Source organism: Nelumbo lutea, chromosome 4 (genome assembly GCF_056320005.1).
Source record: "Nelumbo lutea isolate HS-2025 chromosome 4, American lotus-T2T, whole genome shotgun sequence".
In the NCBI taxonomy this organism is placed as follows: domain Eukaryota; kingdom Viridiplantae; phylum Streptophyta; class Magnoliopsida; order Proteales; family Nelumbonaceae; genus Nelumbo; species Nelumbo lutea.
The window spans coordinates 26,438,610-26,560,608 of NC_142687.1; the positions used below are offsets into that span (position 1 = coordinate 26,438,610).

Consider the following 121,999-nt stretch of genomic DNA (forward strand, 5'->3'; position numbering starts at 1 on the left):
GCAATGAAATTTTATTTGAACTATTACAAATGCATGGGGCTACATATGTAAAAAAAATGCAAATTCTTGTTTAATTTTGTTTTGGATTTTACCTTATTCTACTTCATATCTTAACTTACTTCATTTGTACGGTAATTAAACAAAATAAATTAAATTTTGAAATAAAAATAGGTCAGAGTTTACACTCATATCATTTGCACTGCCATAGTTTTGTATCAGTGCAAATTTATTTGCATTGCAACCAAACACAACCTTATTCATATATGTAGTTGCATTCTTTTCAAACTAAGCCTAAGGCTGTGTTTGGTTGCAGTGTAATTTTATTTGCACTAATACAAATGTGTGGGAGTGAAAATGTAAAAAAATGCAAATTCTCATTTAATTTTGTTTTGGATTTTGCTTTATTTTGCTTCGTGTCTTAATTTGTTTCATTTGTAATACAATCAAACAAATTAAGTTAAAATTTGAAACAAAAATAAGTTAGAATTTACACTCAAATCATTTGCACTGCCACAGTTTTGCATTAATATAAATTTATTTGAATTGCAACCAAACACAACCTAAGGTCTATTTGGGAAAGTGCTATTATAAAATGCCGTCATTTTCATGAACCTTGCATTGGAAATATCTCTCAAAAAAATAAAACACATAGGTAGGGAGATATTCTCAATGTAAGGCCTGCTAGAATGGGCTTTGCCCTGCTCGAAGCTGAACTCATTTATATTTTTACTTTTACGAAATGGAGCTCTCGAAATAATTTCTCTGAAAAAAGGAAGCGGAAGACAGCAAAGTGTGGAATTGAATTCCATTCCTTCTCTCCCCGGTGAGAGGGATGCCAAGTTGCGAACGGCCTAAAACCACACATTCTCGATTATCCGAATAAGGAACTGACCGAAGGAAAGGGAATTGAATTCCACACTCGACCCGACCCATCTCATACTCAACCAGGACTTTTCAAAAATGTTTCAATTCGTTATCGAGTTGGGTTTAACGCAGGCTAACCCCAGCCCAAATTTGACCCAAAACCCGATTAAAGATTATCCAATCTTAAATCTTATTGAGTTAGGGTTGGATCAAGAATTCAAGATGGATTTATCACTTGTTTCAAATTTCCAATCCATCCCGACCCATTGAAATCCCTTATCATGCCTTTGTTTTAAAAACCAGGTGGCTAGGCGTGCCCAAGAGCAAATCACATTCAGAAGCCAGCTTCTGAATGTGAAAGAGACAAAAACTTGTGCCAAAATCATGGTGTACATGTCACGTGCAATGATAGCATAGCCTACAACTGGAGACAACAACTACAAGCCTACAACCGCCGACTGCTCCACCATTAAATAAGGGGAGTTATTTATGAAACAAAATAAATAAGGGGAATGATTTGGCAAATCTTCTTCTTTGATAAAAGGCTTGTCCCAGGATTGGTGACATAGCTTAAGCCCCCCTTAGGGCCAGACTGATTAGTTGCTTGGCGTTTATTTAATAAATGTTTTGTATGGTATTTATCTTGAAAAATTAGGAAAAACAATTCAAACATGTTTTTTTTAATGTTTTTGATAATTTGGTGTCATTATATGCCATTAAGTGTCAACATAAATGAGGGAAAAATATTAAAAAGAAATTTCTCCCAATCAATGGCAAAGTTAGGAAATTTCTTTTGGAAGGGTTAAATTAAACAAGAAAGTGAAATAGGGAGACTATAGAGTAGAAGAAGTAGGGTTTTGAGAAATTTGGGGTAGAAACGTTTGGATCTATTACATATTTTTTTTAAAGAAAAAATAAATAAAAACTTTTAATTTGGGAATTGAAGGAGGATTAGAGAGTGATCCTTAACATTTCCGTTCTTTTCTTTTTTCTTTTTTCTTTTTCTTTTTTTTGGGGTGCGGGGTGGGGAGGGGGGAAGGAGACTAGGACCCACTTTACTATGTTTTTTTTAACTTTATCTACACTTAAGTGTTGTTTGAAAATGTGATCATCTCGTGGATGGCCCGTTTTGATCCACACCATGGGATGACAATAACATTCTGTATACCATGGATGAGACTGGTCCACAATATATTGTGGACTGGCCTTGTCCACAACTCAATATCTCTTCCACATATATTTCTTGTGGTTGAGTTCAGACCCTAGTGTTTGAGAATATAATATTGATAAGATATATCATTCTTTACCCTACAATACTAGTCAGGACCTTATAATATTACCATTGAATGTCCAAAACTCTCCTCCACAGTTGTGCTCCACTGCAAAGGGAAGAAGACAATTCTCCCTCTCCACTTGTCTTGCAATAATTTGTTATTTTTTTTAAATATTTTTATTAATAAAATAATAATTTTTATTTTTTAAATCATTTTCTTACCATTTTTGTTAAAATTAATATTTATTGGTTAATATTCAATTATCAATGCATTTTTTCCAAATTGTAAAATTTAGACATCTATAATCGACTATGGAGATTATTTCATAAATTATATATGAGATACATGGAATCGAAAAGTGCATGTGAGTTGAACCGATCCTCATAGCCTGTTCACAATTTAGAATAGTTGTAACTAGCCCACACCCACTAATTTTTCATCCACACTGCATAAACCCTTTTAATAACCATATAAAATTATAAATAGTGCTTTTAACAAAAAGTTTATAGGGGAAGAGGGGAAGGACTCCACCAACATACTTGACTTTGCCTTTGCTCCCAATATATGATTTTCACACAATCTGAGACAAACGTTTCAAATTTCCAGATAAATGGCAACATAACCAAACACCATCCTAATGGGTGGGATAGGTGAAACTTTATTTCACTCCTTTCTGTAATTTATATTATTTGTTGTTGTACACTGCGTTGCGAGTTGAAGGATAAGTATAAGCATCAGTTCATTAGGAACACCAAATTAAATTCCTTCACCAAAATAATACTTCTAAGCGTGGCATATATAGATAGAATAAGGTGATGAGATGTAGTACTGGATTACTATCTTTAAGTCACCTGGCCAGAGGCACAGAGCAGCAGCATTAGCGTGTCCATGTAGCATGAGTTGCTACTGGGTCGTGACATGCATCTTCAGAGATCGAACACAAACATCACCAGACTGGCTAGATGCTGTCTCACATGAAGCTAGAGCTCCAAGTCCAAAATGGGCCCATCCGGGATTCCTAGCTAGTCTTTAGATCACATTCTTTGATTCTTACCAGTGAATTTCAGTTAAATAATCCCCACCCCATCCACCCAGTTCTAGAAAAACACTCACTCATCATTCTAGTATAGTCTCCGGATTTCGAGAATAATGTGTTGTAGTACCTTAATTAGGTGCTATTCACCTGGGTAAATGCAATCAATAAACAAAGGAGTTAGGTTTAATTCCATCTATTGAAGAAGAAACGGGACAAATGTCTACCAATCCAAAGCGTCGTCACCCATCAAACTGATTGTTTGGATTTGCCATGTTAGAACTCGTATGACACAAAACAAACGTTATGAGAGATATACAAAAGATGATGACTTCGGAAGTCTATTTATGCCTTTCAAGTTGATTCTCCATGCTTAATAATGAAAAAAGGATAAACATGTATACATTCATGCATTTATCTCCAGATGCTTTGTATAATTGTTGGGCATATTATGTTTCAACTTTTACAATAAAATGACTACTTAATTAGTTCATCCATACATGTATGCATATACATGCATACATATATCCATGTATATATCCTTCTATATATGTATACATACATATATACATATAAAATTAGTCGTGTTGTTTGTTGAACTTCCTAAATGGTCTAAGAATTTTTCGTGTGGAAAGTTAGTTTGGGTTAGAGGTGCTAATGGACCGGTTTTGAATTGGATTCCATCCAAATCAAAATTAATTTAAACAGATTGGATAGACTAATAAGACATATTGAACTGGATCAGTACAAATTTAATGGTCCAAAGTGTTTATTGGGTTAGATTGGACCTAGTCTATCCGTAATAAATTTATATTAGATTGGGTTGGATTGAGCTAATATCTAATCTATGGATAAAAGATAAGAATGAAAGTGTCAATGGATTAAGTTTGACTTAGAATTAATATAAATTAAAACAAATTTGAACAGATTGGATGGTCTAAACATTGAATTGGATCAGCCAAAAAGGATCAAAATATTTATTAGATTGGATTGGACCTGGTCCATTTGTGATGGACTTACATTGGACTGGATTGGATTGGACCAAATCCAGTCCAATTGACACTCCTAGTTTGGAGCTTAAAAAGTATGGGTGCAACTTGTGTGGTTCTGGTCGGTTCAGTTTGGAAGGAGTACAAATACAAATTTGTAGAGTACAAAACCTTATATTTTGTATTATTTTGTATGTATTTGCACTGTATTTGTACTCCTTCCAAACTGAGTAGTTGGGATTTTGTCAAAATTTAAATGGATTGGGACCAAAAATTTGGATCCAATGTAGTGTAAAATCTTAAAAAAAAAAAAAAAAATTACACCCCTATTAGAAAGAGTCTAACACCATTTTCAAATAGTATATTATTCATAAAAAATTTCAACCCAAAAACCTCTTCCATATGTCCATTCGAAATCTTTTATAGATAGTTTTAAAATAGATCTAATTATTATTTTTTATTTTTAAAATCCAATGGCTAATATTAATTGAGAAATTCTCCTATAAAGGGTGGCGTACGTATATGAGGCTGATATCACATTAACCAATTTCGAGATATAAATGGAATGAGCAGATGCCAATCAAAAAGTCCTTTATGTGATGGGTGTTATGGGTCAACCATAGAATTGGTCCATATGACATAAATAGGTGCCGTGAATTGGTCACTTGGCATATCTCCCTTTGAGGAGGTGAAGAGATTCTTAATTGACTTGATTAGCAAACCTTTTCCACCATGTGACTTAGGGATGCAATAGGCTCAAGTTAGAAATTTTGTTAAAATTTGACTGCATCCAGTCCAAAAACGTGAGCCCGAATGTAGTGTAAAATCTTTAAATTGGATACCCAACTTGCACTCCTAATATAACAACCCTAACCAACTAAGTTTCAAACAAGCAAATGAGTTCACTTCTAACTTGACACAGACTTGTTTAAATAAAGAAACTTAATACCAAGTTTGCCAAGTTTATGTTGCATTTGGCATTCTTTGTTTTAAGCTGCATTTGGAAGCAATGTAAATCAAGAACCAATGTAAATTTTACATTAGTTTGGTTTTGTACGGGTTTGGAAGGAGTGTGTAATTATTATTGATGTAAAATTCTACTCCGGTTCAGTTTTGCGTGCATTTGGATGGAGTGGAGTTTTACGTCGATAGTTGATGTAAAACCTCATCAAGCATAAGGTTATATAAAACTTTACACTCTTCTACCCATCACGTTTTTCAAAAAGTAATGGTCACTTTCACGGTTCAATGTAAAATGTTATCAGGTATTTTTACACTGATGACGTTTTACACTAATTCCAAACACAACCTAAAAGTCTGTCTGGTAAGAAGGTAAATTTGTTGGTGCAAAACTAACCTAACTTTACAATTTATATGAACCACTTTTACATTTTATATATTTGCATTCACAGTTATTTGTATTGTTTCTAAACCCAACCTTAAAGATTTGTCTTCTTTTTGTAGTTAAAATGTCCCTATTAACACTGAGTTTTTAATTGCAAAAACAAATAAATTCTTAAAATAAGAATTGCCAAATGCAGCCTTAGTCCCTTGGCTTGCAAGACACAAAAAGTAACTAATGTTAAATTGAAATAAATTGCCTAAAGAATACAAGCTAACTTAGGCTGCATTTAGCAATCCTTATTTTAAGGATTTAATTGTTTTTGCAATTAAAAACTCAGTATTCACAATGGCATTTTAAATGGGGTTTTCCAGCTTACTATATTTTGTAAGCCAAAAGCTAAGCTGGTTAAAAAATTGTTTGAAAAAAAGGTTTTTGTGGTAGTAAAAGGCTAATTTGGATTTGCTCTTCGCATAGTGTGCCTCACGCCTCACACCGAACTTACAGCATGTTACATCCTGCACTTGGAACATCTTGTATTTATAAATTTTTAATTCATAAGAAAATATTCCAAATGCACTGCTGAAAGTGCTAGTAGGTTGGCATAAGACAGGCTGTGTGAGGAGCAGATCTTTAAAGGTAGAAAATCCCCATCAAGAGTAGCTACAAACAATTATTTCATAACCTCTAAATGAATAAAATACATTTGATTTTGGAAGAGAAACAATAAGCTTGTGTTTGATAGCATCCTTGTTTCTTTTTGACCTGCTTGGAGATGGATCAAATACAAATTATTGGTGGGGGTATATGTCTTGTCACGAGTCTCAATTCAACTAAAAACGGAAAATATCATTGCGTTTCATGGTAAAATGTCAAATTCAAGACTTCAACTCTAAACAGCAATACTTAGTCTCCCAAAAGCTTTTATTAGTAGAAACGATTCTTTTTTGTGATTTGACAATATATTTTCTCACAATCCCATTTCAATAAGTATTGATGTTAATAATTTCAAACCATGATTATTCAAATATTTTAGTCTTTAAATCCAATCACTGAATTAAAGCATTTAAATAAGTATGATAAAAAATCTTTGAAATTCTAAATATCATATATAGCCTTTTTGCTTTTTCTTGAATACGTGCATAGGCTAGAAGGGCCCTCAATATAAAACAAACGTCAGAGGAGATTCTTACAAATATTATAGGCTAGAAGGGCCCTCAATAGATAGAACTCTTCAGAGGACAAATGAAATGAATGCCCATTTTATTTAGGCAGTTTGTAAGAGGCCATAGTTATTCTTTAGATATAACATGTCCATAATTACTACACATAGAACTAATTTAAAAGGCCTAAAATGGGCCCATGTTATTTTTTTTTTTTCTTTTGATAAAACCCATTTGTTTCTGCACTTCCTATCATTTCCATGGCATGAGGCTCGATCCATTATCCTTTACCATGTGACACAAAGGTTATTGTCTTACACCATTTTTGTTTGCCCCCAAAAATATTAAGGGGTTCAAAGATATTAATCACTTGTGCCATTTATTTTCTGATAAACAATCTGAGCCACAGGAGGCCTAAATGTGTTGCACCCTGCATCCTTAACTTTAGGCTGGTAAGCATGAAAATTTGGATTTTGACTTCCCAAAGACCACACATCGGCTACTGACTTTGGTCTTCTAAATTTAGAAATTTCAAAGAGTGACTAAAATTATCGATATTATGGATACACAAAAATTATACCCAGTTTTCAATTATGATATTCTTCTTTTCTTTTCGTTTTTTTTAATGTTTTCACTTTGATGATTCGAATATAGAAGATATACTAAGATGAATATTAATGTTTAAACCTATTATCAAAAGGACTTCAACTATCGAGCGATTTTCTTCTTTGTCTTGTAAGTGGAAGAAAGGATTATAAGCCTCTCAAAAGATCCTTCATGCTAAGGGACCAGCACTCTTGATACATGTGATGTGGTTTTGGACCTCATAGGAGTGTACTGTTGTACACTAGACCCAGTGAGTGGGGTTAGTGGGATATATAATGGTAGAGTTTATGGGAGATGTTCTCAATGCATGGTTGGGATTGGTATTTTTAAAATCAGATCGGACCAGACAGTTGGATTGGAAAAAAGGGAATTGGGCATTTGACTGGTTTTGTTTCACTTCAAACTTTTTTTTGACAAAATGTCGTTGATTTAGTCAGTGAATCACTGACCCGGGTGGTCGAACCATCGAACCTTCAACCCAAACAATAGTTTTTGATCGTTTTTTATTTTTTAAAATTTTTATTAAAATGGGCTGTTTGTTTGAACAAAAAAATCAACCGTTTGACCTGAGAACTGATCCCAAAATGGTTCCTTGTTTGATATAATTTTAAAAATCTTGGTTGGAATGTGCTATGGGCATATGTGCTATGTGCTCTGTGGGGAGCCAATTTGCACTCTCCTTATTCGAGTTCAAAGTTGCACCTCTTCAAACCAAAGAGATGCCGAATGCCCAACTTACATGCACGTCTCTTTTTTAAGTCTATATCGATAATGATTCATGTCTCTTATTCCTTGGGTTGAAAAGCCATTTTAATTATTTATATTCACGAAATACTACAGGAAAGGAAAGGGACACAAATTAAAGGTGCATGTGTGGATTCCGCCACTAGTCACCTAGTGCCCTCCAGAGCTTCATTCTTTTCATCTGAACCCGGTCCCATGCACTTTCTTTCTAGGTGTGGGGAAAGAAAAATTTACATGCAATAACTGGTGCTGGCCAATTATTGCTAATTCTAAACTCGTACCGATGTTTTTTGAATTATCGTTGATTTGGACGGTTAGACTGTTTGGCCCAAGAATAGTTCAGGTAATTGATTCTGTTTTACCTCAAACCCGATTTTTTATTAAAAATTATTAAATCAATCATTGATTCATTAATCTGGGCGGTTGAATCATCAATTCGTTTAATGATTTTTAACCATTTTAAAATTTTAATTATTATTATTATTATTTTTTCATTTAGTTTGTTAGAATGGGCCATCAACCCAGAAATCAATGGCTAGAATGATTCGATTCCACGTATTTTTTAAAACATTGCTCATACCATATACTTCTACTCTTCAAACTCCAGACCACCTTGTAAAAACATTTTCTCTTCCTCTTTCTCCCATATTGTAAATGCAGCTCTCAATTAATAATAATTAAGGTAAGCTTCACATACCTCCCTTGACAGTTGGGTGGGTGGGAGGGGATTTTGAAAAAACAGGCCATGATTAAATTTATTTTTATTATATAATAATGAATTTGACTATAATGCACCAATCAATTAGTACAAAAAATAGTAATCAATCAGATTAATTTTCATCAAAATTCATGGGATTGTATATCTTTTTCAATATTACGTCATCAATTATCCCATATAATATAATAGATATACATGAAAAACAACTCTAAAAAAAAGGACTTTAAGCTCAATATGAAAAGAGTATAAATACAAATATGTACAATACAAATTCATATAAAATAATAAAAAATGTAAGTTTTTGCATTCTACATATTTGTATTTATTTCCTTCCAAACTGAATACAATATAAATACATACAAAATAATACAAAATATAAGACTTTACATTCTACATATTTACATTTATACTCCTTCCAAACTCAGCCTTAGGAAAAATAAATACTGAAATATGCCATCAAGCAACTAATAAGGAGGGAACGAGGGAGAGTGAATTCATTAAGACATTGGATTCGGATTGCCCGAAGATAATCCAGTTAAACCGGCAACCTTCCCAGTAGCAGGGTCACACAATGGCTGGCCCAGCTGGTCACAGAAAATGTATACAAATCCCCACGGTCAGGCATCATGGTTCATGGACCCATCCGTCCTGGCCGTAGCACAAATATTCCTGAAGACCACCTTATATATGCAACATGTGCATATTGAAATATCTGTAGTATTATAAGGCTGATATTTAGTTTAATTTTGGTACTGGTTATAAAAATTAAGTTTGATTATGTAAGAGTTCGTGTGGTGGTTTGCAGTTGGAATCCGAATCGAAATCGGAATGGTTTATTCTCATAATTTGTTTGGTTTAAACAGAAATAGGAATGATAATTAAAATCAACAAGAATGAGATTTCATTCTCAAGGAAAAAGCAAAGAATGGCTATTCCCTCAAATAGGAGAATGTCATTCTGGAATGGGATTTCGATTCTGCCCAATCAAACAGTTGGAATTGGAATAGCCCATTCCAATTCCGATTCCAAACCCCTATTCCTGCAAATCAAACGGGGCCTAAAATGTCTAATTTATATCTGTACTCTTTACGTGTAGGACTGATAGTGTAGGGTCGGATGCTCGGATTCGATATTCCCTCCTCATTTAGTCGGGGCGGGTTGGATTGATGACGCTTCGGAATCGGATTTGGGCAAGCAAAACCCGTAACGTAAATGTCTACTTTTGGTTTTTGGAGCTTCGGTCCATGTCAATTTTCAATACACGTAACGTAAATTGTATGCAGCAACAATTACTCTTCCACCTTTTTCGTAGCTTGCCACCTTTTTCGTGATCAGGAATCGGGACAGGCTTAATCACGTTACGACTTACGATTACCAACAATTACTCTTCCATTTCCTTTAATAAAGGAAGAAGCTCCTCACATGACCTAAATTTCACTTTCCGAAAGTTGCTCCCGTTCGGCTGCACCAGCTCTCCCGTATTCCGACCTAATATAATATTCCGATCCGGCAACTGTCGAAAGTCGAAACCGCACTAGTTCTCCCGTTGAGCACCCCAACGTACATAGATGTGTTAGATGACGTGGCGTCGTAAAAAACCTTCACTAGCTTTGTACTTGGGTCACACTCTCTCCCTCTCACTGGTCCCATCCAAATCCACCAACCTCTTCACCGTAAGACGCGCATTTTAGCAAAAGTTCAACGCCTCTACTTCCTTCCACTCTCCTCTCCTGTCCTCTCTCTCTCTCTCTCTCTCTCTCTCACTCTCTCTCTCATCATTTTTGTTTTATTTTTATATTTTTTTAGTCCATTGCTTCCCTTCACATGTCTATCTGCTTCTGCTCCTCTTCACATGTCTGAAGTCCGAAGAAACAGCAGTTCCTCCACACCCAACTGCCATGTCCTTCTTCTTCTTCCTCGCTTTCCCTCTTCTCCTCTCTTCTCCTCCTCCCCTCAACTCGTATCCCTACGGTAAGCAATCTCTTCTCTCTTCTTTCCATTTCTATTTCTCTCACTAACCAACTAACTCTTTAACTGTCTTAACCGTCTCTAAAAAGCAAGCATCCTCTTGACTCGCAGACACCTCCTATCGAATTGACTGCGGCGGCCAAACCAACTTCACCAACAGGTTCAACGAGACATGGCTCTCCGACCGTTTCTTCACCGGCGGCTCAACTTCCCCCGTCGCCGAAACTCATCTCTTCCAGCAGCAACAAGAGCAGACCCTTCGGTTCTTCCCCATCTCATTCGGCAAGAAGAATTGCTACATCGTCAATGTCCCCACCGGCCGCTACTACATCCGTACTTTCACCGTTTACGATAACTACGACGGCAAGCTGCATTCCCCCAGCTTCGATGTCTCCGTCGAGGGGACCCTTGTGTTCAGCTGGCGGTCGCCGTGGGGGGACGATGTGAGCCGGACCGGGGCTTACTCTGATCTGTTTGCCTTCGTCAAGGACGGCGAAGCGGATATCTGTTTTTACAGCATTGCCACTGATCCTCCGGTGATTGGATCGCTTGAGGTTGTTCAAATCGATCCCTTGTCCTACGATTCTTCGACCACCGGCAATAATCTTATTTTGATCAACTACGGGCGGTTGACTTGTGGTTCTGATCTGCTGGGAGCGGGGTTTACCAATGACACGGATTTGTTCGGGCGTGCTTGGCAATCTGATGCGGAATTCCGCACAGGAAACTTGAATTCAGTTAAGGTTATTCAAACGAGGAGAAATGTTCTTGGGACGAACCAACGGCCTAATTACTTCCCTATGCATCTGTACCAGACGGCGGTTACAGTTGTGGGTGGTGGAGCATTGGAGTATGAACTGTCTGTTGATGCCAAATTGGATTACTTGGTTTGGTTCCATTTTGTAGAGATTGATACGAGTGTCACTGCGGCAGGGCAGCGTGTTTTTGATGTGTTCATCAATCAGAGGAATGTGAGTAGGATTGATATCTTTAAGCATGTTGGGAGTTTTGCCGCTTTCAATTGGCATTATATTGTGAAGAACTTGAACACTACGTATTTGAGAGTGAAGCTTGTTCCTGTTGTTGGTTCTCCGTTGATAAGCGGTCTTGAGAATTACGCCATGGTTCCAAGGGATCTTGCTACCGTTCCTGAGCAAGGTATGGGAATAGTGTATATCAATTGTAAATTTGATTCCTGATATTTGTTCAGTAATGGTAAAATTTATTAATTTATGAGACTGAAAAAACTCCAAAACATCCCAGACCGTAAGGGATAGTGGGAGACCAAACAGCAGAGAGAAGCTGACTGTGTTATGGCTAGTAATATAGAGTTACAGTTTCACAACCCCCTCTCCCCCCGCATGCAACCCTTATTCTGAATTACTAGGTAGAGTATCTGCCAGGTTGATTCATGAAGCATAAGCATATAGATGAGTAGGAAATTAAGTTAGAACTGTCAGAAATAATTGTTCTATTTTTGCATAGTCATCGTACTTGGCTTTGATGAATGGATGTGGTGTAGTGACTGCGATGCGAGCATTGAAGGAATCACTGAAGGTTCCAGATAGAATGGGCTGGAATGGGGATCCATGTGCTCCTTCTAATTGGGATGCTTGGGAAGGAGTTACTTGCCACCCTAACAAGGACAAGTCTGCCCTTATGGTATCTCAAATGTAAGAACTTTCCTCTTTTTTTTTTTTTTTTTTTTTCTTTTTTTTCAGGATCTATCTCCTAGCGGCACATTTCTATATGTAGAAAATTTTGTTAGTAAGTCCCTTTAAATCAACTGACATGAACCTTATAAAAATTTGGGAACTTCAGTGATGAGAAACTTAGTCAAATACAGGAAGATAACTAGGACAAATACTGACTTCATTGTGTACTGAACTGCAAAATCCATGGTGTAACTTCATTGTTGCAAAATTGGACGAGGCTTTTATTTGGGTTTTATATGGATAAGGGTCAAAGAAGAAACTGTAAAAGGCCAGCTTTGAATTCAAAGAACCATAAAATGGGTTTAGTAATGTGTTCACAACCATTGGGCTTCCACTTGTATTCTTTCTCTGTAACAAACAAACTTATTCTTCTTTCTCCTTTTCTCTCAATCTGTGTAAGCAATATAAAGTATGATCTCTCTCTCATAGACACATGCATACATACATATGGTACAACAGGAACTCTACCCCTTTGTTTTTTTATTGTTTTTTTTTCTCCGTAATCACTCTCCACTCATTTATACACACACCATATCTCAATCACATTCAACATAACAAGGGTTATGCCACTTTGTTTAGCTTCTTTTTTTCTCCCATTCTCTGATTTTTATACACATGCTTTCCTTTATCTCCTTGCATTAACAGAATAGGGGCTCCACAGTCCACACCTTTGTTTTTATTCACAGGTCATATAGCATTACTTTCTTTCTATTTGTTAATTGTCACGCTTGTTTTTTCCTTGTTGGATAATTTTTAATAGTTGATACTTGCTATTTAGTAAGGGAAACAAGCTCGCTCATGAAAATTAGGGAAACAAAATTAGATTAACCAAGTTATTTCATAAAAAGAAATTATTGCCTGGATGACAGTGACTGAGTGCTTCTCACCTGGCTTTACCTGAACTCATTGGCACCTATGTCTTAGTCTGACCTACATGCCCCAGATAGTGATAATTCTACATGTTTTTTCATTTGCATGTGCTAGTTTAGTCTCATTACAATCTTGGTTTTTCTCTTTTTTGAACTCTTTTATTCATATATTCCGTTCTATTGTTCTAATATCACTCCTTTTGTTTTTTGGTAAGGATAATCATCAAAATGAACTGGAGCAAATCATGTTTGTAGTTTTCTATGGTCACAATTTCTGATGCCATTAGTTACCTGATTAATGAAATTGACAAAAGAAGATTCTCAAATTCTAGGCCATGTTAAAGCCTATATTCCTTTTCCTTGCATCAATTTTAAATTGGTGAATAGTTATGTTTGCAAGATGCTAATTTTACTACTTGCTTAGTATTAGTTTGAAATTCAGGCCTTAAATATTTGTGAACTGCATCAATTCATTGGTTAAAGCATGTTTGGCAAGTTATTCATAAAAAAAACATGTTTGGCAAGTGTGGAACTGTTTACAGTTTTCCCCTTATGGGAGTTCCTTTATTTTTATTTTTTAACTTCAACAGAGATCTTGGAAGTCAAGGCTTGAAAGGGTATATCAGTGAGCAGATTGGCCTTTTGACGAATTTAGTAAGCCTGTAAGTATTGACTTATTATGTACTTTATCATCCCTGTATGTTCCACAATCTTGTAATCTTATTATTTGATTTTTTTGTTGCTGTTGTAAATCATAAAATCCTAAAGATGAAAAACATTTTACCTATATTTTTTGAAAGAGCAGAATCTCATTTGGCTGTGGCATCCATGGCTGTAATTTTTTGGGATGTTTGCCAACAATGAATTCTTTCCTTGCCTTCATCGCTAATTTTCCCCAGTTTCTCTTTTTTACATTTCATTAAAATCTAAAACTGTTCACTTTTGCCATTTTTATCCATTCAATGATAATTGAATGGTCAGTTTATGCAAAAAGTGATGGTTTCTAAAAGAAGGGACTTGAATTTGAATAGTTGACCAGTGGTTTCCAAATGATGTCCCTTCTGCTACTTCTTCATGAGCTCTGAATTTTGCTTTACCTCCCATGTCAAGAAGTTTTCCAGTTGAGTTTGTTTGCATTATTTCTCTACAGGAACTTGAGTTCTAATTCTTTGGGAGGTACTATACCCTCACAACTTGGTCAAAAATCTCTTACACGACTGTAAGTATAACATGCTTCTTGCTATTGCATCTCTCTAATGATTTGTCCTTTGTGCTGGCTTTTTTTTTTTTTTTTTATCAGTGAATTGTAAGATTTATTAATTCATAGCCAAAGAGAATACATTTTAGGGAGAGGCACGAGATGCTACCTCCCCTTTAAGGAGGGGAGATGGAGGATATCATCAACCCTTTAGTTAATAAACAGAACAAAGGACAAAGAAAATTGCAGAGAAGCCCAATACAAGGAAACCCGAGTAGCCCCTTGTTTAGCAAGATAATCAGCCAAGGCATTAGCCAATCTACCCACCCACTGAAATCTAACTGTCATATCCCTTAAAAGCCATTCACCTTTTTTAAATTATCCTTGAAGTCCCAAGTGACAGTACCCGGGTCAGCCAACCATCCTACTACCACCTTGGATTCTCCTTCAATTATTAAGTTCTGCACTCCAAGTTGATAAGCAATCTGTATCCCCTGTGCTGCAGCTAGGAGTTCAGCCCTCACAGAGTCTCCTATTCCCACCAGTCCCGAAAAAAGGGTAAGAATGTTGCTGTCCTCATTTCTCAGTACACCACCAATACCAGACGGTCCTGGATTACCCTGACTACTTCCATCAAAGTTCAGCTTAACAAAACCCTCCATCGGTGGAGTCCAAGTTACTTGAATTCTAGGCTTCTTAGAAGAAGTGAGGGCAACTACGTTCCTCATTATATCATCGAAGGAGTAATTTTCGAAGAGCTTTAAGGATTTCAACCACAAAGTAGTCCTTCTCAAAATATACTCGACCTCAAGAATGGTTATTTCCTTCTCCTGAAAAATTCTGGAATTTCTTTCTTCCCAAATAGTCCAAAGGAGAGTTGCTCTTATACACTTTAACATAATTCTCCCTCTTCTTGTGGTCCACACAAAGGTATATGGAGAAAACAACAAATTTACCTCAGCTGGCAAGTTCCACCTACACACAAACAAATCAAAAACCCAATTCCAAATGGCTGCAGCAAAAGGACAGGAAATCAATAAGTGGTAACAGTCCTCATTCTGCGCTTTGCATAAAGTACACCAGTTAGGGGATAAATACAAAAAAGGTCTTTTCTTCTGTAAGTTATTCATTGTATTGATTTTACCGTAGTAAACTTCCCAACAAAAGACAACTATTTTTGGGGGAATAGGCCTAGACCAAACTTCTTTAACTGGGAATGCCCAAGGAGAGGAACTAGAGCAAAGGGATTTAAAGAAAGAAGCACAAGTAAATGACCCTTTCGGAGTCAAAGTCCAAATTTCCTATCAGAATTGAGTGGGTCCAAGCAAACAAAATCAAGTAGCAATAAGAGCTCAGAAGCTGATACGGATTCCTCATCCCTCAACCCTCTACGGAAGCCAAGTTCCCAATTTGTAGACAAAGGGGTATATGGGGACAAAAGAAAAGTAGACACATGTTATTTTTTATAAAGGGAAGTCCTTTGTGCTGGCTTATAGACAAGGAAAACAAAAAAGAAATAAATCTCTTCTCATTTAGCTTAATATTTTAATTATTTTCACCAGCTGCATTTTTTTCATCTACTCTATCAACTTTAAATGTTCAACATCTACCATTTAGTTTAGTATGTGGGGACATGGTAGAAATGGCAAGATCCTTCTAAACAACCGATAACATATTTGAAACTTGTAAAGGACAAAAGTTCCAATGGTTGACAGATTGACAGATTATCATGAAGGATTTCTCTCAATCAATTGCATTCAGTTAAAAAAGTGTCTTTGGACTTTAGGCCCAATGGTTGGGATTCTATAGAGTCAACAAAGTGGCATGGGAAATCTAGGGCCATCAGGGATAGGAATAATAAAAAATAAACAAGGTAATATTCTAGCCATTTACTTGGGACCAATTGGGCAAGGAGACTCTATGAGGGCCAAATGCCAAACTATATGCTGTACTACAATGCATTTAAGTGGGTAGAATACTAAACTTAAGAAATATATTGGAGGAAGTTGACTTCAAAGTAGTAGTGGGATGGCTGAAAGAGGGGGTGCAAGGAAGATGGCAGCATGGGCGCACTATGAGGGAGGCGAACCAAATAGCAAGGGAGCTGGAGTCTGTTTTCAGATGGGTTTGGAGATCAGAAAACTCTTTGGTTAATTCATAGACAAAGGGGTAAACAGGGATAGTTTTGGTTTTGGAAGCTTGAGTATAGGGAAAAGAGAAAGAGCACTACTTGATCAAAGGGATAGGAATAGGCAAACACAAGAGGCATGAATGGAGTCTCCTTTGTGGACAAAGCACAATTAATGGCTTGGTCAATGGAAGAAAAGGTGATGCTGAAGGTGGGTGCACATGCTTTTACCAGGTCATAGATGGGAGCGGGATGGTTGAGTTGAAGTACTCAGTGAAAGACTTGTAAAGATGGGCATCTTGAATATAGGGACTGGTGCTCAGAGTTAAGAGTACAAAGAATGGCAGAAATCAAATTTTTGTTCATAGTAACATTTCCAGGAGCAGCAGTAAGGGTGTTAAAGTTGGGTGCCAATAATATTGGAGGAGCACCTCATCACCCATATCCATAGGATCAATTAGAGGCAAAAATCAGGATTAAGGTGAGATGGTTGGGCTTTCTACCAGCAATGGTGAATGTGGTGGATTCAATCTAGCTGGAAATTTCACCGAAAGTCACAGCTCTAGCAAACAATTATACTGCAGCAATCAAGGTGGAAGAACAATGAATTTATAAAGCTTTAACAGGGGAAAACATATTAGAAGACTATTCCAAGCTTATCACAAATTGAAGAGTAATCTGGAGGGATCATGGCACTATAGACATATTGTAAGGGAATTAAGTAATATATGGGGATTGTAGAATACCCACTTTAGTTGGGTTTCTAGAGTGGAAAATGTAGAGAACACTGATGTGGGCCCCACTGTGTTCGTAGGACAACATGTGTAGTTGTTTGTTCCAGTTATAGTAGTGTCAGTTTGAGTCAGTTTGTTAATTCAGTTGTTATTTATTTCAGCTTTATTTACTTTATTTATTATGTAAGTACTAAGGGCAGATGTGTCCTTTCCATTATGTACTAAACATAACCTATAAATAATAAGAAAATGGCGGCGGCAGATCTGTTAGAATCTGTCCCTCCTTTCAACCACTTGTGTTCTCCTGTTTCTCTTCTATTCTCTCTCATTTCTCTCACTTTTCTTCTGTTTTGTAAACCTAAAACCTATTAGGATTCAAGGCTGATTACAGTCTTGATCTTCTACTTGGTATCAGAGCCTATCTAGGGCTTCTCATGTGTGTCTAGTCCAGCCGACCACATGAGGACTAGCTAGGGCTGGAAGCTTTGAAGAAGTATTCGGTGGCTGAATCTTGGAGATTACTAGGAGAGGTTCGTAGCAGTTGAAGACTTGCCGCGGCTTGCAGAGAGTTGGTAATCAGGAAGAAGCAGCGAAGGTTAGGGTTCAAGTAATCCTAGAAGACAGTAAACCGAGGTACATAAATAAGTTTTTTTATTGAGTTTCAGAGACTGCAATAAGTCGAGATAGGTTGGACCTATCTAGAAGTAGGGGCCGAACTGTGTTCAAGCTTGTTTCTAGGGTTTGACTTGCCGAACTGTGTTTAAGTCTGTTTCTAGGGTTTGACTGTTGGGCCGAACCCCCTCCCTCTCAGAGGTGATTAGTTTTAGGGTTTCATATTGCCCTACGACAAGTCCCACTTATGCGAGCTACTTGGAGAGTGCAGTTGAGCACTTATTTCAGACCCACAGTTGAAACCCTAATTTTGCTCTCGCAGCAGTGGGCCCCACAGTAGTGATTTCAGAAAATAGCATCTCAGATTGACAGGCTGCTTGGTACTATGCATGCCAATTGATTTCAGATCAGATTTGAGTTGATTCCTTGCCTATACTGTGATAGGCGATTGATTTCAGATCAGATTTGGGTTGGTTTTAGATCAGATTTCAGATCAGATCAGATTTGTGTTGGTTTCAGATCAATTTTCAGACGTGCTTGTTTGACTCTGTTTTCTGGTATAGTGACTCTAACAGTTTGTAGCCACTGAATCTTGATCAAGGATGGAGTTTAAGGGTCAGGGAGAAAGTAGTTTTAGAAACCACAGTTATGGTAGTGAATCTGAAACCGGGTTTCAGATTACAACTATGAGATTTGATGGGTCAAATTATTTGGAGTGGGCTCAATCAGCCATGGTGGCTATTGGAGGAAGGGGAAAACTGGGTTACCTCCTGGGAGATGTGAAAGAACCTTCCAAGGAGGACCCAACATACACCAAGTGGGTTCAAGAGAACTATTTGGTGATGGCGTGGCTGTGTAATTCTATGCAGCCACATATAAGCCGAAATTACTTGTGGGCAAAGATAGCCAAAGAGATATGGGATGTTGTGAAAGAAACCTATTCCCAACCCCTTAATGTTGTCAGAGCCTATGAACTGAAGTGTGAGGTGAACAACCTTAAACAAGGAGAGAAGCCAGTTTCTGTCTACTTCTCTACCTTGAAATCCTTGTGGCATGAGATTGACCATCTAGAGACCCTTGAGTGGGAGAGTCCCAAAGATGCACAGACTCACAGAAAGCAAGTCGAGACGAATAGGGTATTTGAGTTTCTGGCTGGTTTGAATTCAGAATATGACATTGTGCGACAACAGATATTGACAAGGGATAGTGTGATCCTTTCTCAAGCATACTCCCTGGTGCATAGTGAAGAGACCAGGAGGAAAGTCATGATGCAACCTCAGCCCTCTTTCCCAGCCTTGACAGCTATTAAACCTAAGCCAGGGGGTGACTCAGAAAGGGATCGGAAGAAGGAAGATAAACGGGATCTGGTATGTGAACATTGCAAGAAACCCAAGCACACAAAAGATACTTGTTGGAAGCTACATCCTCACTTGGTCCCAGCAAAACTAAGAAATAAGAAGGGTAATGCTCATGTGGCCGTGAACACCGATTCAACATCCTCATCAGGCACATCCCTAGAGACTTTAGTTGCTGTTCGGGCTGCCCGCATACAGTTGGAAAAGGAAGTTGGGAGTTCAGCTCAGCCATCTCAGTCACCATCAGCACCTGCCACATCTGCATTTGCACATTCAGGTACTCGAGCCTCAGCTTACCATGCTTCAGCTCCAGGTAATACTAACCACTGCTGGGTAATAGATTCAGGTGCACCTGACCATATGACTAGCTTGCCATCTTTGTTCACTTCTTATCACTTGTCCTTTGGCCGAGATAGAGTATCCATTGCTGATGGCTCCCTTGTTCCCATTTCGAGCAAGGGGGACATCAAGCTATTAGATACTATCTCTTTATCTTCTGTCTTGCATGTTCCTGAGCTTGATACTAACCTGCTTTCAGTTAGTAGTATTACCAAACACATGAACTGTTTAGTAACATTTTTCCTTAACCGATGTGTTTATCAGGATTTGGAGGCGAGGAAGGTGATTGGGACCGGCCATGAGACGAACGGGATCTATCTGCTTGGAGAGAGTTCTCGTCGGGAGGAGTCAGTGGATAAGAAGTCTTTTGTTTCCTAGTCTGTGAGTTCGGTTATGCTTTGGCACAACCAATTAAGTCATTTGTCTTTTAAGTCTTTGAAGAGTCTGTTTCCTGCTTTATTTGAGTCTGTTGAGTTATCAAAGTTGAGGTGTGAGAGTTGTGAGTTTGCCAAACATTGTAGAACCTCTTATTCTTTAAGTAATAAAAGGAGTAATTCCTCTTTTGATATTGTGCATACTGATGTTTGGGGGCCATATCATATCTCTTCTATGGGTGGGTACAGATATTTTCTACTGTTTGTTGATGACCATACCCGTTTTTCTTGGGTCTATCTTATGCGTTCTCGGGATGAGGTTCCTGCTCTGACCCAAAACTTCCATTAGATGGTTCTCACTCAGTTTGGAACCAAAATCAAAGTCCTTAGATCTGATAATGCAAAGGAATGCTTTGCTCAGCCATTGACCTCCTACCTACTTAGCCATGGAGTTATTCACTAGAGCACTTGCCCTTATACACCACAGCAGAACGGTGTTGCCGAAAGGAAGAATAGGCATATCTTGGAGGTGGTTAGGAGCATTATCTTTACCTCCAATGTACCTATTTGCTTCTAGGGTGATGCTATCCTCACGACAGTTTATCTCATTAATCGAGTTCCTTCCCGGGTTCTTGATATGAGAACCCCATTTTCCCTTCTATACCCAGACGAGGAGTTGTTCATTGTTCCCCTTAAAACCTTTGGTTGTAACTGTTTCGTTCAGCTTATCGGGCCTCATCATTCCAAGTTTGAACCTAAGGCCTCCAAATGCATTTTCCTTGGGTGTCACCTTCTTTGAGGGTTATTGCTGCTATGATCCAGTTTTAGGGAAACGGTTTGTCTCCATGGATGTCACCTTCTTTGAGGAGACACCCTATTATCCTAGGGTTTCTCCTCAGGGGGAGAGCAGTGAGAGTGGAAGTGGGGCTGTTCCTTTACCTATTCCACTGGATAATGAAGGTTGTAATGGTGAGGGTGGTCAGAGGGAGCCGGAGTTGAGAGTCTATCACAGGCGATGCAGGCAGGTTGATCCTAGTCATCAGCAGTCCCGGCCAGCTCCAGATACTTCCGCAGCTCCAGATCCAGAGCCTACTTAGATACCTCTCACTGTTGCCACTTCCCCTCTTGTGGATGACCTTGATCTCCCTATTGCCATTCGCAAAGGGAAACGACATTGCACCACTTCTACAACTCACAGCATCTCACAGTTCTTATCCTATGATCATTTGTCTCCATCTTATCGATCCTATCTCACTTCCATTGCCGATGTCCCTATTCCAAGAACAGTGCAAGAAGCCTTATCAGTTCCAGAATGAAAAGATGCAATGCAAGTCGAAATGGATGCCCTGTTGAAGAATAATACTTGGGCACTAGTTGACCCACCAAAAGGAAAGAAACCGGTGGGATGCAGATGGGTGTTCGCTGTGAAGCATAATGCTGATGGCTCTATTGAAAGGTACAAAGCTCGGCTGGTTGCAAAGGGGTTCACTCAGACTTATGGTATAGACTACTTGGAGACCTTTGCCCCAGTAGCCAAGATGACCACCATCCGAGTTCTGTTATCCCTTGCAGCAAATCATTATTGGCCCTTATTTCAGATGGATGTTAAAAATGCCTTTTTGAATGGAGACTTATAGGAAGAGGTTTACATGCAGTTGCCTCCTGGATTCTATGATACAGAGATAGGTAAGAAGGTTTGTCGACTGAACAAGGCATTGTATGGTTTGGAGCAGTCACCTAGAGCCTGGTTTGATAGGTTCAGATTAGCCATTGGAAAGTTTGATTATGTACAAGCCCAGTCAGATCATACACTATTCATCAAGAGGGTGGAGTCCTCTCTGACACTACTTGCAATATATGTTGATGATATTGTGGTGACAGGAAATGACAGTCATGAGATTGTGTCCCTCAAACAGCTCCTTCATCAAGAGTTTGAGGTGAAAGATCTTGGTGCACTACGGTATTTTTTGGGTATTGAGGTTGCTAGATCCAAGTAGGGGATTTATATCTCTCAGAGAAAATATGTTCTAGATCTGTTGGCAGAAACTGGAAAGTTGGGTGTTAAGCCGGCTGATACACCCATCGAACAAAATCACAAGATTAGTGCAGAGGGCGGGGAGCCTCTTGAAGACAAAGTTATGTTCCAACGGTTGGTTGGAAAGCTCCTATATCTCTGCCTCACTCGACCGGATATCAGCTATGCAGTTAGTGTTGCTAGCCAATACATGCACTCCCCTAGAACTTATCATCTTCTTGCGGCAGAGAGAATATTAGCATACTTGAAGAGATGCCCGAGTAGAGGTATACTGCTCAAGAACAATAATCACATGAGGGTGGAAGTCTATACAGATGCCGATTGGGCTGGGAGTGTTGATGACAGAAGGTCTACCTCTGGATATTGTGCCCTTGTGGGAGGTAACCTTGTCTCTTGGAGGAGTAAGAAGCAGAGTGTTGTTTCCCGCTCTAGTGCTGAAGCAGAATACAGGTCAATGGCTAATGGAGTGGCTGAAATCTTGTGGCTGAGGTCACTACTTGAAGAGTTGGGTATTGAATATGAAAAGCCCTTAATGTTGTATTGTGATAATCAGGCAGCTATTAATATAGCCCACAACCCAGTGCAGCATGACAGAACTAAACATATCGAAGTTGATCGACATTTTGTGCGAGAAAGGGTCACATCACAAGAAGTGTGTCTTCTGTACATCACATTCTAATATGCAGCTCGCGGATATCCTCACCAAGGCTATACCAAGGAAGAAGTTAGAGACAGACCTATCCAAGTTGGGAATGATAGATATCTACTCCCAATTTGAGGGAGAGTATAGAGAACACTGATGTGGGCCCCACTGGAGTGGTCCCCACTGTGTTCGTAGGACAGCATGTGTAGTTATTTGTTCCATTTATAGTAGTGTCAGTTTGAGCCAGTTTGTTAATTCAGTTGTTATTTATTTCAGCTTTATTTACTTTATTTATTATGTAAGTACTAAGGGCAGATGTGTCCTTTCCATTATGTACTAAACATAAACTATAAATAATAAGAAAGTGGCGGCGGCAGATCTATTAGAATCTGTCCCTCCTTTCAACCACTTGTGTTCTCGTGTTTCTCTTCTATTCTCTCTCCTTTCTCTCACTTTTCTTCTGTTTTGTAAACCTAAAACCTATTAGGATTCAAGACTGATTACAGTCTTGATCTTCTACTGAAAACAACATAGCTAATGAGCTGGCAAAACAAGGGGCAACAAGAGAAAATATGTTTTGGGGTGCTTTTTTGTAATGGATCTCAATTATGTATTGCATTTGTATAAATTAACACACTTTTCATAATTTTTAATAAAATTTGTTTGGTTACTGATGAGAAAAGCATAGTAGAAGACATGAAAAGAATAATCGAAGATAAGGAAATAGTGAAGACTATTTGAGAAATTGCTAGAGAGGGAAATGGTTGTTGTCATCGAGGAAGACAACTTCGATAGAGGATAGTTGAAGCAAGGGAGCCATGTGACAAATAAGAGGGGTTGAGATCTGATAATTTTTTATAAAGGTGGGGTAGGGGGGATTCCTTGCTATTGGACCACTTATGATGACAGATGTTCTCTAACAAGAACAAGAAGCATATCTATCAAAAAAAAAAAAAAAACAAAACAAAAACAAGAACACAAAGCATATTGACAAGGTAATTTAATAAACCAAGAAGGGCTCATTCAGATGGTGGTGAATAGATGTTTGGAGAGAATTGGGTACAAGATAGAAAGGGAATGGAGGGTAGAAGTAGGTAGTGATGTAGTCACCACCTTAGATTTATAAGTGGTAAGAGATGTCAATGTATAAGTGGCACATGGTCGGAAGGACAACCCAAACCAAGTAGCAATTTTACTAAATTGGGCAGACCGGGTAAAGTATGAAGCAACCCAAGAAAAGACACATGAAGGAGGGCTTGCGATCAACTAGGTGAGTCAACTATGAAAACAAATTGGCAAGAGATATTGGGACTGGCGTAAGGGGATCCAAGGAGACAATGCAAAGGAGCCTTGGGCTGAGCACATCAACGTGGACCATGGACCAAGCAAATGAAAAAGGGGAGGAGAATAATTTTGGGAATGAAGGTAGTGGGGGCAAAAGGGACCCAACTACACCATAACAGTCTAATAAGAATCAAAGAAGCAACCCCCAAGAGGAAATTTGACGTAGAATGCAAGAAGAGCTTCAAGAGGAGGAACTTCAATCAAGCAGTGAAGCAATATCCATCAAGGAGATGGGGGTGGAGAGGACCAAAGCTATTGTCTTATCATCAGGGAAGAAAAGCAAAGGGAAGTGTTGTATGATGAGATACTTGAGATTGGATTGATAGTGATGAACCAAGTGGAGGAATGGGATGCAGGTACAACATCAACAAGGTTTAACTAGAAGTTCAGGACTGTTATCAGTCTTGATCCCTAATGAATCTCAGGATCGAAGATAAGAAGAAGAAAGAGGAGAGAAGAGAAAGAGGGAGGAGAAGCAGTAGAACACAAGGGTTGAAAGGAGGAGCAGCTTAATGTTCTGCCACCGCCACTTTAATTAATATTTATAGGTTATGCTCATTACATGGAAAGGACAGATCTGCCCTTAGTCTTTACATAACAAATAGAGTAAAACAAGACTGAAATAAATAACAACTGAAACAACTAAATGACCAATAGCTAACCCTAGGCAGACTAGAACATCTTCTACCCTACGAACACAGTGGGACCGTAGCTGTGGGGCCCACATCAGTGTTCTCTATAGTCCCCCTCAAGCTGGGAATAAATGTTTATCATTCCCAACTTGGATAGATCTGCCTCTAGCTTCTTCCGTGATACAACTTTAGTGATCTCAGCCAACTCCTTAAGTAGTGATCTCAGCCAAAGAATTTCAGCCACTCCATTAGCCATTGACCTGTACTCAGCTTCAGCACTGGATCGAGAGACAACACTTTGTTTCTTACTCCGCCAAGAAACCAGGTTACCTCCCACAAGAGCACAATATCCAGAGGTAGACCTTTTGTCATCGACACTCCCAGCCCAACCGACATCTGTATAGACTTCCACCTTCATGTGGTCATTGTTCTTGAACAGTATACCTCTACCCGGGCATCTCTTCAAGTATGCTAGTATTCTTTCTGCTGCTAGAAGGTGCGTGGTTCTAGGAGAATGCATGTACTAATTGATAACACTGACGACATAACTGATGTCTGGTCGGGTAAGGCATAGATATAGGAGCTTTCCCACTCTCTGCATTAATCCTGTGGTTCTATTCAATGGGTGTATCTACAGGTTTGACACCTAGCTTTCCAGTTTCAGCCAAGAGATCTAACACATATTTCCTCTAAGAGACAAAGATCCCCTGCTTAGATCTAGCAACCTCAATACCCAAAAAATACCGTAGTGTACCCAGATCTTTCACCTCAAACTCTTGATGAAGGAGCTGTTTGAGGGACTCAATCTCATGGTTGTCGTTTCCTGTGACCACAATATCATCAACATAAACTGCAAGTAGTGTCAATGACGACTCCACCCTCTTGATGAACAGTGTATGATCTGACTGGGCCTGTACATAACCGAACTTCCCAAGGGCTAGTCTGAATCTGTCGAACCAAGCTCTAGGTGACTGCTTCAAACCATACAATGCCTTATTGAGCCGACAAACCTTCTTAACTGCCTCTGTATCATAGAATCCAGGAGGCAACTGCATGTAGACCTCTTCCTGCAAGTCCCCATTCAGGAAAGCATTCTTAACATCCATTTGGTACAAAGGCCAAGTGTAGCTTGCTGCAAGAGATAATAGAACCCGAATGGTGGTCATCTTGGCTACCGGGGCAAATGTCTCCAAGTAATCTATACCATAAGTTTGAGTGAACCCCTTTGCAACTAGCCGAGCTTTGTACCTCTCAATGGAACTGTCCGCATAATGCTTCACAGTAAATACCCACCTGCATCCAACTGGTTTCTTTCCTTTGGGCAAGTCAACTAGCTCCCAGGTATTATTTTTCAACAGGGCATCCATTTAAGCTTGCATTGCACCTCTCCACTTCGGGACTGATAGGGCTTCTTGCACTGTTCTCGGAATAGGGACATCAGCAACAGAGGTGAGATAGGACATGTAGGAGGGAGATAGGCGATCATAGGACAAAAACTGGGAGATGCAGTGGACTGTAGATGTGGTGCAATGCCGTTTTCCTTTACGGAGGGCAATGGGAAGGTCAAGGTCATGTGCAGAGGGTGATGCAGCAACAATGGAAGGAGTCTCTATTGGGCCCTGGGACTGTAATATCTGGACTTGGAGCCGCAGAAGAGATTGTAGCTGGCTGGGACTGCTGATGACCAGGATCAATCTGCCTGCATCGCCTGTGATAAACTCTCAACTCCCGATCCCTTTGACCACCCTCGCTACTACAGCCCTCATCACTACAACCCTCATCATCATCAACTGGAATAGGTAAAGGAACAGCCCCAAAGGTATTAACCCTGTCCTCACTGCACTCCTCCTCCCCCTGAAGAAAAAGACCCAAATCTCCACGCTCACTACTCTCCCCTTGAGGAGAGACCCGAGAATAGTAGGATGTCTCCTCAAAGAAAGTGACATCCATGGATACAAACTTCTTCCCTGAGAAAGGATCATAACAACAATAACCCTTTTGAGTTTGTGCATAACCAAGAAAGATGCATTTGGAGGCCTTGGGTTGAAACTTTGAGTGATTGGGACCAAGAAGCTGAACAAAATAGGTACAACCAAATGTCTTGAGGGGAATAGTGAACAACTCCTCATTGGGGTATAGAAGGGAAAAAGGAGGTTTCATATCAAGAACCCGATGAGGAATCCGATTAATAAGATATACCGCCGTAAGGATAGCATCACCCCAGAAGCGAATAGGGACGTTGGAGGTAAACATAATACTTCTATCCACCTCCAAGATGTGCCTATTCTTCCTCTCTGCAACCCCATTCTGCTGAGGTGTATGAGGACATGTGCTCTGGTGGATAACCCCATGATTAATGAGGTACGATGCCAATGGCTTAGCAAAGTATTCCTTTGCATTATCAGATCTAAGCACTTTTATCCTTGCATCAAATTGTGTTAGGATCATTTGGTGGAAGTTTTGGGTCAGGACAAGCACCTCATCTCGTGATCGCATAAGATAAACCCATGAAAACCGGGTGTGGTCATCAACAAATAGCAAAAAATACCTGTACCCCCCCCTAGAAGGAATGTGATGTGGCCCCCAAACATCAGTATGCACAATATCAAAAGAACTATTACTCCTTTTATTACTCATTGAATAAGAGTTTCTACAATGTTTAGCCAACTCACAACTTTCACACTTCAACTGAGATGACTCAACAGACTCAAACAAAGTAGGAAACAGACTCTTCAAGGACCGAAAAGATAAGTGACCCAATCGGTTATGCCACAACATAACCGGACTCACAACTTGAGAAACAAGTAACTTCTTATCCACTGACTCTTCCCGACGAGAACTCTCCCCGAGCAGATAGATCTCATTCGTCTCACAGCCAGTCCCAATCACCTTCTTCGTCTCCATGTCCTGAAAAACACATCGGTCAGGAAAAAAGTTACTGAGCAGTTCAAATGTTTGGTAATGCTACTGACGGAAAGGAGGTTAGTATCCAATTTAGGAACATGTAAGACAGAGGACAAGGATATAGTATCTAACAGTTTGATGTCACCCTTGCTAGAAATAGGGACAAGAGAACCATCAACTATAGATACTTTATCCCTACCAGAAGATAAGTGATAAGTAGTAAACAAAGAGGGCAAGCTGGTCATATGGTCAGATGCACCTGAATCTATTACCCAACACGGTTCAGTAGTACCTGGAGCGGAGGCATGGTAGGCTGAGGCTCGAGTACCTGAGTGTGCAAAGGCCGATGTAGCCGGAGCTGATGATGACTGCGGTAACTGGGCTGAACTGCCAACTTCCTTCTCCAATTGTATTAGAGCTGCCCGAACTGCAGCTAAGGTCTCTAATGGTGTGCCTCTCGTGCTAGATGAGGATGCTGAATCAGTAGTCGTAGCCACATGAGCATTACTCCTTTTATTTCTCAACTTTGCCGGGATCAAATGTGGATGTAGCTTCCAACATGTTTCTTTTGTGTGTTTAGGTTTCTTGCAATGCTCACACACCACATCCCTTTTATCTTCCTTCTTTCTGTCCCTCTCTGAATCACCCTCTGTTTTGGGTTTGACAGCTACCAAGGCAGGTGTAAGTGGCTGAGGTTGCATCATGACTTTTCTCCTGGTCTCTTCACTGTGCACTAAGGAGTATGCCTGAGAGAGGGTCACACTATCTCTGGTCAAGATCTGCTGCCTCACAATATCATATTCTAATTTCAGTCCTGCCAGAAACTCAAACACTCTGTTTGTCTCAATGTGCTTTCTATGTATTTGAGCATCTTTGGGACTCTCCCACTCAAGAGTCTCTAAGTGATCAATCTCATGCCACAGGGACTGCAAGTTACAGAAATAGACCGACACCGGTTTCTCTCCTTGTTTAAGGGCATTCACCTCACATTTCAACTCATATGCTCTGGCAGCATTAAGGGGTTGGGAGTAAGTCTCTTTCATCACTTTCCATATCTCCTTGGCTGTCTTTGCCCATAAGTAATTTCGGCTGATATGGGGCTACATTGAATTATAGAGCCATGTCATAACCAAGTAGTTTTCTTGGACCCACTTGGTATACATAGGGTCTCCCTTGGAAGGTTTCGCTACATCTCCCAAGAGATACCCTACTTTTCCCCTTCCCCCAATAGCCATCATGGCTGATTGGGCCCATTCCAAGTAGTTTGATCCATCAAACTTTACGGTTGTAATCTGAAAACCTGTCTCAGAACCACCACCATAACTGCTGTTCCCAAAACTGCCTTCTGCCTGATTCTTAAACTCCATTTCAGTCAAGAACCAGAAGTATCAAAGACTATGGTTACTACAGTCAAAACCAGCATTAGAACTCCCAACAACAGTCACAAAATCAGTAGAGAATTAATCTGTACTCACAATAGATGTGCATGAAATATATATAAGACTGATCTGAAATCAATAACCACACACAACAGCAACAGTCCAAACTGTTTTCACCCCTTCAAAAGTGTTCGAAACCCCAAAAGAAGACTGAAACACAGTTTGAAGAGCAATCTGATATGCTGAAGCCAATTCGAGGTTTTAATCAAACCTAAGAGCCATACAGATAAGGTTTATATTAGGGTTAATATGAAACCCTAAAACTGATCAATGTTGAGGAGAATTCTAGGGTTTGCCGCAGGAATAAGATCACAAGTTTCGGCCTAATACTAGGGTTTTCCGTAGGGATAAGACAAAACCCTAGAGAAACCCTAGAGAATAGAGAGATAAAACCCTAGAGTAGTTCGGCCACCCTTACTGGATAGGTCCAACCTATCTTTTCTGATGTTACTTCTCTCAGAAAGTAAAAACTTACAGTAGAATGCAGTTTGCTGCCTACCAAGGTTACCCGAACCCTAGCCTTCTCTGATTCTTCCTGATCACCAACTTGCTACAACTGTGACACTTCTTCAAACAACTGCTAATCCTCTGGAGATCTCCAAGAACCAGTCAACGAACTCTCCTTTCTCAGCTTCTAGCCTTAGATGATTCTCATGTGGTCGGCTGGACTAGACTCACATGAGAGAACCTGGCTCTGATACCAACTAGAAGTTCAGGACTGTTATCAGTCTTGAACCCTAATGAATCACAGGATCGAAGATAAGAAGAAGAAAGAGAGAAGAGAAAGAGGGAGGAGAAGCAGTAGAACACAAGGGTTGAAAGGAGGAGCAGAAGCTTAATGTTCTGCCGCCACCACTTTAATTAATATTTATAGGTTATGCTCATTACATGGAAAGGACAGATCTGCCCTTAGTCTTTACATAACAAATAGAGTAAAACAAGACTGAAATAAATAACAACTGAAACAACTAAATGACCAATAGCTAACCCTAGGCAGACTAGAACATCTTCTACCCTACGAACACAGTGTGGACCGTAGCTGTGGGGCCCACATCAGTGTTCTCTACAGTTTACATCACAACAACAGACAACAGGTTGATAAAGAAGAAATTTCTCCCTAGGTTTTTGTCGAAGCTATTGTCTTTTGGAGAGTTGTTGGGAATTTCGTTTAGGGGGTTGGAGACAAAAACCAGCCAATTGCTCATGGTATTTTTTTTTACTTTTTTGATAGGAAACGGTAATTTGCTCATGGTAATCGAAAGAAGGGCAATCAAGGTGGAGGGTAAAAGGGGAAGGAGAACAAACTGGGAATTCTTTAGGCTGTCTTGGGGACTGAATGACAAAGTGGAAAGCTCATCACTAGTAAGCAAATGGGAAAGTACAGATCAAGGAAAGACAATAGGGTTGGAGGGGGTACATGCTACCTTGTTTTCAAAAGAAATGGATTAGTTAAGAGTCATCTTGTGGAATATTAGAGGTCAAAATTTTGGGCATAGAAGAGTGGTTGCAAGCATTTTTTTTATTGGTTTTAAGGGAGTGGAAGACAACAATTATCTGTTTACAAGAAATGAAGATGGAAATAATGAAGGCTAGCATGGTGCAATGCATATGGGGAAATAGGGATTGTAACAAGGGGTATGATGGCAGTTTCAGACACTAGTGTATTGAGCACTTGTGAAGTATAAAGGGGTTAATTTTCAATGGCAATACACTTTCAAACAATGGAAGAAGTCAAGAAGGTTTTGATTGGGTATTGACCAGAATTTATTGGCTGGTTGATACGGGTAGGCAAGTAAAATTTTAGGAAGAATTGAATGAAGTACAGAAGGATGGGGGTTCCCATGGTGGTAGGGGAAGACTTCAACTGTATTGAGCACTTGTGAAGTATAGAGGGGTTAATTTTCAATGACAATACACTTTCAAACAATGGAAGAAGTCAAGAAGGTTTTGATTGGGTATTGACCAGAATTTATTTTCTGGTTGATAGGGGTAGGCAAGTAAAATTTTAGGAAGAATTGAATGAAGTACCAGAAAGATGGGGGTTCCCATGGGTGGTAGGAGGTGACTTCAACATTGTTAGATTTTCTCATGAGAATAGGGGTGGAAATAGAGATTGCAAGGGTATGTCGGGTTTTGCACAATTTATGAAAAGATGGGAATGGTGGACTTACTGCTAACAAGAGCAAGGTACACTTGGACAAATAATCAGGAAGTACCAATCTTAAAGTTGGATAAATTTATAGTTTCCACTAGTTGGGAGGCATGCTTCCCTAATTTGTCCCAAGAGTTTGTTGTGGATGCATTCGTGGGGAGGACGTACAGCTGCCGTCAGCAGCAGTAAGGAGGGGCCCACAGGGCGGCAGCTTATCTTATCATCTCTCAGCTTATCTTATCTTATCCTTTTAGTAGTTTCCCTTATCTTACTTTATCTATTAGAAGAATAGGAGTTTGTTTATCTATTAGAAGTAGGAGTTTGGTTGATCTTCGAGTTTGATTTATCTTAGCCTTATCTGTAAGTAGTCGAATTCTATAGGGAGTCCTCCTACAGAGAGGATTCTCACCTCTTGTAATCTCCTATTTAAGGAGCTGCGAATTGAGAATAAAGGCATTCAATTTTCAGTCAAAGAGAAGAGTAAAGGAGAGTTAGGGTGATCTCTTGAACAAATCACCTTTAGGTCGCCATGATAGGGTCTGCACGCAAGGGGAGGGGCAAGGGGAAGCTAGAGGTTCTCCCCGTGGATCGACCCGTGATGAGATCCTACGCCCGGGCCCATAACATTTTGGTATCAGAGCCAAACGTCATGGGCGATATGGAGCAGCTATCATCCAGGGCCCACGACTTGGAACACCGACTCGTGGAGAACCATGCGAAAGTGAGAGAAGTCAAGGAAAATGTCCGAGAGCTTTGTTGCCTACTCGAGTCGTACTTCTCCACCAGGCAGAGGAGCCCTGAAGGGGCGACCACCACCAACAGCTGTCGACCAGATTTGGCAGAGGCATCCCGCGAACGACAGATCGGCACCCCAACAGCCGCGGTCATACCCAAGTATAGTAGGGTGGAGTTTCCTTCATACAACGGCAGCGGCGACCCACTAGGATGGCTGTACCGCTGCGAGCAATTCTTTCGCAATCAGCGCACGGAGGAAAGGGATAAGGTCAGTCTGGCCGCGTTTCATCTCACAGAAGAAGCACAACTCTGGTTCTACCGAGTAGAGAAAGAGGAATCAGGTCTCAACTGGGACCAATTCAGGTCCTACTGCCTCCTCCGGTTCGGGCCCCCATTGACAAGCAACCCATTGGGAGAGTTAATTAACCTCAAGCAAACAGGGACCGTAGCCAAGTACCAGCGGCAATTTCAAACCCTTCTCACCAGAGCCACCTCAGTACGCCCAGATCAGCAGGTGGATATGTTCACCGTTGGATTAGCCGAGCCCCTAAGAGTCGATGTGGGAATGCAGAGCCCTCCCAACCTGGTCACCGCCATGAACCTAGCCCGCGCTTTCGAGCGCAAGCTACAGATCAGCCGAGGATCTTTCAGCATGGGGCGTTCAACAACTTCTTAGACAAACCCGAAATCGATTGGGGGGGCCTTCTTTGGCAGCCAGTAGGGAACAAAAGCTTCACACAGGTAACACTTCCGGATCGGCACCCAACATAGGAAGCAGCATGACGGCACCTCCCATCAAACGCTTATCTAGAGCTGAGATGGCGGAGCGCCGGGCAAGAGGGCAATGCTTCAACTGCGACGAGTTGTACTCAGCCGGACACCAATGCAAGCGGCTATTCTGCCTCCTGGTAGACGAACTAGAGGAAGACGAGGAGGAACCCACAACACTAGAACCCGAGATCTCCCTCCATGCCATCACCGGGATAAAGAACTCCCAAACCATGCAGCTGCGGGCACAGGTGGCAGGGAAACCAGTACGTATTCTTGTGGACTCAGGAAGCACACACAATTTTGTTAGCGAGCAAGCGACACTTCAACTGAAACTACCGGTGGAAGGCAGACCGCAACTACAGGTAGCCGTCGCAAATGGGGAGAGAGTTCACAGCCCTGGAATCTGTAGGAACATCCAAATACAGGTCAAATCCAAACCCTTCTCCGCTGATTTATTTGTGCTGCTCTGGACGAGTTTGATATAGTGCTTGGAGTTAAGTGGCTCATCACTCTAGGCCCTATCCTATGGGACTTAGTGCCCTAACCATGTCATTCCACCTGAATGGAAAACAAGTCACCTGGCAGGGAACCAGGGTAAAGGCAAAAAGGCCGCAAGTGCATACTCTCCATGGCGAAACCATGCACACTGCAGAGATGGAGAGACTTCTCACCGACTTCCCGGACGTGTTTCAAGAACCCAAGGGACTTCCACCTGCCCGATCGTGTGACCATCGGATTCCTTTAATACCAGGTGTAGAACCCGTCGTTGTCCGGCCATACCGCTACCTACATTTGCAAAAAGATGAGATAGAGAAACAGTGTGCGGAAATGTTGAAACAAGGAATCATCCGCCCCAGCCGCTCCCCCTTCTCTTCGCTGGTTTTATTGGTACCAAAGCAAGACAACACTTGGAGGTTTTGTGTGGATTACAGAGAACTCAACAACAGAACCGTCAAGGACAAATTTCCGATTCCCGTGGTAGATGAACTGTTGGATGAACTCCACGGGTCTCAGTACTTCTCGAAGTTAGATCTCAGATCAGGGTACTTTCAGGTCCGGATGGCCCCCGAGGATGTGGAAAAACAGCCTTCCGGATGCATCATGGCCACTTCGAATTTCTAGTCATGCCATTCGGCCTCACCAACGCTCCATCCACATTTCAGTCATTGATAAACGAGGTATTTCGGCCCCACCTTCGCAGATTCGTCCTAGTATTCTTTGACGACATCCTGGTTTACAGTACTTCATGGGTTGAGCACGTTCGTCACCTACGAACTGTTCTGGAACTACTGCGCCGACACAAACTCTTCCTGAAGCGGCCCAAATGTTCCTTCGAGGAGCGCCAAGTTCTTTATCTGGGACATGTAATCAGCGGGCAAGGTGTCTCAGTAGATGGCTCCAAAATCCAAGCAATTCAAGAGTGGCCCAAACCTCAGTCCACCAAAGCTCCCCGCGGGTTCCTAGGACTGACTGGGTATTACCGCAAGTTTGTAAAGAATTTTGGACTATTGGCTGCCCCATTAACCAAGATGCTAAAGAAGAACGCGTTCCAGTGGAATGAAGCAGCTGACGCCGCCTTCGCAAACTTAAGGGATGCACTCTCCTCCACCCCCGTGCTACAGTTACCAAACTTTGACCTAGAATTTACGGTTGAATGCAATGCTTCCGGTATAGGCATTGGAGCAGTACTACAACAGCAAGGACACCCCATAGCCTTCTTTAGCTGCAAACTAGCTGACCGGCATCTAAAGCTACCGGCCTACGAGTGTGAGTTTATTGGACTAGCCAAGGCCGTACAACACTGGAGGCCATACTTGTGGGGGAGACCCTTCATCATCAAGATAGATCACTACAGTCTCAAGTATCTACTGGAGCAGCGGCTTACCACTCCACCTCAACAGCACTGGGCAAGTAAACTGCTCGGGTTTGATTTCTGGATAGACTACAAGGCAAGGACCTTAAATCGAGCCGCAGATGCCCTGTCCAGGCGTGACAAAGATGCTATACACCTTTGTGCAGTCTCTCAGCCCCACGTCACCCTATTGGAAAGCATTAGAAGCATACTGCCCCAATCACCGGAGTGGAGGGACCTTGTTCAGAAAATACAGTTCGGAGTGACCAACCCAAATTGGTCCATTTACGACAGGCTGGTACTATACGAGGGACGAGTATATCTCCCAGCCGACTGTTCCTTAATCCCCTCCATCATCTCCAGCATTCATGACTCCACACATGAAGGTGTTTAGAAGACATTGCATCGCGTCCACTCCGATTTCCATTGGCATGGTATGCAGGCTTCGATTCGGGACTTCATCCAGAATTGCTCTATGTGCCAACAACAAAAATGGGAAAACTTACACCCGACGGGCCTTCTCCAACCTCTTTCACTTCCAACACAGATCTGGGTTGATATCTCCATGGACTTCATTGAAGGCCTACCCAAGGTCGGCGGAAAATCAGTCTTATTCGTGGTGGTGGATCGTTTTTCCAAGTATGCTCATTTCATTCCCTTATCCCACCCATATAGCACAGTTTCGGTTGCCCACGTCTTCACACATATTTTCCGTTTGCATGAGCTACCCGAATCCATCGTCAGTGACAGGGATCTGGTTTTTACTAGCACTTTCTGGAAGGAGCTATTTCGATTGCAAGGAACTACCCTAGCCTTTTCCTTCGCCTACCACCCACAGACAGACGGGCAAACGGAGGTGGTAAACCGTACCATAGAGATGTACCTCCGTTGTTTTGTGGGTGACCAGCCATGGCGTTGGGTGGATTGCCTTCCGTGGGCCGAATACTACTACAACACGACCTATCACTCTTCTCTTGGCATGACTCCATTCCAGGTCGTCTATGGTCGGGAACCCCCCCGCCTATTGTCCTACGAACCCAGTTCGACACGGCTGGAAGAAATCGATCATGGACTACAAGATCGCGATGCCCTCCTGGCCGAAGTCGCTCTCCGCTTACAACAGGCTCAGACGCGCATGAAGAATGCCTACGATCAGCGTCACAGAGAATTAACTTTCGAGCCCGAACAGTTCGTGTGGTTGAAGCTCCAACCCTATCGGCAACACTCTCTCAAAAGCAGACCTTCCTCTAAACTGGCTCCCAAATTTTATGGGCCCTTCAAGGTTTTACGGCGAATCGGGAAAGTTGCATATCAACTCGAGCTACCAGAGCACAACAAACTCCATGATACCTTCCACATGTCCTTGCTCAAGCCATTTACAGGTACTCCTGATAAGGTACCTTCCCTACCACCCTTAAGGGATGGTAGACCCATCCTCCAGCCTCGGGCTCTAGTTCGATCCCGCGTCAATCGGGGTACTCTCGAAGTCCTAGTGGAATGGGACGACCTACCATCAGCTGAGGCCACCTGGATCCCCTGGACTGTTCTTCAAGACGCCTACCCAGATCTCGAGCTTGGGGACAAGCTTGTTGCCCAGGAGGGGTGTAATGTTGTGGATGCATTCATGGGGAGGACGTACAACCGCCGACAGCAGCAGTAAGGAGGGGTCCACAAGGCGGAAGCTTATCTTATAAGCTCTCAGCTTATCTTATCTTATCCTTGGTAGTTTCCCTTATCTTACTTTATCTATTAGAAGAATAGTAAGAGTTTGTTTATCTATTAGAAGTAGGAGTTTGATTGATCTTAGAGTTTGATTTATCTTAGCCTTATCTGTAAATAGTTGAATTCTACAGGGAGTCCTCCTACAGAGAGGATTCTCACCTCTTGTAATCTCCTATTTAAGGAGCTGCGAATTGAGAATAAAGGCATTCAATTTTCAGTCAAAGAGAAGAGTAAAGGAGAGTTAGGGTGATCTCTTGAACAAATCACCTTTAGGTCGCCACGATAGGGTCTACACACAAGGGGAGGGGCAAGGGGAAGCTAGAGGTTCTCCCCGTGGACCGACCCGTGACGAGATCCTATGCCCGGGCCCATAACAGTCTTTGTCACAATCACTATTGGACTACTTACCGATTTTGTTGGATTGTGGGGAAACTTTAGTAGTTAAAAAACCACCATTTTACTAATAAAAAAAACCACCATTTCATTTTGAGCACATGTGATTGGAAGAGAAGGACCTAGTAGAGAAGATGCAACAATGGCAGAGAGAATGCCAAGTTGAAGGTTTGACCAGCCACATATTTAGCAAGAAGTTATTGGAGCTAAAAGTAAAGTTGAAGAGGTGGAAGATGGAGACGTCCTTTAGGGGGTGAAGGTGAGGAAGGAGGAATTTTAGAAACAATAATAAATCCAGACAGGGCTGAATAATAGGGTGTAATATCTAATGAGAAGCAAAAGAGATAGGTAAGGATAAAATGGAATATGATTGGCTAGCGTATTAGGAAGAAATCAAATGGAGGCAAAGGCTATGCTTATGATTGTAAGAAGGAGATAAAGATGCCTCATTATTTCACAAGATGTCAAATAGAGTTGGAGATAAGGGGGAGGTAATAGAAGGAGAGAGAAAAGTCAGGGATACCTTCAACAATTATTACGAGGCTTTATACAAGGAGATCTAGCTCTACGGACCCAAGGAGGGATTAAGTTTTGAAAGTTTGAGGGAAGAAGAGGCAGAGGAGTTGGAGGGCCCTTTCAAAAGAAGAAATACTTGAAACTATTAATGAGATGGTCGGTGGCCAATGAACTACTTGATTCAACAAGTAAACGTGGGGAAGCAGGGGTGCTACTAAAATCTAAAAGTGGACATGGAGAAAGCTTACAATCACACAAGCTAGAGCTTTTTGAACTACATGCTGAAATGATTTAATTTTGGCGTCAAGTGGAGAGACTAGATAAAGGTATGTTTAACTATGATGAGCTTCTCAATTATAATAAATGGAACCCCAGATGGAAGGATCTTCAACTCTAGAGGCATTAGGCAGGGGGACCCTTTGTCCCCATTGCTGTTTATATGTGTTATGGAGGTTTTGAGTAGGATAATAAAAAAAGCAGCAGAAAGAGGTGTCCTAGAAGGTTTTAAGGTGAGTGAGGAGAAAGGGGTCGCATTGCTTCAATTTGTAGACAACATGTTGATTTTTGCAATGATATCCTAGGAACATATGATAAATATCTGCCTTATTCAAACATGGTTTGAGGCAATTTCTGGGCTGATCATTAATATTCATAAGAGTGAGGTAAGGGCTGTGGGGGAAGGGATTACTTTAGAACAGCTGGTTCAATGTTCTGGGTGCAAAACTAGCAAGCTCCCCACAAAATATTTAGGTATGCCACCTAGGGATAAGTGCATTGCAAAGAAGATATGGGTGCCAATGGTGAAAAGAGTAGAGAGAATATTAGCATCGTGGAAAACAAAATATCCATCAAAAGGGGGAAGTAAACTTTGATTAAGAGTGTATTATGATCTCTACCAACCTATCTCTGATCCTTGTTCCCAATTCCTGCTAGCACAGCCAAGGTAATTGAAAAAAAAATGAGGGACTTTTTGTGGACAGGGTGGAAGGAAGATTTTAAGTTCCACATGGTTAAGTGGAGTAAAGTGTGCTGTCCAAGAAAGGTGGGGGTCTAGGGGTGAGGAGAACGGGGGAGTTCAATGTGGCCCTATTAGGCAAATCCACAAATGGTATTGGAGATGGAATAAGCAGCTCAACAGCCTGTAGAGAAGAATAATGTTGGTCAAGTATGGGGCGAGTAATATGATCTGGGATGCAGGGACACTAATGTCTATAGGTGTGCAATGTGCCTGCTTGCTCCTTTCTTAATAAACTTTCTTCTTTATTTATCTTAAAAAAAGAGTGCATGATTGCAGATTTGTTCTCTTTTAATAGAGATTTTGGAGTATGATGGCCCACATTCAGGAGGAATCTGAGTGGTTAAGTGGTAGGGCCTTGGATGGAATTGCTGCATGTTAGTGGTGCTAGTGAAGGGGTATTTCAGTCTTTGTACTTGTTGAGAATGTTGATGTGTACTGTTATGTTAGTTCGAGTGCCTCTTACTTAAAGAAGGGCACTCAAGTCTTTTCCAATAAGTTAATAATATAATAACAGGTCTGGCCGAATCTAGGGATTACTTTTCTCTAATTCGAACCAGCCTTTCTCCCTTTCCTCTCTTTCCTCTCTTCTTCTTTCCTCTCCTACTTCTTGCTGTTTACTTTACTTTACAGTCAACGAACAAGACAGAATTCTAGGGCAGGTCAAACTTCAACATGGTTTCAGAGCGAGGTTCACCTAATCAGACTTGCTAGAATTCTGTCTTCTGCGTTCGAATTAGGGTTTCTCTTGGGTTTCTCAGCTGTGAGTTGGAGACTGGAAAAAGGGCTGAAAAGGAGTGATCGCCCTCTTCCCTAGGAGGTTCCTATGCCTCCGATTGTGTCGTTGGTGATTGGTTGCTGTGGTTTCTAAGCCCTAGTTAGGGCTGGTACGTGTGGTGCAGTGGTGTCTCAGCCCTTCATGTGGTTGGCCTTCAGGCGATGAGGTAAAGTTTTTTTTATGCATATTTTTCTGTTATGGAATACATGAGAGGTGTAGTACGGTTCACATGATGGGTTTTCAGATTGCAGTATGCTAGGGTTTATGCTAGGGTTTATTCTGTTTTGTGTGTGATTCGAAGGGCAATAGTGTCTACTTAATGGAGAAACTTCCTGTAGTTGTGGATTAGGGTTGGTGGTGTTACAAGTGTGGTTTTCAGCATTTGATATCGCTGAAATCAGTGTGTAGACTTCGGTGAGTAGGGGTTGTGTTGTTGCAGTTTTCAGCATTTAATACTACTGAAATCAGTGTGCAGATTTTGGTGAGTAGGGTTTGTGGTGTTGCAGTTCTCGGCATTTATTACTGTTGAAATCAGTGTGCAGATTTCGGTGAAGTGTCTGTGTGTAGTGTGCAGTGTGTGGTGCTCAGAATTCAGTGATAAGGGAGTTCGGCAATGGCAGATAATAATGATAGTAAACCTAGTGTCATGATATCTACTGACTACCTGAATGTCCAAATGACCTCCATTAAACTGAATGGAGAGAATTATGTCCCTTGGGCCAAGTCTGTAGAGGTTTTTCTGAAGGCGAAGAAGAAAGTGAAGCATATAAAAGAGGAGAAACCCCCCGCTAATTCTCAGGAGTATGAAGACTGGGAGCAGGAAGATGCACAGATCATTACATGGCTGTGAAACAGTATGGAACCCAAAATCAGTGTGAACTTCATGTTTCTTGACACAACCAAAGAGGTGTGGGATCATGCTAAGAAACTGTATTCAGATCAGGATAATACCACTAGGGTATATCAACTGTACCAGGAATACTTCAATCTGCAACAGGGAAATCAGAGCCTTGAGGAGTACTATGCCAGTGTGAGGAATATCCGTAATGAGTTAAATGTCTATCATCCTCTCACTTCAGATGTCAAAGTTCATCAGCAACAGCGAGAGCAGCTTGATGTGACACGATTTCTGGTGGGGCTGAAGTCTGAGTATGAACCAGTACGAGCCTAGATACTAGGGGGATCTGCTCTTCCGTCTTTAGAGGAGGTGTTTGCTCGTCTTCGGAGGGCTTCCTTTGGATCTATGGACTCTAATGTCTCCGATAAATCAGCATTTGCAGTGTCGAGAGGTCGAGGTGGCAGAAGTGGGGCTCGAGGAGCCCAGCCTGGTAGGAGTGGTAGTGGTAGATCTACACATATCCGTGGTGGTGGTCGTACTGGAGGCAGAGTTTCAGGGGGAGCTCGTGGTAGAGGACGTGGCTCGGGTCCACGGAAGTGTACTCATTGTGGTTTGGATGGACATACCATTAACTACTGCTATGACTTACATGGTCCTCCCTCGACGTGGGCCAACCATGCCATGACTAGTGACACCAGTTTCAGCTCTAGACAGGAGAACCGGTCAGCTGACCCGATGCCTTCTACTCCCTTAGATGGTCCAGGCAAGGAGATGGTGAGTGTTTCTCGGGATGAGTATGAGAGGTTTGTTCAATCCAAGTCGCAGCAGAACACAGCTTCCTTTGCACACTCAGGTATGGCTTGTTTGGCATCCACACCCAACCCCTGGATTGTCGACTTTGGAGCCTCCGATCACATGACGAGAACTCCAGGTGTGTTTTCATCTCTCACTCATTGCTCAACATCACAATTTTTTACCCTTGCTAATGGCTCCACATCATCTATCTGTGGTGTTGGTAATGTTGACCTAGACCCTGTATCCCTATCCTCTGTTTTATATGTACCTAAGCTTCCATTTAATCATATGTCTGTTAGTAAGCTGACCAAGTCCCTTAAGTGCTCCATCACATTTTACCCTTCTATGTGTGTTTTTCAGGATCTCAAGACGGGGATGAAGATTGGTGGAGGGCATGAAGCTGGTGGACAGTATTATCTTGATGGTGGTGGACGAACGTCAACGACCCTTCAGTCAATTATTTCTCCTCTCCAGTGGCATTGTAGATTTGGTCATCCTTCGTTGAAAGTGTTGCAGTCTTTAGTCCCTTCATTGAGTCAACTTTTTGTTTTAGATTGTGAGTCATGTCAATTTGGGAAACACCATCGTGTTCCCTTTCATTCTAGGGTCGATAACCGTGTGTCGAGTCTTTTTTCTTTAATTCATTCAGATGTTTAGGGTCCTTATAAAGTGATGTCATATAATGGATACCGATATTTTGTTATTTTTGTTGATGACTGTTCAAGAATGACGTGGCTCTATTTAATGAAAGAAAGAAGTGAATTATTTGCCATCTTCTAGAAATTTTATGCTGAGATCCGCAATCAATTTGGCGTTCACATCAAAATTTTCCGTTCTGATAATGGTCATGAATACTTGTCTTCATCTTTTCAAGAATACTTGGACCAACATGGCATTATACACCAAACTTCATGTACCTACACTCCGCAACAAAATGGGGTTGCTGAGAGAAAGAACCGCCATCTTGTAGAAACGGCACGCTCCCTCATGCACCACATGAATGTTCCCAAAACCTTTTGGAGCGATGCAATGCTCACCTCTTGTTTCTTAATTAATCGGATGCCCATGTCTATCCTTGATGGTCGTTCTCCTTTTAGTGTCTTATTTCCCAACATGTTTCCGTTTCCGCTTTCTCCTCGGGTATTTGGGTATGTCTGCTTCGTTCATAATCTGGGTCCCGGGACTGACAAGTTAGATGCACGTTCCCTGAAGTGTATCTTCCTTGGCTATTCCCGAACTCAAAAATGGTACAAGTGTTATCATCCCAGTTCTCGTCGTTCCTTGGTATGTGTTGATGTTACATTCTTCGAGTCTACTCCGTTCTTCGTGGGGTCCGGTGCTACTGCTTCCTCCACATCACCACCTCCTCTTCCTCTTCCTGTGGCTGATCCACCTCCTCTGGTTCCAGTCATGCCTACGTCCCTGCCTCCGGAGCCACCGTCAGTTGACTGTCCACCCATCCGTCACGTGTATACACATCGCTCGCGTGTACCGGCTACAGCTCCTCCAGCTTCATCACCGTTGACAGATCCAGCTCCAGCTCCGACACCAGCCTCCGACCTAGATCTTCCTATTGCCTTCCGGAAAGGTGTACTTGCACCTTCACCCTATTTCCAATTTTGTTTCACTTACCCACCTCTCCGCCTCCCATTGCCAGTTCATATCTTTGTTATCCTCCGTGGTTGTTCCTAAGGATGTCCAGGAAGCCCTTACCTCTCCAGAGTGGTGTCGTGCTATGGAAGAAGAGCTCTCTGCTCTGCATCATAATCACACTTGGGATCTCACCGCTCTTCCTCCTGGGAAGCAGGTTGTCGGTTGTAAGTGGGTGTATAGTGTTAAGTACTTGCCAGATGGTCGTGTTGAGCGCCTGAAGGCGCGGCTGGTTGCCAAAGGGTACTCCCAAACCTATGGCATTGACTACATAGAGACATTCTCCCCGGTTGCTAAGATAGGGTCAGTTCGTGTCGTTATCTCCCTTGCAGCTATGTATGATTGGTCTCTCCATCAGCTAGATATCAAAAATGCCTTTTTGCATGGTGATTTGCTCGAGGAGGTCTACATGGAGCAACCAACCGGGTTTATTGCTCAGGGGGAGGATGGTAAGGTATGCAGACTTAAGAAGACTATTTATAGACTTAAATAGTCCCCTCGAGCATGGTTTAGTAGGTTCAGTGAGGTGGTCAAGAAGTTTGGTATGAAACAGTGCCAAGTTGATCACTCTGTCTTCAGTTTTGACTCTTCGGCAGGCAAAATAATATTGGTGGTGTATGTGGATGATATCGTTGTGACTGGGAATGATAAAATGGGCATTGACAGATTGAAGGCATTCCTACAGGATCACTTTCAGACAAAGGACCTTGGCAAGTTGAAATACTTTTTGGGCATAGAGGTAGCAAGATCTAAGCATGGCATTAATTTGTGTCAGAGGAAATATGTGCTTGATTTACTAGAAGAAACAGGGTTGTTGGGTACTAAACCTGCTAAGACACCTATGGAAACAAATACGAGGCTGAGCAGTGATATAGGTGAAGTATTTGAAGACCCTGGCAGATACCGACGACTTGTAGGCAAACTAAACTATCTAACCATTACTTGGCCAGATATTTCATTTGCGGTTAGTGTGGTGAGTTAGTTCATGCAGAAACCTTTGGTCCCACATTGGAATGCAATGCTAAGGATTGTGAGGTATCTGAAAGGAGCTCCTGGTCGTGGTTGCTGTACAGGAGTGGTGGAAAACTGGTAATAGAAGGATACACCCATGCTGATTGGACAGGTTCTATGTCTGATAGACGATCTACCACAGGCTATTGCACCTTTCTGGGGGGTAACCTAGTAACGTGGAAAAGTAAGAAGCAAACAGTTGTGGCAAGAAGCAGTGCAGAAGCAGAATATAGGGCCATGGCACATATTGCTTGTGAATTAGTGTGGCTGAGGAACCTTCTACAGGAGATAGGATATGACATCAGTACTCCAATGAAGCTCTATTGTGACAATCAGGCAGCGGTTCATATCTCTTCCAATCCAGTGTTTCATGAAAGAACCAAGCACATCGAAGTTGACTGTCATTTTGTGAGAGAGAAGGTGCTGAATGGGGTGATAGAAACTGCATATGTTAGTACGGGAAACCAGTGGGCAGACTTGTTTACAAAAGGTTTGAGTCGGGGGAGAGTGGACTACATATGTAACAAGCTGGGATTATATGATATATACTCACCAGCTTGATGGGGAGTGTTAGTGGTGTTAGTGAAGGGGTATTTCAGTCTTTGTACTTGTTGAGAATGTTGATGTGTACTGTTATGTTAGTTCGAGTGCCTCCTACTTAAAGAAGGGCACTCAAGTCTTTTCTAATAAGTTAATAATATAATAACAGGTCTGGCCGAATCTAGGGATTACTTTTCTCTAATTCGAACCAACCTTTCTCTCTTTCCTCTCTTTTCTCTCTTCTTCTTTCCTCTCCTACTTCTTGCTGTTTACTTTACTTTATAGTCAACGAACAAGACAAAATTCTAGGGCAGGTCAAACTTCAACACCGCAGAAAATTAGCATGACATGAACTGATAGATCTATATGAGAGAGAAGAATCTGGTCATGGGAGAGAACAGGAACAAGGTTAAAAAAATTATGACATATCAGTGTGTATCGGGTGTATCATATCATTCTGGTTACACCAGGATATCATACACTAGATACTATGTATTTTCAGTATTGGTTGTTTTCAGGGAGTAGGCCTCGCCCCTCTCATATTTAGAAAAAAAAGGTGGAGTGTGTGATTGAAACACCTTTTACTTTGAACCTTGATAAGGAAATTCACATTGAGATATTTTTTATAACAAACTAGCTGGTATTGAGATGGGCAAATTCCTAGATGCTAGAGTTTGGAAACCGGCAACCCCTCACAAAGTAGCTTAAGGCCGAGGATGTAAAGTGGTCTTTACCCCGAGGTCTGAGGAATTGGCTGAACCAAAAATGGGAAGAAATGGGAAATCAACAAGTGGCTGGACTCCAAGGAAGGGGCTGCCTACATACCCTCTAACGAGGGGTCAGGCCGCTGTAGTTCGCCGGCGCTGGAATTCTGACAAGAAAAAGAGGGAAATAGTGGATGAATGAAATGGGAGGACGGAAGAAGGATAATATGGATGAGAGAGGAGAGAGAATGGATGAACTGATGTCAAAAGTGATGGGCAATGGTTGCAAGGCCCTTATTTATAGTTTTTGGGTGCACATTCCAAAATGTTCTTAAGTTAATGTTTTTCCTATTTTACCCTTATATTCTAGAATGTTCTTTATATTCATTTAAAACATGTGATTAATTGTCTTTCTAGAGTCATATTAATTATTATTTCCAGTTTTACCCTTTTTGTCACATGTTTGTTTTCTTGAATTATTTCTAGAATGTTCCCATGTTTATTTCTTCAAGAATGCTCTTTAGTTTCTAGAATAATCATTAATTGTGCTGAAAACATCACTTATATTTAATGACCCGAATTGACCTGGTCTTGATTTGTCTTGTCGTGGTTGTCGATCCGTGTTGCTACTTAGGTCGATCTCCTTATACTTACTTTGTACAATCATGTTGGGCAAATGTTTAACAGTTGACAAGTTGGCTAGGTGAGGAATGATGGTGGATAACACAATGTGCATAATGTGTGGAGAGAACAAAATCAGTTCATGACTTATTCATTAACTGCAGATTTGCAAGGATATTGTGTGAAAAACAATTGGGTTTAAGATGTAAATCAGTCCTCAAATGTCAAGAACAAATTTAGGGATTATTAGAAGTAAAGAACAGGTCTGAACAACTATACAGGAGAAGAAGATGGCGAAAAGAGAAGGTAAGAGAAGAAGGAGTCGAATTAATCTCCATTCTCCTCTAACCCTATTTTATTAAGATCTAAAAATTAGATGATGACAAGAATGCCCTTAAGTGGGCGACCAGCTTGGCAGTTACATAAAGAGAATAAAACAAGAATAAATAACAGGCCCATTAAGTGTGGCCCATCAACAATAAAATAAAAGATATTACAAGAGAGGATGTTAGGGCCCATTCGGCCCAGTCTCTTTACACTCCCCCTCAAGCTGAGCATAGATGTCAATCATGCCCAACTTGCTTATATAGTGTGTCATTTTCCCTCTTGGAACTCCCTTAGTCAAGATATTAACCAGTTGCTCTTCTGATGTGATGAATGGTAAACAAACTTCTCCCGAGGAAACTCTTTCCCTTATAAAATGCCTATCAACCTCAATGCGCTTAGTTCTGTCATGTTGAACAGGATTATGTGCAATGTTGATAGCAGCTTGGTTGTCACAATAGAGCATCATTGGTTTCTCGTAGTCCACCCCCAATTCTTCTAGAAGGGAACGTAGCCACAGTAATTCTGACACACCATGTGCCATTGCCCTGTATTCTGCTTCAGCTGAGGATCTAACAACTACAGATTGCTTCTTACTCCTCCATGACACAATATTCCCAGCAACCAGAGCACAATAACCAGAGGTGGACCTTCTATCATCAATACATCTTGCCCAATCAGCATCAGTAAAAGCTTCCAGCTTCATGTGACCATGTTTAGCAAATAGAATACCCTTCCCTGGGGTACCTTTCAAGTAGCACAGAACCCTTTCTGCAGCAACTAAATGAGTCTCTCTGGGAGAATGCATAAATTGACTAATAACACTTACTGCATAGGAAATATCTGGCCGAGTCATGCAAAGGTATAACAACTTCCCAGGCAGTCTCTAAAACACTCCCTTATCAGTCAAAAACTCACCATTTGTAGCAGAAAGCTTATGGTTAGGATCAATAGGAGTGGAGATGGGTTTAGCTCCAAGTTTACCAGTTTCAGCAAGAAGATCAAGGACATATTTACGCTGAGAGATGAAGATACCATCCTTAGATCGAGCAACTTCAATGCCCAAGAAATACCGAAGATCTCCCAAATCCTTGATTTCAAATTCAGAGTTGAGAAATCCTTTTAGTTTACTAACCTCTTCAGTGTCATTACCCGTGACCACAATATCATCAACATAAACAATCAAGAAGGTCACCAGAGAGTCATTTCTCTTCAAGAACAGTGTATGATCAAATTGAGTTTGAGTGTAGCCAAAGGAGACAAGAGCAACCCGAAATCTCTCAAACCAAGCCCGAGGAGACTGTTTGAGACCATAAATAGATTTGTGTAGTTTACACACTTTACCTTTCATTTCCTTCCCATACACTCCAGGAGGTAGAGACATATAGACCTCTTCATGCAGGTCTCCATTCAAGAAGGCATTTTTAACATCAAGTTGGTGTAGGGGCCAGTCAAAAGTATCAGCTAGAGATAGTAAAACCCTGACTAAGGTCATCTTAGCTACAGGAGCAAATGTCTCAAGATAGTCAATGCCATACATTTGAGTGTAGCCCTTAGCAACCAACCGAGCCTTAAACCTCTCAACAGAGCCATCAGAGTGATATTTAATGGTAAACACCCATTTACAACCCACTGGTTCCTTCCCTTTTGGCAAGTCAACAATATCCCAGGTATGGTTCTTATGCAATGCATCTAGTTCGGCCATCATAGCATCCCTCCATTCAGCTTGAGGTAATGCTTCCGGTACAGACCTGGGTATCACATGGGAAGAAACAGAGGCAAGAAAGGAGTAGTAGGAAGGGGAGAGAAGGCTGTAAGACAAGTGTTTGGAGATACAATGGGTTGTACACTTCCGCTTGCCCTTGCAAAGAGCAATAGGAAGGTCAAGGTCTGAGACAGTCAGAGATGGGTCAGTAGAGGGCTGACCTATTACCTTAGGAATGATGGGAGTGGCGAAATGCTCTTCTAAAGGAGGGGAAACAACCTGCACATGTCTGAATCTCTGCCTTTGGTACCACCTTTGGAGAGCAGGAGTAGGAATATGAGGTAGGCCCAGTGGGAGAAGTGGACACCCCATGATCGGACTCACAAGGAATGGGAAGAGGAACAACTGGAGACATAGCAAATGGCTCATCAGATTTTTCCCCCTCAGGAGGAATGCTAAAGAAGGGAGTCAACTCGACAAAGGTGACATCCCGAGATACAAAGCGGGTGCCACGAACTGGATCAAAACAGCAATAACCCTTCTATGTGGAAGCATATCCCAGAAAAACACATTTATGAGCCTTAGGTTCAAACTTGTGCCTTTGATGACTGAATATGCACATAGCAAATGCACCCAAAAACATAGATAGGAAGAGAAAAGGTATCCTCATCCGGGAAGAGAAGACTAAAAGGGGTTTTAACGACAAGGACCCTAGAGGGCATACGGTTGATCAGAAAAGTAGCAGTAAGAACAGCATCTCCCCAAAATTTTATAGGAACATGGGATGCAAATAACAGGGATCTGGCAACCTCAACCACAAGATGTAAATCAGTCCTCAAATATCAAGAACAAATTTAGGGATTAGAAGAAGTAAAGAACAGGTCTGAACAGCTATACAGGAGAAGAAGATGGCGAAAAGAGAAGGTAAGAGAAGGAGTCGAATTAATCTCCATTCTCCTCTAACCCTATTTTATTAAGATCTAAAAATTAGATGATGACAAGAATGCCCTTAAGTGGGCGGCCAGCTTGGCAGTTACATAAAGAGAATAAAACAATAATAAATAACAGGCCCATTAAGTGTGGCCCATCAACAATAAAATAAAAGATATTACAAGAGAGGATGTTAGGGCCCATTCGGCCCAGTCTCTTTACAGTTTATTTGGAGCACAATTATGCTTTCCAAAGTCATTAAAAGCTTTAACTATGGAGTGCACATCCAGTTATTTAAAAGTTTCTCGGAGCTTCGGTCTGAAATGTTTTCTTTATTAATTGCCATTTGACTTTTTAGCTCATCATTTTTTGAAGGTAAACTTTTTATGAGGCTTAATGAATGAAATAATATAACTGCAACATAGGTTAGCTTCCACTTGACATGTACATGCTGGAGTACATTTTGAAACATAAACCTACAAAAGCTTCATCTTATCAAAACTATCATACTTTTGACTAACCAAGCACGGTGATTTTTAGGTTCATCTTCTCTTGGCATTTTGGGAATGCTGTTTATCTGATGGTTCCTTGAATGAAAAAGCTACCCTGATTATGCATCTTATGTTGCATTGTGTAGGGATTTGTCAAACAATCTATTATCTGGTCCAATACCAGATGGCCTTTCTGCTTCAAGCCTGCAACTTGTGTAAGTAGATTACATTTTATCTATAACAATGGCCGATCATCAGTCAACTTTATTTATTGTTTTATAGCGGATGTAAACAAACAGTTAAATAAATTTATATCCAACTGCATTCACCCCCTCAATACGTTACCAAGAAAGGTTGATGGTGAGACATATTTTGATTTAATTTCCTTATATTACTTGTACCTCTGACATCTTATTCCCTTCTGTGGATGATATTAGGTGACATCCCACTGTGCCAAATATGGGGACTTTTAAATTAATAAAATTGTTTCACTTTTACCAATAAAAAATATTTTCCTTTTAATCAATGTAATTTTTGTTTTCTGTTTTTTTTTTTACATGTTTATGAGATTTCGGGCTGGTTTAATGTTCATACTTTTTCCATGTAGTCTTAGAAGAATGCACCTGGTCTTGTCAATTGATGATAATACTGCAAGTCTTCCTGTATCTATTATCTTTTGCTGATGACCTAATTGTTTGGATAACCACTTGGCATCCCTCAAAAAGAGGAGGCACGGGATCAAACCCACGTAACTGCAGGCTCTCCATGGTAAGGCCAGTGGACCTCATGTGCACCCTGCTCTGTGAACACCCCATAAGTCCCCCTGTAATGTGTGTTATGTAATACTGAAAGAAAAGACATAATGCTTTATAGCTGGTTAACTTCTCATTGGCATCTATTTTATTAGGCACTCAAAGTAACATCCTGTCAGCAAGTGGTTCTGTTTTATTATGACTTGATGAATTGTAGGGTCACTTAGCTTCATAGACAAATTATTGCTGACTTGTTTATCATGGATGAAACGCAAGGGGAGTCTACCTTATTGTTAAACTTGAAACAAAATTGCTTCTTCCAGTTCTGGTAATACAGATTTACCAAGAATTGATAAAAGGTAGATTTAACAAGTAAATTAGTTACAGTTTTCACAATACTCATGTACAAAGTGTGAATTATTGACCTGAACCAATTTGTGATTTACTATATATAAATTCCAAAGTCAAGGTAAATCAAGTTAACCAACTTTGTTAATTAATTCACCTTTTATGAATTAAAAATATTTATTAGTAGGAAAAAAAAGAGAGAGAATGTACAATTCTGAGTGAAAGCTGAACCACTGTAGTCGAAGTAGCAGAAAAGAGGAGAAGAAGAAAAGATGTTGGAAAATGTCGAGCTGTACTTGCAGTCGACCATGCCTTTATTTATATATAAGTGAAGTACAAAGTACAAGAATTTATTGGGAAACCCCCGATTAGTGATGGGACACCCAGAAGACTTAAGACATAAACAAGATTAGGCTCATTAGCAAAGGCCCAGATACAAGATAAGTTTAACATAAGAATGGGCTAATAGGATTTCTTATAAGCCGAACACACTCAAGCCTTCTAACATATCATTCTAATACTCCCCCTCAAGCTAAACATGGATATCAATCATGTTTAGCTTGCCAAGTATGTCCTTGAACTTTGTAGTTGCCAGCCCTTTTGTTAATACATCTGCAATCTGCATTTCTGATGGAGTATAAGGCACACAGAGTTCCCCTGAAACAATTCTCTCTCTTACAAAGTGTCGATCAATTTCAATATGTTTTGTCCTGTCATGTTGTACTGGATTATTGGCAATGTTGATAGTAGCTTTATTATCACAATACAACTTGAGAGGACCTTCAGTCTTGATACCAAGCTCATTAAGGAGAGTTCTAAGCCATAAGAGTTCAGCAACCCCGTGTGCCATAGCTCGGTATTCTGCTTCTGCACTTGATCTAGCCACAACATTTTGCTTCTTAATGCGCCATGTGACTAGGTTTCCTCCCAAGAATGTACAATAACCTGAGGTTGACTTTCTGTCTCCAACAGACCCAACCCAATCAGCATCAGTGTAGGCTTCAATTTCAAGTTTGTTGTTCTTCCTGAATAGAATTCCTTTCCCTGGGCAAGTTTTCAAGTATCTTAGAATTCTTTCCACTGCTCTCATATGAGGAGTCTTTGGTGAGTGCATGAGTTGACTGACAACATGCACTGCATAGGCAATGTCTGGCCGAGTGAGGGATAGGTATATCAGTTTTCTTACCAATTTTTGGTACATTTCCTTATCGCAGTATTCCTCACCCATTGATTCTTGTAATCCATGGTTTGGTTCTATTGGTGTATCTGCTGGCCTGCACCCCATCATGCCTGTTTCTTCTAGGAGATCTAGCACATATTTTCGTTGACATATATAGATTCCTTCTCTTGATCTAGCAACTTCAATCCCGAGAAAAAATCTCAGATTTCCCAGGTTCTTGATCTCAAATTCTGAAGCTAAGAACTCCTTCAGCCTCTTCATCTCTTTCACATCATTTCCAATAATCACCATATCATCCACATAAACAATGAGAGTTGTAAGTTTTTCATCCTGTCTCCTTGTAAACAATGTATGATACGCACTGCTCTCAGTATACCCCACTTTTTTCATGGCCGTACAAAGTCTCTCAAACCATGCCTAGGGAGATTGCTTCAAGCCATACAAAGCTTACCTTAGTTTACACACCTTCTTTCCAACATTATATCCAGGTGAGAGTTCCATGAATACCTCTTCATGTAGATCACCATTAAGGAAAGCATTCTTCACATCCAGCTGATGAAGTTCCCAAGAGAATTTTGTAGCTAATGACAGTAGAACCCTAATTGTGTTGAGCTTTGCTACCGAGGCAAAGGTTTCCTTGTAGTCAATTCCTTCCTTTTGTGTAAATCCCTTTGCCACAAGTCTGGCCTTGTATCTTTCAATTGACCCATCTTCCCTGTGCTTTACTGTGAATACTCACTTGCACCCAACAGTGCCTTTCCCTTCTGGCAGGTCCACCAATTCCCACGTTCTTGCTTTCATTAGGGCTTTCATCTCTTCATTCATGGCTTCTTTCCATCTTGGATCAGATACCGCCTCTGAATATCTGGAAGTGACACATACAGAGGAAAGAGTAGATACAAAGGAATGATAGGCAGGTGATAAATGTAAGAGACATAATCAGCTATGGAATGCCAAGTGGTGCAAGAACGAACAAGCTTACGGAGAGCAATGGGAAGATCCAAATCTGAATTGAGAGAGTCAGGTCCTTGGATTGCAAAGACAGATTGATCTGAGTCCAACTGGTTGCAATCATGAGGTTAAGGGCTCTTCTTCCTTCTACTGTATGTAAGTATCTCTTTCTCTTGCCTGCTGGGATCATCAGGAGCATCAACTGAAGCTGGAGATATAACTGGCACAGTGGGAGTCTCACTAGGTCAACCCGGAATGTTACAGCTAGGAGTAGTGGAAGGTGATGAAAGGGGAACAAAAAAGGAGGGAGAATGAGAATCCTCTTCCATCCCACTAGTCTCCCCCTGAAGTGGATTCTGAGAAGATTGGAAATAGGGTTGAGACTCAAAAAAAACTACATCTCTTGTGACATTTTTTTCTTGGAGACAGGATTATAACACTTATACCCCTTTTGCGTAGGAGAGTAACCCAAAAAAATTCCCTTTGTAGCCTTAGGATCCAACTTGGTTTTCTTTGGATCCTTCATGTATGAAGCATGTACATCCAAAAACCCGTGGGGGAAGAGGAAATTCTGGAAGAGTGGGACACAACACAGAGAAAAGGGTCTTCATACCCAGTACCTTAGATGGCATCCGATTCATTAGGTATGATGCAGTGAGAACAGCTTGAGACCAATATTGCTTGGGCACATTGTACTGGAAAAGTAGAGCTCAAGTTGTCTCCACTAGGTGCTTGTTCTTGCGCTCAGCAATTGCTGAGGGGTGTAAGCACATGATGATTGATGTAACATGCCTTTGTCTTCCATGAACGAGTTTAGGGATCTTTCAAAATATTCAGCTGCATTGTCTGAACGTAACTGTTTTATCTTCTTATCAAATTGTGTTTCAACCATCTTGCAAAACATCATAGTTATCCGTGGAACTTCTTCACGTCCTTTTAACAAATAAATCCAAGTGCACCGAGAATAATGGTCAATAAAACTGATAAAATAACGGAAGCCATCAATGGAGACAATGGATGAAGGACCCCAAACATCAGAATGGACCAAATCAAAAGGGGCTTGAATTTCATTACTAGAAATTGGATACATTGATCTGCATTGTTTTAACATTTGACACACATCACAAACTAAACTTTGACTCGGAATGCCCTTACATAAATCGGGAAACAACATTGCTAAAGAAGAAAAAGACAAATGACCTAGCCTAGCATGCCACAAGTGCAGCCTAGCTCTTGACTCCACACTTTCTGGACTAGTAGTAGCAGAAGCTTGCAGTGCTGAACTGACATTTGCATCAAAATAGTAGAGGCCCTCATACTCATGACCACTCCCAATCATTCTCCTCGTCAATCTGTCCTGGAAAACACAATGAGAGGGAAAAAAAGTTATACTGCAGTTCAAATTTCTTGTAAGCTTTGAAACAGACAACAAATTTGATGTAAGGCTAGGAACATGTAAGACTGATTTAAGAGAGAGATCCTTGCTTAGGTCAACCACTCCCTTTCTCGAGATGGTGGAGAGGGACCCATCAGCTACTCTCATCTTATCTTGGCCAGACAATAAATGATATGAGGAGAATAATGAGGACATATGTGTCTAATGGTCAGTGGCTCCTGAGTCAATCACCCAAGAGCTAGAATTAATGGAACTAGTTGCACTAAATGCAAAGGTTGTACTTGATTTGGCAAGAGAGGTGGAAGCTAAAGGATTGTTCTTCAAACGGGCAAATGCCCGGCTAAGAACCTCTACCGCACTAGCTGTAAAGCCCAAGGTACTTGGTCTAGAGGAATCAGCAACCTGCTTTGTGGTGGAAGAGGACACTGGCTGAGTACTCTGTGAGATGTCACTACTGCTGTTGGTGGCAAGATTCCCACTTGCTTTGTGGCCCTTATGTTGCCTTTTTTCCTTTCTCAGAGCAACTGGCTTCAGATGAGGGTACAAGATCCAACATTTTTCCTTTGTGTGTTTCTCACCACCACAATGGGTACACTTGAGGGACTTCTTGTCTGAAAATCTGCTTCCCTTAGTGGAGACTAAGGCTGAATGTTCTCCAGATAGTTCTGTTGCTTGTGTCTGGGAGTCAACCTACATCTCCTTTCTCCTTACTTCTTCATTCCTCACCAGGTAGTAAACATGATGAAGCTTAGGTTATTCATCTCTCCCTAGAATCTGTGACCTTACACCTTCATATATAGGGTCTAAGTCTGCTAGGAACTTGAAGGCTCTACCCTCCTCAATCTGCTTGTCATGCCTCTCCTTATCCCTGGCATTTTCCCAGTCCAAAATCATGTGATGGTCAAGCTCTTCCCAGAGACCTTTCAGTGTTGGAAAGTATGTTGCCACAAACATGTTTCCTTGCCTTAGGGCTGCAATGTCTTGGTTCAGCCTGTAGATTCTTTTGGCCATATATCTTAGGTATTTCTCCCAGATTTTAGTGGCTGTAGGAAAATGATGAACAGTTCTGGCCACCCGAGGAGTCATGGAGGCCAGCAACCAAGACATAACTATGGCATTTTCCTTGCACCACACAGTGTATTCAGGGCTGCTGATTTCTGGTTCCTTTTTATCTCCATCCAAATAGCCTGCGAGTTCACGAGAGATAATGAACAGTCTTGCTGAGGCAGACCACTCTCTAAAGTTATACTCATCCAATAGCACACTTGTAATCTACAAGTTATGCAGATTAGGGTTCTCTAGGTTTGAGGACCTTATAACAGGTCTGTTATCTTTAGAGGAAACTTCACCGGATAGTGATGACATCCTAACTTCGGTCAAGGAGTTGATCACAACACTGTTGGGTGGTTCTGGTTAGGGCTGGCCGAAGTAGTCATAGAGTTCACAGTGCTGATAGCACACCAGATAGGCTTCACTTGGACTAAACCAGTTCGGGTACAGCAGCAAGGAAAAGTCTGTAACTGAACCAGTTCACAGAGATGGAGTAGGGCTAGTAACTGACCTGGAAATGATCTGTAACTGAAGTCACCACAGTTCTGTAAAGGTCTTTCTGAACCAGTTCTGATGCAGGTTCTGATTAGCCGAAGTAACCTCAGCAGGTCCTCACAGCTCGCAACACAGTTTCAGACTTGCCGAGACTGTCACTGTTCTGATGCAGTTCTGTTACAGCAGCAACCCAGATAAAAAAAAAAAAACAAGAAGGAGGAGATGGCTTCGGCAGTAACCAGGAGGGTGCTCAATGCTCTGATACCATGAATGCTGAACCACTGTAGTCGAAGTAGCAGAAAAGAGGAGAAGAAGAAAAGATGCTGGAAAATGTCAAGCTGTACTTGTAGTCGACCATGCCTTTATTTATATATAAGTGAAGTACAAAGTACAAGAATTTACTGGGATACCTCTGATTAATGATGGGACACCCAGAAGACTTAAGACATAAACAAGATTAGGCCCATTAACAAAGGCCCAGATACAAGATAAGTTTAACATAAGAATGGGCTAATAGGAATTCTTATAAGCCGAACACACTCAAGCTTTCTAACATATCATTCTAACACTGAGTAATAAAACTATTAATAAATTCATAAGTTGGTTCAGTCCCCCTTGAATTCATGAATAAAGTTCGGCACATATTGCAAAACACAGAAAATAAATATTTTTCCAGATCAGTGTGTCCAAGGAGCTATTTTCATTTGAATTCACACAGTGGAATAGGTCACTGGAACTAGAGCAAGGGTTGGTGATAGGAATCGGTCAGCACCCTTGAAGACTTATTCTAGAAAGAAGAAGGCCTTACAACAGGTCCTGATATGACATAGTGATGGTACTTGGGATTTGGACTGAATTGAACATCAAGGGTATTTTTTCCATTTTATATTTTTTTCTGTAGGGTCCAATAATAGGGTTTGATTGTCTAGTTATGGTTTGTTTGTTTAAAATTTCAGAGTCATTGCATAAGTAGGATTAGAGTTATTGAGTCTTCTTTGAATTGAAATAGGATTTGACAACTTAGTTTCAGTCCTACTAGGATTATTGAGTCTAACCGTTTGACTCCTAAGACTATTATGAGTCTAACAGTTTGACTCCTAGCATTATTATGAGTTTAGAGTCTTTTACACAAAGGCAATGGATTATATTGAGTTTTCTTTAGCTTATGCTAGCTATGGTGAGTGATTCCCATGCCCTAGAGTGATTCTAGGTATTTTTCTCTCTTCTTTCTCTCCCTATTTTCTCTCTTATCCCTTCAAGAAGCCATTACAGCCATCAACAGCGATAAAATACTGATCCAAGAAGACCATTCAACATTCTCTAAGGACTAGAACTGAGCTGGTCCTACATCAGCTTGGTATCAGAGCCAAGGTTATAGGCTGTTATCATCATGGCTACACGTAGTGGCAAGCAGTACAGGGGTTGGCTGACTGATACACAAAGAGATTCATTGATTTCTACCCTTTGCAAGAGAGTTGAAACCCTTGAAGCACAAGTAAAAGAACTTCAAGAAGATAAAGAAGAAGAAATCCAATAAGAAGCACCTCTAATCAATGAAAGGGATGGAGGACGAAACAACGGAGCTGTCCATGAAGATGATAATGGTGAAGATGAAGGATCTATTAATCTTAGAGGATGACAAAGAGCTGCAAACTGCACAAGGGTACCACCTGCACAAGCTAATCGAACCCGAAATACCCATCAAGGGATTGATTTTTTTTTTTTATAAACGAGTAAGATTTTATTAAACCAGCAACTAAGAGTTACATGCAACCCATGGAAAGGCACAAGGTGTGACCTTTCCTTTAAGACTAGTTACAGAATTATAAGTACAAAAGAAATTACAAAGAAGCCCAAAATAAGGTAGCCCGAAGAACCCCTTGTTTTGCAAGTGAATCAGCCATTGAGTTTGCTGATCTGCCTACCCACTAAACTTTGATTGTCATATTCCTTGTTATCCATTTAACTTTTTTGAGAAGATCTCTAAAACCCTAGATCATAGAGTTCGGATCCTTCAACCAACGCACTATCACCTGGGAGTCCCCTTCAATAATCAGATGCTCTATGCCTAGCTGATTTGTGAGTTGGATTCCTTGTACAACAGCAAGTAATTCAATCCTTAAAGAGTCTCCCACATCCGCAGGACTTGAGTACAAAGATATAATGCTACTATTTTTGTTTCTCAGCACTCTTCCTATGCCTAAAGGTCCTGGATTACCTCGGCTACTCCCATCAAAGTTCAGCTTAATAAACTCCTCCCCTAGTGGCATCCATTCAATCACATGTCTGTTCTTCCTGGTAGAAGCATTAGCCACTGCTAACCAGCTTCTCCATAGGTCATCAAAGGAGTATGCATCAAAGAGATTTAGAGTTTTCAGCCACTGAATTTCCCTTGTCAGAATACATTCTTTAACTTCCGAAAAGCTCATTTCTTTTTCACAAAAAATTATGGTGTTCCTTTCTTCCCAAACTGTCCACAACAAAGATGCTCTTATGCATTTCCACGTAATTCTCCCTCTCTTTGCGTGCCATTCAAAGATAGATGGACTAAACAACAAGCTAGTATCGGATGGTAGGTTCCACATACACTCAAACAACATAAAACTCCAATTCCATAAAGCTGTAGCAAAGGGGCAAGAGATCAGTACGTGGTGACAGTCCTCATTCTGAGATTTACAAAGAACACACCAATTAGGGGATAAACACCATTTTGGTCTCCTTTTTTGCTGGTTTTTAAAGGTATTAATCTTGCCATAATAAACTTCCCAACAAAAAAACAACAATCTTAGGGAATGGGTCTAGTCTGGAATTCTTTAATTGGGAAGTTCTAGGGTGCAGAAGTGGAGCAAAGGGACTTGAAGAAAGAGGAGCAAGTGAAAAAGCCTTTCGAGTTAATGGGCCACACTTAATGGGCCTGTTATTTGTTCTTGTTTTATTTTTTTATGTAATTGCCAAGCTGGCTGCCCACTTAAGGACATACTTGTCATCATTAATTTTTAGAGATTAATAAAATAGGGTTAGAGGAGAAGGTTGATTCATTTCGACCTCTTCTTCTCTTACCTCTTCTCTTCGACATACATAGCTCTTGCACTATTATTCAGATCTGATTTGCACTGTTAATTACTGATTTTTAATCTGATATTAGAAGACTGATTCACATCTGCCTTTAACCTATTTGGGTCTTTTGTTAGGAGCTAACCCAAAAGAAAGTCAGTTCTAGTATCCGATTGTGGAAAAGTTTGAAAAGAGGCTAGCTTCTTAGAAAAAAGTTACATTTTGATAGTGGGTAGAGTGACCATGATTAGGGCGACACTTGCTAGTCTTCCGGTTTATTTCCTTTCTGTATTTAAAATACCCTCAAGGGAAGCCAAGAAGCTAGAAAAGGTGATGAGGGATTTCTTGTGGGAGCCAGGGGAAGAGAAGAGAAGAATGATCATTTGATTAGGTGGGAGATAGTCAGCAGGAGTAAGGAAGAAGGGGGGTTAGGATTGAGAAATCTAGTTCTTAAGAATGAAGCTCTACTAGGGAAGTGGCTTTGGAGATGGCTGTTAGAGAGAGAGCGGTTGTGGCACAAGGTGGTGAATAGTATTCATGGCTGTTTACAAAACGGTTGGGGTGTCGAGGTATCTTGACGGCAACTCTTGCAACACTTTGGAAGCCTATTCATGGAGTTCTACCCCATTTTCTCAATCTGGTCAGATATGGTGTTAATTCTGGAAACAATGTTCATTTTTGGGAAGACATTTGGGTGGGCCACCAACCTCTTAAAGACCTTTTTCCCTCTCTTTACTCTCTTTCCCTTTATAAGGAAGAGCCGGTTTCCGGTTCTATTTCCTCCTCAACTTCTTTTGTGGCCCTAAACTGGGATTTTGGTTTCTGTAGAGGGTTACGTGATGATGAAAGTGCTTGTGTTTTAGACTTATTGTCTTCACTTGAGTCTTTTTGTTTAGATCCCCTCAAACCTGACACAAGAATTTGGACCCCTAACCTGAAACGTTTTTTCACTTGCTCCTCTTTCTTTAAGTCCCTTTGTTCCACTTCTGCACCTTAGAATTTCCCAATTAAAGAATTTTGGACTAGGCCCATTCCCCCAAAGATTGTTGTTTTTTGTTGGGAATTTTATTATGGTAAGATTAATACCTTTGAAAACCTACAAAGGAGGAGACCGAATTGGTGCTTATCCCCTAATTGGTGTGTTCTTTGTAAATCTCAGAATGAAGACTGTCACCACTTACTGATCTCTTGCTCCTTTGCTACAACTTTATGGAATTGGATTCTTATGTTTTTTGATTGTAGGTGGAACTTGCCATCTAATACTAGTTTGTTTATTTTTGAATGGCACACAAAGAGAGGGAGAATTATGTGGAAGTGCATAGGAGCAGCTTTGTTGTGGAAAGTTTGGGAAGAAAGGAACACCAGAATCTTTTGTGAAAAAGAAAGGAGCTTCTCGGAAGTTAAAGAATATATTCTGACAAGGGCAATTCAGTGGCTGAAAACTCTAAAGCTCTTTGATGCATACTCTTTTGATGACCTATGAAGAAGCTGGTTAGCAGTGGCTAATACTTCTACCAGGAAAGACAGACATGGGATTGAATGGATGCCACCGGGGGAGGAGTTTATCAAGCTGAAGTTTGATGGGAGTAGCCGAGGAAATCCAGGACCTTCAGGCATAGGAGTGCTGAAAAACAAAGATAGTAACATATATCTTTGTACTCAGGTCCTGTGGGTGTGGGAGACTCGTTAAGGGCCGAATTACTTGCTGCTGTACAAGGAATCCAGCTTGCAAATCAGCTAGGCATAGAGCATCTGATTATTGAAGGGGATTCCTAGGTGATAGTGGGTTGGATGAAAGATCCTGACATTGTGATTTGGGGTTTTAGAGATCTTCTCAAAAAGGTTAAATGGTTAACAAGGAATATGACAGTCAGAGTTCAGTGGGTAGGCAGATCAGCAAACTCAATGGCTGATTCACTTGCAAAACAAGGGGTTCTCCGGGATACTTTATTTTGGGCTTCTGTGTAATTTCTTTTGTACTTATAATTCTGTAACTAGCTTTAAAGGAAATGTCACATCTCGTGCCTTTTTATTGGGTTGCATGTAATTCTTATTTGCTGGTTTAATAAAATTTTACTCATTTATCAAAAAAAAAGGACTCCAACTAGGACTATAACAATTTTTAATGGCATCCAAACTCCATAAAGCAGAAACATCCTTCAGTTGTAGGTGGGTTCTTTCAAAAATAAGAATCATAATTTCTAGTATGTTCAATGTTTAGAAATGTTGGGGAGAGATCTATGAATTTCTATTGTGGCACGTGGACTATTTTGCAAATATAAATGGAACATGAATAAAATTTACTAGATATGGATCAAAAGAATAAAAATAGAAAACACAAAAGGGTTTATATAGGCCAAACACTCCTGCATAAAGTTTGCTCTTTGTAGTCCTGATGCAAATAGAGAAGAAAGGAAAGAAGAGCCTGGAGAGAGAGTACCAAATTTGTAAAATCCTTGAGTAGTTGGTCTACATTCTATCTAGGGTTTGGATCCTTTGGAGTATGGCCTAGACCTATGGAGCAGATTATAGCCTCGTATAGGACCCTTCAAATCCCTTTATCTTCAAGGATTTTAGTCTTAGCAATTTCCTACAAGATGACATTTTCTTAATTTCTGAGTATTAGAGCCAATTTATCAATCCTTTATATTTAATTTTTCAGATCCTAATTATTATAGGATTTGGCTTTATGAAATCAATGCAGCAGTTAGATGTTAGGGGGCAAGATCGAAATAGTTATGTTGGAATCTGCGGGGGCTAAGGGAGAGAACAGAAGGACAGTGGTAAGGAACTTGATTAGAAAACACAGACCAAAGATAGTGTTGGCTGCAGGAAACAAATGTGGAAATTTTCAATGTGGGCATGAAGGAAGAATTTGGGGAGTGAACAGTGAAGAATGGCTGGTTCTTAAGGCTGAAGGGTGTCAGGGGGGCTAGTTTTTGCTCAGGTCATTTGAGTAGCCGTGGGGAACAGTTTTTGGGATGTCCTGAAACTTCAAGTTGTTTTATTGATCAATTCTGTGTAGAGTAGTTTTCTGGGGTGTCACCTTGATACCTGTTCAGATTGTACTATCTTTTTATTTTAATGAAATCCCTTTTATTTATTCTTAGAAAAAGGATTTGGCTTTATTGTAGCCTTAGATGAAGTTACTATTTTAGTCATTTTTTGATGGATTATTTTACTAGAAATTGTATTGTCATTTTTTTTTATAATTAAATGGAGGATTTTATTGTTAGAACAAAAACTAAAGAAATTACCACCTATAGGATTGATGGGGTTAAGTGGTTTTTAATGATTATCATCTGGTGGTTCCTCACAGAGCATTTTGCTACTAAGTCTGGTGAAAATCATCCTCACCAACTTCAAGGACTAAGTTGGTTTTATTGGGTAAATTCAGGTTGATGCTTGGATGTCTTTCATGAAGCAAATTGTGTGGAATTGCAACCTATCCTCGGTTGAGTATTCCATATAGAGAGTCAAAATCCATCCATCCATCCATTTGAGTACACACCAAGAGGTTGTTAATGTCATCGTAGAACGCAACAGCATTCATTGTGATCCAAGACGGTCTAGGGAGGAATTGTGCATTGAGGCTATTGGAGGATTGGAGTATGGAGATCAGTGTGCCACTGAGATAGGAGGAAGTGAGGTTTTCATTTAGTTGGATTAAGATCCAATGTGGGGTGTTGCGGTTTCCCAAGAGAATGAATACGGCAGTGACGGAGGGACTGGAGGAGTACGTGATGGCGATCGGTTGGAGGAGATGGAGTAGTGATTGGGAATAGCCGTTGATCAGGATGGTGACCTGATCCAGTTGGAGGGTTCTTCGGTCCAAGAAGTTTCTAGGGTTGCATGGATCAGAGGAGATAGGCTGCTGAGAGAAAGATAATGATGAGTGAGAAAGAGAAGAAAGGGAGAATGCAAAGACTATACTTTTCATTAGTGTGTCGACTTTCTTCCGTGGTAAGACTCTGACTGTTGGGTTTGTCAGACCAGTGGCGATGGGGGTTGTGAGTAGAACCATGCAGTGGAGAAGAGGATAGTGGGTGAGGTAAAAGGTTTAAAATGAGAGATTTCAGGTTTCTCATTTTCTGCAAGATGGGATGGTATGAGGCTAATGTGCACCATGGAGGGTGCTTTCCTTGTGGGTGGCTGCAAAGCTTTGTCATTGGTGGATATGTAGCCCATGGCTCAGCTAAGAAATGTTGTGGACGTCAATGGATGGTATTTTAATTATTTAAATAACAGTTAGGTGCTTTTTTTGGAGGTTTCTTCTCTTGGCATATCCACTCAAGAAATTTTTTTGAGGGAGAGCTTGTTTTTCGATACAATACCAATACTTCACCTTTCTCAAAAAAAAAAAAAAAGAAAAAATAACTACATTATGGTCTTTTTTGTCAGCAACTGAAGTCAGGGATTTTATTATGAAATCATAAAATGGAATCCCACTCTCCCATGGTGTTTGGAAAAAGAGGTTTAGGAATTGTCTTGCTTCTTCCAGAATTTGAGAGTCACAAATGAGGATTTTGGTTGTAATTTTTGGATTATTTTAGATCTAGATCTTGGGAGATGAAAGACTTGTACTTTTTCTATTTTTTGTTTTGGGGTGATCCCTCATCACTGACTTTGGATGTAATCTTTTGTTTGATTAGTAAAATTTTGCTTTTTATTTATTACCCAAAAAAGTGGTGTTTGGAAAGGAGATAGCTAATACAGCAGCACTTACCTGGCCATACCATGGTTGGATTATATCTTACAATTACAATGTATCTGCCAGGCCTGGTGCACCCCACCCCAATCCAAGGGATTAAATTATGGAAATTTCAGTTATTTAGAATTCTGAATGACTTTTTTTCAATACTTAGTTTTTATTAATATTTAATATTTTTCTCTAAGATTTTATGTTCATGTTCTTGATTTTTATTAGTTTTAAACTTTTAATATTGTATCTGAAATTTTGGTTGAAATAAGTGGTCAAATCCAAAAGTTTTCCATACTTCCTTTTTAGTTTCCATATCTGAAACCAAAATTTTGCAAAATTTTGTTGAAATTTAAAACTATGCTCTCATCATCCTACATCAGTTTCATTTTCGAATATGTTTGCCGTATTTCTGTCTTTTGTGATTTTGTAATGTTTTTATTTTTATTGGCTGGGTTGGATGCCGCTCTTGGTATTTCATGTTTTATTTTTCAATTTATTATCATCATCATCCATGCCTTATTCCAACTATATGGGGTCGGCTACATGAATCCTGTTTCACCAATCTGTTCTACCGTAACAAGTGGAGAGATTGCATAAGAATGTTTTGTTTCAAGCTCCCTTTATTGTACACTTTTATTTTTTTATTTAACACATTCCATGTCAAGAAGTTGATAGATAGATAACAGCCACAATTTGACATAGGATAATTACTAGAGAAAACCACAGCTTCACATTCTGTAGTGTTCTACTTGAAGGTTCTAGAGGGTTTTAATTTGCATCTTATATTAATTTAGATGGTCTTATAATACTTTATTTGCTCAAGGATATCATTTACTCATTTTTTAGTGATACATCCTCATTTGTGTTTCAGGTTATTAAATGATAATCAATTGGAAGGACAAGTACCAGAGGAACTTTACTCGATTGGTGTACATGGTGGAGCCATTGAGTATGTGTTATACTTTGGCATCACTTTCCTGAACTTCATTCATGTGGTTCCATAGCAAAGCCAGTAGTGTACTATTGTTTTCCACTTTTTTCGTCTTCCTTTAACAAGTTTTTACTTGAACTTCTTTTTTCAAACATAATGAGTGCTTTAAATCTTTCCTTGCTGCCTTAACTGATGTCCATTTTATCTACCTTTTTAGGACCTTAACCCAAGTTACTTATTATGAGTGCAGTTGGTGGTCTTCTATGCACATGCTTGAACCATCTTAGTGTATTTCCTGTTATTTAGTTACATATTAGGGTGACTCCTAAGTTCACAACATCCCATGAATGCATTTCTTGCTAGTTCTATCCCTTATATCAACCAACTATATAAAGCAGATACTTGCCTTAGTTTTGGTGCAAGCCATTAAAGATAAATTTGATTTAATATGATGCTAACTTATATATTTACCCTTTACTTGAAAATGTGCATAGCACATGCCCATACACTAGTCAACCATAATTAGAATTCAGAAATACAATATACATCTTGTCAAATAATTCAGAAACTACTAATAAAAAAAGTAAATCAAACCGGGTGTTAAAATAAGAGAATAGTAAAGAAAGAAGAATAAGAGAAAGAAGAGGAGTGAAGAGAAAATCAGGTTGTGGGGAAAATAGTGAGGCCCCAGCTCTCTTAAAAAGTTGCTTGAAATATGTGCAAAATTAAGTGCCCCTAGTAAGCTAGCTGTAACAAAAGACCTATGAAAAACTAAAATAGGCCCATGACCCACCAACAATCAACCTATAAACTAAATAGGAAACATAAGAAAGAAAAACACAGGCAATAATTCCATTTATATTACTACTTTCAACAATACAAATACCACATATGTGTAAGCAAGCCTCCTTGAATCACACCTTGACAACCATTGATTCGACTTTAATGGATATTCTCTTAATAACCAAATCTTTTTTGAGTTGGAGGTGTTTTGAGGGACTCAATGGAAGTAATAGCAATTCAAATCAAGATATTATCCTTACTACAAGGTTGGGAGTTGGTTTCTCCTTGGGACTTGAGAGAGCAGAGGTGGAGGACAATTCTTTAGTAGTCACTGGATGGATGAGGTCACCATCAAATAATCATGGATCCACTGAAACTATATTAGCAAGTAGGGATCTTGAGGATTGGATCTTGTTAGACTCGGATTAGATTCAGATTTAACCCAAGCCCATTAAGTTCAGTTACATTTAAACTTATATAAAGGCCATTACCCAATGTTGGTCCCATCTATCTTGGGAGGGGTAGACTGGATATGCTCCTAACCTTTGGCATTTTTTTGCACAAAGTGGTCACTCTCAGACTCAAACCTGCATTCTCACGCTTACCAGCATGAGATTTTACCATTATATCAAGTAATGGCCCCTACATTTTAACTTGTATATAATAAGTTTATATAAATATGAATATTGAATTTATTATTATAAATTCTCTATCTATCTATCTATCTATCTACCTACCTACCTACCTATATATATATATATATATATATATAACACAGACAAAATTTGATTGAGCTTGGATTTTAATCAGATCTGGTGGGGGTTAAATCCACATCCAATCTGATTATGTAAACAGATCATTTGAATCCAAAATAATTGGATTGGTTGTCGAATTGGGTTTTGGGCTTTTGAAGTCCATTGACATCCTTATCAATGAGGCTAGATCATTGGCAACTAGGATGAACGGATTTTCCATTCAGGTTCCATGGTCAGCTGATTCTCTACTAGATGATCTCCTTGGGTTGGAAGTAGCGGCTTTTCCCTGTATTGGGGGTTAAATCCACATCCAATCTGATTATGTAAACAGATCATTTGAATCCAAAATAATTGGATTGGTTGTCAGATTGGATTTTGGGCTTTTGAAGTCCATTGACATCCTTATCAATGAGGCTAGATCATTGGCAACTAGAATGAACGGCTTTTTCATTCAGGTTCCATGGTCAGCTGATTCTCTACTAGATGACCTTGGGTTGGAAATAGCGGCTTTTCACTGTATTGGGAAAGGGCATAAACAGAAACTTTTCAGTCCACCTTTTTGTTTTACCTTTATTGTTCTAACCCTAAGGGTACTTATATAGAAGATTAAACTAGTCCACTCATTATCTGCCTTTTTCAAATCCTCGTGTCAGTGACCATTGGCAGAATGGGTATTACATATTTCTTGGCTCATAACAATCCAAAAGAGAATGAATATTATATTGACACCCTGTTGGTTAAAGAAAATAATCTCTTTTCCTTTCAATGTTTCTCTTGTCAAGTTTTATCCCTCTATTTCTCTTATAGATTTCTTTTGACCTTTTGATAATTACATTCTCTCCTAGTTTACAAACAGTTGGAACAATATTACTTCCAACTATTTTCAATAAACTGTTTTACACAAAGTAAGTGGCCAACTCTTTGCTGATCAAATAAAAAAAGGTGGCCAACTGTGTAGGCTCTAGTGGTGAAGTGTAATAAGGTAGTTTACCATATCTTATCAAATTATAAATCAAGACTCTTTGATATGTTGTCTGCCTGAAAAACAAAGGCCGGCAATTTGCAAGGTTAAAAAACAATCTACCTTTGAAAGTTGAAACTGTTGCAGTAGATTATATTGCACATATACATTCTAAACTTACATAACAGCTTTCATGCATATATTATGTATCTATTCATCTTCCTCTTTTCTGGTAAAATGAGCATTATGATACTTAGCACCACTTCTATGTTTTCATACACATGCGCACATGCATTTACGTGTTGAAAATGATGTGCCAGACAAAAGCATTTCATATGTGACCAACAATGCCCTCAACACATGTGCCAACTTTCAGGTCAATTTTTCTCTGCCATAACAGAAATGACCTTTTTTCCCTTGTTTTTATTTAACAATTCAAGAAAATTAATTTTCCATTGCTTTCTAGGTAAAAGTTCAATATGCAGATGGTTTGGGAACTAGTGGACAATGACATTATACATGTTGGTGGTCCAGAGGGTCCTTCATGAAATGGACATTCTGGATCAGCCATATATCCCTCCATGTGGCAAAAGAAAACCCATGTCAATGCTTCCTTTAATATCTGCCTTAAGCCCATTACAGAACATTGCTTCTAATTATGTATGTTTTCTAAATATTTATTTATGTATAAAGGTGTATGTATTTGTCTATTTTCTTGTGTGATTGTGTCTACACTTGCACTCTATATGAATGCATGCATGTATTGACATGTGGGCACAGTGAGATACATCCAACAATATTTTATCTGAATCAAGTTGTCATGAAACTAGATTCTTTCTGTTGTTGGGCACACAAAAATCTCATTTCCATCAGTACAATTCTTGATTCTGCACGGTTGTATTTTTTTCCAGTCTCTCCCACAACAAAGGATTGTGTGGTGTACCTTCTCTACCATCATGCCCTCTATTTTGGGGAAAGGGAGGCTTGTCCACTGCTGGTAAAATTGCAATTGGTCTATCCTGTCTAGCTGTTCTCGGCATATTAATCCTGGTAATTTATGTATGCTGCATCAGGAGGGGAAGTAATGATTATGACTTTGCTCTTCCTCAAGATTTAATTTGTAAGTATTGTTTCAAATATTATAAGGCTATCAACTTTGTCTTTATTATTTCAAATACAATTATATTATTTATTTGCTTTTGTCTGTTTTCGAAAGTGTATTACATACTAATCTGCCATATCATCAGGCATGACTGTATGATTATATAATCTATACATTGGATGTGTTTTTATGCATATAACAAGTGAAATTATTCCAAAATGAAGGGATGGCAATAATCGCAAAAAATATACAAAATTTAGATATCTTGGCCTATATTTTCCATAAAAGTTTATTATGGTCTTATTCTTCACTCTTTGCTTTTAATCTGCTTAGCCTGCTCAGTTCGAATTCTTCACTCTTCAGTAACTAATGAAGAAATTTTATTAGTAAGCAAAATAAGATAGAAGAATAGAAAACAAAGCTAAACCAAGATCAGTCAGTTAGTCCAAAGACACATACTCACAGGAACCAGAAAGTCTCCCACCCCCAAAGGTGTCCTTGGCTCTTTCCTATTAACCCTTACAACAAGATTTTCTAGAGAGCTAGGTTGGCATTGCAAGCCTCAAGCTTTGGATAAAGGAGGAGGGTTGTATTAGGTTGGCATCCACTATTCAATCCTTTACCAAATTCTTATGAACATAGACTCTGAATTGCAATTCTTGCTCATTCTAGGGCATTACTTAAAAGTGGCATCCTACACCTTAACTCAAGTGTGGTGAGAAATGGGCAAGGGTATGCTACGGTGTTCCCCAAAAGTGATGCACTACAACAGTGCCAGGTTGTAGTGAGAAATTGGTGAAGCTTCCCACATCCTTTTAGATGAGAGTGGGTAAAGAAGTTGGTCTGAGAAACACAAATTCAACTAGCCACTTGGAATGTAGGAATCTTAATAGGAAAGATAATGGAACTAATAGACATATTGAAGAGGAAAAATATTATTATAGCTGATGGGAGCTGTGTGGGGAATCCAGGCCCCTCGGGAAAAGGAAGTGCAGGATATGATAGGGTGCATGGAGGATTTGGTTTTGGGGAGAGGAGTGAGATAGGAGATATAATCTTATAATTTGCAACCATTTATGATATGACAATAGTAAACATATACATTAACAAGAAAGATAAACATTTAAATTAAAAGTGGATCAAATTCAAGTTAAATAGTTTTTCTTCCTTTATAGGCAAATAGAACAAATGATATGTAAGGACTACAAAGTTATTCTAAAGGAAGATTAACCACACAACATAGATTAGTGGTGATAGATGCATACATTAAAAGATAGAAAAATATATAAAAAATAAGTGCCTGAAAATTAGGTAAGCAAATCTCAAAATAGGAGAGTAGAATTTAGATGAAAAGACTAATATGTGGCTTGGTATGGCTACTAACTATATAAACAAAGTAGCACAAGAGGTTTTAAGAGAATCTAAAGGAAAATGGCAAAGTGCTAAGAGAACTTATGGTGGAATGAAGAGGTTCAAAATATAATCAAAGCAAGATGGAATTTTTAAATTAAATTTGAGGCGTAAGACAAACTAAAAAAGAAAGATTTAAAATGGAATATACAAACTTACATAGATGAGAAAAAGAAAAACAAAGATTTAAAATTCATCAAAGAGGAAGATTAAAGTCTTGATAAAAGATGGAAAAGTTATTTTGAGAAATTATTAAATGAAGAACATATGGAGGGTGCTAATGGATGGGGGATTAGTAACTATAAAATCACTAGAGTTAATAAGTAGGTTCAGAAAATTGAAGTGAATGAAGTGAATGAGACTTTAAATAAGATGAACAAAGGAAAGGCATTACAACTAGGTGTGATCATGGGTTGGGTCAAGCCTAGGCCAGACCCAAAGCCAGGTTAAGGTCCTATGACTTTAAGTGTAAAATATTAAATATATAATATTTTATATTATACGATATAATATATTTTTATATTTATGCTATACATTATATAATATAAAATATATTATTATATATTATATGTATTGTAGGTGTCATATTTAGGGGTGTAAACGGATCAAATTCGAATTGAATTAGGCAATATCCGTATTCGATTCGATTTGAATTCAACCAATTAATTATTTTAGGTAATTACTAAATATATAAAATAAATATTTATTATATAAAGTATATAAATATATAAATTATATAAAACATTTAAACATTATATATATATATTATATAAGAATTAAATAATCATTCAAATTCGGACATTAATCAAATCGAATCAGGTCATATCCGAATTCGAATCCGATTAACTATTCAGTATGAATAGGAAATCTGAATTCGACCGATTAGATATTCAAATTATCCAAATTCGTTTCGATTATGTCTAATCTTGAATTCGAAATCGGATTTTTGGATACCGTTGACACCCTTAGTCATATTACAATATTGTATAATAGGAATATAACATAAAATAACACATGCATATGTCCAGGCCTGATATGGGCCTAGGCCTAGACACAAGAGTACAAAACCTAGGTCCAAGCTCAGAAATTTCAATGCCCCTAGTTACAACTTAATTGTATCCCAACAGAAGCTTGGAAAGATACTAGAGAGGTAGGCATATTATGGTTAACTAAATTAAATTATTTAATAATATAATGAAAACAAAAAGGATGTCAAATGAAGAGAGAAACACTATGGCGCCTATATTTAAAAACAAAAGGTGATGAAACTGATATTTTAGAAACATGAATTAAAAAAAAAAAAAAAAAAAAAAAAACTGGTATTTTAGAAACCAATTTGGTTTTATGTCAAGGAAATCAACCATGGAAGTTGTCCTTTTTATTTAGATAATTGATAGAAAAGTTTAGAGAGAAAGAGAGATCGACATATAGTATTCATTGTCCTAGAGAAAGCATATGGTAAAGTTCCTAGAGATGATAATATGGTGGGTTTTGGAAAAAGAAAGAAATCCCAAATAGGTATATGGACCTAATTGTGAACATGTATGAGGGTGCAACAATTTTGAACATGGTACTTAATCAAGAATAAACACTTAGCTAGTTAGCCTTTATTTATTTGCACTAGCCATGGATGAATTGGCTAAACACATTCAATAGGTCCCATTGGTGCATGTTGCTTGTTGATGACATAGTATCAATTGATGAAACTAAAGAAGGATAAATGCAAATTTAGATTTTTAGAAAAATACTTAGATATAAAAGGATTTAAAATAAGTTGGAATATATTCAATGTAAACTTAATGACCACAGGGGTGGAAATCAGGGTACACTTAGGATTGGAGACCAAGAGATATCTTGATGTAACCTTTTTCATTACCTTGGTTCAATAATCCATAACAACTAATAAGGGAGAGATTGAAGGTGGACAAAATGGGGAGGGGTGCATCTAGAGTCTTATGCAATAACAGAATACAACCTAGGTGGCTAGTCCCAAAGGAAAATTTTATAAAACAGTTATAAGGCCACAATATTGCATGGAACAGAGTGTTGGTAGTCAAAAAAGCAACATTTCGTGTGTGGCAAAAATGTGAATGTTGAGATGGATGGGTAAGAAAAGTAGAAAGGATAGAATCAGAAATTAAGATAAAAAGGACATGGGTTGAAGGGCCCTTAATTTAACAATTGATATGTCACTGAACAAAACAATATGGCAGTACAGGATTCATGTAGCAGACCTTATGTATTTGGGACGGGGTTTATATGATGACCAAAAAGATGTTACACAGACATGCAAAGGATGAGGAGAAGCATGGTTTTGGAGACAAATTTACTCTACAGAAGTGTTTGACATGTTATGGCACCCATGTACAGGCATCCAAGTGTCATGGTCAAGAAGCTTATGAATAGCAGGGAAGGCAATGGGTCAGGTTTTGTTTGAGCTAGGTTGTTCTTAACCCGGTTATATATATTCCATCACAAAGCACAACAAAAACACAGGTCAATTTGTCTGAACTGAAACCTGAAATGGCCAGATTTTGCAGGGTAAAAATACAAAACCAATATCAAACCTGTTGGCCTGATTAAACTTCCATGTGCTCTATTCCTACAAGAAGTTACAAGGTCAGGCCGAACAGAGGTCATGCCATAATGAGATCATTGGGATGTAGCACTGTTGTTTTATACCATTAGATTGAAAACCAACTGAGAGATAGGATGAGAGAGAATGTATGAGTGTCAAACAGGATACATTGTCCTATATGTTGAAAAGACAGAAACCCCATTAACACATTACATAATGATATTTATGCTCCTCCATCCCCTAGTAGATCATAAGTATCATGCAATGCATAATTTGTTACATATAATTGGAATATGTCATTTAAGGCTTGCTAAAGACATCTCGAAGTTCATTACAATGTCTAGTTTCTTCTTGAATACCATGCCCATGATAATAAAGATCAACTTCAATGTGTTTTGTCTTCTCCTGAAAAATGGGACCGCTAGCACTGCATATGCCAGCTTTGTTGTCACATAACATTGCCATAATGGAGACCTCCAGTAAAGCTGAATTTTGACAGGAGCAGTCAAGGTAATCCAGGGCCCTCAGGCATAGGAGGGGTTTTGAGAGATAAGGATAGTTACATTTTGTCCCTATTCTCTGGATCAGTGGGAGTTGATGATTCTATAAGGGCTGAGATACTGGCTGCAGTACAAGGAATACAGGCTGCAAACGAACTTGGAGTGGAGCACTTGATAGTTGAGGGGGACTCCAAGGTGGTAGGGATTGGCTGTCAGATCCAGATATGATTTTCTGAGGCTACAGAGATCTTCTCGAGAAAGTTAAGTGGCTTACACGAAACATGTCAGTAAGCTTCCGGTGGGTTAGCAGATCGGCAAATTCTATGGCTGACTCTTTGGCTAAACAAGGGGTTTCTAGGGGTGAATTGTTCTGGGCTACTTTATAAGTGCATTTCTGTTAAGAGTGTTTATATCCTCATTCCTAAGGGGTGGTAACATCTTGTGCCTCCTTTTAGGGTGACTGCACACCTTTTTTCTCTTAATAAAACTACCACGTATTTATCAAAGAAAAAACATCTTCATAATGTCTTTAGAAATAAAAGTCGTCCTTTGAGGCAAGGAGTTTACCTACATTTGACACACAGTGAACATGATACCATGTTAGTTTAGTTAGGAGTAAGAAAGGCTGTATAAGAGAGGGCAAAACTTAATACACCCAATTTCATGTGTCTTGGTTTTAAGAGTCTTGTCTTCTTGTATCTCTTCGCTTTTTGCATCTGAAATATTAATAAAAGCACTTGTTACCAATAGAAAAGTGGGAAAAGAATTAATCAAAGTATGTTTGGCACAAAAGGATGAAAATTATACTGTATAAAGAAAAGTCAAATATTAATGAGGATGAGAAAGGTCTAAGAGCTTAATTGCAAGACCTGCATATTTGTCCTAAGATGGTTGAAAACTTCAAAATAAGAAAAATAGGTCTATTTTTCAATGGTTAGTAGGTAGGGTTGGAAAGGGCGATCAAGTTTGGTGAGGTTCAGAGTATGGTTTGCATGAAGAGATGAAAATTTTACAAATGTGAAAATTATGAAATCTAAGGTTCTGTGTGAAACTTTGAGCTGATGTTTAAAGGAATGAAAGGTTGGGAAGATCTATGTGGATGTGCAAACATGGGAGCAAAAAAATGGTTGGAATGGAAAATAGAGAAAAAGCTTAGCTAGATCAGTTTCTGGCCTTTGAGAATGTTGAATGAGCACCTTTTTATAAACTTATGATTTACTTATTGATGAATGCTTGGAATATTAAAGAGACAATAGAGAGAAAGAAGAGAGAGAAAACTGAATCACTAATGGGTAGTTGGGTAAAATCTCAAGTAAATTCCCATTAGAACTAGAAAAAAAAATATAATTATAGAATTTCAAGTATCATAAGAAAACTCAGTAACTCCTATATCACTTAATCAATGAAATACCTACTGTCTAAAAACACAAAAATACCTAGGGGAAGAAGGTAGATGAATTACATTCTCAATCCTAATTTCCCATAATCTTTCTTGTCTAATTTTGTTCTCTATCAATTGATGAACATGCAAAAGAACCTATTGCCAAAACTAGCAGGCCAAGTTGTTGACAGCACAACTTTCAGATGCACTGGGTGATCTCTAAAATTAGTTCTTTTATCTTTCTGGTAACAGATGAGATAGTATAATAAAGATTTCCCAAATTGGGGTGGGGTGGGGGGAAGGGCTAGAACCTAATATTCCACCCCAATACAAATTATAACCCCCTCCCCAAATAATTACAAGCCAATGGTCTAGCCTGCAAGAGCCCCTGAAACAGCTCATCCAAATCTGTTTCCCTTCTAGCTAGAGTTTTTTATATGAATTTTTAGACATTTCTTATTTTTTCTGTCCACATTTATTATTGTTCCTTTGATATAGACACTTCTTCAATTAGTATGTGCTTGGGTGAAAATAGTTGTAGAAGAAGAGCCATGTCTATGCTCTACTTTGTTCTTCCTCAGTCTTCATCTTTCTCAAATCTCGAGTGAGGCACAAAGCTTAACCAATTTGTATTGAAACGGGGGTCTTAATGGGTAGTTGTTGACATTTCTATTGATTTAAAGAGCTCATTTTATTGGGTTTGGTAGTGATTTCCTGCAATTCATGAGTTCAAACTGAGGTCCTTAGAATTTTTAGATCCCAAACGTAAACAAATTATTCACACAGACGATTTACTGCTAAGATGCTTTCATGACTAAAAAAATGTTAATGTAAATAATTTGTATGACACTTGGAAGTTGGGACCTATAAGCTTAAATGGAATTCGGCACACAAGGCCTATATCCTCCTCAAAGGGTTGGAGATGCTTGTGACATTTTCTTAAAGCCTTCTTTATGTGAAAAAGTGTTCGTTTAGTGGGATATCCAATCAAGTGGTGCTTTGGAAACTACTGAATATAATTGAAAGGTACAGGTATAGGTTTCAGTTAGGTTTTCCATGTATCTAATGAGCAGGCACATTTGGCCAAACAAGTTGTTAGTAGACAAACTGCACAATTTGGAAACTTTTGCCACCTAATTGTATTTTTTTATTAAGCTTTCCTTACCAATCTGAGTAAAAAGGAATTTGAATTATTTGTCCTTCTTTGTATCATATGTGCCATATCCTCACTATCCATAATTTTTCGATATGGATTTTATTTGTATGTGCATTATAACTTGCAAATCACAACTTGCAATGCTTTCCTGTTCACATCTATATCATCTTTAAAAGAAAATCTTACAGCATGCTTATTGTTGCGTGGATTTTCATTTTTCGAATATTCAATTTCTTATACTGTGGTTACACAGCTTTGTTGATCTTGTTCATGGGGTACTTTATATGTTTTATCCTGGTTCTAAACTGAACTTTATTTGATTCTTTTTCCAGCACTATCAGCAAAGAGAAATAGGTATCAACGACAGAAATCTTTGATGCTTCTTGAAATGGAGACGCAGAACGCCAATGGATTTCCATCTTCAAATTCCCGCTAACAGGCCTATTGGAAGGAGGATGACATCATCTTAAAAGCAGTTACCTGCACGCCCCACCAAGATTTCACATAAAGGGCAATTTGAATGCCATGATATGCACTCTTAAACAAAATATGTGCCCACTGTTGAAGGAAGTTTGGTTTCAGAAAGGCAAGATTCTTACACTTTAATAGGGTTCATGCTTTTGCTTTTCACAAGTTCTGTACTATAGCTGGGGACCACTGTAAATGCAATGTATGCCATGCTACTGGGCAATTGCCCGAGCTGTGCATCAGATGCTCCCATGTACCATACTAAAATTTTGGCAATTGGATCATCATAGAATGTTGATTTAAATTCAAGGAATACAAAAGATGCTGCACAATATACACTTGTAACTGCTCCAGTCACCAGCCTTTGTGCAAATATGTATATAGAAGATCCATGCTAAGTGCTAACCATCCATTTCTAGAACTGCCAATTTCCAGTAGTTGGTAATCACCAAATTGATCACAGAGCAGGGTGTCACTTGTCAACTGATACTCAGACGTTTCATATGCATCAGGTTCTGGGTCTTATCATGTCCAGATATGAGAGCGGGTTCCAGGACCCACCCAACAACAATGAACCGAATAAAAATAAGCATTCAAATTGTTTTTCTGTTGTTGGTGTATGCTTTACAAGTTTCAAATCATCTTACACAGTTACACCACATCTGCGACGTTGTGTCATTACAGGTGGGTTCCGCACCTGATGTTGCAGATATGTAGTGTAAGATGATCTGTAAGGCATATGAAAACTGATAAGCTTTCTTATAGAGACCCATTATAGTTAGGGTCTGAGGCATCAGAACTTGCCACCTGGCTCATTTTTCAAGAATAGGGTCCCACAGTTGAATGACCCCAAGTCCGAACCAGGGCATTAGACATGGAAGGCATCAGCATGGTCGGATGACTTTTAACCACAATCAAAATGTAAGATTGGTAGCAACTAGCAAGTTCTGGGACCGCCAGAGTCCCAGACCCCCGATTTGGCCTGATCTTAATTGTACACCTCAGTTTAAACTCCGATGCAAACAGGAAAAACTGCATTCACTTATTTCTCTTTTGTAAGTAAAATCTCAACGTTTATATGCTCATGTCTTCATCGGATGCTTGCTGGTGGAACCCTAACTTCGAATCTTGATCTTTGAACCCGATAATGGTGGGGTCCAACAAATGTTTCTGGACCAGACCCTAATAATGCAGGCTAGGTACTTTAGGGTATCTAGGTAATCGGGTCCCCATTGAACCCCTAGACTCCCCCCCACATAACAAATGCTTTCCGAATTCGGACTACCCTTCCCTTCAAGTTTAAACGCTGAACTTAGGAGCTAAATCCAGTCCGTCCAGCTGGGTCGCTTGGTGAAATCCAGGTTTAGGTCAAGTTAACTCTGGCATCAGCAATTGACCCAGCCCCGGCCCCAGAGGCCACAGGGGACTGGGATTCCGGGTGCTTGGGTAAAAAGCAAAACTTAGCAAAATCCATCCTGTACATGGCAACCTTAAAATAATAGGACAGTTGGGCTACAGAGGAATGTATTGTTGTGTGGGATGATTCTGAGTTAATGTGCACTGTTAGGAGACCGGATCTGCTCCATACAGAGCGCACCTCACACCAACCTAACAAGCACATCCCACCATCAGAATAATAATTCATAATTAAGTAGTATGGACTATGGCGAGCCAAGTTTTTCTTAGCTACAAAGGCCCGACCACCGTGGCCTTGTCAAGCTTGAAATTTTCAAAAAACCAAAAGAATCTCAGCAGCAACACGGAATACGGGTGGCAAATGGCAATGGTGTGTTCAAGTAGGGCACTTGAAATTAAGGCTCAACCTGAACCCATTTACCTGCATTGATTGAAATGTCAATGGTTTGATTGCTGTGGGCGCTTAGCCTAACAGGACAGAGCTTGCCCACTTGGAAAGGAGAAAGAGAACCCACATAATCATTCATGATTATGAACAATGAACCAATGAAATTGCCATGAATCGGAGGGTTATAAGCTCATCTGGGTTGATTAAACGTCTGAAAGGGAGTCCTCAACAGGCAGCCCATCAGATGATTGGTCTCATTCCATGCAAGTGCATGGACGGAAAGAGATGGGTCAACCTTGACAAGAGAAGAATACCACTCTCTCCCTATTGAAAATTAAATGAAGATTTAATAAACCCAATAGAAGGTATCGCCGTCTACAGTCATTAACATGTGATGCAGAAGTAATTGCAGTAACGTGTTTAAGCCATGGCCACAAGAACTCTGAGTAAAATACCCACAAATTGTTGGAATTGCTCCATTAAATTAATTCCAAGTTGACTATTTTTTTAATCAAATGGTAGAGACTTTTAGAAGCAGTCCATGCACGGTTTTTGTTTGAATCTTCTCAATCCCAAGTCTGCTTCTCTGGCTTTCCTTTTGACTGAAGCTAACCCAATTCTATTATATTTAACTCCTTTATGATTATACAATCCTAATTAAGGAAACTGAAAAAGCTTTGTTGTGATTATAATAATACATTCTTCTATTCTTTTTTTACTATTATTAGCATAATAACTTCACACATGAACTTTTGGGAGAGGCAGATTTTTTTATTTTTCTTTTTTTACAAGGTGTTGCCCCCATCCTTCATCATGGTGGCCTCACCTATTCACATAGCAATTGGCTGAAACATCTATAGAATATAGACCCTGACTTTGCATTGGATGGGGGGACCTCTTTTCTATGTCAAAAACATCAATTGGGCTGTGAATGCCGACCTTTCCGGTGTATCACCGCCCTGGCGCAGGTGAAAAGAAAAAAACAATTGAGATAACTATTCACCTATTCAGGCCTAATTTTTGTTCATGTGTGTTTAGCACTTACTTAGCTACCATAAATCATCCCAATTAGCATGAGATGATATGTTGAACTATTAGTGTTAAGAGTTGCTGGTACTTTGTTAGACCCGATTGATCATATTGTACTAGTTTATGTGACTTGGTTCCTAGTCCATGAATTGACATATGGGTCAGGCTCAGTTTCATTTTTCTGGCAGTTCCTGACCCGACCTACATGTACGCAAAACTGAAGCAATTTATTTTCTTTTAGGTCCCACAGCTTTGTCAATTGGGTACCTGACGTAACCAACATCAAATAATTACTTTTCTTCATCTTTTGTTTTCCCTTTTTTTTTTTTTTTCCTTTGTCCTTTCCGCTTTTTGTCAATTTCCATTATGGAATGGGAAAATATTTTCCAAGTGGGAGCCCACTCCCTAAATTTCTTTCCTTAGCATGTGGCCATGACTTGGTCAGTTTGGTTTGGACTCATCCATCAGACAGGGAGCTCTCCTTATTGGCCACAGATCCTAGTATTCAATTCCCGTGTCAATTTTAGAAACTCAGCCAGTCAGATGGCTCAGAAACTGTTTGATGTTTTCCCTTAATGCCAGTCAATTGATTTTTCAAAATTTTCATTCATAGGTAATGGTGCATTGCTCTTTAATTTGAACATTCAATAGTTTATAGATTATTAAAATAGTTCATCCCTTTTGTACATTCATATATAGAATCTAGATCCTTAAGCTGAGACTAATTCAGATGAAAAGAGAAAGCAAAATTTTCAAAGAGTTGCATAAACTCGTTGCTAATTACTAAGTATATCTCATTCTAGCTAAAGAGTGGCTTGTGGGGTTACGAGAGTGAAACTTTCTACACGGCCAAAGAGTGGCTTGACCAACAAGTGGAATCCTTGTTAATTAGCTGCCAACTGAGCTACCACCTGGATAGTTCCTTTTCATCACTTGTGTGTTATCTAATCAACAACCTACCATGTGCCGGTGAAATTCATCTTTCGTGGTGCTTTCCCTATTTTGATCAGCTACTCAGTTGTACCTTCCTGGTTGCCCTAATATGTAATGGCTTTTGTGGTAACACTCATTCCGTTGCTTGTTTTTATTCTCGATATATTTTATTCACCTTTTTTTTTATATAATCGGACTTGTCAAAGGAGAAAAAAACAATTAATATGTCCCCTGCAATCAAAATATATTATATTAAACTATCCAACCCGACTCATCGAACCGTCGGCATCAAACCCTAAAAATCACCTGGCCTAAAATTAAAACATGTCAAACAATTCAGACCATTGAAGTTATAGGATTTGTAGGTGACAGATGACTCCAAGTTGCATAATTTTTGGATTTTATAATGCAAGTGCATCAGTTGAAGGGGGTGTCACCAACAGAATCACACAATGGAACCAGAGAAACAAAATCTCTATTACCTTGGTTATTCTATGTTACCTTGGTGCACACTCCATTTTACTATATGATCCACATCTTACCTTGATGTCTTAATTAAAAATGCCATTTGTGTGCCTCCAAATCCGCCTCCTACCAAGCTTTATCTCTTATCCTTGATTCATGCTTCATGTTGAAATCATGTTGGTTTTGGTGGATTCCTCCAATGGAACCAATCAAAATATTGGCTCCTAGCTAACTCGATTCCATAGTGGCCAACACTAGGACAACCATATCTATTTATATCTGTATTAGTAACAGGAAAGATGGGACTTGTGGAGTCTTTTCATCACAAAATTCATTCGGAATTTTTACTTTTCTCATTTTTCGCACACGTGATTATTTATCTTTTATATTAGATGGATTGGGTCAGTTTAACCCAAAACATGAACTCGGGAAATTTTTAATTATCCTATGCATTTGCATTTGCATGGACTTGGTTGCTAGTACAAATATAACGTAAAACATGTAGGAATGAATTAAATTGTGGAAATTAGTTGGTCTGTCTTGACTTGATCAGTTGATTGACCTCGAAATCTTTTTTTTTTTTTTTTCTTATTTTGATTATTCATTCATGGGTTCTCGTTGCAATCAGACTTGTAAGCAGTAAAGTAGTAAAGATGGGAGAAAAAATCCAAAGAATTAAATTTGAGTTAAAAAACCAATCACTTATCTGCAACAAAAGAAAACAAAGTGATGTCATTGTGAGTAAGTGGTCCACCACAACAACAAAAAATATATAAAAAAATACACCAAGTGGACGAGTGATGACTTGCAATAAGTTGTAAGTAGTAACTTTTGTGCGCGCCATGTCGGCAATGAGAAACGTATCATCACTATCATCATCAATCATCACATTTAATAATAATTCAAGTGAGACCCACATCGGCGGAGAGACCTAGAAAAAGTAAGGTGGAGATTAATCACATAATTAGCCACGTGGATCATGACAATGCTTAGAGCATTATGTAAATATATGTATGTAGTAGTTCCTGCATTAATGAAAGAACGAGTCAAATTGGTGGGAGGGTGTGAACACTGAACAAGTTATCCAATCAAACAGTGTGTGCTGAGAAAAAAAAAAAGGAAAAAATAGGGTTTGTTGAATGGACCTAACATTTGGCATTTTTGCACAGAATAAGCTATTCATATTTGAACCCGCGTTCCCATGCTTGTCAACCGTCAACCTGAGATTTTACTATTGCATCAAACGATGGCCCTAGAAAATTTACCAATTGATAATTGGGTCTACCCTAAGAAACTTCCGACTTAGAAAATATGGTGGAAAATGGGCCATAGGACCCAATTTTACTTTGTATGTCAACTTGCAGAAAAACTCCCGGGTTTGGATCATTCTAACTTTTGTTGGCGGCAAAACAAAGAAAGCTGGGCTACACATGATGGGGCTATGGGGGTAGGTATTCCCCACCAATTATCAGCAAATAACAAATAGAAAACAAACAATGACAAATAAAATTTGCCACTTGGTTTCCTTTCTTAAATGGTGAGCAAAACCTCTTCATTCCGACATAGGAATCCGACCCATTTAGGTCATTCAGAGTCATTCCCCGATTAGCCAGACCCAGCCCCATTTACCCATTTCCAACAATCTATAATTTCTCTTGCAAAGAATCAATTAGCCCATCCCCCCAGTTCCCCAATGAGCATTACCCGACCCGATTCAATGTCATTAAGTGGATAATAGGAGAGAGAAGCAACTGTTGCTTATCCCTCTGATGCACTCAACCAATAAATTCAAGAATCACAAGCAAAATCCTGTGTGGTCCTCTTGACACAACCTCTCTTCCACTGAACGGTGAATCATGTTGCAAATAGGCATGAGTGGGCCCCCATTTTCTGACCAATAGTAGCAGAGGGTTGCAATTGTGATACACTTGAGTCAACAAACCCAACTATGGCTACATGGACTCCATCCTAGCCTCCTCTTGTCGGTAATAAATTACTCAGAACTAATTAATAAAAAGATTTATGAACTCCAAACGATACTTCTGGCTTAATCGTGGTTTAGTCCCTAATTACTCAATTAATCAAGTTGTTTGACTGAAGCCAGCCTTGTTTGCTGCAAATTAGGGTTTTGGGGCTTCATTACTTACTACTATTCAAACACAAAATTTTAAGCCAACTGTTGGAGAAAAGTCTCACAAGTCTCAAGTAAGAAACCAACATTGATTAATTTAACTCGTCGAGGAGTAAAGACTCAGTTTAAGTTAAGTGGAGTTTCCTCAATTGGATACCATTACGTGGGCTGACCCGAAAAGCTGGGTCGTTGTTTACGTCTGTTGAAGATGGAGCAACGGTCAAAAATCCAGATCAAACCGTTTAAGCTTTTCGGGTTTTTCTAATATTTATTTTGATTTATTTATCGTTTTACTGGGTCGTGTGTGTGTGTGTGAATGAATTGATTGGAAGCAACGATTTTTTTCCCTTAATTTTTTATTTTTATAATATTTAGTGGAAAAAATAAAGCAAGCAACAAGTTGGGAGGAAAGAAACAAAAGGGACGGGAACATTACCTGGCCATGGGGGCCCACGGGCTTTATCACAGCGGTCGGATCAATACACAGCGCTCAATTATCCAGGTCCAACCGCTGGAAAAGAGATGTCGACGTCGTCGGCAACAGAGTTAAGCGTGTCGCTGACGTAGCAGAAGGTTCAAAGTCTCAAAGCGAGGAGGGCTGAATGAGAAAAGAAATGCCAAATCCAAGTGGGCTTGTGTTCTGATTATCCAAGAAAAAACAGACTGGGCTTTTTTTTCTTTTGTCGCTTTAACGGCCACTCTCATTCTCCCTCCTCCTATTTACCAAATTGCCCTCCCACGCAGAGAGACCTTTCTTTGAATTACCCACAGATGGATATTTCCTTGGACTTGAGCATTTCAGGAAACGGCAAATCAGCGCCGGGGGGCATCTGATGTGGGTAGATTCAATTCCCAAATTGGAGGAATAAACAAAAGCACAATAGCAGAAAGTTCATGGTCGATTCAGAAGTGACTTCCCAGCTACCAAACAACCAAAATCACCAAGATTAATCACAGAATTGAGGTACGATTAGGTCAAAATTAAGTTTAGGGTTAGGGGGAAGCCAAAAGGTCTACACATTCAACGGTTAGGATTGTTCGGTTTGCCTCATCCTCATCGAACGGTCTGGATTGCCCGACATGTCCATGTCCGGTCATGATTGCCACAACCCAAATTTAAAAAAAAATATATATATATATATATATATATGAAAAAAAACTAAGGCTTAATTTGAAAAGAGTATAAATACAAATATCTATGGTGAAAATATATATAAAATAATATAAAATATAAGGTTTTGCACTCTACATATTTATATTTATACTCCTTTCAAAATGAGTCTAAAATTTTTTGCAGTTAATTTTAAATCTGTATTTATACTGTTTCCAAACTGAGCCTATGGATTTTGACTGTTTGATATCTCCTTTGTGTGATGGAGATTAGGAGAAACCAAAAAATCTACACATTCAACGGCAAAGATCGTCTGGTTGACCCAATCCATCGTCAAAAGGTCAGGATCACCTGGCACGATCTTCACAACCGAAAGTTAAAAAATAAAAAACTCAAAAATTGAAAAAACAAAAAAAAAAAAAAACTAACATTTTTGGCAGCTAATTCTAAATTCTATGGGTTTGGCTGTGGGATCTTCTACATTGTGTGATAGAGATTAGGGGGATCAAATTGCCCTAACACCATTAAAGTCTGTGGCTTATATCAAGCTTTGGTCTGTATGGTGGGGTCTTCCAATAAACAAGTTGTGGATATGATATTGGAAAACCTCGTGCTTATTGACTATTCAAGTCATTTCACATTTGGGCACTATTTAGTTAGTACTCAACTGCTCACCTCTCCTTGGTTTCTCTTTTTTATTAATGCATCAGTTTGAACTTTGAAGCCCACAGCTTCAAAACCCCAAACCCTAATAATTCAATATGTTATCTTTTGGAAGCAAAATGACATTAGGTTAGTGGCTTATGTTATGGTGGGAGTGACGTGGTTTTGCCATCCCAAGCAAGGTCATCAACAGAAGAACCCTAGGGACTTGGAAGTGGAAGTATATATTTGGATTAATTAATTAATTTTGTGTTGTTAAAGATAATAAAAAATATTATTAAAATAAAATTAGTGATTCCAAACTTTATCGGGATCGACAACGTCCTCTGAATTAAAGCCAGATATATAATTAAAAAATTTGCTAATTAAGGCTGCATTAATTATTTATTAGTTTAGAAGATAAAAGTGAAGAAAATATACCAAACAGCGTTTTATTTATGTGTCGTTGGTTTCTATCTGGGAGAGAAGGATGGTCACAAACAACCAAACTGATATGTACGCCATGACAGGTAAGAAAAAGCCTTTTAGGAATATTTTTGTGGCACTTATGAGGGTTTTCAGGTAGCAGCTTTTGGCTTTATTTGGTGAGGACCTTCTAGACAGCCCATATAAAACTCAGAAAGTCCAAAATAACTGTCTTTCAGCCGGAAATAGGGCTTTCTGCTGAAGCTTCTTTTAATACGTGGCTTCTCCAAAGCAGCTCAATGAAAACAGTTAGCTCAAACAAAGCTTCTGCTCTCTCAAACAGACAGAGAGGATGAGGAGAAGCACCAACAAACAAAATAGCAAATAGATGGTTGGTTTGAATCTTCAACCGGTTTGGTGAGACTATTAAGCCAATAAGCAAATGCATTGGTGGGATTAAACAAGGGATATATCAAGATAAGTGTAAGAAATATTAAATAAATGATGTAATAAAGTATTAAAAAAAACCACAGATATTTATATTAAAGAAAGAAAGGACCATGGGAGACTTCTATGTATAATAAATAATACAAGTTGATCATCCCTTCTGATAACCTCTATGAATTAATTGGCTAAAAATCACAGATATTTATATAATAAAAACAATAGCAATACTAGGGTCTGAAGTCTAGGGCACCACATAGTGATGATAAGTCTTGGGGTGGGCCAATTAACTAAAAATACTTGAGAATTACTCCTATACTAATGGGAATCCGTATTTAAGTGTTAAGACCCTATTCTGATTGGACCCATATAGAAGATCTAACATGGTAGAAGCTGAGTAAGTAGTTTGATCATGGCCGTCCATTCTCCTATTTGACTTTTCTTCCAATTGGGTCATGTTTTTATTCCCTTATTTTTGCTACTGTCCAAAAAAATATCAGCCACCACAGCTATTCAATTGGACTGATTCCTACGAGGGTAGTATCCAGGATTTTGTTTCTTCCTTCTCTTGACAAAATTTGAATATGACAACTTCCCTAAACCATGTACTAGGGTTGGGTTGGCTTGTTAGTTGCAGTAATTTCTTCCAAAATTCTTTTAATATCAAGATGTAAATATAATTATCAACTTAATCACTACAATTATACCAGCTCAACAGAAGGGCAAATGAGATTAATTTCTTATTAGATTAAGAACGAATGAAACTTTGATCTGTACTACTGACCCTGCCAATTGAGGTTTTAATTTAAAAATTACAACAAAATCCATAGCATCACGAGGCAAATCTGTTCTTCCCTTCCTTTTAAACAAAAGAATATATATATATATATATATCCAACTCAATACATCAACACATGCATGTGGGAGGGTCTATCATCCTCAATGAACTCCTAAGATGAAGGGTGGATCTGGATCTGGTACATCATTTTTTATATATTTCCTTTTAGCAGAGGAGTGAAAGGTCATGATCATCAGGCTGGTTGGGTTTATGGGCCGTGGCTCTGGTACATCATTTTTTATATATTTCCTTTTAGCAGAGGAATGAAAGGTCATGATCATCAGGCTGGTTGGGTTTATGGGCCGTGGCCCACCAAATATGGACCATTGGGAAGTTATAAATTATAATGGGTAGGGTCCATTAAGGATGATGGGCATCATCTTCAGTTCTTCACCCTGTAATGCAGAGACCCCCCCCCTCCAAAAAGAGAAACCATTAAACCAACCTGATGTCCGTTCCCACGTTTGTGGAGTATAGAAAACGGAAGGACAGCGTTTCCGTAACAAATACTGCTCAGCCCATACAACAAGGACCCCCACATACATCTACTCCACAGTCCACAACGGATTGCTTTGAAAATTAAACTAAAAATAAAAAATAAAGTGTATAATATTTTAATTAAACTGAAACTGTCAACTAATACAAATTTGAAAATTAAGAAATTCTTTCCTGTTTTTTTATTAATATATAAAAATAAGAAAAAGGAAAGTAGATCAATATATAGAATGGAATCTCCTGGAGGGTCCCACATAACAAATACCAAACCAGCAGCAGCAGCTCCTAAAACCATAAACCCACCGTCTTGAGCGCCACGATTCAATCATGGTCGGCTTTACCAAGTAGCAGGTGGGACCCTTAATAGACCGGTGGTTTAGTCCGTACAGAATCGCTATACAATGTAGCTTCGGATTTAAAAACCCTAATGCATGGCTACTGTTCATGGTTTCAGGTTCAGCTTTTTTTATTTTTTCTTTCTTTCGTTCTTTCTTTTTCCAAATAGACAGATAGAAGGATAGATAAATGATGGTGCATGCATGTAAGCTATTAGACTGGCCGTTAGGCCCCACCCATTTCTTCACATACAATCAACCGGATATGGGGTGATCTTGGCCGTGGGATCAGATGGGAGTTAGGGGCACCGACGGCCTAAATGGAAAGATTATGTGCATGGGATTAGGTGGAAAGATATGAACAGCAACGCAAGGACATTGGCTTATGTGTATATTAAAATGGAACCTTCTATTAGTTGTGTTTGTGTTTGTGTACATCCCTTTTGGTAAAAAAGAGCTGATGAGAACCGCAAAGGCAGAAACCCAATTGGAGAAGAAACTTGTCATCTGCCAATGTTAGTGATTTTGAGGGATACTAATACTAAGGTGAACCTGGCCAATAAAGACAAACACTAGTGTTCCAAAGCCAATTAAGACACGACACGTAAGTCAGAGCGGGGAGGAATTTCTAGCTGTATGAGCTTTGTCTTCAAGCCTATCCAATACCCATCTTTCTCCCTTGCCAAACCATAGGCCCAGAAGGGAAAGTCCATTGAGAGAGAGAGAGGTTAGAACTAAGAAAAAGAAAATCCACTAATTCCATTCCTACACTGGCCTTTCTCCCTTCCAACAATGAACGAAAACCCTTCAATCCCCCTCTCTTTCTCTCTCCCTCATACATACACAAGAAAACCCTCCCTCTGATGCTTATCGGGAATATGATTGGTGCATTAAAAACCGGAAGAAATAATAGAGAAGATTTTTGAGGAATAATAAAAAAATGGGGTAAATAATATTAAATAAAATTTAAAGGGCCTAAGAGATAAAAACAGCAGAGAGAGGCCATTCTCATGGTCAGCACTAGCAGCATAGCTCAGGGGGGATGCACTTACAAAAACACGGTCCACAGTCATGTGAATCCCATCAACTTGCATGGAATGGGTCCCACACCTCTCTCAACCCACAAACACATACATACTCTCTCTCTCTCTCTCTCTCTCTCTCTCTCAGCCCTTCTCCTAACTCTTTCCCCATTTCTCTTCCTCCTCATCTGGACTCCCAAACACCACTTCCCCCCATCTCATCTAACCATGAATCTTCCCACACCCACACAGGTGACCCACACACAAATAACACCATAAATCCACCAAACAAATTATAAAACTTTCTCAGAAATTATTTTCACCTTGGTTAGTCCTATATATTCCTCCTCCAATCAACCCAAATCATATTAGCTCTTGAGCTGAGATCTCTCTATCTCTCTCTCTCAATCTACACCTACACCTCTCTTTCTTTCTCTCTCTCTCCACATATCTTCGTGCTTCAAGGTCACCGAACAATTGCTTGTATTATCCTCTTGCTTTTGCTTTGCCCAGTGCAACAAAGAAACCAATAGAAAAAAGAAATGGAGGGAAGTTGCATCGATGAGAGCACCAGCGATTCCATCTCGGTTACGCCGCTGCCGGTTTTGGCTTTGACGGGGAAGAAGGAGCCGGAAAAACTATGCCGGGTGGGGAGTGGGGCTAGTAGTGTAGTCTTAGACTCCGAGAGCGGCGTCGAGGCCGAGTCTCGTAAGCTCCCATCGTCCCAGTACAAGGGAGTCGTCCCCCAACCCAACGGACGTTGGGGGGCTCAGATATATGAGAAGCACCAACGTGTTTGGTTGGGCACGTTCAATGAAGAGGAGGAGGCCGCCAGAGCCTACGACATCGCTGCACAGAGGTTCCGTGGCCGCGACGCCGTCACCAACTTCAAGCCCTTGTCGGAGACCGACGAGGATGACATCGAAACGATCTTCTTGAATTCACATTCCAAGGCTGAAATCGTCGACATGCTCCGGAAACACACGTACCATGACGAGCTGGAGCAAACTAAGCGTAATTATGGATGCAATGGCGATGGTAGTAGGAGGATCAGAGGTGGTGGCGGCTTTGGTGATTCCACCGGTTCAGATAGAGCTGCCAAGGCTCGTGAGCAGCTCTTTGATAAGGCGGTGACGCCGAGCGACGTGGGCAAGCTGAACCGGTTGGTTATACCGAAACAGCACGCAGAGAAACACTTCCCACTCCAGATTGGAAGCACTTCCAAATGTGTTTTATTGAATTTTGAGGATAATGGAGGGAAGGTCTGGAGATTCAGATATTCTTATTGGAATAGTAGTCAGAGCTACGTGCTGACTAAAGGGTGGAGCCGATTCGTGAAGGAGAAGAACTTGAAGGCCGGAGATGTCGTTAGCTTCCAGCGATCAACCGGCCCCGATAAGCAGCTTTACATCGACTGGAAGCCGAGGGCAGCGTCCACTTACATGGCGTTGCCACAGCTGGTTCACCCAGTTAACCCAGTACAACCAGTTGAAGTGGTGAGATTATTTGGTGTCAACATTTTTAAAATACCAGTGAGCAGCGTAGTTGATACTTGGAACATCAATGGCAAGAGATTGAGAGATGTCGATTTTTCATCGTTAGAATCCTGTAAGAAACAACGCGTCGTAGGAGCTTTGTAACACTATTTTTCTTTTGTTTTTTTTTTCCTGTAAATGTTGAGAGTTGAGACTTGAGGAAGGGAGGGAAAAGAAAGGAAAGTTGGCGGTGTTCCAACTTGCAAATTAAAGGTGGTTTGATGTGTACAGTAATAGACAAAAGCCGAAAATGTTGAAACCAGATGGAAGAAGAAGGAAACAAACGGAAAGAAAATCTCATTCTGTTTTAGCTTCTTTTCCAGGTTTCCATTAATTTGTTGCTTGTTAATCTTATTATTTGTTGGTTGCTGCACTCATGAAATATGTAATCAATTATTCCTCTCAACAGAAATGGCATGGCAGCTTTTCACAACAATGAACAATATCTGGGTTGTTATGTTTCCACATGCTTAGCCTGCTTCTGAAATAAAGAAAAAATATAATTATTTGTTTTCCTCTGCAATACTCCAAAATATGTCATCCTCATAGCTTATACAGTACAGAAAAGAAAGAGAGAGGGGATATAAAAAGCTTCAACTTGGATATGAAAGGGCTGGTGAAAGGGAGCTTTGGTACAACGAGATACAACAATTTGGGCATTAATATATGTTCAGATTATTATACATGCATGTATGATAGCTTCAATGTTTCTCAGCTTGGATCTACCAAAAGATCAGAGGATTTTATTTGCTTGTAGATAGAGAAAAAAAAACAGTATGTTCAGAATAAGTTAGCTAGATTAATTAGATCGTTTATGTAGTATATAATTTCTCAGTGCAACAATATGATAAATAGTGCTTCACCATTTTTCCACAAAAAGTACACTACCCAACCAAGATAGGAAAATTTGCCATCTTCTATCTTCATAGGATCTTCTATACAAATTACTAATTTAAATTTGATCTTAAAAGGGTTTTCTGATAGCATATAGTTCTAATTAATGGCTAGGAGCTCTACAGATAATTCACTTTTTTTTAACTTTTCCTTCTATATCTTTGTTAAATAGAATATATGTACATTCTTGTTTACTTGAACAGTTGTGTCTCAATGGTTTTTCCTTCCTGAAAATTTGAACATTCTTGTTAAATAGAGAATCTATACATCTACAGCCAATTCACTTTATTTAATGGCTTATCTTTTCTTTTTTTTTTCTTTTTTTTACCTTCTGTTGTGTTCAAATTTGAGGGGATATATGACAAAATATCTAGGACTTGTCAAACCCATAATTAGCAATTGACAATAATACACACATTCATTTGCAATATATCAAATATTACATAATAAGAAAAGAAAAAACTTAATGGTTAATTGAAATTTTTGAAGAGCTAGATACATAGAAGTAAACAATTGATTATTATTATTCATTCTATTAATATATATATATATAAGAGAGAGAGAGAGAGAGAGAGAGAGAGAAACCAAACTTCAATTACACTTTAGAGTGAAATGTTTCCTCGGTGCTTAAATCCTTTTAATAAAATTTACATCACATGGTTCCTTTTATTTCAATGAACTTGAATGTTACGTAATAGTTATAAAAGAGCAAGAATTACACCTAGTAAAGAGGAATGAACCCTTGCATCCTCTTCCCTAAATACGTCAGACAATGAAAGCTCACATCTATACCCAATTATCAAAACAAAAATCTTGGGTGGCATGGAATTGACCCACTTTTTTGGTGACATAGAATTGACCATAGACATGAAATTAAGGAAATGACAGACTTGATGAACATCATGCAAACCCGATGACTTGTCCAAAATAATGCAGTCTCTAATTACTATTTCAAATAATTCTCCTTTGTTCCACAATGGTTCTACAAAAAATGGGTTGATATAAACAAGTTCCAAACATAACCATATGAAGTTAATTGAACATAACTCAGTGAAAATATATCAAGTAGTCAAAATTCACCAAAATCATGAGCTAATATTTGGTATTGTTTTGTCATTAATACTTTTCCACATTGCATAGATATTTTAACTTTATGAGTACCAAAAAATGCATGACCTTAAAAGAAATAATCACTCTTCTATATCTTTTTTATTTTTGAAGCCTAACAGGCCACCCTTTTGTGAATTCAGATTTGCTCCTCACACCAACCTCACAGTACATTGCAGCTATGCATTGAAAGCATCTATCTCCCCATGAATGACAACATACAAGTACATCAGGAGATATTCCCAATGTGCAGTGCAGCTGCAGGTGCTGTGAGGTTGGTGTGAAGGGAAAACATGGATTCCTCTTTTGTATCTAAGTAGATGGTGCATGTATTTTTGTAGTATTGATATATTTAATATAAGATACAATTGTTTTGAGTGATTGTCAAATTAATAACTTTCAGCTTCAATGATCTCCTACATTCAGTGCATTTACTATTAGGTAGTTATGGGTCTATTGCTTCCAACCAAAAAGATAATCATCTAGGTTTAGTTTAGTTAGGTTCAGTGTATGTATTTCTATCATGTCATGTCTAAAAACTTTATGCTTGTTGAGCTTTTGTTTTTTCTAACCACATTTGTATACTTTATTCCATATCGTTTTGTCTTCTCTACATATATTTTCTTGAGACCTTTGAACCTTGGGAAAACCATGTCAAGTATTATAATTTGAATTTAATGTAGTCACACCCTACATCAATATGTCAATACATCATATTGAATTTAGATATATCTAAAATCATTAGTGATTATTTTGCCTCTTAACATAAAAGAATTGAATTAATTTTTTCTGCTTCAAGAATTTAGATTTATTTTATTAGTAACCAAACATGCATTTTTTGTTTGTTAGTCTTTGAAGCAGTCGACAGGACACAAACCTAATCTTTTCGGCATTTTCGTACAAACTTATGTGCAGCCGCTCTCAAAATTTAAGCCGAAGATTTTCATTTCACCAAAAATATATTCCCTATACTTTTCTTTTTCCTAAATCACCAAAGTCAGTTAATTTGTTCACAAATACTTTCTTCAATAGTTAATGAAGTGTAATTTTTTATCAACATTCTTGTACTCCAAATTTTTCCCATAATCTATCTTAATTTTAAATGTTAATAAAATTATAATTCATTTGTTTCTCTATTTTTTTCACACATTTTATTTTTAGTCATTGAAGATGCAATTAATGTTAGAATGCATATCTTTAAGATGCCTTAACCAGCTACTCACAGCATTTTTATTGGTGCCATTGTTATTTGTGAGGTCAAATATAACATCACAATGAAAAGTTTATCAAGTTAAGAAAATCTACAATTAGATAAATATATATATATATATATATATATATATATATATATATATATATATATAAGTACCTATAAAGAAGTTATACTTTTTTGTCCATTGAATCCCCCTCCCCAACACACGGTACCAACTTGATTATATACAATGCTTTTTTTCTGTGTGTGAATTCAACTAACTGCCATTATAGATATTTGTGGCCTTTATTTCATCATGTACAGACATTTTATTGCAGTGATAGACTTTAGAGAACCACTTGCAAGATTAGAATTTGTTCTTGTAGTGGAGAAATACATTATTGTAAAAGACAATACATTAAATGTGCTTCTTTAGCTTTCAGAGTTGTTATCACTATCACATTCATCAATATTTCCATTTACTCTCCTCCATACAATTTGACACTAAATTAGCATCTTTTTTTCTTTCGCTTACCGCTGTACGTCTATGTAAGAAACTTTTTGGCTGTGTTTGGTTTAAAAGAAAAGGAAGAGAAATTAATTCAATTAAGGAAGAGATTAATTTCCCTTGATAATATCATTTTCTTTCATTTCAGAAGGAACTAGCTAGTAATTAATATGATTAATTATCATAATGCTTCAGCTAGCTGGTGTTTAGTTCATGTGGATAGCAATGAAGATAGAGCATAATTCAACCACCAATGGGTTCTTCCGGTACCAATCTGAACTACAAATGGATTAGAGGCCCATAAATCAAGATCTACCATGTGACATACACATACACACACATTTTCATTTTCACTGTCCAAACAGAATGATTCATGGTTTTTAAAACCGACCCAGTGATCGAATCAGTCAGGGGTCTGATTACCGGGATAAATGGTTCAATCATTTAAACCGAATACTTGGCCCATCGTGACAAAAAATAAAAAATGGTTCAAACGATTAACCATCCGATTCAGCGGTTCATTGATCAAAATCAACAGTTTTGAGGAAAAACCCGGTTTTGGGGAAAAACGGAACCGATCACCTAACTGATTCTCGATTTTTTTCGGTCCAACTGTCCGATCCAGTCCGGTTTTGAAAACCATGGAATGATTAGTTGAAATATGCTGCATGCATACCTCAAGTTCTTGTGGTTCATCTAATCAGTGGAACTGAGAATAATAAAGGTTATTACTACCACTTGTAACAGAAGATTACATAGATGGAAGGTCATGAAGACCCAAGAATATATATTGTTCTACTTGTTCTATATCCAAAAATTCAACAAATATGCCCAATATTAGTACTATTAGATTGTATTGGTATTGGGTTCTTATTTTTATTTTTTGTTTTGGGTACTTAATGGGTAATGGGTGCTTAGAAGACCCATTCTTTTCACAGTAGCCCATTTAATGGGTACTGGAGCCTACCACCAAATGACCAAATATTTTTTGAACAAGTCTTATAAAGCAAATGTCATGGCAATCAATGGAATCAGACAATGCTGTGTTCAACCTTTAACCCACAGCATTATTTCTTGCAATAAAGCAATTCATAGCATTTGCATGCTGACCTGAAATGATGAACACTCCATGACAAATGATCAGCAAATTAAAGGGTGTTGATGAAATCCATGATAATGTTCCCCCCCCTTTATATAGGGAATGGAACTGCTTTTGCTTGATGATCATCATTCATCACCAAAGGATGACGATGTAGGTAGGTCCCAGAACTATTGGCATCTGAAACCAACCAGTGTGATAGTATTACTTGTGATTAAGTTGCATACATCATATCCATGGGCCATCTAACAATGTGGGACTTAAAAACGACATATGACCTATATACAAGGGGGGCTGCACCTTCCTAGTCAAGTACTATATTGCATTGTGATGTGATGGTCATAGTGTCAAGTTAATTTAATACCGACAACCAATTCAATATAGCCTTCAACAATTAATTTTTGAGTACCATTTAAATCCACTGGATTCTAACCCAAACAGTATAATCCGTATCGAACCATGCTGTCTCATTAACTAATCTCTCTCTTAGTTTTAAGTCAGACATGGACTCCATGCTCATCACCATTCTAATTAAAGGGAAACTAGAGTACCAGAGTACTCTCTCTCTCTCTCTCTGTCTCCCCTCTCTCTCTCTCTCTCTCTAGTACTCAACTAGCTAGATGACAGTTTTGGACTTTCATGGCGGTCCTTTTCACTATTTTTTTTACTTTAATTGAATGGTAAAATTAGGAAAATCCAAAAATTTTCTTCCTGGCTCCAAGAATTGATGTGGGTTGTCTTTATTGTTAAATGGGTTTATACTTGCTAAACATTTTGACAGTTTTTTTTTTTCTTTTACTTTTTCCTTTTTTTCAGATATGGAACTATTTTTTCAAACAAAAGCGTGCGTATGAGTATTTGTGTCGTAGAAAAGTTTAAATAAAACAAGAGACGACGATTTTGAATGCTCCTCGGTTGTTTTCCAAAAATGTCCGGACCCAATTATGGCCGATATTTTGTTACATCACATACTCTCCCTCTCTTTAATATCTCTCTCTATATATATATATATTATTTTCTATTTTTGGGCGAATTGAGTTGTCTCTATAAACAAATGTGGACGAATTGTCAACTATCAAACTAAATTCCAATATTACATCACACTACCTTAACGTTTGAATTTACAGATGCCCTTCGGTCCCTTCATTCTAGGTTAGAAGGTTGTCTATTTGTTTGCGTGCAAGTCAAGTTTTCTAAAATTCTCTTCCATTAATTTCTCGTCAAGAAAATTTCAGCCATAATTTCTTTATATCATATCATTGGGAATTCCCCTCGTTGATGATCTGTTTTATTCTTGTCACTTTTATGCTTAATATCTGCTTCAAATATAATTTAAAATTTTAACCTAATGGAGAGAGAGAGAATCAATGCTTTAATGATCTATTAGGAGGAAATCAATGTTTTAATATATATATATATATATATATATATATGCATAAATACATATTTTATCAATAAATAATATATAATTTTATCTAATTGTAATATATATTATTTTATATTTAATTTATATTTTTAAATTTAATTTTTAATTCTTTTATTTATAAAAATATTAAAAAATATGATATTTAGAAGTTTACATACACGTTTAATATACAACTTATGGCTATTCAGTTATAAGATTGAACAGGTCAATGATTTAATCATCCAAATAAAACAATTGTTTTCTCAGATTAATGATTTTTCACCAATTCTAGGGTTTTAATAAAACTGGACCCGAAATCAGGACCAAATTATTGGTTGGAACAGTTCAACCGGCCGCCTAGGAGGGTTGAAAACACTGAGGAAGATACCTACTTATGTGAGTAATCTTGAACAAAAGTACCCAAAAAAAACAAAATATTGAATATAAGAACATGCGGCATCTCACTGACCAGCTGTTAATTACTCCATATTTGTTTCATGTTGAATGGAGATAGGGACCCATCATGAATTCATCACTTTCTTTTGTCAGCAGCTAGAGAGAGAGAGGATGGAATTAATTAAAATGATCTAGGTACAGTTAGTAAAAACAAGGATAATTCATGTATAAGTAAGCTTTTTTTAATATTATTTGGTACAAGTTAAGCCAAAATAGCAGGAAAAAATTAAAAAAAAAATTATATCCTTGCTGAATACCATATTCCAATTCCAATAATCAATTAAAAATCATCAATTTTCCAATGAATTCTTCGTTTTACTTGTTGCACATGGAACCAAAAATGCAGCCGAACTGCATTTTCGGTTAATATAAAATAATAAAACTTCATTAACGAGCACGTGTAAAAAACCAGATAAAAAATTAAAAAAAAAAAAAAAAAAGAACTGTAGAAGCATTCCACCGACAACCCGGTTCATGAATCGGAATCCGAACCGGGACAAAGTGTAGAGTTGGGTACTGTAGTAAAAGCATAAAGTTGCACTTGTCTGTGCAATTTGGTTGGACTCGTTTGAACAAGCTTTCTTGATTTTGCTATCTCAACCCCACAACAGTTCTTTTCTTTTCTTTTTTATTTGATAGAAAGAAAACAGCAGTACAGAAGAACAATGCAAAGTGCTACAGAAATGCCTTTAGAAAAGCAATATTGTTAAATCGATCATATAGCAAAATATCAAAACTTGCCCTTTTTTTTTTTTGAAAAAAGCAATTTTGCTTGGCTCCATCCAAACCATTGTTGCATGCGTTAGCTGGTGCCATGACGGAGCACAGTGTATTTTCCATCTCTCTGTGCTCCGCTTTCCAAACAAGCCCATTCACATATCAACTGGATTCTGATTGCTGTCACGTGCAATTGAATTATATTGCCTCTGCTGGTTTTGCCCTACGGACTCTTGTTGTTGCTGTTGTAGCCAGGTGCATTGCACTGACGTGTACGTTCGTCAAGCCACGTCACCTCCTGCCTCCTGACGTCAGGAATTTCATATCTGCCGCGTCATACTAACTTCTGGCCTCCAGGTGTATATCGGTGCATGTGCTAAGATGTCAAGTTATCATTGCCTCTCGTGTCTCTTCATGCTGCCTGCTGCTGTCTAATCTTGCATATTACTAGGTACAGAAATGACTCTATCTGGACAAGATCCGATATTAGATCCGGTCCATGTCTGAAAGTATGAATGGAACTGTGAACTTCTCTACATTTAGACCCGAATCTCGATATCGGATTGTCGAGTTTCAAGAGATTTTTGTGGCAGGAGGATCCATATCTCATTTAACTATATGTACCCATACGGCCGTACCCATTAAGCTGTCCAAGCCCGAGAAAATATTGGCTTCCAGCGGATTCGGTTTTGGATATAACCCGCTTCATCACTTACCTACGTCGCATCGTGCAGTACTAGCTTTTTATCTCCATGCAAACGGACGCATGCACTTACGATATGACAAATTCTAAGTAAACAACGAGTTTAATCAACTCTTGGAAGCGTCGTGAACATGGTAGGGCCCATGAAAAGACATGTACAGAAGAGAAGAAGGGAGAATGACCAATCAGCCCACATCAGAATTTTAGCCTCAAAGTATTGGGGGGGAACGCATCATGTTAAATTTACAGGCAGGATGTGGTTTATAGGAAGAGAGGGCTGATAGTAGAGGGGCTGGAATTCAGAATTCTGCATGGTGTGTCCGTATTTGTCCGTAAGAAAAATATGTATGTATCTTATCATGGGCTCCATTTTTTCTATAGGTTAGATAAATAAATACATTATTAATTGTAGGGTAAATTTCTTTAGTGATTAACTCTATTTTTACGGTTTATATATTGTCTTAAAGTATTTTTAAATTTTTTGATAATTGATAACTTGGTTAAGTGCTAACAGAAAAAACGGAATATGGAAGTTGCCCTCTACTATTCCTTAAAATTTTTAAATAAAATTCAATTGATCAAAATCTTGAAGAATCTTAATCTCTTTGCCCTTTTGTCCTCTATGCAACATGTCTCTCTCACTCCCTTTTCTTTCTCCTTCCTGCTCATTAGGGGTGCTCACAGTTCAGTTAATCGAACCGTGGAATATTTTTTGTAACTGAATTGGTGGTAATGGTTTCTGAAAAACCAGTAATTGAAACTTATCAGTTAACCATTGGTTCAGTTCATCGGTTTTTCAGTTTTTAATTTTTATATATATATATATAATATAACAAAATATAAATATACATAAAATATTATATTTTAAATAATAAATAATATATCATATGTTATAAGTATGTGTATATATAATGCATATTTATTAATTTAAAATATATATAAAATATAAATATATATATATATAATATATAAAAATATATATACCGGTCAGTTCGTTTAACTGTTGATTTTCTATATTGATTAACTGAAACCGAACCGGTACCTAGGCCTATAAACGAAAGGAATTCGAATCAAATCAAGCAATATTCGAATTCAATTCCGATTACAAAACAAGTTATTCGAATTCGATTCAAGATCCGTCGGATATGAAAAAGTCTCACCCGAATTCAATTTTGATTAAAACATCGAATATCCAATTTAGTTTGATTTAACCAATTTTACAGAGAAAACCCTAAATCTAAAATCCAAAACAAACACATAGAAACAACCATCACCAATAAACAACAAAAAGCCTCCGAAAAAACCTCAACAAGAAATCTAAAACAAGAAAGAAATAAGAGAAAAAAGAAAATAAAAAAAATCTAAAACAAGAAAGAAAATAGAAGAAAAAGAAGAGCTCATCCTTTCAAAGAAATGAAACAGAAAATGGCCCCAATCGACAGAAATTGTCCTTTCAATAGTAGGCAGCAACCGGTTTTCTTTACTTTAGCACTAAAATGAAGCGCTCCACTTGCAAAGGTTAGAAACTTTAGAATACGGGAGGAGAAACATGGGAGAAGAGAGGTTTTTATCTCGGTAAATTAAAAAGCTGAAATCTGAAAAAGCAACTGCTATCATTTAGTCTTATCCGTCAGTCAAATTTATCTTTATGAAATAGTTAGTTGGACACTTAGGTATCATGTAAAAGAGTGAACTTGAACTAAACCTTTAAAATAATATATATTATCGAATTAGAATATTTATTGAATCGAATCGATATATATTCCAATTCGATCTGATTCAATAATCGATACAAAAATCATATTCGAATTCGACCATTTATTCAATTTCATAATCCGAATTCGATTCATTTAAGTCGAATTTTGAATTTGAATTTTCGGATACTGTTTATACGCTATCGATACTTTTAATTTTTCGGTTCAATTTTAATTGATTTTTTCGATTGATTCAATTTTTCGGTTTTCTTTGCTCATCCCCACCCCTCACTACTATTGCAATCAACTAAGTAGCTATAAGATCTGAAATTGAAGCATCTTTGATCTTACAACAAAATATTTAGGTTATATACTCTATAACCCAAGTTTCAGCATCGTAACTCGTAAGTGCAAATTCAGATTTGGTCACACAGAACTGTTCTCACAATTAGTATTGTGAACATCTCCCCATAAATAAAACGTATAAGGATGCAGATTTCTTGTAAATGGATCGAATTCGAATCGGATTAGATAATATCCGAATCCAAATATGATTATAAAATTTGATACCCGAATTCGAATCGGATCAGATAATATCCAAATTCAAATATGATTATAAAATTTGATACCTGAATTCGATTCGATATCCGACGTATTTTGAAAATTAATATCTAAATTTGAATCCGATTAAATATTCGAATATTCGATTCAATTTGAACTTGACTAGTTAATTATTTTAGGTAATTAATAAATATATAAAATAAATATTTTATTTATTTAAAGTATATAATATATATATATTATTCAAATAATTTAATTATTATATATAAATTAAATAAGATATTTAAATATTTTATATATTATATATAAGAATTAAATAATCGATCAAATTCAAATATTTATCAAATTGAATTAGGTCATATCCGAATTCGAATCCAATTAGCAATTCGATATGAATAGGATATCTGAATTCAACTTATTAGATATTCGAATTATCTAAATCCGATTCGATTATGTCAAATCTCAAATTCGAAATCGGATTTTCGAATACTATTGACACCCTATGCATGATTGCAAAAGACTGTGAGGATGGTTCTATCATGACCAAATCCGCTCTCTGAAAGTGTTTAGATGAGATTATGAGAGACTAGACAAAGGAAAAAGATGAGGAAGGAATACATTATGAGAAATCTATTTGGATGCGACAGTGGTGACTTTCTGAATATATGATATAACAAACAGACAATGTCCAAATTACTGGAAAGGCAAATTTAAGAGACATATCGGGATACGCATGCATACGGACGAAAAATTGAGATACACATGAAAATACATGGAAATGCTATAAATACTCTAATAAATCATAAATAAACATCAATATTACTAAAGATAAAACTTAAAGGAGCTATATATAATAAAAAAGTGTTTTAATGGGTTTTATGAAAAAACATATTATAATCAACAAATGGGAACAAAAACATACTATCTAATAAAGTACTTAATTCAGTTCCAATCTTCCAAGTTCCAAGTTCAAATTTTAAATCTATTATAATTTACATTCAATATTTGAATCCCAATATGATGTTTACAACTTTACATGAATCACATAAGAATTCAATTATTATATAAATTATCCAATTTTAAGTTTTAATGTGTTAGTAAACTAATTTTCAATTGTTATTATGAAAATTTTTAAATATTTTTTCAATTATTATCTAATACATACATCCAATTAAACAGATAATAATTCTTTTCATATTTTTGAGGCCACAATTATATTCACATTCAAATTATAGATTATAATGTGAAATATATCAATGCCTCTTATTTTGTATTTTTTAAACATTTTTAAATATTACTAAAAATTCTTTTTAATTGTTTTAAACATTTTTAAATATTACTAAAAATTCTTTTTAATTGTTTTAAACATTTTTAAATATTACTAAAAATTCTTTTTAATTGTTTTAAACATTTTTCCAAGTGCTATCTAATCCAATTAAACAATTAACAATTATTGAATCAAACAATTATGTAAAATTTATAATTATTGAATCAAATATTTTTTCTGTATTTTTTAAATAATTATTTATTTTTATTCAAATAATTATTTTGCATGTTTTATTCTAAAAATTAAACTAAAATTTAAAAGTAAATATGTAACAGAAAATTTGAATGAATTTATGGACATAATAAATCATCCATATATTTACTATAAATATTTATTATTAGAATTTAAATCACAGCAAAATTAGAGAAATAAATAAATATTTATAATCTAAAAATAAAAAATAAAAAACAAATTAAAATTTTCACATGATATTTCAATATATTGATATCAGTCTTAGCTCTGAAACATACTCAACCTATAGGATTAGATCACATAAAATTGAAGAAATTATCCATATATTATATATTATTCCAAAAATTAAAAATTATAAAAAATCAATTATTTAGAAACATTTTTAATTGATCTATGGACATGGTAGATCATCCATAGATCTACAACATAATCAATTTTTAGAGGTAGATCACAAGAAAAACCTAAAATTTTCATTTCTTTCAGATTTTTTAATATTTTAGAATTTTTTTTCAAATATTCACAAAGATCTGCATATAGGAGCAAAATAAGTGGGATTTTTTGCACAAGAGTAGCATATCAACATACACAAATATGTTTCTAAGAATTCAAACTTAAAAGGAACACATACACACACAAAAGCATTGGCTGAGATTGTAAAAAAAATTGAAAAAACATGCATATTTTCGCTAATTTTTTAACAATCTTATAAAACTTGTTGGATCTTGTAAATTTGTAGATGTTTTGGTGGATTATTGATAGATTTCAATCTCTAGGAATGGTATGAAGGTTTATAGAGGGTTTGGGGAAGAAAGATGGTTTCTGAAATGGATTTAAAAACCCTCTTTCGAATGAAGTTTTTTTTTTCCATTTTTCATAACAGTAAAATTGCATTGTATCGGCCAATACGCTATTGATACGATAGCATATCGGCTCATACAGCATCGAAATAGGCCAAAAGTCATTGAAATGTTATTAATACAGGCACAATACACTTTCAGTACGATGAAAAGGAATGGTACTAATTCTTAGCACTGTTCCCTGTGCCAGAACCTCAAAGACACAATAGGTATCAACAGATATGGGCCAATACATTACAAAATTTTGAATTGCGAACAGAGTAGAAATTCCTCAACCTCCCCATCCTCCCTTTGCTGGGTTCAACCATCGTTTTCTTATCTCCCAACTACGCTTCTTCCCCCATTACAAATAGATTTGGAACTCCCAAATTTGTTTTCTTTCCAAAATCTCGCGGGTCACTTTATTGCTAATTCGATTTCATATTGTTACAGAAAATGGTGGTTGTTCAACAACAAAAACCCAAAATTGCAATATAAATTTATGAGAAAGCAAAGCTTGCGAGCTGGGTGAATCGAGGTCGATGGTGATTGGTAAACACTAAACAAACTGAATGAATTATATTCCATGGAACACAAAAAACCGTTAGATTGGAATCTTTTATCACCTTATTGCCTCAAAAGCCAGTAACGGGGTTCTGCTTCTACCAAAAAATTGACAGCAGTTTTCTCTCTCTCTCTCTCTCGATCTCTACAGTAACGGGTTTTGCTTCTACTTTTTGCTGTGACGGAAGAGAAGAATAAGATACACCTAATCCATTTGGCCGTTAAGAAGAGCATTCACCGAAGCGGATTAGCTACTTAGCTGAAAAAAAAAAAAAAAAAAACTAAGTCATAGATTCATAACCAGCAAAATCGCATTCGTCGCCAAATGCTCCCGGTCTCGGTACCCTGAATTCTCTGTGACGGGTTTTGCTTCTACTTCTACCAAAAAACCGATGGCAGCTCTCTCTCTCTCATTCTACATTAGTTCTGCTTCTGCTTCTGCATTTTGGTGTGATGAAAGAGAAGAATAAGATACACCTAGTCCATTTGGCCGTAAGAAGAGCACTCATCGAAGGCGGGTTAGCTACTTAGCTGAAAAAAAAAAAAAAGAAAAAATCATAGCCTCATAGCCAGCAAAATCGCTTTTGTCGCCAAATGCTCCAGTCTTGGTGCCCTGAGTTCTCTGTGATAAAAGGGTATTTTAGGGATTTTTAAAAATATATCAGTCACGTGATATCACGTGTGAACGGTTTATGGTAAAAGGGTATTTTAGGAATTTTAAAAAAATATCAGTCACGTGATATCACATGTGAACGGTTTATGATAGAAAGTTAACAGTAGGAATGTTTTAGACAATCGTCAAAAACAGTAAGAGTACTTTAAGACAATATTTTAATAATAAGGGTAGAATTAATCAATTAGCTAAACCATAAGGGTAGTTTAAGAAATGGAAAATTCCCGATCAGTACCGTGTACTTTGGCTCGAGTGACAATTTGTTCCTTAAACTTTAAAATGCAACAATCTAGTATCCAAACTTTCAAAACACGACAATCTAGTACCCGTCGTTAACCAGCCATTAAGTGGGATGTGAAAAGACACAAATGCCCTTCAAGTATCATCTAATTTTCTCTATCAACCATCCACTAAAATCAGAACCAACCGTCAAATTTTTCATCCTTGTCAAGTATCAAGACAAAGCTTCTGGTTCTTTCCCTCGTTTTTACCTATAGGAATAAAGCATTACTGTGTTAAATTAAAAAAATAATAATAATAAAAATGAATTGTATAAACCTGGAATTTTTTATTATTGGCAAAGGCTTGCAACGACTTTGCAAGAAAGGCAAATTCGTTGCAAGTGTTTGTGATAGAAAGCTTAGGCTCTGTTTCATCTTCTTGAGAAAGAAGATGATAAACAATGTCTTTTATTTTTAAAGATAATTTTGACATTTTTCAAAAGTCTTAAATCGCATATAAGGTATCATGATATATACAACTGATGGTCCATTAAAGACAGATACTAGATTGTCACATTTCAAAAGTTCAGGTACTAAAATGTCTCATATTAAAATTTGGGGACTAAATTATCACTCGAGCTAAAGTATAGGGTATTGATCAGAAAATTTTCCCTTTAGGAAATTTTCCCCTTATTGTATTAAATCTTTTTTACTACGAGAATTGTCGCACAAAATTTATACTACCACCCAAATCCCAATAATGCATGAACATACCATTAGATCTTTGGTAGGGCCCATTTTTATATAACCTACATAGACCCTTGGTTCCTCCTCTATAGAGGTGTAAATAGGGTCGTGCCGCCCATGGCCCGGTACAATGGCACGCGGGCCATGCCAAGCCTAGCATGATAGTCTGTGTCGTGCTAGGCCTAAGGTTTTAGGTCCGTAGGTTGTGTCGTTTGCGACCTGCATGCTAACACGGCCCATATATATTATTCATATATATTATATATGTAATATATATTTATATATAATATATACTATATATTTATACATAATATATTATATATTATGTAATAATATATAGTATATAATATATTAATAAAATAAACAATTATTTTCAATTTTATTATACTAGTTTATTTAATTATTTATATATATAAACAATTGTGTACATCAAAATTTATATAAAATTAAATTTTTAATTTTTTAAAATTTTTTAAATAAATAAACAAAAATAACTTTGACATTGGCCCATAGCCTGGCTTGGGCCAAGGCTTAACTCACGAATTAGCCCAGCCTGTAGTATGGCACCGGCCCGCATGGACTTAGGCCGTGAGCCATGCTAGGCCGATTCCCAAACTATTCACTGAGGAGGGCGGGATGGCCCGCGGGCTAGCACGGAACGGCCCCCGTGCCGTGCCGCCCACTTTACACCTCTACCTTCTCTAGCTACATGAGGTTATGTTGTATAGCCTCAACTTGGTAACCTAGCAAAAAGTCTAATGCATTAATTACTATTATACCTAACGGCCGCAAATATAACAGATTTCCAATCAGATTTCCAAAAGTCTAATACAAAAAGTCTAATGCATTAATTACTCTTACGAAGCAATACCTCAGAACGCGTACACACAGAAATTAAGAAAGAGGATTTAATGACATAGTATGATTAGACTTAACCACGTGTTAAGCCTCGATTGATTTTGTGCTGACTATTTCTTGAGACGGGATCTGTTCCTCACAAATGGGCGTTTCACATGCACATCCATCATGCATTCGAAACATATCTCGTAGATATTCATTAATAAGCACGGGAAATGTTCTTAGTGCATGACAAGATATGCTTGTGAGGCGCCAGTGAGGTACCAGGTATGGGGAGCAGATCTCGTCTCCCGTTTCTTAGGGCTTTTTACTTTCTAATCACGATTAGTGTGAGTTCCCTAATTGTTCAGTGACATGTTTGGGTGCCTATTTTAATTACCTTTTACACAAATCATTATTTTATTTACTAAAAAAATATAACAATTAATAAGCAATATGTTCGGCTAATTTAGTAAATTAATTAATAAGAACACTTTTTTCTCTTGTACGTATGCTGTGGCCCTTGCATGTCCATCCAACTTGTGCAGACCTGGGTTGACCATCTATCAAATTGTTGAATGAGTAGGCCTGGCCCAAACACCCATGCTTAAGAGTGTGGAAATTCTGTAATTGGAGATCCAATTCTTGCTGCAAAGGGTAGGAGAAAATAAATATGCGTATCTTTATATATAATTGCTTCTCAATGTTTTGGAAAATCTAATTAACTATAAAGATAATTATAAAATAAACAATTATTTACACTCAATAAGCTATACTAACCAATAAATTAAAATCTTTCTTACACGATTGTTTTTCTTCTTTTTGGTAGGCTTTATGTAATTACTAGCACTACGTCGCTCAATCCGAAGTAGTGCACGAATCAAGGATGGCAATCAGATAATCCTTACTGGAAAGTCGGGGTCGAGCTTCAAGGATGAGGCTGCGCTCCAAGACCTCCGATCGAGGAAGGAGTAGGAGGCTCGAGGAATTATCCCGGGTAAGTACTCCGATGCTCAAATCAGTAGGAGGTGGTGGATGGCCGGGTCGAGCTATAGGAATGCTGGTCTGTGCCAATTAGTAGTATGGGTATTAGAAGTTGGGAGTGTCCCTTACCTCGAGCATGGAGTACCCTTTTATATCCAGAGGGTACGTATCCTGATCAGAATAGGTTTCTAGGGAAATCGGGACAGAGTTCCTTGCCGAGGTTACAGGGGTAGAGAGTCCTACTCCTCGGCGGAATTGTCTTCCCATCCCTATCCGCTAGGTGAGATTATCCGTGAGGGGCGTGGCTGACGTGGTCAGTGGGATCATGGTAATGCCGTAGCTCGGTCGGACTGTGCCAACTCTGAGCCAGCACAGCCATATCCCTAACATCACTCCCCTAATTCTAAAGCTGAGGGACAAGGTTCCCTAGGTTCGTTGCCCGACTGAGAAACTTCCGAGCATGCACATTGTCCATGCCATGTTGGTCGTTGCCGAGGAGTCCTCCAATTGTTGGCTATAGAACTTAAATAAAAATCGAAATTTCAGTTCCCGAACCACTCCCCCAGTTCTGCTATCGAGGAGGGGGAGTGCTCGGCCAAACTACTACACGGCCTTGTGGCCATAAGCTACCTAGTCGAGGATTTGAGTGGCCTAGCTGGGGATCCGTGTCGAAGGTTGGACAGGTATTGTGGGTCTCCGCGTCAAAGGTTGGACTGGTACTGTAGTTGAACCGGCACAATTAATTGGCCTTCCGAGGCATTGTTAGAGGTGCTTCATCTGCACCGTTGATCTCTTATCAGTATGTGCCTTTGATGGCTATAAAAGGGAAGTGGGGCCCCCTGTCCTCAGTATTGCTTGCTAGAGTGTGTTTGGCATTCACTGCTTGGTAGATTCATCGGTCGAATAGTTTGGCAGATAGCTTGACGGATAGCTCGGTAGCTTTCGCTCTTCAGCTCTATGAATAGTCCGGTATGTCCTCTTCAACTCATCGGTCCTCTTCTTCATCCGGGTTCTCTAGTAGTTATGGTTCCAACTCTTCTCGCGGCTCGACCTACGAGCCTGAGCTGAGAGATTTCGTGGCTTCCAAAGTTGAGGAAGTCGAGGCTGGCCCCTCCGGGATGGAGGCGGAGTTTCGTCTTCGGGTAGGTTGTCGGTTCGGTACCACGCCCTACATCTTGGCACCCGGGGATATGGCTCGGATCCGAGCTACGTACGCTATTCCCGCGGAATACCAAAGAAGGTGTCCGCTGCACGGGGAGATGGCCTCTAATGCTCAGTACAATGAGTTGTGTGTTTATGAGCACAACATGGAAGCTGGGCTGAGGTTCCCGTTGAGCAAGGGGTTTGCCGAGGTGCTAAACTGGCATAGGGTGTTTTCCGGTGCAGCTGATGCCGAACTCCTTTAGGTTTTAGCTCGACCTTATGTCTTAATGTGTTGTCTGTGATATCGAACTAACCCTGGGGATGGTGAGCTTTATGCTCCAATTCAAATACCACTAGTAGGGGTACTATTACTTCTCCACCCGACACAATATATTGGTCGTTGGTTGGGATCCCTTCTTCTGTGAAGCACTGGAAGGAGTCGTTCTTCTTTGTGCGCATCCCCAGGGGTCTCCCTTTTCCTGACGAGCTACGGGGGCCAAGGATGACTCTGTCGCAACCCCAATGGTCGGCACTTACTTGGGAGGAGAGGTCAGACCTAAGCATGATCCGCGAAATCGACATTATCGCATACACATGCTCGGAGATGCTAATGCTCACCGGGCTGATGGAAAGGGTGGACAGTTCGTTTCCTTTACTTTTGTTTATTGAGCTAAATTTACCCTGTCTGCTTTGTACTTACCTTGGGTATCATGTGTTGCAGGTGTAAGTATGGCCAGTGAAGAAGAGATTGTTCGTCAGATGAAGGCGCTCCAACAAAGGCAGGAACAAGCCGGTGTGCAATCGGAGGCTCATCCTAAGGTAGAAGAGCGGCCACAATCCGCGGACAGGGCGGCTCGTCGGCGAAGAAGAGTTCAGCAACAGGAGGCCGAGGAGGATGACGTTGTCGTGATTGACCCTAAAGGGGTTTGTCGCCCAGCAACTGATTGATTTAAGTCCCTGACTTGGAGTGCTTCTTTGTTGAACCTCGCCAGGTAATCTTTAAGGGACTCCTTCTTCCTCTATTGAAGCTACATAAGGCAGGTTGAAGTTTTCCAATGCTTCTGACTAGCTATGAACTGTGCTAGGAATTGGGTCTCTAGTTGGGCCCATGATGTTATAGACCTCGGTGGCAGGGAGGAGTACGATGTCAAGGCTAGGCCCTGTAGCATGGTTACAAGGGCTTTTCACATTAGTCCCTCCAACGCACCATGTAGCATCATCTGGGTTTTGAGTGTTGCGACATGGTCGAAAGGGTCAGAATTCCCGTCGTACTTGTCAAATTGGGGGCTTGCCATCTGATAGGGGGTATCTCGTCCATGATGTCCTGAACGAAGGGTGGCTCCTTGGTGATATGCGCGGTGGCCTGCACAGGTTGGTTTACGGTGGGAATTGCTCTCTTATGGGTGGAAGTGCACTCTAACTCTTCCAAACGTTGCCGAAGCTCTTTAATTTTGGCATCTTTATGTCCAGGGCTGCGGTGTGTATGGCCTCCCTCTTGGGTCATGCGGGATGATCCTTGGCCGAGCTTGACTCAGTGACAAAGACTACGAAGGGTGGCATCCTTTTGTCGAACCTTTCTTTGGTGGGGATGCGTGTTGACTGGTGTGTTTGGCTATGGTAGTCCCATCCACGGGAACGGGTAGTAGCAGTAGGCCTTCGGGTCGTGTCCTGCTTCATACACTCAGACCGCTCTCCCATTATGCTTGACCAACGTGCTTTGGGGTCCTCAGCTCGAGGATCATCCTTCGTGTGCATCGGGGTGTGAGGGGGGACAGCCTGGTTGGGTGGCGCATAAAACCCTAGTCTCTGCATGAATTCGAAGATTTTATCAACCTTTTTTTGCATGGCTCAGAATTGCGTTGGATCTACTGCGGCCAAAGGTTGCGGGACTTCTTGCTGCAAGGAGTCATGGTGTCGGTTCTCCCGAGACGGGGAATGGCCAACTGATTGTTCAAACTAGTTTTTAGGCATCTTAATCACTTTCTCGATTGCGCGGTGAGGAATGAAAGATTTTCGAGAAAGGCTTTTTTGTGCGTTCCCACAAACGGCACCAATCTGATGCCGCTCAATCTGAGGTAGTGCATGAACCGAGGATGGCAATCAGATAATCCTTGCTAGCCAGTTGGGGTTGAGCTTCAAGGACGAGGCCTCGCTCCAAGACCTGCGATCGAGGAAGCAGTCGGAGGCCCGAGGAATTATCCCCGAGTAAGTACTCCGACTCTCAAGTCAATAGGAGGTGGTGGATGGCCAGGCCGAGCTATAGGAATGCTGGTCCAGGCCAATTAGTAGTATGGGTATTAGAAGTTGGGAGTGTCCTTACCTTGAGCATGTAATACCTTTTTATAGTCAAAGGGTCTGTATCCTGATGGAGTAGGTTTCCAGGGAAATCGGGACAGAGTTCCCCACCAAGGTTATAGGGGGTAGAGTCCTACTTCTCGGTGGAATTATCTTCCCAACCCTATCCACTAGGCGGGCTTATCCATGAGGGGCGTGGCTGATGTGATCGACGGGATCATAGTAATGCCATAGCTTGGCTGGACTGTGCCGACATGGCCGGGCTGTGACAGATGGCTATGGGCCTCTATTCCCGCTCAGCCATGTCCCTAACCGGATATTTTAGAGGATAAAGTGTTTTGTTTTATTTTATTTATTTATTTATTTTGAAGAAATGACCATCTATTAATTCAAAGGAGAATCTAGTAGAATAAACTCATGAAGAAACGATGGTTAACACTCGGAATGGAACAAGCAACCTTCGCAATTCCGTGAGTAACAATGTTAAATTGTTTTTTGGTACGTAAGAAATTGCACACAAAAAAGGAAAAGACTTGGTTTAATTTTCATTCTTTTTCATTTTTATTCAAGATAAAATTTTGAAATGAATAAGAATGGGTAAAAATATTTAGAATGAGAAAATATTGTTATGAATCAAATATTTTTTTCTTAAAAATGATTTTTTTGAGATTGATTAGAGGTGTAAATTGTGTTGTGCTAGGCCCAACACGATCGTGTGGGTCATGTTGTGCCTACGGTTTTAGATCCACAATCCGTGCCACCCGTGGCCTGCGTGCCGACACGGCCCATATATATTATTATATATAAATATATAATATAATATATCAATAAAATAAACAATTATTTACAATTTTGTTATACTATTTTATTTAAGGGCAATTTCCTTAAACTATCCCTATTGTTTAATTAATTAACTTACTCTACCCTTAATGTTTAACTATTGTCTTATACTACTCCTATTGTTTCTGACAATTGATTAATTACTCCCCTACTATTACATTACAGTTTCATCATAATCTTTTGACAAAATGACAGTAATACCATTATCTTCACTTCGACGGGTGCTGATCGTTTGAAAGGTGCCAATGCTTGTTGTCTGAATCTGATCTCTATTCATCGTGCAAAAAAATTTTTGATCTCTATGCCCATGCTTTTTATAGAGATCAAATTTGCAGATTTGACAAAATCTGATTTCTGTGAAAAAGCAATCCAAATTCCCATGTTTAAAATCCAAATTCCTATTTTCTCCAATATCAAGAGATGCCAGAGGTTAGAGTAGATATCAATTAAATCCTTAAGAATGGAACTATTGCAGATTTGACAAAATCTGATTTCTGTGAAAAAGCAATCCAAATTCCCATGTTTAAAATCCAAATTCCTATTTTCTCCAATATCAAGAGATGCCAGAGGTTAGAGTAGATATCAATTAAATCCTTAAGAATGGAACTATTGCAGATTTTATTAGAATGTACATAATTAGTAAGCCAATCTGCAGCCATATTCCCCTCTCTAAGCCATGCTGGTAATATAGTATTCCTTAAAACCAGTCAAACAGAAACCTGCAACCATCAATAACGCTATGCTTAGGCCAAGACATTCTTTGGACCCAAAACTAGTCATGCCATTGTTAAAATCGTCTGACCGCTGGGGGAGGAGAGGAGGAGAGGAGAAGAAGTCTGACCCGAGGGTTTGGGTGCGTGAGAGCACCCTTTGATTCCGATTCCATCTACGTCTAAGAGAAGGCTGATGAGAAGGCAGGGGTACTTTATTGAAAACAGAGAAGCTTTCATGGGGGATTATCCTCCCGTCTCTCATCAGATTTCATGGGGAAATTATCCCCTTCATCAAACTGTGTTGTTCACTATGGAGGGATAGAAGATGACGTCACCATTGGTGAGAGGGTGGTGTGGTGGGTAGTTTTAAGACTTCAGTATACGTCAAAATTTGGATGGGGAACCAACATTGAATTATTTTCAAATTCGCATTGTCTGCGTTTGCATTTGGACTTTGAAAGGACTTTCGAATTAATGGCAAGAGCATTTACTGATGACCGATCCTCGATTCTGGCGCTTTGTTCATTTGAATTAACTCGCGACGATGTTGAATCGTAGCTTTATCTCTTTCACTCAACGGATGCCGGAGCTGATCGATTTTCATGGCAAAGGAATCCAGAGGCGACGAAGTTGAAGTCGGAATTGGAATTGGAATTAGGGCCGAAGATTTAGATGAAGACGGATTCGGAATCAGAGACAGAATTGGAGCTAGTGACGTAGATGAAGATGGAATCGGAATCAGAGAGAGAGTTGGAGCCGGAGATGTAGATGAAGAGCTTCTCCATCGACTGATAGTTGGAGCGGAGGGGTTGCAGCGGTAAGTGGAGGATAAATTTGAAGACAAACAGCCAACACTTTAGGCTTCGTGGTTTTCCGACAGTGATTCGGAAACTGTAGAAAATTTGGGTGACAGAAACAAATACTCTTATCACCTCAAGGGGTCTTACTCGTGGGACCAAGGAAGGGCAAATTTGATCCATCTCTCAAATATTATCATTGGAACGAGTTTTATTTTAAAATTTAAGTAATAGTGGAGGGCAAATTTGATATTTCATTTCTTTCGTTAGCATTAAAGTCCGATGTCAATTTTAAAAAACAGTGAAGGTACTTTAAGACAATATGTAAATAATAAGAGTACAGTTAGTCAATTTTACAAACAGTAGGGATAATTTAAGTAAATTGCCATTTATTTAATTATTAAATATGTAAGCAATTGTATACATCAAAATTTATATAAAATTAAAATTATAAGTTTTTTTTTCAATTTTTTTAAATAAATAACATTGGCCTGATCCACAACCCAGCCTGACCCAAGGCTTGGCCCACGGACCAGCCCGGTCTGCAGCACAACACAGGCTCGCATGAGCTTGGGCCATGGGCCGTTCTAGGCTGACCCCCAAGTTATCCCAGGGAAGGGCGGCACGACCCGTTTTACATCTCTAAGACTGACAAGTGTCCTATGCAAAAGTTCTTTTTTAAAAGTGCTTTTATAAAAATACTTTGATAAAAATACTTTCATAAAAACGCTTTTATGAAAATACTTTTATAAAAGCACTTTCATAAAACTTACTTCTATAAAAGTTTTTTTTATAAGAATTCTTTTGTAAAAGTACTTTGGTAAAGTGATTTCATAAAAGTGTTATTGTGTAAAAGTACTTCCATGGTAGTATGCTAATAAACATCTATGATAGTAGTTTTATAGGCATATTTTCCTTGAAGAATGAAAATGAGCAAGATGGGGCATGATTATTTTTTATGCAGCATGCTACCTAAATTTTTGTGCTATAAGCTAATTTTTCATTCTAAAAATGATGTGACGCATGGCAAGAACAATGAACCAAATATGGCCCAAGCTTCTGTAATCACTAATGATTGTAGGCTTGTAGCAACTTGCCAAGGTGGAGTTGAATTATCCACCAATAGAGGCTTAATGAGAGATAAACAATCACTCTCCACTGAAAATCCTAGAGTCCCAACTCTTTTTCAAAATGTAGTGCATAGAATAAGGCTATAGCTTCAGATTCTTCAATAGAGCACACCTGATGGAGATGTACAACTCGACCCATGAAGAAATTGCCTTTGAAATCTCTTATAATAATACCCACACCTGCAAGAATAGTGTTAGTCGCGCCATCAATGCTTATTTTAGGGGACGTTCATTTTTCGGATTTTGAGAGGGGAAAAGTTGGTTAATGGGGTTTTGGTTCTCATTGATCAAGAATCTCATGTTCTTTTTTCATATTTATGTGGGGACCAGAGAAAGTTTATTTTCCTGGGTACTACTTACCCAGGTAAGTGATACCCATCTCCTAGGTGGGTAAATAGGGGAAAAATTGCCAAAACTTGAATAGGACAAAAATGCCCCTTTTAATAATAGAAGTTTATAGCTAAAATGGTCATTGCCTTATTTACATGAAAAGTAAAAGAACATAGGTAAATGCACTTACCTAGATAAGTGTTTCCCAATAAAAACTTACCCAGATAACTGCATTTACCTAGGTAAATAACTTACTAAAAAACAAACGGGGCCTTAAGGATATCTTGAGTAGGGGGAATCTATCTTAAGATTTGATGAAGGATGATTTGACCCAACCTATGAAGCGGTGACACGCAGACACTGACTCAGCATAAAGCGACAGCTCAGCATTAAGGCCCAGTACAACCAAGTAATGGGCTCATAAAGCAGCTCGCTACATCGTAGTGCGCAAAGGGAGGAGCTCGCCACAACGCGAGCTCTAGGTTCCCCGAGCTACCTCTAAAGGGATATTCCGAGGCAACTTTAGCTTACGAGCTAAGAAAACCAGCATGCTCGAGCTCCCAAGCAAACAAGTCATCTTGAGGACCAATTGTACTTTGGGTACACCTGAAGTATTCCGACCTTGCTACGAAGCAGCTCGCGAATGGGTCGCACGAGCACTCCTCAGGAAGCTTCTATCTGACAGGTCATACCGATCAAACTGCGCTGCGTCCCTTACTGACGGTGCAGTCCCTGTCCTTTCGACAGTCTGCATCCACGTCTCTTAGCAGGCGGAGGCGTGCCTGTCACCTTGGAGACGTGTCACTCACCCGGGCGAGGAGTACGCCACAATAGTCACCTGCGTAGCCTTGGCAGGTAACGGCTGCGGCAGGGGCCCGGTGGCGATTATACCCGATCTAACAAGAGCGCCCCTATAAAAGCCCTCAGGGTGGAAAAGAAGCTTCTTCTTGAGATCTCTAATCTCTCGAGTATACTGATAAAGCGTGACCTACACTCTTAGCTATCGAATCTTCTTTTCCTTCTTTCTTGCATTCTAACATAAGCATCAGAGTATTCCCACCAGGTAACATCCCCGGGAATCCTTCATTTCATCTTCTCAGGTGTCGTCCGTTGCCAGCAATGAGCCAGTCAGCAACCAGCTAGGAGTGCCTGGATCATGCCGCATCATTTGGCGCCATCTGTGGGAAATGCTTCAAAAGGCCTTTCTCTCTAAACTTTCTGAGTTCTTTTCTTCCTCGAAATGATCCAACGCTCATGGCTTCCTCCAGCAACGTCGGACGAATCACGGAAATGGATAACTCCAGGGAACAACCCCAACCTCCTACTGTCTGTATCGGACAGTTCACCGTCCCCCTCTCAGCGGACGGAATCCCCAGCTTGAATGTGCCTCTCACAGTGGCACCTGTCGTCGCCCCACTTCCTATTATAGTCGGAGCGACATTCACCAAACCCTTGGTCGTGCCCCTAGCGGCCAGCTCAAACCAAATGGAGGACTTGATGCAGTGCATGCGGGCCATGCAGGCCCAAATGCAACAGTTCCAGCAACTTCAGCTCTATCAACAACACGTACTGCACCAGGTCTCCCAGTATCAGTATCAGCAGCAGTTCCCCCAGCTGCCACAACCTCAACTTCAACAGCCGCAGTTCCCGCCATGGCACTCGGCCTCTCAGCAAGCTAAGTCTTGCCGTCAGGATGAGCGCCCCTCATGCCGAGGAGAAGTCGTCCAAAACCTCCCAAAAAATCAGGCCTCCCCCCGCGGCAGACAAGAGAGACCGACTACCCCGATCTCACCGCAGGCGGATAGGTTGGGAGGCCCCCAACTCGCCGGGTCTACGTCACCTCAGCAGTCGAAGTTTGAAACCCCACTCCTTGAGAACTGGTTCGAGGTCCTGGCAACAGACTCCAAGCAGGACCCCTCTGTTCGCAACCGTCACTAGCAGACCGGGATACTCCCTACGCAGACCATTCCGGACAGCGCAAAGGTGAGCAACACGAATGCCGAGCCCACTAAGAAGCAAAGACGTCGTCGTCGAGCTCGCCGATCTGTCACCCGCAATTTGCCTGAGATCATGGGCAAAGTAAAGGTAAGCTCGACCGAAGCCAAAGCCCCCTACTCTTGGTTCCATCCCCCTGTCCTTCGAGCTCCTGGCAGTCCCGATGCCCAAAGACTTCAAGCTCCCCCCTCTTGACAAGTATGACGGGTCATTTGACTCAAATGATCACGTAGATGCCTTTCAGTCGTAGATGCACCTGGCGTGAGCTAGTGAGTCGTGCATGTGCATGGCCTTCTCCACTACTTTTAGGGGAGCAACCCGTACATGGTACCAGAACTTGGCACCCATGTCGATAAGAAGTTGGGCGCAGTTCGCACAAACCTTCATGTCCCACTTCATCACTAGTAATCGGTGTCCGCAAACTGAAGAAAGTCTCCTCAGCATAGTACAGAGAGAGGGAGAATCCATTCGAAGCTATATCAAGTGGTTCAACGATGCCTGTATGCAGATACTGCGCCTGGACCCCACGGTACGCCTTGCAGCGGCTAAGAAGGGTGTGGCGCACAAAGATTTTAAATGGCACATGGTCGTCAACCAACCAATGATCATAACTGAGTTCCTAAAGCTTGCGGACAGGTTCATAGCCACCGAAGAGGAGATCAACTACAAGGGTGAGGGTGCGCCCGAAAAAAGAAAGAGGGAAGGAGAGCTCTCCAGTCAAGGAGACAGCCAAAAGAAAAATGACACAGCTCGGGGGGAAAAGCCGGGTCAGTTTTTCCGACCTCCTGTAGCGGACCGAGCTTATTACACCCCACTGAACGCGAAGCGGGCTGAAATCCTGATGGCGATCAAGGATGCCCCATACGTGAAGTGGCCACCCCGTCTGAGAGGTCATCCCAATGAAAGAAATAAGAATCTATATTGTAGTTTTCACAAAGATCACGATCACAGTACCGAGAGTTGTAAAAACCTCTGCGACGAGATAGAGGAGTTCATCCGTCCCGGATATCTAAGAAACTTTGTACAGAATAATAATAATAATAGTAATAAAACAGGTCGGCAAGGGGAGCACGGTAAGGATGCCCCCGAGTCCAGCAGTAGGCCGGTCGAGCAACCGCAGAGGCAACCTCCGGAGGAGAGGCCAGTTCAGGGGACCATCCACATGATAGTGGGAGGTTTGATCATTGCGGGTTGCACTTCAGCGGCAGCTCGGACGTCGGTTCGTGAGGCCACCCGGGAGGAGCAGAACTCCCCAAAGCGGCCGAGAACAGAAGAGCCAATTTTCTTCACAGAAGATGATGCGCGAGGAGTCCACTACCCCCACGATGATGCACTCGTAATAAAACTAAGAACCAACGACTTTGAGGTCAGGCGCGTACTCGTCAATTCAGGTAGCTCAGCCGGCATCCTTTTCAAAGCTGCATTTGACCAACTCCAGTTGCAGAAAGGCGACCTGAAGCCGCAGACACTCCTTTAGTAGGCTTCTGTGGAGAAGAATTCCGACCCCTTGGGATAATAACAATACCTGTGGAAGTCGGCACGTGACCTTGTGTGGTCAGATTCAAGCACGACTTCTTGGTGGTCGCGACCCCCTCTCCCTACAATGCCATAGTAGGTCGACCGATCACCCATGTCCTACGGGCGGTGATGTCCACTTACCCTTTGGCTATGAAGTTTCCAACCGACTTCGGTGTGGACGTAGCGCGGGGCGACCAGCTCGAGTCCCGTAAGTGCTATGTTGCCGCCCTGAAGGGAAAGACCAAGGTAGCCGACGACCTCGAGCTAGAGCGGCCTATGGATCAAGGCGAAGAACGAGCCACGCCCACAGAAGAAACAGTCGTGGTTCCGACCTCAGCAGCGGATCCAGCCCGAACGCTTCAGATCAGCGCTTCCGTCCAAGAACCTCTACGATCGGAACTGGTAAGTTTCTTACTTCAAAATTTAGATATTTTTGCATGGTCTGCGGCAGAGATGCCTGGTATAGACCCCGAACTCATAATTCATAAGCTGAACACCGATCCTGTAGTTAGGCTCGTTAGACAGAAGAAACGCAACCTAGCCCCGGAGCGGTGGAAAGCGGTCGACGAGAAGGTTGAAAAGCTCCTCACAACGGACTTCATAAGAGAAGTCCACTACCCGAGCTGGGTAGCCAACCCCGTCCTGGTAAAGAAGGCCAATGGCAAGTGGCGCATGTGCGTTGACTACACCGACCTGAACCAGGCTTGCCCAAAAGACTGCTTCCCGCTCCCCAGATTCGACCACTTGGTAGACGCGACTTCAGGGCATGAGTTGCTAAGTTTCTTGGACGCCTATTCGGGCTATAACCAAATCAAGATGGACCCGGTGGACGAAGAAAAGACTGCCTTCATCACAGAGTTCAGCCTATACTGTTACAAGGTTATGCCCTTCGAATTGAAAAACGCAGGGGCAACCTTTCAAAGGCTTGTAAATAAATTGTTTGCGTCGTTAATCGACAAAAAAGTAGAATGCTTTATAGACGACATGGTCGTCAAAACTCAATTCTCACATGAATTAATACAAGATTTGCATTCAGTTTTTGAAATTTTGCGTAAGTTTAATATGAGACTGAACCCAAACAAGTGTGTGTTTGGTGTGACCTCGGGCAAGTTCCTAGGATACATCATTAACCGGCGTGGCATCGAAGCCAACCTAGATAAGATTAAGGTCATTTTAGCTATGAGACCACTCCGGATGCTGAAGGAGGTTCAAAGGTTGAATGGCCGCACAACCGCCTTGAGCCGCTTCATGTCTAAATCGGCAGACCGTTGTCTGGTGTTCTTTAAGGCAATTAAGAGCAAAGGGTTCGAATGGACCCGACTTCCAGCTCGCGTTCAACGAGCTCAAGAAATACCTCACTAGTGTGTCAATCTTAACCCGGCCTAATGAGGGCGATGTCTTAGAACTATACCTCTTGGCGAGCGACGAAGTGGTCAGTTCGGTACTAATAAAGGAAGCAGATCGGGTCCAACGACCCATCTATTATGTTAGTAAAGGATTGCAGGGAGTAGAGATGAGATACCCGGAGATGGAAAAGCTAGCATATGCACTGATAATCGCAGCTCGGAAGCTCCGCCCGTACTTCCAAGCTCATTCTGTTATCGTCCTCACCGACAAACCTCTGAGGCAAGTGCTGCTTAAGCCCGAGGTCTCTAGTCGGTTGACGAAATGGGCCGTTGAACTCAACGAGTATGACCTCCAGTACAAGCCGCGAACTACAATTAAGGCCCAAGCTTTAGTAGATTTTATAACCGAATGTACATTCAGCTCCGAAGTTCCCAGGCCAGTTGAGCACGAGGCTCCCAGCTCGGATGAGCTCGAAGCTCACAGGCCGATCGAGTCCGAACCCCGTGAAGTAGCAGCTAGTGTGGCATCTCTCCTAGCTCGGCCAGTCGCGAGCTGGGATGAGGAGCCCTGGATCCTTCATGTAGATGGCTCCTCGAACCAATAGGGCAGCGGAGCTGGAATAGTTCTACACGGTTCAAGCGGCACGAAACTGGAATACGCACTACGCTTTGAGTTCGCGGCATCTAACAATGAAGCAGAGTACGAGGCGATGATAGCTGGACTAGCCCTAGTTAGGGAAGTAAAAGCAAAGCACATTGTTATCTGCAACGACTCCCAACTCGTGGTTAACCAGGTCACCGAGGAGTATGAAGCTCGCGAGCCGACCATGAGTGCCTACTTGACCAAAGTTAGAGAAGCCCTGTTCGACTTCCAGTCACACTTCATCAGACAGATCCCCAGGTCGAAGAACACTGAGGCCGATGCTCTATCCAAGTTAGCCAACACTAGCAACATCACCATGAGAACCGTGTACAGAGAGGACCTATCTCAGCCTAGCATTCTCAGGGGGGCAGAGGAGGTCGCTCCCGTCGTTCAAGCAGAGCCAAGCTGGATTGAACCGCTCGCGAGCTTCTTTCTACACGGGACCCTCCTTGCAGATCGCAATGCAGCCAGAATGGTGCAGTGCCAGGCAGCCAAATACGTCATGATAGACGAGCGGCTGTATAGGAAATCCTACACGCTCCCCTATCTGCGTTGCTTGCAGCCTACCGAAGCCAAACTCGTACTCCGCGACACTCATGAGGGGTTGTGCGGGGGCACTTGGGGAGTAGAGCCCTTGCCCAGAAAGCACTTCGACAAAGGTATTATTGGCCAACAATGAAAATAGATGCCATCGAACTCGTCAGAAAATGCGACAAATGTCAGAGACATGCCAATATCCACCACCAACCCGCTACTGACCTCAAGTATCTCACCAGTCCGTGGCCCTTTGCACAATGGGGCATCGATCTACTCGGGCCATTCCCACCAGCGACGGGTGAAATGAAGTTCCTAGTGGTAGTAGTGGACTATTTTACCAAGTGGGTAGAAGCCGAACCCCTCGTAACGATCATGACCTGAAATGTTTAAAACTTCTTTTGGAAAAACATTGTATGCCGCTTCGGATTACCTCGAGTATTGATTTCCGACAACAGCAAACAGTTCGAAGACATCAAATTCCAAGACTGGTGCCAAGACATGGGAATCCGACAGAACTTTACTTCAATCGTACACCCTCAAGCAAACGATCAGGCAGAAGTAACGAACAGAACCATCCTCCGTAGGTTAAAGGCACGACTGGACCGAGCTAAAGGATTATGAGCAGATGAACTACCCAGTGTTTTGTGGGCATACCGGACCACAGAGAAGACTGCCACGGGAGAAACACCGTTCAATCTCACCTACGACACTAACGCAGTAATCCCTGCAAATGTCGAAGTGTCTACGCTACGACTAGAAGCATACAGTGATCAAACGAACGAAGATGAGCTATGCACCAACCTTGATCTACTCGATGAAGTAAGGGACCTCGCATACATCAGGACCGCAGCCTACCAACAGAGAGTAGCTTGGTATTATAACGCTAGAGTCAAGAGGCGGAACCTCCGCGTCGGCGACCTAGTCCTTCGTAAAGTTATGGTACCCGAGTCCGGCGCTAGCAAGCTTGGGTCCAACTAGGAAGGTCCCTACCGAGTGAAGCGAGTGCTCGGGGAAGGAACGTACGAGCTCGAGACCCTCGAAGGGAAACAAGTACCTCGGGCATGGAATATTGTCAACTTAAGGCAATACTATCTGTAGCAACCGAGTAGGCCACGAGCCACTCCCAAAGCCCAAGAGCAAAAAATGCCGAGCAAACATGACCTCGGCACAATAAGACCCGGTTGCCTTTGAGGCACGGGCAAACCTAAAAAATAGACTATAAGTCACCCCCAGAGCCTAAGGGCAAAGAACGTCGAGCTAACAAAGACCTCGGCATCAAGAAAGACCTATCCACTTCAGTGGCGAAGGCAAAATATGAAATATCAAAGGCGTAAGCAGCTCGGGTTTAATCCTTACAAAGCATAGCTCATCTTAGTACGTTGGTTGAACTGAGGAATAACCAACTGATACATAGTTCGGGCATACATGGTAATCACTTCATGGTATGCCAAAGAGGCCTTAAACGTTAATGGACAGATCGGGATAACGACTATCGAAAGGTCCTACTTCGGGCATGTAGCTCTGAAGACTCAAGTGATGAGATCGCTTTAGCAAAAATAAAGGGAGTTCGTCATACTCAGAAGAAGGAAAGAACTTTCATTGACACTTCAAAAAAAAAAAAAAAAATAAAAGAAGAAAAATAACAAGTGCAATAACCGAGCTAAACGGCTCAGGAAAAGTTTGAATATCACAGGGCACAACCGCCCAACCAAAGACTTGTGAAAGACCGAGTTTATGGCACCTGGAAGCCACCAGAAGCCTAGAGAAACGCCGCCTCAAGGATCTGCATCCTCATCCTCTAGAGAGTCAAGCTCCTCTTCCTCCGCTTGGTCCGCCGTCTCAGGAGACAGACCCTTCATAGTAATGCCGTCGAGGTTGAGTCCGGAGAACTTCTTCCGAACCAACCACCGGCAAAGCTTAAACCCCGAGCGGTACGAACCCGAGCCATACTCCGCCTAGAGGTCCTGAAATTCCTAGGAGTCTTTAAAATCTAAGACCGCTTTCTCTCGCTCAACCTCCACCATTTGATCAAAGTTTTGAGTCCGATTTAGGAGAGTGGACTCCAAGTCCCGCACCTGTTGCCTGAGGAGCTCCCTCTCCGCTGCCATCCTCAATGATTCCTCCCTGTAGCTTGTGCTCTCTTTAGAAAGCCAGACGATATGAGCCTCCTGGTCGTGGATGAGTAGCTCCTGAGACTCGCTCCCCTTGCAGGTATGATGGAGCTCAGCCCGGATCCGATCGAGCTAGCCCTGGAGCTTCTGGGTGGTAGCCGCTGGTCAAGGGCGTCGACGCGATTGATGTGCGTCTGGAGAGCCATGACATGGATGGCGGAATTCACCTGCCGACGGAAAGAAGATCATAAGACAATGGAAAAAAGGGCAAAACAAGAGAGAAAAAAGAGAAAAAATGTCCTTACCACCATGCAATGAGCGGAGGCGAACACGGAGAGGTCCCCGGGCTCCATGTTTCCCCATTGAGCGGTCTCGTCATTAGTGATCGCCTTCAGACTCCTCCAGCGAGCCACCAAATAATCATTTACCCCTTCCCAATTTCCCATTGAGAACCGAGGGTAAGGACGGGGCTGAAGGGGATTACAGGGAGCCTCCCCCGGTTGAGGGAGCTCGTTTCCCCCAGGGTTAATCCACTAGCTCCCACAAGTGGGGGCATCAGAACCTCAGGCGGAGGAGAGGGTAGAACCGCCTTAGCAGAGCTGAACTCAGTACTTCCCGAAGGAAGGGTCCGGTCGGGGCGCATCCTCTTCGCATGGCGTCTCTGGCTGCCCGAGAGAAAGTGGTGCGAATCAGCACTGGACATGATGGCTACCAAAATACCACATGGTATTAGTTCGACAAGAAACAAGATACGTGTATACAATTGTCACAAGATACTACACCACCTAAAAGGCCAACCTACCCGGGCTCAAGCCTGCCTGCACGAGCTTCTCCTTGGTCAAATATTTCGAGCAAAGAAAGCCTACCGATGCCCAAGACAGCATCGTTTTCCGAGTTTCGGGGTCCAGCTCAACCCCAGGGTCCTGGATGGCGCCCCTCCAAGCAGTGGGGAAGGGCCACCCCTCGGGGTTATAGACCACAAAGTAATCCCGCTTCCAGGCAGGAATCTTATTCGGCAGCTCGTACAAAAGCTTATAGCTGCGACAGGGAGAGAATTTGAACCTGGTTTGGGTTCTTTCATTAGGTCAAAAGATTTAGGCTGCATTTGTTTTAAGTGTAAATTCAAATTTACACCCATAGAAAATTTGAACCTGGTTTAGCGATCGATGGAAAATTGAACTGGGGTATTTTGGAAATTTTCTCTAATGTTGTTTGGTTGTTCCAATGTAAAAGTGAAACTTTGAAACTTCGCTCTGCTCTAACACTCTGCTCTGAATCTTGTCATTGGTCACATCCCTGCTCTGCTCTAAAACTCTGCTCTGTAAAGATCACAACACATGGGTCCTAAAAATTGTCTGCTGCAGCATGCAAGGTGATGCACCTTAGCGTTGTAATGGTTGTTGCCATTACAACTTCCCTACTTGTTGCCAGCAATGGGTTTAGAAGAAGAAGGAGAGAGCGAGCGAGAGTGAGAGAGAGACGTTTACATTGATGATTTTGATGTATATATTACATCATTATCACTGTAAAATAAATTCAAAATAAAATTTTACACCGATTTATAGTGTAAAATTACACTCTTTCCAAATGAATGTAAAACCAAACAGGGGTGTAAAATGAAATTATCCAAGTTCGATTTTCCACCCCAAACACGTGACCTTATGGAATTATGTCCAAGAACCCAGCCCATTAACAGCCATATCCATTAAACTCCTATTTTAAACACATAACGCAGAAAAAAAGAAGATTGAGGAATTGATCATTAGAGCGGTTTAACCGTTTAAATACTTCTTTCTGATTCAGTCAGAGTCACATGGACTTATTTATGTCAATGGCTCAGAATAATTGGTCCATTCGGTCAGCTGAAAATTACACTTTTAACTCATTATGTTGGGTTGGACTGTGTATTGTGAAGACCTTATTCCAGGATATGCGTTTGGATTTAGTTAGGTAGTGGGACTGCAAAAATTGTGTCTAATGGACCTATATTGAATGATCTTAGTAGGATTATTTGGGTTAAATCGACGCACCTGGTTGGCTTTGGACTGAAAGTGAAAACATGCTAGCTTAATCTATGATTCTACTTAATGAATTTGTAACACTCTCAACTCTCTAGTCTTTCTCGTGGTTGTTTTTTTTAAAGGAAAATCTATGAT

At 39.7% G+C, this 121,999-nt stretch overlaps 1 protein-coding gene and 1 pseudogene across 2 annotated transcripts; both read left to right on the plus strand.

Annotated features, from left to right (window-relative positions):
- Positions 1–10,455: 10,455 nt before the first annotated feature.
- Positions 10,456–74,863, plus strand: LOC148854743 (Di-glucose binding protein with Leucine-rich repeat domain-containing protein). Its single transcript, XM_088986653.1, has 9 exons — positions 10,456–10,704; positions 10,813–11,859; positions 12,224–12,374; positions 13,876–13,947; positions 14,436–14,504; positions 48,712–48,780; positions 63,365–63,442; positions 66,835–67,043; positions 74,383–74,863. The coding sequence occupies exons 1-9, from the start codon at positions 10,632–10,634 to the stop codon at positions 74,484–74,486; spliced, it is 1,872 nt and encodes a 623-aa protein (XP_088842779.1). The 5' UTR covers positions 10,456–10,631; the 3' UTR covers positions 74,487–74,863.
- Positions 74,864–86,344: 11,481 nt separating this feature from the next.
- Positions 86,345–88,171, plus strand: LOC148854744 (AP2/ERF and B3 domain-containing transcription factor RAV1 pseudogene; annotated as a pseudogene). Its single transcript, XR_016112430.1, has one exon. The product of XR_016112430.1 is annotated as an AP2/ERF and B3 domain-containing transcription factor RAV1 pseudogene (transcript).
- Positions 88,172–121,999: the final 33,828 nt, after the last annotated feature.

Coding starts and splice junctions, on each gene's coding strand:
- LOC148854743 (XM_088986653.1), top strand. CDS start 10,632: ATGTCCTTCTTCTTCTTCCTCGCTTTCCCTCTTCTCCTCTCTTCTCCT. Junction 14,505..48,711: donor CAAAAATCTCTTACACGACT/GTAAGTATAACA, acceptor TGCATTGTGTAG/GGATTTGTCAAACAATCTAT. Junction 67,044..74,382: donor TCTTCCTCAAGATTTAATTT/GTAAGTATTGTT, acceptor TTCTTTTTCCAG/CACTATCAGCAAAGAGAAAT.